At 42.9% G+C, this 144,179-nt stretch overlaps 2 protein-coding genes across 6 annotated transcripts; both read left to right on the top strand.

Moving 5' to 3' along the window:
* Nucleotides 1-5,682: 5,682 nt before the first annotated feature.
* LOC136668427 (uncharacterized) lies at nt 5,683-17,593 on the top strand. 3 transcript variants are annotated; one of them, XR_010795500.1, is made up of 6 exons: nt 5,683-6,234; nt 7,794-7,919; nt 8,007-8,168; nt 9,423-9,495; nt 13,529-13,662; nt 16,822-17,593. XR_010795500.1 is itself a non-coding variant. In XM_066645943.1 (6 exons), the coding sequence occupies exons 1-5, from the start codon at nt 5,734-5,736 to the stop codon at nt 13,587-13,589; spliced, it is 918 nt and encodes a 305-aa protein (XP_066502040.1). In that variant the 5' UTR covers nt 5,683-5,733; the 3' UTR covers nt 13,590-13,662; nt 16,822-17,593. The 3 variants fall into 3 exon arrangements, 1 of the variants encoding a protein (XP_066502040.1); XM_066645943.1 differs by having other exon boundaries at nt 13,534-13,662; XR_010795499.1 differs by lacking the exon at nt 13,529-13,662.
* A 17,820-nt stretch (nt 17,594-35,413) lies between these two features.
* col5a1 (procollagen, type V, alpha 1) lies at nt 35,414-139,709 on the top strand. 3 transcript variants are annotated; one of them, XM_066646583.1, is made up of 65 exons: nt 35,414-35,832; nt 65,860-66,027; nt 70,260-70,473; nt 70,642-70,804; nt 79,175-79,306; nt 85,162-85,302; nt 85,951-86,553; nt 86,853-87,302; nt 88,020-88,076; nt 93,301-93,342; nt 94,806-94,868; nt 94,965-95,039; nt 96,472-96,564; nt 96,666-96,722; nt 96,838-96,891; nt 97,047-97,100; nt 97,680-97,733; nt 98,244-98,297; nt 98,389-98,442; nt 98,537-98,581; nt 99,049-99,102; nt 99,286-99,330; nt 100,001-100,054; nt 100,441-100,485; nt 100,884-100,937; nt 101,600-101,644; nt 101,768-101,821; nt 103,622-103,666; nt 104,975-105,028; nt 107,331-107,438; nt 107,794-107,847; nt 108,151-108,204; nt 113,001-113,045; nt 113,159-113,212; nt 113,460-113,504; nt 113,600-113,653; nt 113,764-113,817; nt 114,164-114,217; nt 115,556-115,663; nt 115,752-115,841; nt 116,805-116,858; nt 117,329-117,436; nt 118,193-118,300; nt 120,625-120,678; nt 120,986-121,039; nt 122,467-122,574; nt 122,717-122,770; nt 122,853-122,960; nt 126,287-126,340; nt 126,922-127,029; nt 127,237-127,290; nt 127,436-127,489; nt 127,587-127,640; nt 127,799-127,852; nt 128,306-128,413; nt 129,084-129,137; nt 129,261-129,314; nt 129,449-129,556; nt 129,920-129,973; nt 130,064-130,153; nt 130,604-130,865; nt 131,187-131,299; nt 133,647-133,715; nt 136,412-136,645; nt 137,178-139,709. In XM_066646583.1, the coding sequence occupies exons 1-65, from the start codon at nt 35,733-35,735 to the stop codon at nt 137,322-137,324; spliced, it is 6,162 nt and encodes a 2,053-aa protein (XP_066502680.1). In that variant the 5' UTR covers nt 35,414-35,732; the 3' UTR covers nt 137,325-139,709. The 3 variants fall into 3 exon arrangements, with proteins under 3 accessions (XP_066502680.1, XP_066502681.1, XP_066502682.1); XM_066646584.1 differs by lacking the exon at nt 133,647-133,715 and adding an exon at nt 133,780-133,848 and having other exon boundaries at nt 137,178-139,708; XM_066646585.1 differs by lacking the exon at nt 35,414-35,832 and adding an exon at nt 61,641-61,759.
* Nucleotides 139,710-144,179: the final 4,470 nt, after the last annotated feature.

Here is a 144,179-nt window from a genome sequence, read left to right as displayed (position 1 = left end):
AGATGTCTTAATGCTGCGCCCACGTTTACGACCTACCCCTCCTTGCGTCAGATTTTACGATCAGTGACTCAGTATTTCTAGAAGCGGGTCTTAGCGTTGAAAATGAAACATTACAAAGCAGCTGAGAGCGATGTTGGTTTACATATTCAATGCAGCTCGGACTCGAACAAATAAGAACAGACACGATGGCTAATATTTTACATGCTCCAAGAAAGTTACCTGCATCATCTCTTAACCGAATGTTTTCACGGATCTATGAATCAGACAAGGTTAAAACGTGGCAATTAAGAAATGGACTGTACTTAGGATTTAAGTTTGATCAAGAGAGAGACAGCGTATCATTTTTCAACAGCAACAGAGAGTTGCAGAGATGCCACCGAAATTTTTACACTTCATCGGAAAGATTGGAACAGTTTCAGGAACCATTGCAACAAGCTCTACACTAAAATTATGTCCGGTAATTTGTATTCTTTGCAACAATTCAAGATCCTCAATAAACCTTGGAATACAGCAAGAGCTGTGACAACACATTTTTGCTCTCCAAACCATAAGGAATGTTAAAGGAACGTGTTTTGTGTGCTTGTCGATGTTATACAGTCACAAAAGAAACGCACCTGATATGGGATTTTCTTCACACCGTGATTCCTGCATGAAAATAGAATGGGATGACTGGAAAGAAATATATAAAGAATGTTTTGAAAACATTGAACATTTGTTTGAAGAATCAGAACTGAATCACGCCTGCAGAGATTAAAAATAAGATTAGATGACCATTTTGGATCCGAGGTGTCAAAGTACACACCCAAAACTCTTGAGCGATAAATACAAGCAAGACACTCTCTCTCTCTCTCTCTCAACAAGTCACTCGTGTCTCAGAAAGTGACAACACAACGTCTGCTGAAAATGGCTCAGGAATTTGTCAACCTGTTCTACGCTCAAAACTGTGACAACGCCACTTCAGAACTTCTTCAAACTACGGGTGAGGACGGAACTTCAGAATCTTTCCAAACCACGGGTCAGGATGTCGGGGTTGTAACCCTGTCTATGCTCTCCGTCATTCAGGCTTTCACAGCGGACCTCCTTGAGAAGGTGATTCAGACGGATATGACAGAAAACTGCAACGGCTGTGTCGTTGACCACCCATCACAACACCAGCATTCATGCCTCTACGATCCAGAAGAATTTTACATGTCAGCGCTAAAAGGCTTCTCAAGAAACTCTATCGCCCGTGTCTTAAATTTCTCTTAGCAAGAGTTTTGCATTTTGTGGATACATTCATCTCCCATCTTTAGAAAAATTGTTGGGGTCGTTTGAAACAATTGTGTACAATTTGCCAAATGTGATGTATATCACAGCTGCTCTGAAAGAGATCAAGGACAAAGCGGCAACAGTTTACACTGAGCAAGTCAACAAAGATATCGTTAACGACTGGGGTTATCAAATTCAACATCTCATGGACCGTTTCACCTCACCTACCCAAGAAACGTGTCGGTAACACCTCTGAACTTTTTAATTTTAATTGAATTTTTTTTTATTATACATTAAGCACCTAGTAGTGTCTTAATGTACATAACAAAAGATGGCCTAATGGGATGCAAATTACCCCAGCACTGCCATTTGGCAGTCTCTGGTAGAAAAAGGGGTCATATGAAAATCCTGGTAATTCTAGTGTTAAACAATGTATGATTTTTTGAAAAGTAATAATATAAAATTATTTCATACAGTGTGTTTTGAAAAAATAAAACATTTGACTCTGTGGTGTCTTGTTTAATTATTAGACCAAGTATATTATTTATCTATCACATTTATTTTAGGTCACAAGGTTTCTGAATATAAATCAATAAAATATTGGGTTTACACATATTTGACTCATTATTACAAATATGACGAACCAGTTAATGAGGCATATCTATACACGCCCTCAGACCCAGGGTCTTACGGAGGGGTTGAGAGTTTGCAAAGAGCTATTGTTGAGAAAATTGGTAAACGAGTAAACGATGGTGAAATTAAAACCTGGTTAGCAGCACAGAATGCATACACACTCCATAAACCTGTTTCTGTGAAATTTAAGAAAAACAGAGTTTTTGTGAAAAACATGGATGAACAATGGCAAGCCGATTTAGTGGAAATGACTAGTTTATCAGAGAATAATGAGAATATGAAATTTATGTTAACTTGTATAGATATTTTATATAAATATCCTTGGGTATGTGTATTATGGAACAAATCAGGAGCTGAGGTGACAAAAGCTTTTGAGTCTATTCTGATGGATGGGAGAGTTCCTAAAAAACTGCAAACTGACCAAGGAAAAAAAATTTAAATGAAAACTTTCAAGGATTAATGAACAGGTATAATATCATACATTTTGCAACAGGCACAGGGCAGAAACTTTGGTCTGTGAACATTTTAACAAAAAATAAAATGTGGAAATATTTCACTGCTGTTAATATGAGAAAATACACTGATGTGGTGCAGGATATGGTCCTTGCTTACAATGATAATTACCACAGCTCTATCAAAATGAAACCTGTTGATGTTAATAAAACAAATTAATTCAAAGTTTTTTAAAACTTTTACGGGTTGATTCCTTCAAGAACCAAGAAACTACGTTTTAAGTTTAAGATCGGTGACATTGTAAAAAATTCACGTGTGAAAAGGCAGTTTGAAAAAGGATATGAGCAAAATTATATGAATGAAAAGTTCACGGTTTCAGAACAGATACCGAGAGATCCTCCGGTCTACAAGCTGCAAGATATGGATGGTGAAAACATTAATGGGGCATTTTATGAACAGGAAATACAAAAAATTATAGTCGGAAAAAGTAAAATCTATAAAACTGAGAAAATTTTTAATTAAAAAATACAAAATAGGAGAAAGAATGTGGTTAACTTTTAATAAGTTTAACTCTTGGATTCCTGCAAAGGACGTGTTTGACATCAAAGTTTAAAATGATTTGATAGGAACAAAATGAAAATCATAATCATATGATGATCACAGTCATGTAAGAGACTGGGTTCTATGTGACTCTCCCAAGCAACTCATCCAAAGACATTTATCCTGAAAAAAAGATTTCATGTTACACCACCAAATTTGCCAAGCCTATTGAATTGACAGGTTACTGGGAGGTGGCTTTCACGGAAGTACAATATCCTCATTCATGGTACTCATTGACAGCATGGGAAAGCATATTTTTTGTCCGATTTGAGGATGGAATAACAAAAGAATTTTATATGTGTAAAATGAGTCCAGGGTATTACAGCAACATAGATGCTGTGGTTCAGGAAATGAATAGAGCAGTAAAAAAGTTAGCTCTTGAAATAAAAATCGAATATAATGTTAATACCAGCAAAATACATATGGTAACTGATAAAAGTTATTTGCTGGGGGCTCACGGGATTCTATCAATTATATTAGGTCTGGAACCAAAAACAAATCTTACACGTGATGAACCTGAGTCTCCCTATCCAGTAGACGTCCGCGCAGGTTTTTATACCATGCATGTGTATACAGATATTATTCATTATCAAAGGGTAGGGGATAGTTTTGTACCTTTGTTGAGATGTGTACATATAACCGGTGAGAACAACGAAATTGTCACAATAACTTACGACAAACCACACTACGTACCTGTGAATAAAACTTTTATAACCAATATAGTTATTGAAATTAAATCAGACCAGAATCAACATATTGCTTTTCTCTACGGAAAATTCATTGATAAACTTAATTTTAGACCTGCAAAACATTAATTTCGTGTTTGAAAAATGACTGGTATAAGCTACACGGACCCCAGAAATCTTATAGAATATTATAGAAATCAAGAAAGAAGTGGTCTGCCGGGGTATCAAGGAACACAACTATGTATGGTTCCGGGTTAGGTGGAATCTTCAAAGCGCTTTTTAGGATGGCAGTGCCTGTTATTAAAAAGAGTATATCTATCGTAAATCCACATTTTAAAACAGCTGCACAAGGTATAGTAAGTGACGTCGTGAGCAACATTATTAGCAAGAATTAAAAACAGGATGGATCAGGAATTGCTGCGATTGCACGCAAGAATGTTAGGCCTTCTGGGAGGCGTATTGTAATTACAGATAAAAAGCGAAAGATCACAGAGAGTAAGGGCAGAGTGAAAAAGAACAAACGAAGAGAAGTTTGAACATTTTGTAACACAATGGCTTTCTTACAGAGTCTCATCTGGATGCACCAAAATAGACATTTTTACGTTACCTTATACTCAAACAAGTATTGAAAAATATACTTATGTTATATAATATAACTTATGTTAATATACTAATATTGCTAATGATGCCCAGGTCAGAGTTGTTAACTATTCAATAGCATCTCTATTTTCACAAGTAGATGTTATGCTCGGGATCGCCTCATCAGTCAATCAAGCAGTACTTACCCTTACAGTTCAATAATGGAGTGTATTTTGAATTATGGCGCAGACGCCTTGCAAATGCAATTTTCAACCGGATTGTTTTATAAAGATACAGCTGGTCAGATGGATTTCAGCTCAGAAAGTAAAACCTTTGATTTGATTGGGCACATCCGTTCTGATATATTTTTTCTTTATACTTTAAAATTTAAATTTTTCGAAGTAAAGAGGAATTTTGTAAAATGAAAGGACCGATGGATTACAAACTGAAATTACTCTCAGCATCACTGTTTGTGAAAAAAGTAACAGTTTCTCTGGCTGTGAAACTGGGTCATGACCAGGCGTTACTTAACGCAACCGCAAAATATCCTTTAGAGAGGGTCTCTGTGAAAACTTTCAGTCTACCCACAGGCAGTCATATTTGTACCCAAGAGAACCTGTTCCTCGGACCCCTTCCTAAAACATAAATTTTTGGAATGGTCGACAATGACACTTTCAGTGGGGCATACAATAAAATCAGTTTAATTTTAAACATTACAATACAGAGTTTATACCTCTCTATGTAGACGGAACACAACACCCTGCAAAGCCATTCCAACCAGTTTTTCAAAACGGTCTTGACTATTGCAACGCCCTCCTGACAGGTCATCTGGCCTGTGCTGTGAGACCGCTACAGATGATCCAGAATGCTGCAGCACGCCCAGCACGCACGTTTTCAACCAGCCCAAAAGAGCACATGTCACGACCCTATTAGTTGAGCTGCATTGGCTACCCTTAGCTGCTCGCATCAAATATAAATCACTAATGATGGTCTTCAGAGTATTCACTGGTTCTGCTCCCATCTACCTCAATAGACACTTAAAACCATATGTTAGCACCCGCCCTCTCCGTTCCTCAAAGGAGCGCCAACTAACTCGGCCAACCCCCCCGTACAGGTCAGTCGAGGCTATTCTCATCTCTGGTACCACGCTGGTGGAACGAGCTTCCAAGCACTATCAGAGCAACAGGAACCCTCTCCTCTGACACAACTGCATTTATCTTCTGTACATAGTGTTCCACATGTTTTCATAACATAAAGCTCATTGTTGTTACTTATCTGCATGTTGATTTCCCTGTACTTCTGTACTTTTAGCTAGAACATAGGGAATGCAGTATAATGATGTCATTGTGATAATCTGTGCAGTATAGTGCAGTTTTTACAGGAAGACTGGTGGTCACACAGCTTCCTTATTTATGTCATATCTCACTGAAGGTGCATGCTGACGGCTAGATGTGCAGAACTTTCAGAGTGAGTCTACAACCTGGAGAGTTAGGTTCAGATTCTTAGGTGTTATGCTGCCGACTGTGAGTTAGAAATGCCAGTAGAGCAAGTATTCAAGTTGTTTATTGGGGTTCTTAGGAAGAATGTGGCTTTAGCCTTGATCTTGACTGGTCTGATTTTTTCAGAAAAATTTGCTGAGAATGACTTTGTGTGCCCTTGTGAAAAAGATTGGACAGAAGTATTGTTCTGTATATACCTGGTCCTTCCTGCTTTTATTGCATTTACTGTCACATTTTACATCGCCTGTGGTGTAAAAAGTTCTGCATCAGATGGGACAAGGCGTGATGGAGCTCAGAGTTCTGATGGATGTGATCAGATAGTTAATATTTTAATTAAAACCGCTTACTCCTTCATTCCGGTTTTCTTTTGGGTACTCTTGTTCTTGTGCGATGGTCGATATGTTGCTTGCATTAGAACAAAATTAAACACAGAATATACTGATAGCAATAACAATCCTCCATGGGAATGGTGCAGCATAAATCGGACACTGACCAAAGACCAACTCGACGCACAGCTCTCATTTTACATTTCCAAGGTAGGTTAATTATTTTAAATCAGTTTGGATCTTGGTGTTAAACATCTGTACATAATCTAAAAACATTTCCTCCAGTGTCTACATGTATGTTACAGTTGGTTTACTGACACTGGCATCTGAATCTAGCATTTATTCTGAATGGCTTCAATCAGGATTGTGTTCTCCTCTTTTCACTGAAATAACAGTCTCTACAGGGATTTTTTTTTGTAACCTTTAATTTAGCTAGGCAAGTCATTAGATTACTTGATTAGATGCTCAGGAGTAAAAGATAATAAACAAATTTTACAAATTCAAATAGCAGAAAAGCAGGTAAGTGTCAGTAATAGCATATCTGATGTAATTTTTGAAAGCTGAGATAAAGGCCTATAATATTACCGTTTACTGAAGCTTTCCAGTCTTTTTGGAAAAATGAGAAGACAAAAATCGAATTTGTCTTAGGAACTTTCAGTTGGATGTAACTGGAGCAGCAGACACTAGTTGTATCAAATTTTGTAGATAGGTTGGTGACTGATTAATTAGGGTTTTGTAAATGAGTGTGGACCAGTGTATACTGCGAGAAGTGTGTAATGAGGACCAGTTAAACCTAGAGTAAAATGAGCAGTGATAAGTTCTAAAGGCGACATTTGTAATAAATCTGAGAGCAGAATGATACAGAGCATCAAGTTTCTGAAGAGTACTTTTACACACACGTCTATAAACAGCATCACTGTAATCAAACAGCTGGACAAACAAAGTAAAGTTTGGAGCATGTGTTAGGGACGGGGGGTGCGGACAGACTGAGGGCGGACGCAAACGCTAATAACACAGACTTTATTTACAAGAGATAAACGAGACAAACATTAACAAACTAGGAGGCATGAAGCGGGCATGAAACGAGCACGAGAAACGAGGCAAACAACACGAAGAAGAATACAAAGAACAAAGCGAACATTACGAAGAACAACTAACATAGCAAACGAAACAAGGAACAATGAACGACAACAGGAAGTGAGGGAAGGGGACTTAAATAACACAACAAACTAGAAACACCTGAAACGGATAACAAGGGTAAAGGCGAGGAGGCGGAACAAAGGAGGGGCATGAACATAAACAAAACAAAGCCATGTGCGGAGAAAACAGACCAGACGGGACGAGGGCGTGACAGCATGAGTGAGGGAGGAAAGATTTCGATACAGAAATCCAAATTTATCCCTGACCTTTGATTGTAACTTTGTAATATGATGAGAAAATTACAATGAACTGTTTAAACAAATATCTTTGTATAATTTATTGGTGAAAACCTGAAAGTCACTGGTTGCTAATTTGAAAGTATGTTAATTTATATTGCCCTTCTATCCAAACAACATAAGCTTAGAATGGAAAAGGCATTTTGGACCTGAACAATTTTCATTTGATGCATTGCTAATGATTTAATGGAATGGAAACTGGAAAAAAAATAAGCACATTAACAGGTGTTAGCCTCTGTGTGAATGCTGACTGTAATTAATCTCTGTTTCTGATTTATTGTTCAGTTTTCTACACCGTCAGAATCACTAAACAGAACTGAATTGTGTGTTCAGTTGGCAGGTTTTGGCTTGCTCCTAGTGATATCACTGTTTGCCCTGATATACAAATGCAGTGTAGAATACAGCAAAGCATGCTGCAAAGCATACTGTAAGAAAAACTGCTGCCAGTGCTGCAAACAGGTTTGTTCCCTCTTTCATTGTTTTACCTTTTTGGACCTGGCCTTTGTTTTTGAGTGATAGCATCCTCATGATAAACTCATTTTACAGTGTTGTGAAGAAAAGGAGGATCCTTCTTTCACCAGAGACGTAGTGGTTGAAAACCTGAATTTCCAGATGAAGCAGGCCAGAATCCATGATCAAGATTCATCACAGCTGGGTCAAACTCTTCTGAACACCAAACAACTGACATTTAAACTGAAGCTGAAAGAGGTGCCTCACTTAAAAAACTTTGTGTATTGAAATTTTTATAAGTGCAGAGCAGGTGTGATGTGGTGGTGGATCATTCTCAGCGCTGCAGTGACACTGACGTGGTGGTGGTGTGTTAGTGTGTGTTGTGCTGGTGTAGAGTGGATCAGACACAGCAGTGCTGCTGGAGTTTTTAAACCCTGTGTCCACTCTCTGTCCACTCTGTGAGACACTCCTCCCTCGTTGGTCCACCTTGTAGATGTAAAGTCAGAGACAGTAGCTCATCTGTCGCTGCACAGTGTGTGTCGCTCGTCCTCTAGTCCTTCATCAGTGACACAGGACGCTGTCGGGTGGATGTTTTATCATTGGTCCACTGACCATTCTCAGTCCAGTAGTGACACTGAGGGGTTTAAAATCTCCAGCAGCACTGCTGTGTCTGAAATTGGGATAAGAAATATGCAGAGCAACAGGTGAACTACAGACAGTCCCTGTAGCTCTCCTGTACTTGGATTGCTCCTGTGTGTATTCTAGCAGTTTGAGCCAAAGTTTAAAGATTCACCTAAAATATCTGCTTGTAAAAACAAGCTCTGATTTAAAAACCTGGTGAGGCCTCTGTAAAGTAAATATAGCTAAGATTCTGCTCTTTTTATCTCATAGTTTCTCTCTCTCTCTCTCTCTCTCACACACACACAGTTCTGAGATCTCTGTCCTGGTCTCCTCTCCAACTCTGGACTGATTCAAAGATCCTTCACTGATTTTTAAACCACTCAGAGACTGAAACCAGTGTTTAGTTCTGACACGGTTCTAGATACACATCAGACCCAGCTCTGAGACCCACAGCCTGGGGGAGTTATGTTAATTTTCTGAGCAGTTCAGGACCCTGATCTTCTCCTTACTCTGTGTGGTGGACTTTGGCCTTTGGTCTGTGAAATTGTGTCTGGTCAATATCAGAAAAACATACTGAGCTAATTGGAGCAGGTCTCTGTAATTTATCTGTTCAGGGTTTTTAATTTTAATGATTGTTTTCAATTCCATTAACTCATCATTTTTGGTCAACAAATGTGAAATGGGCAATGGTCCAACATCCTGAGGAACATCAGCTTTATTTCAAAAGCAGCATAGTAGTTTAAAAACTGAATTTCTAAATGGAAATGAGTTTCAGATGACGTGGGAGGGAGACGTGAGGACAGAGGCATTTACAGAGATGATGTAAGTTCAATAAGAACAAAAACAAACAAACACAGGACTTTGCTCATTATCAACTCGTTCTTTTCACAGAGTGCACAACCAAACCTGCCTGAAGAACAGGAACTTGAAGAGACTACCAGGTTGACTCAACAACAGGATGAAGGTGAAAAAATTAGGCCACAGAAATAATCATAATATCTTGCAAAAACAAAAAAAAACATTTTCTAGATTTTCAAGCTGAATTTTAAAGATTCATCTAAAATCTCTTACCTTTTTGGTGATTTAAAACCTGTTGAAGTTCCTGTAAATGATGAGGGACTGATGAATGTAACTAGAGCATGTCCACAATCCGAACTCTCAGTCACACAGTTCTGAGATCTGTGTCCTGGTCTCCTCCAACACTTATTTTATTTTATTTTTTTAAATCACTCAGTGAATGAAACCCAGCCTTTAGTTCTGACATGTTTCTAGATATACGCCAGACCCACCATGTAAATTCCCAAATTCTGTGACAGCCTCACTGAGGCTCCCAATCTGGTTGTGTCATATTACAGTTTTTTTTTTTTTTTTTTTACAATTGCTAACAAACGTTTACCAGTACATACACGCTCAGAAGAAGTACAGTAGAGGTACAATATTGGTCACATTTTACAATCACTAACATAAATTTTTCCAATATGTAGTCACATTTTCAAAACACAATTAGCACAATATGCGTCAGTTTTGGTTTATACCATTAACACAATTTGTGTTGTTTTCACAAAGTACACTTACAATTAAAATTTCAAAAAAAAATTTGTACATGCAAGCTTTTGTCACGACTGGACAGAAGGCAGATACTTGCGGTTAACAGTATAAAGAGTTTATTGACAACAATCCACGAAGGGTTAACAACAACAAGCAAGGGTCGAATGCCAGAAACAAACAGTACCTCAGAGATAATCCAAAAGAGTAGTTGAAAAGCCAGGCAGAGTTCATAAACCGGAGAGCAAACAAATCCAAAGGGGCAGGACAAGGACGAAAACCAAAAGACAAGCATAAGGTAAATAACTGGAATTCAAGACAGACAGGTATGTAGAGAACGCTTTGTATTTGGAACAAAATCACGCAATACTCGGCAATGACTGATGAGTGAGTGAGGCTAACGCTAACACAAGGCCGGGATCACAAACATCCTTAGCGGGTACCCATGAGTGTTCTTTGGGGCCATAACCCTCCCAGTCAATGAGATATTGTAGTACCCCTCCACGTCTACGCGAATCCAGTATCTCACGCACAGCATAAATAGATTAATCTTCTTGTTTCATGGCCGTAGGTGGTACATCGTCTGGTAGTTCCTCGTTCAAGGGTCCGGAAACTACAGGTTTGAGATAAGATACATGAAAAGAGTTATGGATATGATATTGAGCAGGAAGCTCCAACTTATACGTAACATTATTGACTTTGGTAGAAATACGGAAAGGTCCAATAAACTTGGGTTGGCGCTTCCTACTGCTCCCTTCAAACCTGATATCTCTTGTCGACAACCATACCCGATCTCCAATTTGGTAGTAGGGAGTAGAAGACCGGTGTTTATCAGCCTTCTCTTTATATCAAGACAGAATGTCCGAAATGTGTTGATGGGTTTCCTCCCAAATTTCCTCGCTGCGTCGCATCCATTCATCCACGGCTGGTATTCCAGAGATAGCAGCAGTCCAAGGAGCTAACGGAGGTTGATAGCCTAGGACACACTGAAACGGAGTGGGCACAGTGGTAGAATTAACAAGAGAATTTTGAGCAATTTCTGCCCATGCCAGATACTGGGAACAGTCCTGAGGATACTTGTGACAATATGAGCATAAGTATTTCCCCAGTTCTTGATTCATCCGCTCGCATTGTCCATTGCTCTGGGGATGATATCCGGAAGTAAGACTAATGTTAGCCCCTAAATGTTCAAAAAACGCTTTCCAGACACGTGACGTGAATTGCGGACCTCGGTCTGATAAAATATCTTCTGGAACACCAAAATTATGGAAAATATGAGTATAAATAGCCTTAGCCGTGTCGAAAGCAGTGGGTAGTGATGGGAACGGTATAAATTTCACCCCTCTAGAAAACCGATCAATTACTGTAAGCACAGTGGTATAACCCTCAGATATGGGCAGATCAGTGACAAAATACAGAGCTAAGTGAGACCAGGGATGTTCAGGAACTGGTAGGGGCATAAGTTTACCTGCAGGAAGTGTCTTGGGGGTTTTTGACTGGGCACAGACAGAACATGATGCTATAAACTTATGTACATCAGCCCTAATAGATTCCCACCAATACCGAGCAAGGATGAGTTGAGTAGTGCGTGTCTCACCCGGGTGACCAGATGACAGGGAAGAATGCGCCCAAGTGATTAACTTGTCTCGTAGTTGGGCCTGCACATACTTTTTACCTTCTGGACATTCTCTAGGCACCTCTTTATATTTGTTTTCATTTTCGATTTGTTCATCGAGTTCCCATCTAATGACTGACACTGAGACAGATGACGGTAAGATGAAGTCACTGTCCCCCCTCTCCTTAAGGTCTCCCTGATATAAGCGGGACAGAGCATCAGCCTTAACATTTTTACTGCCTGGACGGAAAGTGATTGAAAAATGAAAGCGTGAAAAAAACAATGACCACCTGGCCTGACGAGAATTCATTCATTTAGCAGTCCGAAGATATTCAAAATTTTTATGATCAGTTATCACAAGAAAGGGGTGTAAAGAACCCTCCAACCAATGTCTCCATTCTTCTAGGGCTAATTTTACTGCAAGCAGTTCTCTATCCCCAATACCATAGTTACGCTCCGCGGGAGATAGTTTATGAGAATAGAACGCGATCGGGTATAACTTTGAGGAATCCCCTTTTCGCTGAGATAAGACAGTTCCTACCCCCGTTTCAGAAGTGTCTACCTCGACCACAAAGGGATACTCCGGATCCAGATGTTTGAGAATGGGGGCAGTAGAAAAGGCTCTTTTAAGATGCTCAAAAGCCAGTTGTGCTTGAGGAGACCAATATAAACGTTGAGAATTTCCTTTAAGTAAGGCTGTAAGAGGTGCCGCGATGGAACTGAAGTTCCTAATGAATCTTCTATAAAAATTGGCAAAACCTAAAAAACGTTGAAGTTCCTTAATATTGTTCGGGACTGGCCAATTAACAACAGCTTCAACTTTATGATCGTCCATGATTATACCAGACACACTTATGACATACCCTAGAAATGAAACCGTCTGTTGGTGAAATTCACATTTCTCTCCCTTGACATAGAGATTGTTCTCCCTGAGACGTTGGAGTACCTTACTGACATGTGTTATGTGTGTGTTTAAATCGGGGCAATAAATCAAAATATCATCAATATAGGCGATCACAAACTGCCCTAACATATCTCGGAATATGTCATCCATAAAGGACTGGAAGACAGACGGGGCATTTGCTAGCCCATAACTCATCACCAGGTACTCATAGTGTCCTTTAGTAGTGCTAAATGCCGTTTTCCATTCATCCCCCTCCTTGATGCAGATAAGATTATAGGCACTACGAAGGTCTAATTTCGAAAAAATGGTAGCATCTCTTAGTTGCTCTAATGCTACAGGGATAAGTGGTAGCGGGTATGCGTATTTTTTTGTAATGTCATTAAGGGCACGGTAGTCTATACAGGGTCTCAGCCCACCATCCTTTTTCTTTGCAAAAAAGAACCCAGAAGCTACCGGAGACTTAGATGGGCGAATAAACCCTTGATCTAAAGCTTCTTTAACATATTCTTCCATAACTCGCTCTTCCTCTAAATTAAGTGGGTAGACACGCGATTTAGGCAAAGAAGCTCCCTCTATAAGTTCAGTGGCACAGTCATAAGTTCTATGTGGAGGTAATTTCGTGGCTTTGACCTTACTAAACACTTCTAAGTACTTAGCATACTCTGAGGGAATTTGTACATGTACAGGTGAATCAGGACTCTCCACAGATGTAGAGTGGACAGAAAGTTGATCTAGGGCTAAACAATTAGATTGACAATAAGTGGACCAGGACCTGATCTCGCGCAGAACTTCCGCAATATAAACACAATCCATTGTACAGACGTCGTCGACGTTCCTCTTGAGACAGTCTCAAAACATCACACTGCATAGGCTCAGTTGAAGAGTTAGGACCGGGAACGAAACTCGAGTGAATCATTTGTCTCTCTGAACCAGGAAAGGACCGACCCCTTGGGGTAAGGTGTGCCTGACCCGAGGTTTTGGGTCTTTTCTTTAAAAGTTGATCAAGACGTATGGACATGGAAATGAGTTGATCCAGAGATGTTCCTTCATCTCTACAGGCCAATTCTGTAAGTATATCCGAGTTAAGACCATTTCGAAAAACATTCATGAGCACTGGTTCGTTCCACCCACTTCCTGCAGCAATAGTTCGAAATTCTAGAGCATAAGCAGCTGCTGTGCGAGAGCCCTGTTTAAGGGTCAGAAGGATTTCCCCATTGGATTGACCCTCATTAGCGTGATCAAACACCTCTCGAAACATAGTCAAAAACTCGGGATACGTCTTATCCATAATATTATTCCATACCGCAGTGGCCCATTCGAGTGCTTTACCCGTGAGGCGTGACATCAGAAAAGTTATTTTGGATTTATCCGCACTTGGGGGTGTGTTCTCAAAAAATATCGCACACTAACAAAAATCCGCTACATTTGGCTGGATTACCCTCAAAAACTTCAGGCTTACTGACAGGATAATGCGAAGAGACTAACAGGGACTGAAATGGGCTCAGGGTTACGACTACTATCAGAAAAGCAAGTCGTAAGTGCTTTAACGCTCTCAAATACCTGCGAAAGTTGTTGTTGCTGGTTTTGTTGTTGTTGAGCGAGAGGTTCAATAGCGTGAGTCACACTAGCCAGTGTTTGTTGGTGTTGACCTAGCAGTTAGCCTTGACTGCTTAGCGCCGTAATCACGGCTTCAGAACCTGCTGTCTGCATGTTGTGGCCGAGTATTCTGTCACGACTGGACAGAAGGCAGACGCTTGCGGTTAACAGTATAAAGAGTTTATTGACAACAATCCACGAAGGGTTAACAACAACAAGCAAGGGTCGAATGCCAGAAACAAACAGTACCTCAGAGATAATCCAATAGAGTAGTCAAAAAGCCAGGCAGAAGGGTCGAATACCGGAAACAAACAGTACATCAGAGATAATCCAAAAGAGTAGTCGAAAAGCCAGGCAGAGTTCATAAACCGGAGAGCAAACAAATCCAAAGGGGCAGGACAAGGACGAAAACCAAAAGACAAGCATAAGGTAAATAACTGGAATTCAAGACAGACAGGTATGTAGAGAATGCTTTGTATTCGGAACTAAATCACGCAATACTCCGCAATGACCGGTGAGTGAGTGAGGCTTAAATAGAGAGAGAAACAGGTGTTCCTGATCAGAACTCTGGTGAGTGAGAACGGTGTGGTGTCATGTGATTGTCTGATGAATTCTGGGATCTGGAGTTCAGAGAGGTCTTCGTGACAGCTTTCCCAAAACCAAATTTATGGATCTTTCTTGTCTCATTTCCAAATGCTTGCATACAGCACGTCAGAAATGAAAACTTAATGTTCAAAACCTTAAATACAGTGTACAACAGCTACTTCTGGAATATCAGCTGCTGAAAATCTGTATTTAAACAACTGATAAGAGTGGGATAAGAATGAGAGAGAAAAGAAAATAATGTCTGGACAAGGGAGAGATTGAAATAAAAGTGTGTATTTTTGTGTTTTTTCACATGTTCGGTTTATTTTATTTTTACACATTTGGGACCAAAGGCCATGTGTGTTGGATTGTTTTGTTGATCATTTCAGCATCATGACCTTATAGTAATATACACTTTGTGGGTTGTATATAGTGGAGGAAATATCTTGACATCTGCGCAAACCTCATCATCAACTACAAAAAACATTTGACTGCTGTGCTTGCCAACAAGGGTTTTGCCACCAAATATTAAGTCTTGTTTGGTAGAGGGATCAAATACTTATTTCTCTCTGCAAAATGCAAATAAATGTATATACAGGGTGGGCCATTTATATGGATACACCTTAATAAATTGGGAATGGATGATGATATTAACTTCCTGTTTGTGGCACATTAGTATATGGGAGGGGAGAAACTTTTCAAGATGGGTGGTGTCCATGGTGTCCATTTTGAAGTCGGCCATTTTGGATCCAACTTTTGTTATTTCAATTGGAAGAGGGTCATGTAACACATCAAACTTATTGGGAATTTCACAAGAAAATCAATGGTTTTAACGCAACTTTATTCCTTCATGAGTTATTTACAAGTTTCTGACCACTTAAAAGTGTTCAACGTGTTGGATTGTCAATGCAACCCTCTTCTCCCACTCTTCACACACTGATAGCAACACCACAGGAGAAATGCTAGCACAGGCTTCCAGTATCCATAGTTTCAGGTGCTGCACATCTCGTATCTTCACAGCATAGACAATTGCCTTCAGTTGACCCCAAAGATAAAAGTCTAAGGGGGTCAGATCGGGAGACTTTGGGGGCCATTCAACTGGCCCATGACGACCTATCCACTTTCCAGGAAACTGGAATCTAGGAATGCTTGGACTTGACACCCATAATGTGGTGGTGCACCATCTTGCTGGAAAAACTCAGGGAATGTGCCAGCTTCAGTGCATAAAGAGGAAAACATCATCATGTAGCAATTTCGCATGTCCAGTGGCCTTGAGGTTTCCATTGATGAAGAATGTCGCTACTATCTTTGTACACCATATACCACACCACACCATCAAGATGTGCAGCACCTGAACGGATACTGGAGGCCTGTGCTAACATTTCTCCTGTGGTGTTGCTATCAGTGTGTGAAGAGTGGGAGAAGAGGGATGCATTGACAATCCAACACAATGGGCAGCACTTTGACCACATTTTATAAGTGGTCAGAAACTTGTAAATAACTAATGAAAGAATAAAGTAATGTTAAAACGAAGCAGACCATTGTTTTTCTTGTGAAATTCCCAATAAGTTCGATGTGTCACATGACCCTCTTCCCATTGAAAAACAAAAGTTGGATCCAAAATGACCAAATTCAAAATGGCCACCATGGTCACCACCCATCTTGTAAAGTTTCCCCCCTCCCATATACTAATGTGCCACAAACAGGAAGTTAATATCATCAGCCATTCCCATTTTATTACAGTGTATCCATATAAATGACCCACCCTGTATTTTATACAATGTAATTTTCTGGATTTTTTTTAGATATTCTATGTCTCACTGTTAAAATAAACCTATCCTTAAAATTATAAACTGTTCATATCTTTGTCAGTGGGCAAACTTACAAAATCAGCAAGGGATCAAATAAATATTTCCTCCACTGTATAGAACAGAGAGGAGAAGTTTGGGCATGGTCCTACTCCCAAAATTATGTTATTACATAACTTCAATGACTTCACCAGGTCTGTGATTTCTCTCACCCCCCCCCCCACCCCCCACCCCCAGGTTCCCCGGAAAAAGACAGTGAACTGTAAACTACAGTGGTTGCTATAAGGTCTCTGGTAGAATTGACACATGGAAAGTAATTCTGTGACTGTAATGCCATCAACCGTTAATATTTGGAAAGTCGTTGTGCTATGATTGTTTATTTGTTCCTCTTGGATATAAAATACATGCTAGTGTTTTAACAAAAACACTTGATATAGAGGCGGGTTTGCCGTGTTAGCCGTGTTGCCGTTTTGATAGAGTTACTGTATGTAGGGAAAGTATTGTTTGCATTTTGAAGTGTAGGGTTGGTATTTAATTAACAAAATGTGGTTTTGAGCAGAAATGTAACTATTTTGCTACTTGCAAGATGTAGTTGTGTTGCTGTGTTAAGAGTTAAAAAAAAGTGTCTTACGTATTGGTAAATGCTTCTTAGCAATTGTAAAATACTGTAATAGTAATAATATTAGTACTAGTACTAGTAATACAATGAGTTGTAGTGGAATCAGTATCAGCAGTAGTTGTAGTACTTTAAATGTATCAACATCTTTGATACTTGTTCATTGTATATTTGCTTATTGTTATTTTTATGTTTATCAGTGATGAGAAGAAGTAATAGCAAAATCAGTGGTAATATTAGTTACAATGTGTCTTCATCACTGTATTTACTCTTTATTGTGTTTATTTGAACTCCTACTGGGTGATTTTACTCTATTATTTCTGTAATAAACTGTTATTGGTTGTAACTGAACTGTTCATTTTCACTGTCTCAGTAAAGATATCTGGAAGGAAAGCACTGTAGAATTTGTTATAAATAAATAAATGAATAAAGTTTGAAGTGTGAATGTGTTGATGAAATGGAAAATGAGAACACAGCTCAGAGTTCAGAGTTGATCACTTGCCGTCACAACGCTGTTCTCCTAAAACAATGTTCAGCAGAGAGTTTCTACTTTCAGAACATTCCCATTAGATACATCTCAACTTTAAAAGCATGTATCTCTCACAACTCACAAGTTATGCACTGCTTTCACTTTCACATAGAATCATCCCTTGCACTGTTTTGCTTTTATTCTCTGACTCTGCGTTTCTCACGATCACATCAACTTTGAGGTGTGTAGTGGTTGTGGTGGCTGTAGCGGTGTGAACATGTCCAGTCCAACAGCATGTTTCACTGGTGCTGGTACTGTACAGGTACAAACAGTAGTGTTAAACTCCAGTTGTGTTCCCTAAAGTTTCATTAGATTCTTTTCTCCAGAAGGAGAGGGGGTTATCTGTAATCTTTAATTACAGAACCGTGTAAAGTATAAGAACTTAATATAAGCCCTGGAGATGAAATGGGGCGTATGAAATCAACACAACTTTAAAATGTACAGTTAATATAGAATATGGTATAGTTATGATCCCTAAGTGAAATGCTGAATATGTTCTATTGAGGGCACCACCACAGTCACAGTTTTTCTGAAAGTGAGAACAAACTGATGCAGTTTTTGTTCAGAGTCTAGCATTTAAGTTCCCCACTGACCTCATCCAGAAGTCCACCTTTAACGGGACGTGTTCATGGAACAAACTGAGCTCTGAAGACATTGTTAATTCAAATGTAGTCCTGCTCAAGTCCTAATTCAATCACTTTTTTTTCCTGTTTTTGGTGGTTTCAGGGTTGCTTTCTTTTTTTATATATCACAAAGCATCAGTTTCTGCAGCTTTCAGTAATTTCAGATGCTACTCACATCCTTTCACAGACGAGTGCGAGGCATGTTTCTCTTTCATCTTCCCACTGTAATAAACGTTATGTTTGTGTGAGTTAATTATTACCGTGTTTGATTAATTCATGTATGTTCTTTTTGTATCTTTTCTTCTTCTCCTCACACATGGCAGCTTTTGTTTTTCATTTTTATGATTGTTATACTTTGTAGGAATCTTTTAATGAGACTTGATTGGTGAATCTAAAAAGGACTAGAAGCTGATTGGCTGAGCTTTTTAAATGTGTCTCTAATGCACACAGCTTGCTTCTCTGTTCACTTTTTTCCTTTTCTCTTCGCTTCTCATTCCTCCTCTTCTGTCTTCTGCAGTGTAATGTAAGACATGTTAATGAAAGCTGTGTTGTGTCGTGTTTCTAGGTTTCACCATCATATGGCTAAAACTGTTCTAAAAGTAAGTGGTGGTGGTGTGTTAGTGTGTGTTGCGCTGGTAAGAGAGGATCAGACACAGCAGTGCTACCTGAGTTTTTAAACCCTGTGCCCACTTACTGTCCACTCTATTAGAGGCATATGTTGCTGCACAGTTTGTGTGTGTTGTCCTGTAGTCCTTAGTCATTGGACAAAGGACACTGTCCACCAACCAACACACTGTGAAACAAGACCACACAATCAGTTTTCTGTGTACTGTCTAAGTTAGAAAACATGGGATAAAACGAGCAGTTCTGATTCTGCTCCGCTTCTGACATCAAGTGTAGACACTTTAAAATTGCCCCACCCCCTTGTTTGAGTCTGTCCAATCACAGCCCTGGACCTGTGTTTATGTGAAAGCACAAAGACGAGGTTAAACACAGCAAACACACACAATGAACATGGAGAAATAAGAGCGCTGAGTAAAAATGGAGAAAATAAGAACAGTGAAAAAAGAAAACAGAGCGAAAACATTGCTCCTCACTGCTGTGCGCTCGGGGTCTGGGTGAGCAGCGAGCGGCTCATTATCATTTAAAGGAATCAGGCGCTGAAAGCTGCTGCTCTGAACAGGGATGTTTCAACAGAGGGAGAATGCTGCTTTGGGGCTTGTGGGGTTTTGACCAAAGTAGGTCCCAGAAGTTTTTTGAATGACACAGAAAAATTAAAAGGCTTTTTGTATTTCTTTGGACAGTAACGCTATGTTGCGTGTTTCCTGAGCTGTTTATCTAAAACACAAAGTTCAAACAGGACTCCAGAATTAGATCTGTAGTGCGTCGGCTGATGGGAATTTTGTTTGAATGTTTTTATTGCCTCTCATTAGGCTCGGCTGCTCAGAACCTCTGCAATTACCAGCCTCTCTGCCTCTCCCGTCTGCGCAGATCTACTCCATAAAACATACGCCTCGTCTCCCCTTCACCTAATTACTCTCACCAACGCCTCCAGAGGGGGACGCCTGCTCCAGGACCAGGACGCACCCTGGCATCCCCGGCCCGAAAGCCCAGAGAGACTGATCCCTGGTCAGAGCTGGAGCGGTGACGGAGTTTGAGATAATTGTCCTGACCACTACAAACGCTCAGCAGGGCGGACTCCAGGGCTGTGGTTGGAGAACGCACAGACAAACAGCGGCCGTTCCCCTGCTTTCATTTACGCCCCTATGACCATAAACGATGGGAGAGAGCCGTGTGAACAGTGTGTAACTTTCCATGCAGCATTTCTGTGAGCCTCTGATAGCATCCAGCCACATGAGCTTTAGTAAGGTCAACTGCAGATATTGGTTGATTAGTTGTGGAAACACCACTCCAACTCGTCCCAGAGGTTTTGGATAGAGCTCGATCGCTCCTGAGATCACAGTGTCACACCGACTAAACCTGGAGGCTCAGGGGATGAGCTGGAGATGTGTTTGTGATCTAGAAGCTTCGTAACTACATCCGAAGTGTTTCATTCTCTTCTCTTTTTTTCTCTTCCCTTCTCCCTTTCCTTATTCTCCCTTTTCCAATGCTGTTCAGTGCTGCGTTGGGTCCTATTTCCAGGTTTCACCGTCAAAACATCAGACGTGGTGGTGGTGCATTAGTGTGTGTTGTGCTGGTACGAGTGGATCAGACACAGCAGTGCTGTTCGAGTTTTTAAACTCACTGTCCACTCACTGTCCACTCCTACTTTACATCTGCAAGGTGGACCATCAAGGTAGGAGCATCTAACAGAGACAGTAGCTCATCTGCAGCTGCACAGTTCGTGTTGGCCACCCTCTAGTCTTTCATCAGTGGATACAGAACACTGTCCACCAACCCCCACACTGTGAAACAAGAAGACTACCCGGTCAAACACAAAGAAGCCCAAAGGCTTATTTGCACTGTGGTCCAATATTCATATTATTCCCATGCAATATTTGCATATAATATTTACTTTCTTAGTTTCTTGTTGAGACAAATAGGCTTTGAACTGTGTATGAGCCTTTTATCCTGAGCAGGCTGTGAGTCTTTACTGGCACAGTACCTGAAAAACCCTGGATTCGCTTCGGCTGCACGGGCCAAGCGAAGTACCCCTGCTGCTGTGCTGGATGAATGCATGAACTGAGATTCACCCCTGCTGCACTGGCTGAGTGGGCCAGGATTTGCTGCTGCTGAGAGAGAGAGAGAGAGAGAGAGAGAGAGAGACAGAGAGAGAGAGAGAGAGAGAGAGAGAGAGAGAGAGAGACCAAGAATGTGTGAAATGGCCGGGGGACTACAGCAGGTTGCTCTTTACATCATTTCATGGGGTGGATTCAAATTCAACGTCAGCTTTGGGGAACTTTCTGGAATTCATTTTCAATTTGTCTTTGACCCGTTAGAGGAATCTGCAGATATGAAATTACTCACCTGTGACTGAAATAACAGCTCCACGACTGCAAAGAACAGCTGCGATCCTTTCCTGTAGACTGGGCCATAAGACTGTATGCTTCTACACACACACTTCCTTCACTCATTCAACCAGACATTCACTGCACTCTACCACCTCTTCTCAATCTATAAACACATCATACGTGTTTATAGCCCAATCATACGCTACGCCATCTGCAGGAGCCTGAAGTTACAACCACCTTAAACATGCAAGGTGACAAATTCTTTGTTTTTGTCTGGGGACAGAAATGAATCTTAATTTGCTGTAATTAACCTTATCATCCCTTCTTAAAAATGAAGCTTTTGAAAGGGAGATTTAAATCAAAATAAAATAAAAAATAAATGTAAGCTGAACTAAATTGAATTATATTTATATTAGTAGTGTCAAATGATTTTAACATATAATTACAGCAATAAAGGGTGGCACGGTGGTTCAGCAGGTTAGTGTCGCAGTCACACAGCTCCAGGGGCCTGGAGGTTGTGGGTTCGATTCCCCGCTCTGGGTGACTGTCTGTGAGGAGTTGGTGTGTTCTCCCTGTGTCTGTGTGGGTTTCCTCCGGGTGACTGTCTGTGAGGAGTTGGTGTGTTCTCCCTGTGTCTGTGTGGGTTTCCTCTGGGTGCTCCGGTTTCCTCCCACAGTCCAAAAACACACGTTCATAGGTGGATTGGTGACTCAAAAGTGTCTGTAGGTGTGTGTGTCTGTGTTGCCCTGTGAAGGACTGGCGCCCCCTCCAGGGTGTGTTCCCGCCTCGCGCCCAATGATTCCGGGTAGGCTCTGGACCCACCGCGACCCTGAACTGGATAAGGGTTACAGACAATGAATGAATGAATCACAGCAATAAAGTAAAAATATTTTGATGATATATATATATATATATATATATATATATATATATATATATATATATATATATATATATATATATATATATATTTACATGAAGCACAGGACTAGGGGTCAATGTATACATCATTCTGCTGCTGGACTGTTTGGACATTACTGAAGATATCACTCTGAACCTTTGAGTAATTATTCCAAACATCGCTGTAACAGCTCGGCATCACTAAGGCTTTTGTGAATCAACAACATTTTGAGTCTGTAATCTTGTTGGAGGAGAGCTGAAAAGTTTCCTGTTGGTAAATAAACAGTTTCAAACATTGACTAGCGAAACTGCCTTTGATTTGAGATGAATACAAGCTTCACGGTTCTGCAGAGACAACACCGTGGCTTTAGTTAAACAGGTTCCTTTGTCAGAGTCCTGCTGTGTTTGTCTGAGAGGGGACACGTCCTATAATCTGTGCAGCTGTTTATGGGACGGGGGGTAAACAGAACCTGACCTTCAAATGAAAAACGGTGGTGAAATCGAAGCCTCTCATGATCAGCTGCATGAACCTTTGAGCCGTTTCTGAGGGGGGAAAGACAAACCTGGCTTTAAAACTAACATGCCCTCAAGGATTAATAATTCAGTAAACTTTCCTTAGAGATTTGGCTCAAACCCTACAAATGTCTCTAAACAGAGAGAGTGGGGGAACACGGCCAAGGCTTTGCATCATCAGCGGCTCACACGAGCATCTGGGAACTTTCTGGAGGATCCCTCGAAAGAAGAAAAACTGATGATGGATAAAGGTCTGGGAGAAATTACAGGAGTGTATTCCGCAGGAGAGAGAGACAGCAGGACGTACGCAGGGACGAGAGACATCAATCAGCACAGAGAGACAGGCAGTGAGAGAGAGAGAGAGAGAGAGAGAGAGAGAGAGAGAGAGATGATGGGAAAGTCTCTGCCCTCACAGACTGCTGAGATCACGTTTCAGTTCTGCACTCTAACACTTACACACCTTTAAAGGAGCAGTCAGCCATTTTTGTTAAAAGCCTAACCAGCCTCTCAAACATTCATTGATTCATCTTCTGTAAATACTTAATTCTCGCTCACACCTGTGGACAGTTTCACACATTCACCCAGTCACACACACTTTTGCCTGGGTACAGAACGCCATAGACTCACCCAGTCACTCATACCCTCACATCTCTGGAGAGTTTCATTCATTCACCCAGTCATTCACAACTGTGGACAGTTTCACACACTCACCCAGTCACTCACACACTCACACCTGTGGACAATATCACTCATTCACCCAGTCACACACACACCTGTGGACAGTTTCACATACTCACCCAGTCACACACACTTATGCCTGGGCACAGAATGCTATAGACTTACCCAGTCACTCATACACTCACATCTCTAGAGAGTTTCATACATTCACCCAGTCATTCACAACTGTGGACCATTTCACACACTCACCCAGTCACTCACACATTCATGCCTGGGCACAGAATGCCATAGACTCACCCAGACATTCACACCTGTGAACAATTTCACTCATTCATTCAGACAGTTTCACGCACTCACCCCTGGGCACAGAACACCATACACTCACCCAGTCACTCACACACACATGTGTATAGAGTTTCACTCATTCACCCAGTCACACACACTCACACCTGGGCACAGAACACCACAGAGTCACCCAGTCACTCACACACTCATACCCGTGGACAGTGACACTCATTCACCCAGTCACACACACCTGTGGACAGTTTCACACACTCACAGCATCACACATACACTCACACCTGGGCAGGGAACATCATACACTCACCCAGCCACTCACACAATCACATGTGGGCAGTTTCATTCATTCACACAATCATCCACACCTATAGAGAAGGTCACACATTCACTCAGTCACACACACACACCTGGGCAGAGAACGTCATAGACTTACTGAGGCACTGACACACTCACAACTGTGGACAGTTTCACACGTGTTTGGACAGTGGGAGGAAAGCCAGGTCCTCAGAGGAAACCCACACAGACACAGAGAGAACACAACACCATGCTCACAGACAAGGAGACCCAAGGAGAAGATCCCACCCAGGACCTTGAGGCCCTGCAGCTGTGGGGACAGAGAAACCTCCTGCAGCACCACCATGTGGTCCAAACAGTGCCCTCACTCAGAGGAGGATCAGAGCTCTTTGTAGCACCTGGAGGAACCTAACCTCTTCTGAAGTCATTTCTGAAAGACCACAGGGTCCTTGTGGAGATTTACCAGTTCAGTACCGGCTCAGTGTGTGTTAACCAATCAGGTTCATCCGGCCTGGTAATCAATCACATTCGTTCATTCATTCATTCATTGTTTGTAACCAGGGATTGCTGGGTGCAAGGCAGGAACACACCCTGTAGGGGGCACCAGTCCTTCGCAGGATGACTCACACTCTCACGTTCACTCACATATATGGACATTTTGAGTCGCCAATCCACCTACCAACTTATGTTTTTGGACCGTGGGAGGAAACCGGAGCCCCTGGAGAAAACCAACCTGGACACAGGGAGATCACAGTAAACTCCTGACAGTTACCTTAATACTATTCTGAAAGCAGCAGTTTTGAGTAGTGATGTTGCACACTGTAACTAGTTTTCTTACGGTTCAGTACTGTACTGGATGATTTCAGTAGCTGAAGCTCTTCTGGGTTTCTCCTCACGCTCCTTCATTTTGGCTCATAGTGCGTTCTGAATCAAGCTCCCCTCATTTAAACTGAAGACCAGATTGATTGACGGCGCCTCGGGGACGATGGATTCTGGGCGATGAAATGGTTCACTTTGCCAAACTGTTTATCTTTCCCCTTCCTCTCTGTTCTTCCTCACGGCACTGCACACTGCACTGAGCCCATCTTGAGCCAACTTGCAGATACAAGTGTGTCACTACAGGCGTTGAGGTGCATGTGTGTGTGTGTGTGTGTGTGAAGGGAATTTCATTGTGTTGCAACTGGGCATGATTTCAGTCTGGTGTGTGTTGCTTTGGCAGGTCTTCTGAACTCTGCTGGATTGTGTCCTACACCTCCACCTCAAAGAAGTTTCCACTGCAGGGTCCCAACTCGACTCGACTCGACTCGTCTTTTATTTCTCCATCAGGTAAATTTGGTCCTGGTCCTGGAACCGGCTTCTTTTTTAGTCCCTGTTCTCTCGTGGCTCTGTGTGAGCTCATCAGGGACTAAAGCGTGGAGTGTAAACCTTGCAGAGCGCTGATTGTCCAGAGAGAGTCGTCACCCTACGCCACGCACTGCAGACGTCCAGCACTAACTATGCATCTGTAAAGTCTCCAGCTGCAGAAGAGGTCACATTTTTTTAAATCCGACTCACGATGGCAGTTTGTTAGATTACGCCAAGGTCTTTTGAAGAGGTTCAAACACTTAGTGGCCGACGAAAAAATCCAGTGAGAAGAAACAAACTCTGCTGATCTGTCTGAACTGATGACGGAGCTGTGTTCAGTATCAAACAACAACAAAAACAATACACGACGAGTAAACAATGGTTAGTGGTTTCCAAAACCTGCTGTTCCCATTAGAGCTGGTTTTGAGATGACACTGGGTACATTTTGTGGAGGAACTGTGGGAGTGGAAAACCAGCCAAAGACCAAACAGAGAGTAGGGTTCAGTAGAGAACAGTAGAATTCAGTAAAGTACAGTAGAGATAAGTAGAGAACAGTAAAGCACAGTAAAGTACAGCAGAGAACAGTAGAGCCCTGCAGTGAACGGTAGAGCCCAGTAAAGTACAGTAGAGTTAAGTAGAGAACAGTAGAGCCCTGCAGTGAACTTTAGAGTTCAGTAGAGAACATTAGAAACCAACAGAGTACAGTGGAGCCCAGTAAAAGATCAATAGAGCATAGTAAAGAACAATAGAGCCCAGTAGAGCCTACTAAATAAGTGGAGCCCAGCAGAGCCCAGTAAAGCCTAGTAAAGAACAGTAGAGCCCAGTAAAGAACAGTAGAGCCTAGTAAAGAACAGCAGAGCCCAGTAGAGTCTAGTAGAACCCAGTAGAGAACATTACAGTCCAGTAGAGAACAGTAGAGTCCAGGGGAGACCAGTAGAGCCCAGCAGAGTCCAATAGAGTCCAGTAGAGGATAGTGGAGACCAACAGAGTTTAGTAGAGTCCAGTGGAGACCAGCAAGGCCCTGTAGAGTCCAGTGGAGACCAGCAGACATTAGTGGAGACCAGTAGAGTCTAGTAGAGTCCAGTGGAGACCGGTAGAGTCCAGGGGAGACCAACAGTGCCCTGTAGAGTCCAGTGGAGACCTGTAGACTTCACTGGAGATCAGTAGAGTCCAGTGGAGACCTGTAGAGTCCAGTGGAGACCTGTAGACTTCAGTGGAGACCATTAGAGTGTAGTAGAGTCCAGTGGAGACCAGTAGAGTCCAGTGGAGACCTGTAGACTTCACTGGAGATCAGTAGAGTCCAGTGGAGACCTGTAGAGTTCCGTGGAGACCAGTAGAGTCTAGTAGAACCCAGTAGAGAACATTACAGTCCAGAAGAGAACAGTAGAGTCCAGGGGAGACCAGTAGAGCCCAGCAGAGTCCAATAGAGTCCACTAGAGGATAGTGGAGATCAACAGAGTTTAGTAGAGTCCAGTGGAGACCAGCAAGGCCCTGTAGAGTCCAGTGGAGACCAGCAGACATTAGTGGAGACCAGTAGAGTCTAGTAGAGTCCAGTGGAGACCTGTAGAGTCCAGGGGAGACCAACTGTGCCCTGTAGAGTCCAGTGGAGACCTGTAGACTTCACTGGAGATCAGTAGAGTCCAGTGGAGACCTGTAGAGTCCAGTGGAGACCTGTAGACTTCAGTGGAGACCATTAGAGTGTAGTAGAGTCCAGTGGAGACCTGTAGACTTCACTGGAGATCAGTAGAGTCCAGTGGAGACCTGTAGAGTTCCGTGGAGACCAGTAGAGTCTAGTAGAACCCAGTAGAGAACATTACAGTCCAGAAGAGAACAGTAGAGTCCAGGGGAGACCAGTAGAGCCCAGCAGAGTCCAATAGAGTCCACTAGAGGATAGTGGAGACCAGCAGACATTAGTGGAGACCAGTAGAGTCTAGTAGAGTCCAGTGGAGACCTGTAGAGTCCAGGGGAAACCAACAGTGCCCTGTAGAGTCCAGTGGAGACCTGTAGAGTCCAGTGGAGACCTGTAGACTTCAGTGGAGACCAGTAGAGTGTAGTAGAGTCCAGTGGAGACCTGTAGACTTCACTGGAGATCAGTAGAGTCCAGTGGAGACCTGTAGAGTCCAGTGGAGACCTGTAGAGTTCCGTGGAGACCAGTAGAGTCTAGTAGAGTCCAGTGGAGACCTGTAGAGTTCAGTGGAGACCAGTAGAGTCTAGTAGAGTCCAGTGGAGACCTGTAGACTTCAGTGGAGACCAGTAGAGTGTAGTAGAGTCCAGTGTAGACCTGTAGACTTCACTGGAGATCAGTAGAGTCCAGTGGAGACCTGTAGAATTCAGTGGAGACCAGTAGAGTCTAGTAGAGTCCAGTGGAGACCTGTAGAGTCCAGGGGAGACCTGTGGAGTTTCGTGGAGGCCAGTAGAGTCCAGTGGAGACCTGTAGAGTCCAGGGGAGACCAGTAGAGTGTAGTAGAGTCCAGTGGAGACCAGTAGAGTCCAGTGGAGACCTGTAGAGTCCAGGGGAGACCTGTAGAATTCAGTGGAGAACAGTAGAGTCCAGTGGAGACCTGTAGAGACCAGGGGAGACCTGTAGAATTCAGTGGAGACCAGTAGAGTCCAGTGGAGACCTGTAGAGGACAGTAGAGTCCAGTAGAGCCAGTGAAGACCAGCTGAACAGTAGTGTGTTTTAGGGCTAGACAGAATCACTGTGTTAGGGATTAACTGGATGCTGAGAACATGCAATAAACCCCTAAGACTAAAATGAAAAACATTGGTTAAAAACCTCTGCTTCTGATAGAGATGGTTCTGTGACTCTGGGAAATAAATGGCTTGTACTTACAACTGTGTGTAGAAAAGTGTGTGTGTGTGTGTGTGTGTGTGTGCGTGTGCCCAAACATAGTCAGACAAATCCTCAGTGACTCTTCTCTTTCCATGGTCATTAATCTACAGGCAGAAGGACAGAACAAAATGATCAGGCCAAGTTCTGCTGAGCTCACACAAAACAAGCTCCACCACAATCACACACAACACAGAGAGGATCTCTCTCTCTCTCTCTCTCTCTCTCTCTCTCTCTCTCTCTCTCTCTTCTTCCTCTGTCTGTTGTCTTCATGATTATTCTCTCACAGATTGTTATTTTTGTCTGTTCAATCTCTCATCTTCCTGTGTCTCATCCTCCACTCTTCCTCTCTTCTTTCTGTCTGTTGTCTCTCCATCATTAGTGTTTCTCTCACATTATATTTTTCTCTGTTCTTGTCTTTCGGTGCTCTTTTATGTCTTTGACTCATCTTCCTCTTTCTCTGTCACACAGGCACACTGTTTTCTCTCTCTCTCTCTCTCTCTCTCTCTCTCTCTCTCTCTCTCTCTCTCTCTCTCTCTCTCGTCTTTGTGGAGCTGTCTCTGACTCTGACCACAGCTGTACTGGTGTGGGTTCTGCTCCGTTTTTGGACAGGTTCCAGTGAAGTTCTGGTGCTAATGACTAAGTGAGGAACATTCAGAGAGAACATGGGGAGGGGTGGTGGTGGTGGTGGGGGGGGAGTGCTGCTGTGCTACGTGTCATTGTTTGGAAAGTTTCTGTGAATTCTGAGGAATTACATGAGCTTCCAGTTAACCCCTTTATTTCCAGACCACTGCATTCAGTACCATACTGACTCAGGACTCACATGTACTGACTCAGGACTCATTTATACTGACTCAGGACTCACCTGTACTGACTCAGGACTCACCTGTACTGATTCTGGACTCATTTATACTGATTCCGGACTCACCTTTACTGACTCAGGACTCACCTGTACTGACTCGGGACTCACCTGTGCTGACTAGGGACTCACCTGTACTGACTCGGGACTCACCTGTATTGACTCAGGACTCACCTGCACTGACCCAGGACTCATCTATACTGATTCCAGACTCACCTGTATTGACTCAGGACTCACCTGTTCTGAACCAGGACTCACCTGTGCTGACTCTGGACTCTTCTATACTGATTCCGGACTCACCTGTATTGACTAAGGACTCTGAACCAGGACTCACCTGTGCTGACTCTGGACTCATCTATACTGACTCAGCACTCACCTTTACTGACTCTGGGCTAATCTGTACTGATTCTGGACTCACCTTTACTGACTCAGGACTCATCTATACTGACTCGTGACTCACTTGTACCGACTCAAGGCTCATCTATACTGACTCAGGACTCACCTTTACTGACTCAGCGCTGATATTAACTGACTCAGGGCTCATCTGTACTGACTCGGGACATGGTTTCCAACCTGACTCCCCTGGGCTAACTCTACTTAAAAGTCAAATCCTGGTTCTTATGTCTCACTTGCAGCTCATGACCATGTCGTTTGGAGTGTATCATGGAGTGTGTGTGTGTGTGATTGGTGTATGCCACTGATTTAAGAGTGTGGTTTTGTCTTATGCTCAAACAGGACTTGGCTCTATTCATTAAACCCTAACACTAACCCCAACAACCTTCCACTGCCTCACAGTCTCCGACAACACCTGGCCTTCTGCCTGATTGTCAGACACACAGCTGTGTGTGTGTGTGTGTGTGTGTGTGTGTGTGTTTGTGTGTGCATGTATGTGTGTTGTTGTGTGCTTAGACATGAGTGTGTGCATACATTTGTGAATGCTGAGGCAGCAGTATGTGTGTGTGTGTGTGTCAGTGTGCGCTTGGCAAGACATTTTGTGTGTGTGTGTGTGTGTGTGTGTGTCAGTGCATGCTCAGGCAGCAGTGTAAAAACTCTTCATCACTCTTTCATTTATGATGCTGCAGGATCAGAGGAATGACAGATGTGTGTGTGTGTGTGTGTGTGTGTGTGTGTGTGTGTGTGTGTGTTCACTTTATGAGGATCCATCCTCTTTAAAGTCAAATGGAACGAGGGATGTAGAGTGAAGAGTAGGAACAAGAAAGAGCGAGGAATGGAGAGAGTGATGAAAGAGGCTTTGATAGATGTTTGAGAGGCAGCGCTAATCCATATGCACAGGTGTGTGTGTGTGTGTGTGTGTGTGTGTTTATGATAGGAAAAAATGAGTGCATATGTGTGTGCGTGTTACAAAAAAAGTAAAGCTAGCACAGGTACATTCAGGTCACTCTTTTTTCTTTTCCATTCCAGAGTTGTGTGATATTCTCTCTGTCCTGAATGAACTCGGTCTCAAATGGAAAATATGAGTAAAATAACCCCCTGTCCAGCACATGTTCACATTAAAGTGTTAATCTGGAGCCCACCAAACCACACACTGTGAAACAAGACCACCCAGTCTGTGTTCTACATCAGAAAACACAAGACAAAACGAGCCACTCTGATTCTGCTCAGCTTCTCACTTCAAGAGCAGAGACTTTACATTTGCCGCTCACCTCCCTTTCTGTTTATTCAAAAGCTCCTCGTCTTTTAAGGTGGAACGGTGTGTTTGAGTAAGAAGCAACTGTAGCTTGTTGGTGGCTGAAGAGTAACTGTTTTTATTCACTGTTTGAATTACCACGGAAACGCATGTGTAGCTCCAGCTGTTTAGTTTTGTAGCATTTTTGCACTGTGTTTACTTTCGTGCAGTTAGCGCTCTCCTGAATTTAGAGTCAGTTCCACCTTAATGTAACTGTAACAGCAAGAATAATCATTGTTACCCACCTGTGGAGCTGGAATAGCACAATGCTCTCATTTCGGTTCATGCTTTTCAATGTCCAGTGTCTTTCCACCATCCAAATGTCGAGAGTGAGTGAGAGAGAGAGAGAGAGAGAGAGAGAGAGAGAGAGAGAGAAGAGAGAGAGAGAAAGAGAGAGAGAGAGAGAGAGACCCAATCCAGTTCGGATGTTTCCCTATTTACTTAGCCTTGGCTGTGTACAAACACCAGAACTTTTTCCAGTGCAAGCAGAGCTGGGAGAAAATCTCTGAATTTTATAAAAATAGTGTTGGTGCAAATTATTAACACCACTTTAACACTGAATAATAATTAATTATTTATATAATAATGAATACATTGATTAATAAATGATGGTTGGAGCTGTTCAACACCCACGGTTCTTATCCATGCACCTCCTGTGTGAGGGGGTTGAAGGACAGACTGTGTTTACTCGTGTTATGATGTAAAACCTTTTATGGGATGGACCCCCCACCCACTCACCACCACTACTTCAGTGTTCAGGAGATCCCACCACAGGACACACACATTCCTCACATTCCCAAGGAAGGTGGGCTAGAGAGACACATCACTCCTCGTCCTGACCACTCAAGGCTCAGAATCAGAGTCGCTGGACTGCCGAGTCCTGAGCCAAGTCCAGATCAGGGACATTAAAGTCAACGTCCTGTTTGTGTGTGCAAAAGTTTGGGTGCCCCTACTCAGATGGTGTTTGGTTGAAGACACTTCACTGCAGCTGTAGAGCTGATCTCCTGAACTGACCACAACACACACCAAACAACAACCACAACCATGCTCTGGGTAAAGACACGGGGGATCAGCTGAGGACTAAACTAGGAACTAAACAGGGGTCTAAACGAGGACTAAACAGAAGACTAAACAGAGAACTAAACAGGGGTCTAAACGAGGACTAAACAGAGAACTAAATGGGTCAAAACGAGGACTAAACAGAGAACAAAACAGGGGTCTAAACGAGGACTAAACAGAAGAATAAACAGAGAACTTAACAGGGGTCTAAACGAGGACTAAACAGAAGAATAAACAGAGAACTTAACAGGGGTCTAAACGAGGACTAAACAGAAGAATAAACAGAGAACTTAACAGGGGTCTAAACGAGGACTAAACAGAAGCATAAACAGAGAACTTAACAGGGGTCTAAACGAGGACTAAACAGAAGAATAAACAGAGAACTTAACAGGGGTCTAAACGAGGACTAAACAGAAGAATAAACAGAGAACTTAACAGGGGTCTAAACGAGGACTAAACAGAAGCATAAACAGAGAACTTAACAGGGGTCTAAACGAGGACTAAACAGAAGAATAAACAGAGAACTTAACAGGGGTCTAAACGAGGACTAAACAGAAGAATAAACAGAGAACTTAACAGGGGTCTAAACGAGGACTAAACAGAAGAATAAACAGAGAACTTAACAGGGGTCTAAACGAGGACTAAACAGAAGAATAAACAGAACAAAACAGGGGTCTAAACGAGGACTAAACAGAAGAATAAACAGAGAACTTAACAGGGGTCTAAACGAGGACTAAACAGAAGACTAAACAGAGAACTAAACAGGGGTCTAAACGAGGACTAAACAGAGAACTAAATGGGTCAAAACGAGGACTAAACAGTAGACTGAACAGAGAACTAAACAGGTCTAAACGAGGACTCAACAGAGAACTAAACGGGTCTAAACGAGGACTAAACAGAAGACTAAACAGAGAACAAAACAGGGGTCTAAACGAGGACTAAACAGAAGACTATACAGAACAAAACAGGGGTCTAAACGAGGACTAAACAGAGAACTAAATGGGTCAAAACGAGGACTAAACAGTAGACTGAACAGAGAACTAAACAGGTCTAAACGAGGACTCAACAGAGAACTAAACGGGTCTAAACGAGGACTAAACAGAAGAATAAACAGAGAACTAAACAGGGGTCTAAACAAGGACTTAACAGGGGTCTAAACAGGGGTCTAAACGAGGACTAAACAGAAGACTATACAGAGAACTAAACAGGGGTCTAAACAAGTACTTAACAGGGGTCTAAACAGGGGTCTAAACGAGGACTAAACAGAACACTGAACAGAGAACTAAACAGGGTCTAAACAGAGAACTAAACAGAGTTCTAAAAGGGTCTAAACGGGGACTAAACTGACTTAACAGGGGGCACAACAGGTCCAATTAGGGGCTTTAACAGAGGACTAAACAAGTTTAAACAGAGGACTTAACAGGGGTCTAAACAGAAGACTAAACAGGATTGTAAAAGGGTCTAAACTAGGAATAAACAGAGTACTAAACAAAGGTCTAAAGAGAGGACTAAATAAAAGACTAAACATGTCTAATCAGGGGCCTTAATAGAGGACTAAACAGGTCTTAACAGAAGACTAAAGAGAGGACTAAACAGGGGTCTAAACAAAGGACTAAACAGTGGTCTAAATCCAGATCATATGGAAAAAGACTGGCATTAAAAGTGCATTCCCCGTGACCTCGCACGCTCCAGCTGTCCCCCCTCAAGGCGTCCTGCTGAGGGGGACTTTAAATAGAATGCCACATATTTCTTTGAGCACCAGCTTTTGCTGAGCTCCCTGAAATGACCCGAACATGCTCCGTTTAAACAGGAACAGAGTTCGCTCATGGAGTACACACGCTACTAATAAAGTGGCTACTACGTTAGGAGTTTATTAGAGTGAATGTTATATAGTGTACTGATGATACATGTTAATAATCTAAATTATATCAGGCTACACATCACCACGGGTTATGACCTTCTTTAAAGCCCAGTTAGACGAATATGTAAACAGTAGACAGCACTGTCACAGTCTCCAGAGTGTGTTTATTCATTTACTGATGTTTGAAAATAAAATCGTGACAACAGCAGATGCTCAATGGTGTGGTTTCTTTCCTTTTTCAGTTTGGGTTTCACACTCTGTTGCAGTCATCTTTGGAGATGGTGGACTCTCTGGTCTCAACCGTCTGCCCAACAGCTCCTTCTGCATGCTTCAACTGTTGTTGTGGCCGTGTGGTCAGCGTCGGCCGGCACTGGCTGCACGGTCGACTGCGCTACAGTGGATGGAGGTGCAGGTGAAATCGGTTGAGGGCACACATCCAGGTCCCGGTCAGTCTTCAGATAACGGTGGCGCATTCGAAGGAAGCCGGGTCGGAGCACACGGAAAAGTAGAGCAAACTTAAGACATACACACATCAGGTTTTTTTTATTATACTCAGTGCTATCTCTCTTTTTCTCATTTTTGTTCTGTGTCTGAATTCTTTTCTGACTCACCCTTCCACAGGTCTAAAGCTCGCCAGTCCACCTCAAATGGCTCTGGTCATTTTTACAACACCCACAGGAACTTTGCTGAAGAGCCTGTCTCACTTAATCATTTTCCTGTTCGTTCTGTAATCATTTTTCTCTTCACTATTCGAACTGGTTAGGACTGAAGCTTCCTCCCTCAGGGAACCCCAAATTAACTCATTCTGCCGTCTGACCTACGCCGTATGGTCCATATTCACTCACTAGCGGACCTTATATCTATCTCCAGCGGACATGTCCTGCCCTGGGAGCTCATCAGCTCTGGAGACATAAGCACGTGTATCATCAGAACCTTACCACCTGCTGAGTCGGTGTTCCCATCTGGTGTCCCATTCCAGTCCAATATCAGCGGCGTCTGCAGTCCCGCAGCGGACCCACCTCCCCCACGCTGGAGGCTGCTGGTGGTTGGCTGGATTAAGGTTTTTCAATCGCCCTTGCTTCTCCGCTCGGAGACCCCCAAAAACACGAGATATCCCGGACAAGCCCCCAAACTGTAAGGGCAACTGTCTAAGTGCCACCAGGAAGTGCAGGGAGTCAGGTCAAGTCGCCCTGTCCCAAACAGGATGCACATTTACATTTCAGTTAGACTTCCCTGACTCTAACTAAAGAAATTTACGGCAAAACACTTTTCCAGTCTCAAAAAGACATACAAGTGTTATGCTTCACAATCACCACATATTCATACAGCGAATCATCATCATTTCAGATTAACCACAGTATTAGTTTACATTTATTATTACATTGTTAGTTTGCATTTTTCCCTCACAGTTTATATTTTGTCATTTAAGTGGATGTTTCTAGGATGGACACAGATTTTTAAATTGGGAGCAATTAGGTTTACACTTGTTTGTAAGAACATGCTTTACTAAACAGGATCCAGTTCCAGTTCGAATCAGTCCGGATTGAACTACGAATCGAATCACTTTCGAATGAATCAGGAATCGACTCCGTGGAATGACTCGCCCTGCGCATCTGTCCGAGCAGAGGACCGTTAAGAGCTGAGCCCCGCCCTCTTTCTCTTCCCGACCAATGACGCACTGCAGATTTCCATATGGGCGCGGCCTCCCTCCTCCCCGCCCTCTGACTGACAATGTGGGAATGTGGCGTGTTTTTTTTTGCCTCCTCAACTTTGGCTGCGAGCAGTTTGAGTGACGACGGAGAGAAGGGGGCATCACTTCAGCTCCGAGGAGGAAGGCTGGAAAGAGCGAGAGAGAAAGAAGGAGTGAGAGAAAGAAGAAAGACGGAGAGAACGAGAAGGAACGAGAGAGAGAGTGAGAGAGAAAGAGGGTGCCCCCAATCCGCCGAGGACCAGGAGGATCCCAGCAACTTTATGGCCGCCTGAGAGACTTCATCATCCCGCCTCCTCCTCTCCCTTTCTCCGCCACTCTTCTTCTTCTTTGTTGTCGCCGGGGGCTGCGGGTGGTCTCGTTTGCGCTCGGAACCGTGTTTAACCGCTGGCCATCATGGACACTCCTATAAAGTGGAAAGTAAAACGGAGGCTAAAGGACGCTGGGCTCAGTTTGGCGGTGCTTCTGCTGCTCGCGACCTCACAAGCCAGCTCAGGTAAGGGAGCGGGTCGATCCAGAGCTCGTGGTTCTCCGCTGACGGTCGGTTCCAGCTCGCGTGTCCGCTCCTCGGTCCCGGGTCCCGTCCAGCGGGGGGATTGAGGGGGGTCACTTCATGGCTGCGGTCCAATATACGGAACCTGTGCCCTGCACAGACTTAACGCCTGTTTACGGGTTCTAACTAGAAAAAAATCATAGATGGGTTCTGCAGGAGTTACACAGTGAAATCAGAGAAAACATTCCAGTTAAACCCGTTCCAATCAGAACTTTCCATTAGTCTAGAACGTTCATAGCGTTCCAAAGAACACACGCGTACAAACAGAACTTTCCATTAGAATGTTAGAGAATTATACACAGAACATTCCAATGGAACACAACGGTTCCATCAAACATACTGAACGTTCTGGTCCAGTAGAAATCATTCCCTTTTTAGAATTCCATAACCTTCCCTTATAACAATCCAAATGTTCTCCTGACTTTTCAGTAGAACATAATAGTTTTAGTAAGAACGTTCCATTAGTACGCAACGTTCTGTACTCTCCACTGGAATATTGGAGCATCTTTGTTGGAAAGACCAGTTAAAATGCAGGCATTTTATTTAGAAACCTAAATCTAACTGATCAATCTATCCCCTTCCAACAGCATCTCAGCGTTCCTCTTAGAACCTAATTGAGCACACGTTCCAGTTAGGAAAACTAGAAACTCAGTGTTCTAGTTACAAAAATGAGGCGTTCTAAAAAGAACAGGATGACTTTCAATGTTAGAAATGCATGTGTTCTAGATAGTTCCATATAGAATACAAGAACTTACTTGGAATATTAGGTTAATTCACTGGAATAATTACAAGATTGTAATGCAAGAGTTCTAGATAGAACATCAGAAAATGGTCTTGGGTTGAACAGTAGTTAAGGACTGTAGTCTAGGATGACACTACACTAGGTCATCCTATAGTTAGAACCTGTTACACGGTTCTAATCAGAACTTAAGTGTTCCAGATAAGTTTTAACAGGAGACAGGGTTCCTCTGATACACACCCAGGCTGTACACTGCTCCTCTGGACCACTTTAAAACCAGAGTAAATTCCACCCCAGATTTTCAGGGTGTGTTGTCTGGAATAAAATCAGTTCTAAAAGGTTCTTATTGCAGCTATAAGTGAGATAATAAGCAATAATAACAATGTCACAATCCAGGTCCCTAATCTTAGAGCTGGAAGATGCTGAGGTGTTTTAGTGCGAAAACAGATCGATTCGTATTTTTGGAATTTTCTTCAGTTTTTTTTTTCTAGTTTTTTTTCCTCAGAGAGAGTGTCCTCCCTCAGTTTAACTGGGTAAAACTGCACAGAATCGAGACAGAGAGGACTATTAAAGTCTTTTTATTCTCAGGAGCCAATACAGATATATATATAAAAGTCTAAATACTTATTCAAACATCTTTTATGTATCATTTGTTTATGTTTTTTCTCGTGTTTGCCGAGTGAAATCTCCGCAGTGAGAAACCGTTAGGACTCGCGCTGCAGCCTCGAGCGCTCCGGGACAGCTGCAGCGCGAGGGGGGCGGGGCCCGGGGGCTGGATAATGGGCGGGGTTACGACTTAGGGCTGGGTCGCCGCGTGTCATCTCTCGGTTTGTGTTCTTCGCGTTGTCATGGAGACGCCAATCACTGCGTTTGAAGACTGAATCAATTAAACGCGCCAAATTAATGAACATCTTCGTTCAGTTTAATGGAAAGACGACAGTTTCTTAATAAAATGAAAGAAAATGAAGTCTCTGTACAAAATGTGTTTAGTTTATTGTTTGTTTTTAGAGTTTTAGCTTTGGTATGTTTTGGGGTGTTTTACACAGAATAGATTCCACTAGAGCTGAATGATTTGGGGGTAAATTTCTAATTGCCATTTGATGACCATTATTTATAAAGTAATTTATTGTTGTCTATAAACGACAGTCTGTACCTGTGTTGAATGTACGCTGAACACAGATGGTCACTCAGTTAGCCTGAGCCTTCCATCTTAAGTGGTGATTCTGTTTATTTCTGGTACAGCTTTTAAGGTGGAATGGCAAAATCAAATAAGGATCTGTTGAATGAGGAGCCAAACTTAACTTTGTCCAACTCTGGTCTGAGCTCATCTTTTCTGGTTCCCCATGAGTGTGACATGAAACGCGAGTGCGACGTGAGGGTACGGAGTTAGCTGGCAGTGCTCTGTCGGTGGAGGCGCTCTTGCTTTCATGCTTCATGCTCCATTCAATAGATGAAGTTTTTTAGCAAAATAAAAAAAATCTCATTAAATATCAGTCTGCACCTCACTCTGCAGTTTCTGGACAATCAGAGGAACGTGATTTTATCTAGAACACCGTTCTGTTTGCTCTGTTGTAAATACATTCTTGCTTGATTTCCCAATCAGGAGTAAAAATGTAATGTAAACAACTGATTGCCATCTGTTTTTAGATGCTTATGTGCAACAGAAAGTGTCATTCTTTTCATTTTGAGAGTGAGACAAGGGACACGGCAGCCTACAGGGGGCACACTGCCCCTAAGACCCCCACCTTAGCAAAGCTCTTGTAAGAAGGGAAAGGGTTGAGGTGATTTTTAGACCTGTTTCACTCGGTCTGTTTCCGCTTCTGTGCGTTACTTACAACTGTAGAACTTTGGTTTAAGAAATGTGTATTAAACAGTGTATTATTGTTATTATAATTAATATTATTGCACCATCCTTTAGCAACACTTTTATCCATCACTGTTTTTCCAAGCTGTGGGAGTGTGACAGTGTCCCAAAGGCTCAGGGTGTGGCTGGGAACAGTCTGAGTTTGCGGAGCCTGGAAAAACGTATCCCAGCAGTCAGCCGTGTTCTTGCTCCAGTCTGTTGTTTATTTGTAGGCGAAGGGGAAGATGTGAACACGTCTGTTTTGCTGTTTAAGGCTTGGAAACAGCAGTTACAGGGACTTGTGTTAAGTCTTAATTTGCTTTAAATGCGTAAAGCAGTCTGTTTTACTGCCGAGAGCTTTATACGGGGTTTATATGGTCGTTAACACATATATATATTTATAGTAAAATACAAAAGGGATGCTGAGGTGGTTAAGGACTCGCTCTGTTTCTCTCACTCTCAAATCAGACCAGAAGGAGGGTCTGAGAAAGAGAGAGACATTGAGTGATTATTTTTGTACTTTCCCAGCTTAACTGGAGTAACCATCTTGCGCTAGGTAGCAATGTCGCCTCAAACTGGAATTCCACCCATTTCTCTAAATTTCTACTTATTGAAACTTGCCTCAGGGCACCTTTGAATGATCCTCTCCTTCCACCAAGTCTGGAGTTGCAGGCCAAATCCTTATCTCAGATGTTACACAGAGGAGCTTTTATGGACATGAACTCTTCGAACGCCTGGCTCCTCACAGACCTCTGAACGTTTCTCTAAACCGCAGCACTTCAGACCAGACCACTCTCAGAGACTGTTTATACATAGCTCCACAGTTTAGTTCTGCAGTCTACGGACACCCACATGAACATACCTGGTTCTGACCTCATGTGGGCTTCGTCCCAAATCATCGTATGTGCCCTACTTACTGTACAAAGTTCCCTGAGCAGGCAATAGTGTGATGCAGTTGAACCTCTGCCAATGCCGCCATGTTCTCTGAGCTTCAAGTGGGTTTACTGGTCACTAGGGGGCGTGGCGTATGATGCAACGCAGCGGGTGGGTTCAGCACAGCAAAGTTGGCGAGAGGTTTTACGGTACAATTGTTCTGAGGGGTTGTGGGATACTGGAGGCTTTGATTGGCGCTGTGGGATTACGTCAGAGCTCCAAAGTCCATTGCGAGTTGTTAAACAAAGTAAAAAAATATGGTCAGTGGGCAGCAGCTTCGTTTCCTCTGCCACGTGGCTGTGTTTTACAACACATGCTTGGCTTTACAGGCTTTTACTGAAATGGAGTTGCTTAACTAAGCTGAGTGCGCTCAACAGATTGAACCTAAACGATTATCTCTAGAAAACTCCAGGCGTTGTTTCAGGTGTCATTTATTTTAGACAAATTATGAGCCTTGAGCGTTGACTTGACTTAGCTTTGGTAAATCAACAGATCTGAAATTCTTTGAAAATTCCACCAGCTAAAGGAAAGTTTCCAGCCTCAGGTGACTTTCTCTGTAATAAAACGTTACAGCCTTAACCTCCACCTCCCAGAACGAGGACTGCCTCCTACCCAGACCAGGTGAGGGTAGCCTGGGGTGGAGAGGCAGGTATAGCCCTTCTTATAACTCCAGAGGTAATGATGTTTTCAGTGTGTTTAGAAATGAATGGTGACATTGGTGATGTTGTCTACTCTTAAGGAAGGCTTAACACCAGTCCAGCTCATCCCAGAAGTAATAAATGAAGCTCATGGATCAGTCACTTCAGAGAAGATGTTACTACACCCCTCTCGATGATGCTTGGCATTGAGCTAGTGAGATAATAAAGAGCAAAACGGTTGTGTTTGCCCGCATCTAAATCTCATGAGCACTGTGTAACACAGATTGCTAATTAAACTCAGTTTTACAGACGTTAAAAAGCTTCAACGCTCGCTGCCGTCCTGTTTTTGTGAGATTTGGCTTTTGATACAAGGTCTTTGTTGGGAGAAGCATGAAAGCCAAAGTGGCGCTGTTTTTGTTTTTGTTTAGTTGGTGTGGTCCAGAGTTTACGACCTTCGTCTCGGCGCGATATTGTTTTTCTCCCGTTTAAGACCGAGCTCTGTTCCTCCGCCTCCAGCTCAGGCACGTTATGAGCCGCTCAGGATTCTCGGAGAAACCACAACACTTCAAATGTCTCGCTGTAAAAGCGGGAGATAGCATCATGGGCCCGAGAGCCGATCTGCTAAAGCACTTACTCCTTCCCTGGGTCTAATTTATTCTGTCATATAAACCTCCAGCTCCAGCCGCCATCGGCCTGCGCTTATTAAGTGTCTGGAAGAAACAGCGCTGAGCCAAGGTCATAAACGTAGCCTTTAGTAGAGTGGCGTAGCAGCATCGTTCCAAATGTTGTTTGTAGACACCATTTATAGTGAGAGAACTTATTTAACCCATGCACACATGAGGGGGAGTGGGACTCTGGAGCAGCTGCACATGAGACTAAGGTCACCGTTCTGAGTGCCAAGTGTGGGGTAGAGGGGTATAAATAAACCCAGCACTGGGCTCTGGAGAAGTGGAAATGTGTTCATTGGACAGATGGAGATATGAGGACTCACAGGGACTGTCCTCCTCTGGTCAAACAATAAAGTTTTCACTTAAAACTGCAGGTAGGAGCAGCGGTGGAGTCTGTGTACATCGTGGAGGTCTTTACTAAAGGTCAGTGCTGAATCAGTCCCATCACTTATCCAAGAGCTGCTACGTTTACTGCTTTACCAGCTTTCCTCCCATGGTCCAAAAACACATGTTGGTAGGTGGATTGGTGACTCAAGTGTCCATAAGTGTGAGTGTCTTCCAGGTAGAACAGACAAAGAATAACTAATAGCAATCTCAGGTGTCTAAGACATCTATTCAGTGCTGTAAATATCCTCTAATTCAGCCTCCTGACTGTGTGTATGTAAAATATTAGCCTTTACTCCATTTCAGATCCGTGGTGCTACTGTAAAAAGCCTCTCTCTTGATGAATGGCAAACATGTGCATGTCTGAGTTCAACAAACTTAAACACGGCGTAAAGCCTGTGCTGTGAAAACACTCATCACGGCCAGTTCCATTAAAACAAATGGGATTTCTCTGAATAAATGTCATCAACAGAAGTGACTGAAGGTGACTGTTGCTTCAATATAAAACCCCAAACATGTTATAGAAATTAAATACAAAATGCTCATGTTGATATGAGCTACTCGTTAAAAGCAAGGTGACATCTTACGCTTTTCTTATCGTCTGTTTCTAGAGGTTAAAGACCCCCCCTGCTTCAGGTCAGTGCTAAAAAGAGCCAGAAGATTCCAGACCTCTGTACGGTGATGTTTGTGTCAGAGAAAGAGAGAAAGGCAGGGAGAGAGAGAGGGATGGAGCAGAAACTTAAACACAGATGGAAGAAGAGAAAAAGAAGGAAGGTTTGAAAGGACAAGAGTCACTCGACAGTCAGCTCCTGTCCTCTGGGATAAATAAAGGTTTGAAGAGAGGAATGTGAGAACTCAGAACTTCAGGAGGCGGGGGTCTCAGGGCCAGGGGTCAAAGGTCAGCCGTTCAGGGTCGTGACCCTCTCTGATGACGGCCACACCAGAGACAGAGATTTACAGTGTCCCACCCCGAGGCACAGACGGCTTGAATGAGGGCCACCTTTTGTGCCCAGGGTCTGTTAGGCCTCGTAACTCACTCACTCACTCACTCAGCCATTGAGGAAAGGACGACCCTTCAGTGCTTTGCATCAAAGACACTATAGGTGTGTCCCAATACAAATTTAACACTAATTGTGTAGTCTGTAGTGTAGACACAAGTGTGAAAGTTGAGTGTACTAAAAATCCACAGTGCACACTTAGACACAGTGGATGTTTAAGGCGCTGGCAATGGACACTGTCCCACAGTCCATTGGGAAACAGAAAAGGAAGAGCTTCTCACATCTGGAAAACAATGTTGAATCTGTCCAAGGTAGTCCCCTACTCCCTACATAGTGCACTTCGCAGATTATAAACTACCACTTCTACACTCAGACAGTGCACTAAATGCGAGATGGTGGATTTATATAGAATATCAATAGTTTTACTCTGGCATACAGTGCACTATTTTAATGCAGAAATGTACTTATGACCTACACTGTGCACTACACAGTGTGGAGGGAGATATCTAAGTTTCAGCCTTTAAACAAAATGGAGCTGCAGCTTGGTGAGGCGTACGTTGTCATGGCAACAGTTAATCATGTCCTGTTAATGGTGTGGTATGTTAACGTTTAGGTGGATCAGTGTGCTTCTAATGTACTGCACGACATTTCACAGCCACAGCAGAAATGTGAGCGCAGTATAAACATTTGCGCTGCCCTTGTGTGTGTATATAGTTTTGTGTTCGAGTGTTTGAATGTGTGTGTGTGTGTGTCCTTTCTCACTTTGAACATTTTCACTTCGATTAGAGAGGCATGTGAGTTCATGCCTGGAACTGTGTGTATGAGATTAAAGTATCTGTTTCACTGTGTTATAACACAAAAATCTGCTCTGTGTGTGTGTGTGTGTGTGTGTGTGTGTGTGTGAGAGAGAGAGAGACCTCAGAGTGTGTACGTTTTTTTTTAGGATTACATTAAGAGCTCAATACTCATGGCCGCCCACACACCCCACATACAGCCGGACTGTTCTCAACCATGCATGCGTATCTGTGTGTGTGTGTGTGTGTGTGTGTGTGTATGTGGGGTTGGGGGGGGTTGTGGTAATTCTATATTGTGTTCCCCTAGTGTCTGTGTATGTGTGTGTACATGTGAATTTATCCCCACGGTGGAACAGTGTTGGTATTTTTGGGATGAGTTGGAGTGGTTATCCGTTCCGTTTTTTACTTTCATGCAGTTAGCGCTCTCCCGAATGTAGAGTCAGTTCTACCTTAAATAACGTTACCTTAACAGCAAAAATAAGTCAGTGTTACCCACCTATGGAGCAGGAATCGAGCAACATCCTCATCTCTTTTCATTTTTCTGAAAGAGAGCGAGAGATGCCTGAGCCAATTCAGACAAAGTAACTTTGAAAGTTTGTTTCCCATTTTACGGAACCAGGGCTGTGTACAAACACCGGAGCTTGTTCCAGCGCAAACACGGTGGAGAGCAACAAATGGTGAGGAAACATTCTCTGGATTTTATACTAAGTGTATTGGATTTCAATCATGAACAGCACCTTTAATCCTTCCTGTAAGAGCAGAGAAAGCTTTGAAGCGTTGCCGGTTGCGCCTGTGTCTGTTAACTTTTGAGCGTGTGGTGTAGGTGATGTCTGTGTGCTCGAGCTTCTTGGTGTTGTCTTTCAGGACGCTGCGGCATGAATGGAGTCTTTGACTCGACAAAACTATACGGACCCCATTCGGCTTTGTTATGATTAGCAGGATGACCGGGGGTCCTGGACACACAAGTTCTGCACCGATTCCAGGGTCTCTTGGGTCCACAGACACACACACACACACACACACACACACACATGGAGCAATAACATTCCATGCATACCTGGGTTTGCATTAGCCATCGCCGCTAACAAACCAAAAACCAGGTGAAATGATGGGATTTCCAGACTGAGCCCTGTCTGTATCTGCTTCTGCTTTTCTCCTTAATGCTATAAACTTTAGGGGAGAGAGAGAGAGAAAGAGAGAGCTTGTGTTTTCAGAGAGGTTTTTTCTTCTTTCCACATCTGGAAAGAGTCACAGAGCTGTCTGCTGATCCTGTAGAATAAGGAAAGAGAGAGGGATGGAGAGAGAGAGGCAGGGAAAAAGGAAAGAATGTGTTCCAGATGTTTTTTTCTCTCTCTGGTGGTGGAACAAGGCAGAAAAGGAATGAAATACCGTTTAATTTACAGAACAGAAAAACACACAGCTCTTTCTCAGCGGAAAAAAGGAGGAGAGGGAGGATTCGCTACTTCGGGGGCTTTAGAAATGTACAGTGGGGGCAGGGGGGGATTCACAAAGATCTCAAAGTGTGTGTGTGTGTGTGTGTGTGGCGGGGCACTTCCTGGTCAGATTTCAAAGATCATTTTTAGTTGTGGTTATGGAGACAGAAAAACAAACAGATAGATAGATAGATAGATAGATAGATAGATAGTTTTCTTCCACTGAAATGAAGGGTAAGTATTAATTGGGAGTTCATATTCCACAGTTGCAGCAACTCCTTTGGGAAGACAGTGAGGATTTGATGGCATTCAGCCACAATGAGGTCAATGCTGATGTTGCAGGCTTAGTTCTCAGGGCCTCCATCACTCTACCACTCCATTTCAGTCACTCCACCACTCCATACCATCTCCATACCTCCATCTCAATCACTCCGTCTCCATCACTCTACCGCTTCATCTCCATCACTCCATCTCTCTCTCTCCATAACGCCATTTCCATCACTCCATCTCAATCATTTCATTGCTCAATCTCAACCACTCCATCTCTCCAGAGAACACAGTTCCGCTGCTTAATGCTTGTTTTATTCTTGTTTTATTTGAGGTTTGGCGTCGAGCTTGTTGTCCTCGGGCTCATTCTTCGTCGCTTTCCAAAGAAAAACTTTCTGCCTCTCTAAGCTTTCTATCTATTTCTGTGGATTTTTAGCTTAAAAAGAAGGTTCTCCCAGGGTTCCTTTTTAAAGGCAGTGGTTTTATTTAGAACCATGATTTCGGCTTCAAACCAGCTGCAGGGTGAAACTCTTCCTCGGATTTATGGAGAATGTGGTGGAAATCGTTCTAAAAAAAGGGTTCTTCTCATGTAACAAACCAGTCTTTGGAACCATTTCCACATATAGATGTTCTGCATAGAACATGTGGTTCTAACTAGAACCGTCATCTAAATTAAAGAACCTCTTTTTTATACAAACGACGTGTACATCAATTGAACGCAGCAGCTGTGTGAATGGACCAATAGAAACACTCCAAAATTACTCAGAATTCAATCTGTTTACATTGACTTCCTTTGAAAGCTAAGAAGGTCTGGACAGCGATGATTTCTCAGGGGAAAAAAAAGAATGAGACAAAAACAAGACATGAGACACAATGAGAGCTACAGGAGATAAAGGAGAGAGTAGAGTTTGGTTCTTCAGGCAGATCCGAGCAAAGTTTGTGACTTCACTGAGATCTCCACTAAAACTCCAGAGGAGACACCTATGAGATCACTGAGGTCTTAGTCTCAGGAGACACATGTGAGCAACGGGAGTCGTCTTTGTTTTACCACCTGATCTCATAGGAGAAAACACAGAGACATTAAGGAGAGCTCCTTTTGGATTTTTCCCTCACTCCATCTTAGGGTTCTTTAATTTTAATACGTCACTCAAAGAACCTGTTGTGGCACAGGTAGGTGCTTCTGTCAACCTCTGGGTGACGTCACTAATGTCACACCAGCCGAAGAGTGGGAGACTGAGAGGGAGAGATGAGGAGGAAGGGTCTGAGACTCGGGGGGGGGGTCTTTGTTGAGGATCAGACGCTGCCCCTGTGGACGAGTTAATAACCCTGCTAGCACTGGAGCTAACTGCGCAGGAGCTGAAAGCGACTACTACAGAGTCCTTCCTCTCTGTTGATAGTGTGTGTGTGGTTTTTGTTGGTGCTGGTAACCCTCCGAATACTGGATTATCTTCAATCTCCAAACTCAGGAGCTGTTAAAACTGGACAGCGGTGTTTCAGTGTTTAGCGCTCTCGAAAACGCTTTAGCAAATTTATGTTTTACAAGCAGCTGATACTCGGGAAGCTCCTCGGCTTAAGGCTGTGATTGAGCTTGGCTTAAGCGGTGAAAACACACACATACACACACCAAACACACACACACTGTTGGCAGAAATAGAGAAGCAGAGACAGGGAAGAAGCTCAGGTAGCGCTTCACAATGCAGTTCACTTATTTATCATTAGTGCATTAGTTCACTCAGTGAAAGAGTGTCTTGTTTAGCAAAGAGAGAGAGAGAGAGAGAGAACAGAAAGAGGGGGAGTGATGAGACTTGGAGAGAGAAAGAAAAGATGCATTTTGCATTTTATTTACAGGTGCTTTTTGAGAGAAAGGGAGGGGGAAAAAAGGACAGAGATAAATTCTAAAAATACAGAGAGAAAGAGTCTTAGGGGGAGTTTTGCAGCAGTGGCATTTAATGGAGAAAACAGGCATGGAATGTGTCTTAACAGTGGATTTTAAGTGTGTGTGTGTGTGTGCGCAAGCTCTCGGAGGAAAAGCCCAGTCCGAACCGTCTGCATCTGATTACACACTATGTGTGAAAAGCCTGTTTTGTGTTATGGGATATTGCCGTGGCGATGAGGGCTGGAATCTGAGTGTGTGTGTGTGTGTGTGTGTGTGTGTGGACTGGTGATGTTGACCCCATTTTGTGAACCCTGCGCTTGCATACCAGACTTTCATCTCTGAAAGAGGGCTTTATGGATGCAAAGGCCTTTTTATGACCATCACACACACACACACACACACACACACACACACACACACACACACACACGTGCTGGAATAGTTCCAAGGCCTTTGACTCTTTCTGGATAGATGTGTACATTACCTCTATCATCTGCAGGAACAGAGGGGGAGCTTTTCCTCCTCTAATGTAGAATACAGGTGCATGGTGCGCTAGTACGAGTGGATCAGACACAGCAGTGGATGCTGGGGTTTTTTAACCCTGCGTCCACTCACTGTCCACTCTGTGAGACCCTCCTCCCTCATTGGTCCACCTTGTAGATGTAAAGTCAGAGACAGTAGCTCATCTGTCGCTGCACAGTGTGTGTCGCTCGTCCTCTAGTCCTTCATCAGTGACACAGGGCGCTGTCGGCTGGATGTTTTTGATTGGTGGACTAATCTCAGTCCAGCAGTGACTGTGGACACTTTAATGTTTTCCAAATGGTGCTGTACCTACTTTCACCTCTGTGTGTGTTTGTATATGTGTGTGTGTGTGTGTGTGTCAGTGGAGTCACTGAACGTCTGGAACAAAGTGTGGAAACCTGTGTCCATGGAACATCTCCTTATTAAGCAGTAGCTCTCAGACACCACAGCCACGTCCAGCTCCGTCCAGACGGACTCACTGAGACTTTTCGCCCAGCAGCGGCGCATGGGGACAGAGGATGTTTTTTCCACCTCCTGGATTCAGTCCGGGTTCGAGTGGCTCACTCAGGCCCTGGCACTTCATCAGTCTCCATTCTGCTGAGGTCATTGTTTGGGCGTTAGGTAGCAGCTTCAAAAGCTCTGCACAGACCAGTGTCCTCCCTGTTACAGGACACCGGCTGGTCTCTCTCAAATTATCCACACTTTATTTAAAGCCCTAGTTCTGGGAAGAATCCTAAATGTAGTGGACTAACGATGCTTGTTGTGGTGCCTCTGTAGTAGAGAGCAGGGTTCGAAGCCCTGCCTGAGTAACTGTAACCATACCACACCAGTACGAGTCTGTGGGAAATATATTAAGAGCTACATGCTACAGTGACCTTTTCAACTCTGTGCATTCCACATCTATTACAACACAGCACAAATAACCAGAAACTAAACTGTCCACAGGTGTGTGTGTGACTGGCTTAGTGTGTTTTATGACCCTTGTGGCTGTGTGTGCTGCATCTGGAGCTGACAAGTTTGAATGTGTCCCACTGCCCCCCAGAACAAGAAGAAATACATTATATAAATGATTAAAAACAGAGGTCAGGTTCCTGTTGGGAATCACTGGGCAATTCACGATACGATATAATCACGATACATTGCCCACGATACGATATTATCACGATACATTGCCCACGATACGATATTATCACGATACATTGCCCATGATACGATATTATCATGATAAATTGCCCACGATACGATATTATGTCAAGACATTGCCCACGATACAATATTATCACGATACATTGCCCATTATACGATATTATTACGATAAATTGCCCACGATACGATATTATCACGATACATTGCCCATTATACGATATTATCACGATACATTGCCCACGATACGATATTATCTCGAGACATTGCCCATGATACGATATTATCACGATACATTGCCCACCATACGATATTATCACGATACATTGCCCACGATACGATATTATCACGATACATTGCCCACCATACGATATTATCACGATACATTGCCCACGATATTATATTATCACGATACATTGCCCACCATACGATATTATCACGATACATTGCCCATGATACAATATTATCTTGAGACATTGCCAACGATATGATATTATCACGATACATTGCCCACGATATGATATTATCATGATAGTGCTATTCACATAAACAATATTTTACTAGACTATACTTTATGATGCCTCAGGATATCTGTGACCTGAAGACGATAAAATAATCAAATTCACAAATAACAGGAATTATGTTTTTATTAGTGTCCGTTTCACAGAATCTGAAAACAATCATTCTGTCCAAAACTTAATGAGCTGTCTACATAGAGATCATTTTACCTCATAGTGTGCCCTCCCAACACATGGGCTGTCCCAATTTTTAGACACCTTAAATACGCTGCCTACTGAGATACCTTAATCAAGCTTAATTTTAAGGCAGCCACAATCCCATGATGCAACGCAAGTACAACAGCCGTGTTTTTCACTATTCTCCCAGAGCAAAAATCATTACAATCATGATAAAATGGAAAGAATAGACTCCACAGTGCTGAAACGCTAGCTACTGAGGGAAGTAAACACCGGTCAAGTGCAGTTGGCCGGAACTACAGCGTTTCAATAATCTGCTTCATGAGAACAGATGTGTGTTAGAACGCTGCCGACTTAAACACCTAATCATAGTCAATGCCTACTAAGGGAGCTCACTCGGTTTTGGGGACAGACCTAACATGAGACAATGTACAACATAGTGCACAGCTAAGCCTCAGGCCTCTAACACACACACACACACACACACACACAAACTGACTGCAGTGTCCGTGTCTGAGTAAGTTTCTTTCCTTCACGGCATAGTGACTCTGGTCTCAAATTGAGGGGGATGGGGATGAGGGCGGGGGGGGGGGGGGTTATTTACAGAACCTGCATGTTTCAATAAAAGTATTGATATTTGGCGCCAAGCAATACGATATATGACTGTATCAATACTTTCTCCCACCCCTAACTGAGACCAGGGTGGGTAGGCCCCCTGAGGGATTAGGTCACACAGCTGTGAACAGCAGCAGCCCCCATGCTGAAGTCTGGATTGTGCTGAAGTCTTTGGTCATTTGGGGGAAAAAGAAGGATTTGACAAACTACTGCTTTGGTCTGAGAGACGTAAGTGTCCCATTAGAGTTGGAAGTAACCTCTGTGTGTGTGTGTGTGTGTGTGTGTGTGTGTGTGGATGACTCAAAGCTGGGTGGGCTTCTTCTGTACAAAACCCTTCAGTGTATTGTGGCTTTCCAGATGTTGGGAGCTCTGATGTGTCATGTGGAGGAGGCATCTTGGGAAATGTAGTTTATTTTGTGACAGGCTGTATCTCAGCACTATTGGCCAGACTGAAGCACAGTGGGGCGGACATTAGTGACTGTTGCCTTTTTTATGTGGCGGTGCTGAGTCTTGTGTGTGGGTGTGTGTGTGTGTGTGTGAGAGAGAGAGAGAGAGAGAGAGAGAGAGAGAGAGAGACATAATGAAAGGCAGACAGGAAAATTGGAGGAGAAATATAGAAGCCTATGCTTGCTCAGCGTGTTTAAGAAGGAGCGAAGTGCAGAAGGAGACTGAGCAGGAAACCATAACACACACACACACACACAGACGCACAGGGAGAGAGAGTCAGTAAAAAGAAACCACTACAAACGCTCTCTATTCACAAAGTACTACTCAATATAACCACCTCACACCACATACAGAGAGAGAGCAAGAAAGAGAGAGACTTAGAGGGAGAGAGAGAGAGAGAGAGAGAGAGAGAGAGGGCAAGAGTGAGAGAAAGGATGAATGAAGTAATTGTTAAAATGATTTTAGGTGATGGAGAAGAAAGCTAAAAAGAAAGACAGAAAAAAGAGCGAGGGAGTGAAAATAGAGACTTGAGAGAATGAGAATAATGGAAAAACAGAGGAAAAGAGAGAGAAACCGAGACAGAGAAAAGAAGAGAGAGAGAGAAAAAGAGAGAAGGAAAGGAGAAAGACACTTGAGAGTGAGAGAGAAAGGAAAATAGAGAGAGAGTCTGAGAAGGGGTTAAAGTCTGTGACCTCATGCGCTGATGTCATTTTCCACATCTTCATGTTACCCATAATCCTTTTCATCTGTGGTCTTGGACATTAAAATTTGAGCTGTCGATCACTCGGACGGACCTATCATTGAGCTGTCAGCGCAGGCTATAATCCCGCCCACGGCCACAAGCCGTCCCCTTACAGGCCTGTAATTAGAGAGCCGAGGGATGATTGACAGGCGGCTAAACTCTCTCCATAATTACCCTTCACTCGTGCTTTCTCTCCAGCTCTCTGTGGCTCGTCTCTCTTGTCCTCGTCCTGATGTGTCCCCCTCTGTCCTCAGGCCGGGGACACAGCTGAACAGTTTGGGCTCAGGAGCTGGCTGCGAGTTCCAGACACGTTCAGTGATGTTGAGGCCTGGGCTCTGAGGCGGTCAGTCCATAGTTCAGAGAAATACCAGTAGCTTCTGTAATCAATCTGCTGATGTTCTTCTTTTGTGTCTGTTTCCTTTTTTGAGACCGGGGTTTTCCTCCCCAGCTCCACATCCTTTCAGATCCACGGTGTTGAGGAGTTGATCTTCTCCCAGTGGAAGGAAGAAAGGATAGTTTTGATGGTGTTTAGAACTGAAGCGGGCATTCAGCTTCATACTCTTCATGCTCTTTAATGATGTGTGTGTTCTGTCCTGCTTCACTGCTGCCCCATAAGGAGTTTACTGTAAAAGTTTTGCCAGTATGCAAAACCATACTGTTCAAAATTAGCCTAATTTGGGTTACTGTTGCATTATGGGGGATGGAGTCCACTGAGTAGTAGTAGAGTTGTTTACACTGCCCCATTGCATTATGGGACAATATGCAGAGTAGTAATGTGTGTGTGAATAAGCACCATTGCATTGTGGAACACTGAGTAACTGAACTGCGCAGCAATGCTGGACTCAATTTCCCACAATGCATTAGCGCTGATTCACTGAACTACACATTGCTATTGTTCAGTGAATCAACACTGTTGCATTGTGGGAGATGTGTGGCGTGCTATGGTAAAGGTTATTGTGGTGAGTCAGTGCTACTGCATTAAGAGAGATTAAGTAGAGTAATGAGATGTGGTTTGGCGAGTCAGCGCTACTGCATTATGGCAAATAGAGTTTAATGATAAGCTGTCATTTAGTGAGTCAGCAATATTGGTTTGTGGGAAATGGAGTTTAAAGGTAAGCTGTAATTTAGTGTGTCTGAACTACTGCATTGTGGTAAATGGAGTTTAAAGATGAGCTGTAATTGAGTGAGTCAGCACCATTGCATACTGGGAAATGGAATATAAGGACAAGCTAATTTAGCGAGTCAGCATCATTGCATTGTGGGACACAGGACTGTAATACTTGCTTGTAGTGCAGTAAGGCTACACTGTTGCATTGTGGGAGATTGTGTCCAGTGACAAGGAGTAATTTAATAAGTCAGCAACATTGTCAGTTTATAAGGTGGTATTAAGTGAGCCAACACAATTGCCTTGTGGGATATTAATTCTGTTGCTAATGCTGAACTCCATTTCCATCATTATTAGAATGTTGGACCTGGGAATGATGTCACACCCAAGCTGAGTATGTTTTGAGTTCCTGTTAAACATTCAGAAAATCCTACACCCCAAGTTAGCATTGTTAGCTTGTTCCTCATTAGCACTGTTAGCGATACCAGTTAATAATAGCACACTGTGTGATAATTTACACTTCTAAACACTGTAACACTGCTGCTTTACACACAGCCATCTCAGATAAATGCCCCCCCAACCCACCCACCCACCCGGACTTTCCGAGTTAGATCCTACTTGTGGGGGCGTTCCAGCTAAAATTTCCTACTTGGCACTCGGAAATCCTGACATGTGACATCAAATGGAAAACAGCATCAGTCTGTACTGTTACTCTCAGCATTATTGTATTTTGGGAGACGGAGTCCAGTGACAAAGTGTAATTTGATGAGTCGGCACAGTTGCATTGTGGGAAATGGAGTCTTGAAGCACTGTGCTGTAGTTCAGTTGGCATCACTGGAAACATGCTACTGAGGGAGTGTAGCTACTCAGACCTACAGTCTGAAGTGATGTGTGTTTTTGAGAAGCCTTCAGCTTCTTGGCATGTCTTAGGGGTGAGTGTGTGTGTGTGTGTGTGGCTTATCTTGGCTGATGGATATGAGGAGGGACTTCTCTGGAATATGAGAGCATTTCTGTTTTGTTCAGTGTGTAATCAGGAGGATGAACTCGGCCAAGGGGAGGGAGGGAAGGAGAGAGAGAGAGAGAGCAGTGTTGAAGGCATTTAATCACCACTGGGATAACAGGACATCCCATAGTGGTACTAGTGGATATCAGCACTGTGCTGAGAATAACTGGTTTAACTGATTTATTAGTACTTAAAACAGTATTAATTTCAATACGTTATTTTTGTTTTATGACTCTAAACAGTCTTAAATATGTCATTTTTACAAACAAATACCTATTTTTCTTAGCGATGGTCAGTCTTTTACGCTGTGATTCCATCTGTTCTCTTTGTGCATCATAGTTTGGTGCTGGAGGCGGGACCAAATAAGATTGTTTGTGTTTTATTTGAAAAAAATTAACTTCTTTGTTTCAACCCACAGTTCACAGCAGCATAAGGGGATGAGGGGCATTCTTGATTCAAGTTCTGAAGGGCAGTTAAAAAGCCTAGATGCTTTAGCCTCCACAAATGCCTTTTCATGAACAAGTAATTTTGAAGAACGCAGTGATGCTGAGGGGGTGTACAGTGTGTGATTTGGAGGCGGTTGTTGAATGCAGTCAATTTTTAAGCGAATGTTTTAAAATGATTTTTAAATGAATGCTTCAAGGAATTGATAGAAAGCTGACATGTGAAAACAGGTGAAGAATGTGTGTGTGTGTGTGTGTGTGAGAGAGAGACAGAGAGATGGGAGCAGATGAGAGTGGAATAAATGTTGGAACAGAAATAATTACAGTCTGAAAAGTTTGACAGTGGAACACGACTGTGTGTGTGTGTGTGTGTGTGTGTGTGTGTGTGTTTGTGTGTGTTGTATTAATCATGTCATGATGTCAGATTTTCCATTTTAGTCCACAATACACACAGTCAGCAACACACTTCTTCATTTATGTGTGTGTGTGTTTGAGAGAGAGAGAGAGAGAGAGAGAGAGAGAGAGAATTCTTTTGGCAAGGCTAAAGAAAATACACAAACACACACACACACACACACACACAGCTGTAGGCTGATGTGAGTTGGCAGTGCTGTGACTGTGCTGGATTAACAGTTCAGAACAGTGTCCTGTCTCAGAAAGAGAGAAAGAGAGAGAGAGAATGAAGTGTGAACTCTGTGCTACTTCCACCACCCATCATCTCTATCCTAATTACATTCCATAAATATATTCTTATTCTTGACCATAACTGTGTGTGTGTGTTGTCCTCTTTCTGCTTCCTGTTGATTTGTGAAGGTTGAGTAACTCAGTGTCAGAACTGTGCCCTGTTCACTATGTAGTGCACTAGTTTGGTGTTCCACCATTCTGTAGTTGGCTGGACAGTTTTCTCAAGTGCACTCAAACAACCCCACAATGCCCTGTAATATGTAGCGTACACTTCACAACAGATGTACACTAGTGGATAGCGGATACCCATAATGCACTGTGCTGTTTGAGGCATGAGCATGAGGTCGTGTCCAAAATTGTTCAGTACCTTTCTGATTTCAGTTCACTGTAGTAATGCACTATATAATGAGTGATGTAGGGAATAGTGAGTAGGGAGCCATTTTGGAGAGAGAGCAATAGTTTATTAGAGAGAGAGAAGATCCAGATGCATAGGAAGAGAGAGAGGGAGGCTCTCTCTCTTTATTCCTTCAAACCATGTGTGTGTGTGTGTGTGTTTCTCAGAAGAGCCCAGGGGGCGACTTCACTGTCAAATCAAATCTCTCACACCAGAGAAGCCACAGGTTTATGAGCATCAGTTTTTCTAAAGTGGAAAAACATACAGTCCCAGACAGGACGGCACTCACTGTAACTGCAGACATTCCCCTGGTCCAGACCGTCGCTTCAAAGACTTATAATACCGAGGATAAGAACACAAAGCCCCTTCAAAGGACAGTTTTTTCAGATATTAAACATATTCAGTATTCACACCCGTGTTTTTGAAGCTTGGGATGATGTTGAAGTAGTTGTTTCTGGGCCTAATTATTTTGTTAATAAACCTTTAAACAGTACAGCAGTGCAGTATTTTCCACCTTATTCTAATTACAGATTTCAACGTAAGTTTGTAAATATCTTCAAACTTTTGCCTGCTAATGGCACTAATTTACTACAGAGAATTACAAGCTACCTTATATAGCATCTGTGAAACTGTCTGTAGATTTAACATAGCATTTAGCAAGTGGCTCAAGAACAGGAGCTGGCTAGCTACAGTCATTTTCACCAGACACTGATTAGAATTTTCAATTCCACCTTAAATAGTAATAGTGGGTCCAGTCATGTCTCTGATTTGACCCTGGTCCCTGGTTGGACAACCACCCGAAATGTATCCACTGTCCAGGACCGAATTTACCCGATGGAGAAGTAGAAAAGCCTAGTTGAGTGGTGTAGGGACCCTGCAGTGGAAAAGCGCCAGGTGTGAACTCGTTGATGTGTTTTGGGCAGTTGTGGTTTGTTATTGAAGGACGACTGCTGTTCCATTGCATGAAGAGAGATTAAGGACAGAAATCAGCTACCACCACATCATTGGTGTTAGAAATGGTGTTCAGAACTACAAACTTACAGTTGTGGGTCAATCTGACAAATTGCAGTACCCAGCAAGACCTACAGGGGGTGGTGTTGCTTCTGTTGTTTCTTTACCAAACAAAAGAAACAATAAATCTGTAGCACAGGATGTGCTTTTAGGGAGCTTTTCCCTTCAAGCTCGAGAGCTGTGTGTGTGTGTACTGTCTTGTAATTATAAACAGTAAATGTGTGTAAGTGAGTTTTACACAGAAACGCTCAGCGGAGAAAATGTGACTCGTAAAACTATCCTATTTGATCAAAGGTGTGTGTGGGGGGGTGGGTGGGGTTGGTTATACTATTATGGGATGCTTGTCCTTCACCGCGTAAAGAGGGTTGCTAGGCAACGAGATCACACTTGCGCTTAATTGCTCTGTGTCCTGAGCCTGAGGTCAAACACGTGCCCCGACAAGAGAGAAAGAGTTTGAGAATGTGTACGAATTTGTGTGTGTGTGTGTGTAAGAGAGAGGAATGTTAATCCTGACCAGTAAAGCAGTAAAGTGGCTACTCCCCAACCCCAACTCCCCCCACCCCAGTCCATTTACACAAGACAGAATCGATGACGGTCAGGGCAAATGTAGCCATTTGGGTTTTAAAGAGGTCATGTTTGTGTGTGTGTGTCTGTGTGTGAGAGAGCTCCCTCTATTTGACATGTTTTGATTTAGTGACATTGCCCAAAGCTTAAACATTTATAATAGGCTCAAACATTCTCCCAGCGCTGGACAGAGTGGACGACGCACTCGGATGAACTTGAGTGGGGAGAAGCGAAGGAATGTGAGGAGACGGATGATGTGGGGAAACCTCTAGAAGTGAGGACTGTAGATGGGAAAGTGTGGGCTATAAAGTGAAACAACTCACTCGCTCAGGTTTAGCAGGCAGTGGATTCTCCACAAGAGGGAGCTCTCAGACCTTAATGATACGAAACAGGAATATGGTTTGGTGAAAGTGCTGGATAAATAATACAGGACGTATAGTACATAACCTGTACCTTTAAAGGCATTGTCTGCGATTGTGGGAAGTGCTATTCTCTCCGGTTTGTTCACATTCAGTTCTCAATGTTATTTAAGGCGGAATGACAGTTGTTTGTACGCGGCTGAAGTTGAACTTGTCTGTACGTTTTTATTCACTGTTTGAATTACCACAGAAACTCATTTGTAACTGAAGCTGTTTAGTTTTGTAGCACTTTCACTCTGTGTTTACTTTCATGCAGTTAGTGCTCTCCCAAATTTAGAGCCACCTTAAGTAATGTAACTATAACAGCAAAAATAACTCAATATTACCCACTAATGGAGCAGGGATAGAGCAATCATTTAGGTTTGTGCTTTTCAGCATTTGGAGTCTCTCCCTTGTCTAAAAAGTGCCCAATGCCATTTCTCTGCCATGAGCAGAGAGAGAGGAAGCCTAGCATACCAGACTGAGACACTTTGTTTTTATTAGACCAGTTTCCTCACAAACCAACTGGAGAGCAGTAAACGGAGAGTAAATATTCTCTGAATTTTATACGTGAACGTCACCTTTTACTGACCATGCTCAGTTAATTAAAAAATGTCTTGGGAACATTTTAAAAGGTGCTTGTAGTTTCTATTGTAAATTCCTTGTTATTTAAAAAACCTCGAATAAAGGATGTGGATTAAATGTGGATGTGGTTGAGCACTACCACAATCCAAGTATCATTTCATCTAAGCCTCTGTGTGGTAATAACACCAGGGGGTGGATGTTTATTGGTACATTGCAGAGCGGGGTATTATTGTATGATGTGTGCTAAAAAACTTAACTACCCTTTTGATTCCTCTTTTTTAAAAGCGCAATGCATCATCAAATAACAAAATAAAGAACAGGGGGGGGTGTTATTGTGTAATGTAGAGCCAGTAAGAAAAAGGGGGGTGTTGCCATCTTATTGTGAACCAATAAAACGAGGGGGTGTCTCTGTCTTAGACCTATCTGTGGTGAGGAACAGTGTCAGTGTCACAGTCGTACCACCCCAGTTCTTGTATGTTATGCATGTTTGGCAACACAGTGGTGCTGGAGAGTTTTGCTGATGTTTGACCATAAATCCATTATTGGTTTGCATTGTTAATGATGTATAGAGTTTGGATTCCAAACATATGAGTGTGTGTGTGTTTTGTGCTCATATGTGTGTTTGTGTTGTCTTCTGCCAGCTGAGTCTATGCTCATGATTTGCGGTTGTTTTGAAGGATGGTGAATTGTGTGTGTGTGTGTGTGTGTGTTTCATGCCCTTGTGACAGTCAGTCTATCATTATACACTGGCACAGAAAACCAAAGCCTTGCCGTTTCATGTGGGAAAAGAGAGAGAATAGAGAGAGAGAGAGAGAGAGACACAAAGAGAACGAAAGAGAGAGTGAGTGAAGGCTTCTTCTCTCCAGCTCCACATCCTTTCAAGCCCACGGTGTTGAGTTGTTCTCACAGTGGAAGAGAGGATGGACACAGACTGAGCTGGATGCTTTCTGGTAAAAAACTGTGGAGAAACAGTTCTGAATATTTTACGGATTCATCCTCACAGTTGGAAAGGTTCCCTGTGGTTCAGGCAGGGGGCGGAGCCTGTGCAGCATGTAGTTCAGGCAGGGGGCGGAGCCTGTGCATTGTGCAGGAGATACAGCAGGATTCTCCGGGACATTCCCGGCTCTGTTCCCTCAGGGGTCACTCGGACATTACCCGGACTGTGCACCTGGGTAATCTAATCTCCGGGTCTAAGGTGGAAGGAACCTTGGTTCCGTTGCCGACCCGCCATTTTGCAGACGTTATGACCATCACAATGTGGGCCTCATAAAGTTGGTTCTGATTTATTCACTCTGCCTCCTGCTCCAAATCTCAAATTCCAGAACTGACCATTCATTAACTCCTGATGTAAAACCCTTGAACAGGTCACACACACACACACACGGACCCACCCAAGCTCCGGGCAATGTGGGTGTTTGAAGAGGGGAAATGTGAGGCTGTGTAAATGTTGCCTGTGTAAATCAGAGCGGGTGATTTTACACTCCCTCGGGGTGTCCCTCTAAGAGGGTAAACACACACACACACACACACTCCACTGTACAAACACATCAGCGTAACAAGGTGAGACCGAGGCCCTTACCTGAGCAGCTCTTTGCGGTTTTGCACTCTCTAAAGACCCTTGTGTGTGTTTGTGTTTGTGTATATGTGTGTACACCAGGTTTTTATCACATTGTGGGGACCAAAACCTGTATTCACATCCGTACTGTGGGGACTTCTCTTCCCTGTGTGGACCGTGAGCTTGTTTTAAGGTGAAGACATGTCAAGTCACCAGTCAAGTCTGTCGTTATGCTACAGTGTAATTAGTAGAAAAGCATGTATGAAGATATTCATTAGTGCAGTGACCCAAGGAGATCTCACTGGAAGGAGAGAAACCAGAAGGTACAAAGACGTTAGAGCATCCCCATGTCCATGAGTTCTCCATGAGTTCCTGGAATAACAATCTTTGTCTAGAGGAAGAGGTTAGTTGCCAAAAGCTGAACTGAACAAGTGGGTTTTGGGCCTAGATTTAAAAATAGTGACTGTGTCTGCGTCCCAAACTGTAGCTGGAAGATAGTAGATTTTTCCTGTGTTTGATTTAAAGCTGCATTTGTGATCTTTCACAACTTTCTGTGGTTAATTAAGACGCTTCAGCATGTTCCAATAATGTCTAAAACACACACACACAAAATGCTGTCTTGATTAAACCACACCTAGCTCAGCTCAAAGGTCTTTGATTAATAAAAAAGCAGAGTGTACAGTATGTACAGGTCTAATAGAATTACACCGATATATCGTCAGATCGGTATCGTCAGTAAATATTGAAAAATCACAGTATTCCCGATAATTCACTGATATGTTAAAATATATTTTGCTGTTCCAGAGTACAGTAAATACACTACATATTCAAAAGTTTGGACACAACATTCGCACCATGTTTCTTTCAATCAGTATGTCTCTGTGAAGGCGTTACACTGGATATTAAAACATTACTGTGAGGACTTGATTGCTTCCTGCTGCAGTGAGATCAGTAGCTGGTGTTAGATAATTCCTTCTGGACCACAGTCCCCAACTCGTATGTTAATAACCTGGGGATGATTCTGATGTGTTTCTGATGTTGAGGCATTAATGTGGCAGTAATTAGGGGAGGGACGGCACACAGCATGTCTGTCTCTGTCTGAAACTCACACAGCTCCTCGCTCCCTTATAGTGAGCTACATCAGTCATAAACTCCATTGATCACACGCACACAGCACTAGATTTCAGATTCCCACATATGAATAAATATAAATGTTGTATTAGAAATATATAATGCACTGTTAAGATCTAGATTCAGTAAGTTCATGACTTGCAAAGTGCACTACATAGGGAGTATGGCGTTATTTGGGATTAAACCTTTGTTTCTTTCCTGTGTCGTGGTGTTTTGATGCCACTCTTTAAGAGGTACTATGGCCCCCTACTGGACTGGTGTGATAATGCAGCCATAGGCATGTTTCTTTCTCTGGATGTGGATATTTTCAAAAATAGAGTCGGGGGGGGGGGTGGTCTCAGTTTATAAAAATATCCGGATCCGTGTGGATGAGGCTGAAGGCTAGTGCTGTAATGGATCACGGATAATTCATGATTTATATACAGTTCGACCTCTACGTTTTGAGACACACGTCTATCACCAAAGTTTAACTGTGTGGATTAGAGTTATAGTGGTGCAGTTATTTTTACAGTAATAAACCCCTAAATCTCAACTGAGCAGCAGTGAACCACATACAGACCGAGCAGCTGTGTTTCACGTAAACAGAGCCTGTGGATAAAACCGTTACTGTTTGTAAACAGCTGCAGCGCCATCATCTGGTGTCAGTGGACAGTTGACTTCTCGCTGTGTGAGGAGAGGTGTCTCATATCGACACAGGCTGAGGAGAAACAGGAGAAATAGAGTCCAATATTTTAATATGGAACATGTCAAAATAAAAGTCTGAAGACACAAAACACTGCAGCATCAGCTTAGGATTTTGATGGGACTTGGAGAAGACACTTAATTTGCATGGCTCCTCCCCTTTCGCTGCTAGGTTGTGTTTGGGAATGTTTATGGGGTGTTTACGGTGCATGTTCACTGTAATGTTGGGGAATATGGGTGAACTTAGCAATGCACCTGTTAGCTTAGCCTGTTACTGTGTGTGTGTATGTGTGTGTGTGTGTGTGTGTGTGTGTTTCATTTCTCAGTGTGGATATAAAACCATTCTGAACCCTTTTTTGACTCTCGCTACAGTACTTTTGAACTGAAATTACTGTTTTAAATATGTCTTGATTTGCTTTTTTTGGAGATCTGAAAAACGATCCGATCTGTGACCCATGATCTGATCCAAACCGCGAGGTTTGGGATCTGTTACACCACTATCTGAGGCACTGCTTGTTTTTGGCACACACATACGCCAGTCCTGTTCTCCGAATTTGGTGCAAAGCTAGAGCCCTGAAGTAGAGGTCAAGCTTTGAGTAAGAACATGTTGGTAAAATGTGTTTGCCGTGCAGTCCGGGGAGCTGTTCGGTTGTTTTATTTGTGTTACGGCCCACTGGACTCTTGGATCTCGGACCCGCTGAGCCGTCACTCTTCAGAGCCTGATTTAGCGTCGCTTTGAGCTCAAACGGCTCATTATACGTCTGCGGTCGAGCTGGTTCCATGTTGGTTTGGCCGTTTTGGTCTGCCGAGTTTATGAAGTACAGTAATCTGCCGTCCTTTGCGGCATCTTCTCAACCGCCACGAAGAACCCAAAAGCCTCCGTGTGGTCTTAAACTCCACCAGATTAATCACTGACCTGAAAACTGTCACAATTTTTCTCCACTGCAGGTTCCCTACTCTGCTCTATTATACTCGTCTATTCTGCTTCTCCATCAGGTAAATTTGGTTCTGGTCCTGGAACAAGGTTCTTTGTTTAGTCCCTGTTCTCTAGTGGTTCTGAGCGAGCCGAGTAGGGGCTAAAGTGTGACGTGTAAACCTTACAGAGCTCTAATTGTTCAGAGAGAGTCATCACTCTATGCCACGCAGTGCAGACGTCCAGCACTAACTCTCCATCTGTAAAATCTCCAGCTGCAGCAGAGACCATATTTGTTTGCACACAGCTGAACATCTTAAAATGGCTGACTACACTCGTTGAACAGGGTGCCTACAAACATTTGGACATGCAGTGGAGGCCTCAGGTCACCCTTTACATTTGCTAACAACATACACTTTAAAACGAGAACACACAGTAAAGTTACAAACAATGTCTACATGAACCAGCTTGAACCCCTCTTTCTTTTATTACATATTTAATGGTTATTAACAGTCTCCTGTAGAGATGTGTTGTGACTGCATCAGTAAGGTGGTAGTAGGGTGCCTACACACTAGAGGCTGATGGGGCTTCAGGAATTTCCTCACATAGAAACGAGGATGGACCGGCACAGACCGACGACCAATGGGAATCCAGAATGGAGGAAAGGTGAATAGAACCATATTGGAAGAACATAAAGATTTTCTTTGTCATGCTGCAGTCTGACACAGTGTGTGTGTGTGTGTGTGTGTGTATTCTGGTTCGTCAGGTGTTGTTTTGATTACGGTGGTCCTTATTTCTCTCCGGTTGTAAAATGAGAGAGAGTATTTGCACATACATGTGTGTGTATATATATATGTATATGTATGTGTAGGTGTGTGGTCATAGTGAGGCCGTCCACATAATTAGCATGTGGTTTGTGGCTGTGGTGTGTGTGTGTGTGTCCTAAACCACACCAGGCTATGATTGGCAGCTGTTCAATCTCTGAGAGGTAAAGAGAGTGAGTGAGAGATGGCGAGACAGAAAAAAAGGAGAAAGGGAGAAGACAGAGATGTCAAAATGTCAGATCAGTTATGTTACTCTTACTTTTGCTGATGGGCGGGGCTAAGCCTGATCCTGCTTTACCATCCAATCACGTTGCTCCGTTCCAGAGCGGGGTGTGGATGATGGCTCTGAGGCTGCTCTCGAGCCGTGGCCGATGTTCGCTGGAGTCTCTGAGTCTGGCCAGCGGCTCTGCGGGATTACAGCCTGTAATTCGGGATTTCTCCAGTTTGGGCCGTGGTTTTCCAGCTGTGCATTGCTTTAAAGTGGAGCTTTGAACATCTGGCTCCTGAACGCTGCGTGGCTCAGCGTTTCATTTATTAAAGATGCCGTCTGACGCTCAGCGCTGACTGATTTCGGTGCAGTGTTCTGATCTGAGAATTCGGAGACTTTAAAGTTCACCCACAGCTGGAAACACTGAAATCACAGTGGGATGCAGCACATGGGGCCGTGCTCTCCATGCCCAATGTCAAGTGTTGGCCAGATGTGTATAAAGTCCCCTAGTGTTGGGCTGTGTGGTGCATACTCTGGAGTGGCAGAGCTCCGTTCAGTCCTGCCATGAAGCAAGCAATCAAATCCTCACAGCAAAGACACAGGGACTGGAATGATGAGCTGAGTCGTTACTTAGCAACCGGTGTTCAACATAATCAGCCAATCAGAATGCTTGGCTGGGGCTGACTGCTGTAGATGTTACTCAGATTATTGCGAAAGTTTGAGCTGTTTGTGTTCAGTTTTACTGTGATTTTAGCAGCATGAGCTCTCTCTCTCTCTCTCTCTCTCTCTCTCTCTCTCTCTCTCTCTCTCTCTCTCTCTCTCTTTCTCTCTCTGTCGCTCTCTCTCTCTCTCTCTCTCTCTCTCTCTCTCTGCTAAATATTGCTAAATGTACTCTCTCACATAAATGGAAATAGTGGCATTCCTAAAGTAGTGTGTGTATGTGTTTAACAAGCTACAGCTGGAAGTGATTTCCACTTGGTGAAAGTGTGTGCATGTGTGTGTGTGTGTGTGTGTGTAGATAGGCTGCTTTAAAAGGTTGTCACAAAGAGCTCATTTACTGTGTGTGGTCCAGATACCTGAAACCTTCTGATGAGAGAGAGAGAGAGAGAGAGAGAGAGAGAGAGAGAGAGAGAGAGAGGGCTCAGACACACTGTATCTCTGTAGGAGTTAATTAAGGCCTGTAGGAGGTCATTAGGGACATTAAGGGGTTAATTTTACCCTATTTAAAGGGGGGGGGGTAATTTCACACAGCTTTCCTGTTACAGTGGGGGTCTTTAAATTGGGCTCAGATTCTCTGAATGTTCCCACTGAGACTCTGATTCTGCATTCATTCCTTCATGTCTGTCTGCACCAAAGGGCAGTTGAGCCAATAGGAGGCACTGTGGGGCGGGGCTTTATTGACCTGCGCAGATGTTGATAATGGTGGTCAGCTCACATCCAGAAATGTAGGGGCAGCCCACTGTGGAAAAGAGAAATGAACTGTTCGCAGTGAGGTCAAATCTGACACAAGAGTCTGGAGACAGACACGCCTCCTTTTTAGGATAGACACACCCCTTCTCACAGAGCTATTTCTTAGACACGCCTCCTTATTTGGGTCGGCAAGCCTACTTCTCACAGTCTTTTTCCTTTTCTCAAACTACATCTGCCCTATGAGTGAGAATTTCCAATTCCACCTTAAAATGTTCAGCACTAAACAGAAATGGTTTACTTTATAGGGGACGCCGAGTAATCGCTGCTCCATTTAAGGTGGAATGGAAAGTTCTGCATTGGTCACTTAGTAATTTTTGCTCCATTTAAATACTTTTGAGAGACGCTGTGTACTGGTTGTTATTGTCATCTAAATGTTAATGAAGTGACTTGAGGCTGAAAGGTCACTGGCTGAAGCCATGGCTCCTCAATGCTTTCTTTTCCCTCAACATCCACAGCTGAAAGTGCCCCTGAGCAAAGCACCTAACTCCCAACTGTTCCCCAGGTGCTGGGATTGGTTGTCTGAATCTCTCTCTGTCTCTCTCTCTGTGTGTGTGTGTGTGTGTGTGTGTGCCCCTAGTGCATAGTGCATGTGCTCTTTTGGTTCTGTGTTTTTGTATTTGTTGTAAAAGTATCTGTAAAATCAGAAATAAATCACTGTATAGAGGGTTCTGTGTTATTTATGGTTCCTTTTGTCTGAGTGGTGTATTGGAACGTGTCCCCTGTGGATACAGGCACCCTAAAGTAGTTGCAGAGTATAAATATGAGAAGTCTTATGATTTTACTTCAGAAAAGATGAGCTATAACACTATCTCAGGTGTGCTGGGTCTGTTTTCCCGTTCACAGAAACATACTTTTTTTTTGTCTGATACAACTACACAATAATCTGAGACAAACATTAACCTAAACAGTGCTGCAGCAGTTACAGTGTGCGCACTGCGAATGTGACATGGCCTTATTTCTGTTAGAAACACACTGGTGAATCAATAATGCGACAGGATCAGAAATGAATTCTCTGACAGGAGCTTACTTTAATTTTACTGCAACACGTGAGAACTGGGATTCACCCAAACACCCTCTGGAGCTCTAATTGGTCAGGACTCTCTGTAAAGAATGCTGCTCTGATTGGTCAGGACTCATTGTAATGAATGCTCTGATTGGTCAGGACTCTCTGTAAAGAATGCTGCTCTGATTGGTCAGGACTCGCTGTAATGAATGCTCTGATTGGTCAAGGCTCTCCATAAAGAATGCTCTGATTGGTCAGGACTCATTGTAATGAATGCTCTGATTGGTCAGGACTCTCTGTAAAGAATGCTGCTCTGATTGGTCAGGACTCGCTGTAATGAATGCTCTGATTGGTCAAGGCTCTCCATAAAGAATGCTCTGATTGGTCAGGACTCATTGTAATGAATGCTCTGATTGGTCAGGACTCGCTGTAAAGAATGCTCTGATTGGTCAAGGCTCTCCATAAAGAATGCTCTGATTGGTCAGGACTCTCTGTAAAGAATGCTCTGATTGGTCAGGACTATCTGTAAAGAATGCTCTGATTGGTCAGGACTCATTGTAATGAATGCTCTGATTGGTCAGGACTCGCTGTAAAGAATGCTCTGATTGGTCAAGGCTCTCCATAAAGAATGCTCTGATTGATCAGGACTCTCTGTAAAGAATGCTCTGATTGATCAGGACTCTCTGTAAAGAATGCTCTGATTGGTCAGGACTCTCTGTAAAGAATGCTCTGATTGATCAGGACTCTCTGTAAAGAATGCTCTGATTGGTCAGGACTCTCTGTAAAGAATGCTCTGATTGGTCAGGACTCTCTGTAAAGAATGCTGCTCTGATTGGTCAGGACTCATTGTAATGAATGCTCTGATTGGTCAGGACTCACTGTAAAGAATGATCTGATTGGTCAGGATTCGCTGTAAAGAATGCCCTGATTGGCCAGGACCTGCTGTAAACGCTCTGATTGGCCAGGATTCACTGTAAGTGCTCTGATTGGCCAGGACTCACTGTAAAGAATGCTCTGATTAATCAGGGTTCTTTTTAAATGATCTGATTGGTCAGGACTCATGGTAAAGAATGCTCTGATTGGTCAGGACTCGCTGTAAAGAACTCTCATTGGTCAGGATTAATTTTCGTTTTTATATGTTGGCAGTGTTTTTATATAAAAGCAAGACACTTTCTGTGTTGCTTTCAAAAAATGTCCTGTTTCTGTGTTGATGAAGTGTGTACTGATGGATCCCTGATGTGTGTGTGTTCTCTCTCCACAGTGGATCCAGCAGATCTCCTGAAGATTTTAGATTTTCCCAGTTTGCCGGAGGGTGTAACGAAAACCACAGGCTTCTGCTCACACAGGAAGTCGTCGAAAGGCCCCGATGTGGCCTACAGAGTAAACAAAGATGCTCAGCTGAGCGCCCCCACCAAACAGCTCTACCCCTGTGAGTACACACACACACACACACACACCATATCACCTGCCACATAAACACTTTTTTCACAGTTTTCTGTATAATAACAATTACAGTTTAACGGTGAGGTTAGTGTTTGGGCTTTTATTTTGAAACTCTTGTGTCTATTTACATTTAGTTTTGAATATACACCTCTCTACCCATCACTATCCATCCATCCCTCCATCCATCCATTCATTCATCCAGTGATCTGTTTTTGTTCCTCACCCTATTCCTGTTTCACTCACCCTTTCTCCATCTCCTGCCCCCACCCTCTATCTGTTGATGGAATTGTACTGACCTCTGTGTGTGTGTGTGTGTGTGTGTGAACAAAGCACATCTGTGTGAGATAAAGAGTAGAACAAGAGCAACCAAGGAATACTGATACACTCAGGAGACCCTCCGTCCTTCACAACCCTCATTGGAGCGTGCTGTCAGGACACAGCGAGGCTGCCCTCTCTCTTCTTTTATCAATGAGGAGCTGCGGACACTTCCCTGAGTTTTGCCCTCTGGCGTTTTCAGGGTTTTCCGAGCTGGATTACTCAGAGATGCTAGTTCAGGTTTTAAAGCTGTGGTGTGGCTGGAGAGAGGAGGCCCTGCTGATTGCTGTGATGTTTGGATCAGTCAAGATTCAAGAGTTGTATTGTCCTGTGCACAGTAAACAGGCAGTTACCCTGAACAATGAAACTCTAACTTTAGCAAAGGCCAAGACTCGAGGACAGTAAACTGCAACAATGGAAAAGACTATACACATAATTAGACTAGAAAATAATTTAGATTATAACTAGGCAAGGAAGTATACAAGTGTATATTTATCTGTTTTATTTACTTTATTTAGTTATTTATAGTGCATTCAGCATCGATCTGAAAAGCCCTGATTTCGTGATCAAATTTTTGGTTCTGCTGTTCACACTGTATAAAATGTGAATTATATCTAACATCAGTACAGAATAATATAAAACTGAATTAGAACTACTTTTAATATGAGAACTAATATAAACTGAATTAGAACTACTTTTAAAATGAGAACTAATATAAACTGAATTAGAACTACTTTTAATATGAGAACTAATATAAACTGAATTAGATCTACTTTTAATATGAGAACTAATATAAACTGAATTAGAACTACTTTTAATATGAGAACTAATATAAAACTGAATTAGAACTACTTTTAAAATGAGAACTAATATAAACTGAATTAGAACTACTTTTAAAATGAGAACTAATATAAACTGAATTAGAACTACTTTTAATATGAGAACTAATATAAACTGAATTAGAACTACTTTTAATATGAGAATTAACATAAACTGAATTAGAACTACTTTTCATATGAGAACTAATATAAACTGAATTAGAACTACTTTTAATATGAGAACTAATATAAACTGAATTAGAACTACTTTTAATATGAGAACTAATATAAACTGAATTAGAACTACTTTTAATATGAGAACTAATATAAAACTGAATTAGAACTACTTTTAATATGAGAACTAATATAAACTGAATTAGAACTACTTTTAATATGAGAACTAATATAAACTGAATTAGAACTACTTTTAATATGAGAACTAATATAAAACTGAATTAGAACTACTTTTAATATGAGAACTAACATAAAGTGGATTAGAACTACTTTTCATATGAGAACTAATATAAACTGAATTAGAACTACTTTTAATATGAGAACTAATATAAACTGAATTAGAACTACTTTTAATATGAGAACTAATATAAACTGAATTAGAACTACTTTTAATATGAGAACTAATATAAACTGAATTAGAACTACTTTTAATATGAGAACTAATATAAACTGAATTAGAACTACTTTTAATATGAGAACTAATATAAACTGAATTAGAACTACTTTTAATATGAGAACTAATATAAACTGAATTAGAAAATGCTCTGAGTGGTCAGGACGCTCTGTAAAGAATGCTCTGATTGGTCAGGACACGCTGTAACTGCTCTGATTGGTCAGGACTCTATAAACACTGCTCTGATTAGTCAGGACTCTCTGTAAACACTGCTCTGATCTATTCTATTCATTTTATTTATGTATCTATAGCACATTCACCATCAATCTGAAGGTACAGTAGGTAAAAGTGGCCCAAATTAATGTGCTTTGGATTAAATGAAAATGCTTTGGACCGTTCTCAACGGCTGGAGTGATGTAAAAATTGCCACAGATTGGATATGGATCAAATCTCAGTACCACATTTGAAAGTGGACCAAATCTGATTTTTAAAAAGTTTGATTCAATGCGATTTGTGCTGTTCACACCACACAAATGAGGTGAATGTGTCACATATACCTCCTCATGGACCTGGGCTGGTTGAAGTTCTATAGAGAGGGGAAGGCTGCTCTCTCTCTCTCTCTCTCTCTGTTTGTGTGTGTGTGTGTGTGTGAACTTCCAATTTTACAGGAATGCATGAGACTATGAGGAATGAGAAAGAGAGACACTAAGAGAATGAGAGCTATAAAAAGGAAGCAAAGAAACAGCAATAAAGAATGATGAGGGAGGGAGGGAGAAAGAGAGAGCGAAGGAAAGAGAGAAAGAGGGAGACAGTAAGAAACATGGAAATAGGTGAAAGTGCATGGCAGAAGGACTGAACTTTAATGTGTGTTTGTGTGTATGTGTGTGTGTGTGTGTGTGTGTGTGTGTGGATAGCTGCAGTAGACACCATATATTTGTACTAATGTTATCATAAAGAGGCTGAAGTCATTTTAACACTTTCATCAATTAGCCCCCCCCCCCCCCCCCCCCCCCACTTCTCTCTCTCTATATATATATTTCTCTTTCATGCAGTGTGCTGGAAACACTGAGGTGTGTAATCAGAGTTGAAATGTGTGGAACGAGTGACTCACCTGCTTTCATCCCCCCATACAACACATAGAAAAACAGAGATAAAACAGAAAAACAGAGAGAGAGAGAGAGAGAGAGAGAGAGAGAGAGAGAGAGAGAGAGAGGCTGAGTCTCACTGCAGTGAAGGATAATGAGCACACTAGGCTCTCCACATGGACCTGGACCTCCTTCCTGCTCTCTCTCTCTCTCTCTCTCCACTCTTTTTTCTGTCTCTCTATAAATGTATTGTTTCATTATCTCTTCCTATTAAAGAGTGTGTGATTCAGATTGGAATTGTGTATCTGTATTTAACAGGTATAGGTCACGTTGTGGGGACCAAAGGCTGTTTACAAACTAATAATGTAGGGACTTCTTTCCCTTGTGAGGACCACAAACTCATTGTACCACAATGTACTGTTTCATTTGAATGAAAAAACATGGTTTAGGGTCAGATTTAGGTTTAGGATTAGGGTAAGGTTTAGGATTAGGGTAAGGTTTAGGATTAAGTTTAGGATTAGGTCTAGGTTTAGGCCTTGGTTTAGGATTAGAGCTAGGTTTAGGTTCTGGATCAGGTCTAGGTTTAGGTTTTGGATTAGGGTTAGGCCTAAGTTTGGGATTAGACTCAGGTCTAGGTTTTGGATTAGCGTTAGGTCTAGGTTTAGGTCTAGATTTGGGATTAGACTCAGGTCTAGGTTTTGGATTAGCGTTAGGTCTAGGTTTAGGTCTAGGTTTGGGATTAGACTCAGGTCTAGGTTCAGGATTAGAGTGTTAGTACTTATTGGTACGAATGGAAGTCAATTTACTGTTCCCACAATGCACGAAAACAAACGTGTGTATGAGTGTGTGTATGCAGGCTGACTGGAACACTATTTTCCTCCGCCACTGTCCCAGAGGCCTTAGTGGCAGCTGTTTGGCAGATGTGTGTGTGTGTGTGTGTGTGTGTGTATGTGTGTGTGTGTGTATGTGTGTGTGAGCATGTCTGGTTTTCTGTTCAGAGCCAGAGCTGTTCCTTCCTCTCATTTATTTCTCTTTCTCTGTTTTGGTTTAAACACTACTAGTAGTAATATTAATAATAATTGTAAAAATAATAATAATAACAGTAATAATAATGAGCTGGGGTCTACAAACTTTTGGCCATATAGTTTCTCTCTCTCTTTCTCTCCCTCTCTCTCTCTCTCCCTCACACACATACACACACACACAAACGCACACACACAGAAAGAGTGAGAAAGAGACTGACATTTTTAAAATGATGAACTTTCGTGTTGTTGTAATCGATTTGTACATCTCTCTGTCTCTCTCATGGAATAAAATAAAATTAATAAACAGTAACATTATTGATTAACACACTGTCTCTCTCCCTTTGCAGCGTCAGTGTTCCCGGAGGATTTCTCCATCCTGGCCACGGTGCGGCCCAAAAAGGGCAGTCAGTCGTTCCTGTTGTCTGTTTACAATGAGCAGGGCATCCAGCAGCTGGGGCTGGAGGTGGGCCGTTCTCCTGTCTTCCTCTATGAAGACCACCTGGGCAAACCCGGCCCTGAGGATTACCCGCTGTTCAGAGGGATCAACCTGGCGGACGGAAAGTACGACTCCCATGCACTGGTTACAAAATTCTGTTTTCCTGTCATAACGGGGACGTTGAGTCCCCACGAGTTACAGAACTAGCTTTCTGTGGCCACTGATGCACGTTGACCGTCTTTCCTCTGTGTGTGTGTGTGTGTGTGTGTGTGTGTGTGTGTGTGTGTGTGTAGATGGCATCGTGTGGCGATCAGTGTCCATAAACAGAGCGTAACGATGATTGTGGACTGTAAGAAGAAGACGACGCGAACGCTAGCACGGAGTCCGAACCCCGTCATCGATACCAAAGGCATCGTGGTGTTCGGCACACGTATCCTGGATGAAGAGGTGTTCGAGGTGAGTGAGGACAGAGCAGGGGTTTATATGCTCTTACTGAAGGGTAGCACAGGGTCACAATAACTACACTATCCACTTCATTCATTCATTCATTCATTGTCTGAACCGCTCATCCAATTAGGGGTCAGAGTGGGTCCGGAGCCTGCCCGGAATCACTGGGCGCAAGGCAGGAACACACCCTGGAGGGGGCGCCAGTCCTTCACAGGGCGACACACATTCACTCACACATTCACACCTATGGACACATTTAAGTCGTCAGTCCACCTACCAACATGTGTTTTTGGACTGTGGGAGGAAACCGGAGCACCCGGAGGAAACCCACGCAGACACAGGGAGAACACACCACACTCCTCACAGACAGTCACCCGGAGGAAACCCACGCAGACACAGAGAGAACACACCACACTCCTCACAGACAGTCACCCGGAGGAAACCCACGCAGACACAGAGAGAACACACCACACTCCTCACAGACAGTCACCCGGAGGAAACCCACGCAGACACAGAGAGAACACACCACACTCCTCACAGACAGTCACCCGGAGGAAACCCACGCAGACACAGAGAGAACACACCACACTCCTCACAGACAGTCACCCGGAGGAAACTCACGCAGACACAGGGAAAACACACCACACTCCTCACAGACAGTCACCCGGAGGAAACCCACGCAGACACAGAGAGAACACACCACACTCCTCACAGACAGTCACCCGGAGGAAACCCACACAAACACAGAGAGAACACACCACACTCCTCACAGACAGTCACCCGGAGGAAACCCACGCAGACACAGAGAGAACACACCACACTCCTCACAGAGTCACCCGGAGGAAACCCACGCAGACACAGGGAGAACACACCACACTCCTCACAGACAGTCACCCGGAGGAAACCCACGCAGACACAGAGAGAACACACCACACTCCTCACAGACAGTCACCCGCAGGAAACCCACGCAGACACAGAGAGAACACACCACACTCCTCACAGACATTCACCTGGAGGAAACCCACGCAGACACAGGGAGAACACACCACACTCCTCACAGACAGTCACCCGGAGGAAACCCACGCAGACACAGGGAGAACACACCACACTCCTCACAGACAGTCACCCGGAGGAAACCCACACAGACACAGGGAGAACACACCACACTCCTCACAGACAGTCACCCAGAGAGGGACTCGAACCCACAACCTCCAGGTCCCTGGAGCTGTGTGACTGAGACACTACCTGCTGCACCACTGTGCCTCCCACTATCCACTTATTGTCCAGTATTGTCCTGTTGTGTTCTCTGCTTTTCTCTGCTCTCGCTGTTAATGTGGATTTGTTTTAAAAACAGTGGTTTTATATATTTTTGATATTATTATATTATTCTTACATTATTATGTTGTTTATATCATCATTATCTCAGTGGCGTAAAATGGTCTTCAAAAGACAATAATATCGTTTATTGCAATACTTTCTGGGACAATATATCGACCGCAAGAAATGGGTACTTTGACAGACCCAGCACAGGGTCCTGGTGTGTGTGTGTGTGTGTGTGTGTGTGTGTGTGTGTGTGTGTGTGTGTGTGTGCCAGCCTTCAGCAGTGTGGTGTAAAAGTGTCTCTGCAGTGTTTCAGTGCGTAATTCTCTTAACAGTAGTCTGCACTTGTAGAGCACAGGTGTGAAGTGTGTGTGTGTGTGTGTGGTGGAAATGTAACTCATGCTTTTGGCTTCAAGCTACACCTTTACCTGACATTTCAGAAGAGTGATTGCAGTTTGTAGTGTGTGTGTGTGTGTGTGTGTGTGAGGCAGAGAGAGAGATCCTGCGTGGTTTTGACGGGAAATTAAATTAAAGGAGTGTGGTCTCTGAATTTGCACAGTACTGTATACAGTACACAGAGAAAATACAGTTTTTATTGTTTGTTTTTGTCTGTTTATGTGTGAGGGAGTGTGTGTGTGTGAGAAATGATCATGAGAGAGAGAGAGGGGGGGGGGGGTGTATGGAGGTGGGAGGGTGGTAGTTGGAAAGTTCTGGTCAGTGAAACATGTTCCAGCTTTGAACTTCGCCTTATTTCATGATGTCATCTGGGGGCTCCACTGCATTCCCATGCATTACTCTGTGTGTGTGTGTGTGTGTGTGTGTGTGTGCAGAGAAGGAAGTCTGCGTTCCTTTTTCAGGAAAAACCATAAAGACACGTCAGCAGAAGCTTTTATTTATTTATTTATTTTTACAGTTCAGAGATATTCCACACTCGTCCTCTTTTATCCCCCACTCCTCTTCTCTTCTGTCTTTTTCTCTTTTCTCCTCCTCTCCTCTCTTCTGTTTTTTCCTCCTCTCTTCTCTTCTCTCTCCTTCCTGTATCTTCTCTTTCCCCCCCTCTCCCATGTGTAAAGCACTGTATTTGGATGCTGATGATCCACAGATGTTCTGCAGATGATTGTTCTATGGAAACAAAGCGGCCAATCACAGCAGATTTTTTTGCTTTCTACTTTTGTCAGCAGCCAATGAGAAGGAGGAAGGGGTGGGTTTTACACCACTCCTGCTTAACACAATTTGTGTGTGTGTGTGTGTGTGTGTGTGTGTGTGTGTGTGTGTCTGGAGGGATAAACTTTGGGCTTTGGACTGAGTTCTGCTGCAGCTGTGGCCTCCAGGCTCTTCCTGTCTGTTCTTCTCAGCTTCATTTGAATGTTTTTAGCATGTGTTCTTAGTTTTCCTCTGCCTTGTCCACCTCTGAAAACAATGCAATAAACAGGTAAACTGTGAAGATAAACAGGTAAACACTGCTGCTATACCTGTAAACAATACAGGTAAATACAGCAGGTAAAAAGTAATCACTGTAGGTAAAAATGGCATGTATACAAGTAAACACAGTTAAACACTGCAGGTAAACACTAGGCAAACATGTAAAAACTGCAGGTAAACAGTTAAACACTGCAGGTAAACACTGTAGGCAAACATGTAAAAACTGCAGGTAAACAGTTAAACAATGCAGGTAAACACTGTAGGTAAACATGTAAACACTGCAGGTAAACACTAGGCAAACATGTAAACACTGCAGGTAAACACTAGGCAAACATGTAAACACTGCAGGTAAACAGTTAAACACTGCAGGTAAACACTGTAGGTAAACATGTAAACACTGCAGGTAAACACTAGGCAAATATGTAAACACTGCAGGTAAACACTAAGCAAACATGTAAACACTGCAGGTAAACACTAGGCAAACATGTAAACACTGCAGGTAAACAGTTAAACACTGCAGGTAAACACTGTAGGCAAACATGTAAACACTGAAGGTAAACAATTAAACACTGCAGGTAAACACTGTAGGCAAAAATGTAAACACTGAACGTAATCAGTTAAACACTGCAGGTAAACATTGTAGGCAAACAGGTAAACAGTTAAAAACTGCAGGTAAACACTGCAGGCAAACATGTAAACACTGAGGGTAAACAATTAAACACTGCAGGTAAACATTGTAGGCAAACAGGTAAACACTTCAGGTAAACACTTCAGGTAAACAGTTAAATACTGCATGTAAACAATGTAGGCAAACAGGTACACACTGCAGGTAAACACTGTAGGCAAACAGGTAAACACTGCCTGTAAACAATGTAGGCAAACAGGTACACACTGCAGGTAAACACTGTAGGCAAACAGGTAAACACTGCAGGGAAACACTGTAGGCAAACAGGTACACACTGTAGGCAAACAGGTAAACACTGCAGGGAAACACTGTAGGCAAACAGGTACACACTGCAGGTAAACACTGTAGGCAAACAGGTACACACTGCAGGTAAACACTGTAGGCAAACAGGTACACACTGCAGGTAAACACTGTAGGCAAACAGGTAAACACTGCAGGGAAACACTGTAGGCAAACAGGTACACACTGTAGGCAAACAGGTACACACTGCAGGGAAACACTGTAGGCAAACAGGTAAACACTGCAGGTAAACACTGTAGGCAAACAGGTACACACTGCAGGGAAACACTGTAGGCAAACAGGTAAACACTGTAGGTAAACACTGTAGGCAAACAGGTAAACACTGCAGGTAAACACTGTAGGCAAACAGGTACACACTGCAGGGAAACACTGTAGGCAAACAGGTAAACACTGCAGGTAAACACTGTAGGCAAACAGGTAAACACTGCAGGTAAACACTGTAGGCAAACAGGTAAACACTGCAGGTAAACACTGTAGGCAAACAGGTACACACTGCAGGGAAACACTGTAGGCAAACAGGTAAACACTGCAGGTAAACACTGTAGGCAAACAGATAAACACTGCAGGTAAACTTGTAAACACGAATTAGAAACTTTTAAAGTAAAAGTTTCAGGGAGAGGGTTACCATCAAACACAAACACGAAGCTCTGACACAAGCATCAATTGAGAAAATTGCAGCGTGCAGCTCTCAGCTCAGACAATACAATGTGTGGATTAAGCACGAAAATGAAAAAAAAAGAAAATGTGCTACACTCGTATGAACTGATGTTGAATGGCGCTGAAGACGGCATCAGCTGAGTCATGGGGCCTCTGTGCTTTTTAAGTATTCTCTCTTACGTTAAGCGTGGAAGAATTAGTGCGATGGGGAGGTTTTCCCTTTTTTCTCCATGGAGGCTCATGTGCAGCTGCTTCGGAGCCTCTTATTTTATTGGCTAGTGGTTTTCCACAGAGTGTCCACAATGGGATCACACCTTATAACTAAAGGGTGTCTACAGACTTTTGGACACACTGCAGTGGCTGGAGGGTCGAGCTGCGGTTGTGTTTGTGCTGAGTCATGGTCCAGTCTCTCTCTCTCTCTCTCTCCGGACAATTACTCAGCACAAAAACATACCGCGGTCAGACCACGGAGCTTCACGGGTGAGAGGGAGAAAAGAAGGGAGAGATGGAAAGATGGATGGACCGATCATTTTTTTCCACAGAAGAGGGAGTGAGTTACAGTAATGCGCTACAGATGTGTGGGGCCACAATTACCCAGAATCCTCTGAAACTTTTTACCGGCTCTCGAGAGGAGAGAGGTATGGGTTTCCCACAATGCACCACTGTCTGGCTACAGCCGTCGAAGACCCTGAAGACCCACACTCCCACCTTATGCAGAGAGGGAGGGAGGGAGAAACATGAAAAGAAGAGCAGAAGAATGAGACTGAGAGACAGAGAAAGAAGGAAAGAAAGAAGAAAAAGAAAGGCAAGAAAAATATAGGGTGAGGACGTCAAGAAAAGGAAAGAGAGAGAGAGAGTACTTGATGCTTCTGGTGTGCAGATCTCCAGACGGTGTGTGTGTGTGTGTGTGGTTTTGGGTTTTGAGTGCTGAGAATGCCCAGACCTCGGCTCTGGTGTGTGTGAGGCTGTATGCACGTGCACCGCTCTGTGTGTGTGTGTGTGGGTGTGTGTGTGGAACATGTCTTCCTGCCTGAGTGAAGTTTAGTGTTAGTTTCATTGCTCTCAGCTCCGCCCCTCTGTGGCTCAAACTGGAACTGCACTGTGGTGTTGTACCTAAAGGAGACCTCCACCCCAATTTTCAGAATTCCATTTTCAAGTGGTGGAGGGTGTGTTGGCGTTCAGTGGTTCACTGAAGAGAAATTTTGAGGAGAAATGTCTTTCCAATGGTGGTGAATGGAACTAGGTCTCTCTCTCTCTAGCTCTCTCTCTCCACTTCTCTCTCTCTCTCTCTCTCTCTACATCTCTTTCTCTCTCTCTGTCTCTCTCCACTTTTCTCTCTCTCTCTACATCTCTCTTTCTCTCTCTCTCCACTTCTTTCTCTCTCTCTCCACTTCTTTCTCTCTCTCTCTCTCTCTCTCTCTACATCTCTCTCTCTCTCTCTCTCTCTCCACTTCTCTCTCTCTCTCTCTCTCTCTCTACATCTCTCTCTCTCTCTCTCTCTCTCTCTCTCTCTCCCTCTCTCCACTTCTCTCTCTCTCTCTCTCTCTCTCTCTCATTAGATTTATTAAGCAATCAGTAAAGATGTCGATGACATACCAATGTCATGAAAGAACAACCACAGGATACAATAAGACACACACACACACACACACACACACACACATCAGCTTTCCTTCCTCATGTAATCCTAATAAAACTCATAACATGTGTGTGTGTGTGTGCATATGCGCTCCCTCAGTTCCAGCAAAGATCAAATAGGACACTACAGACAAACAAGAGCAATCAATCACTCTAATAAACGTATGTGTGTGTTGGGTGTGTGTGTGTGTGTGTGGGGGGGGGGGTGTTTATTGCATCTTGTTATCCTTGAATCCAGAGAGAAAGAGAGAGAGAGATGATAATAACTGTGATTGTTCTTAACATTATGAAACTGCCAAACACACACACACACACACACACACAGTGCTAATATAGTTGTGTTGAATGTGATCTAATGAGAGACTCAGACTTGAACTGCGTGACCTCTGTGCTGAGCTGCAGAAGCTCACAGGGCATTCTGTTCTGTTCTGAACCAGTGTTTCAAATCCTGAATATAGTTATAGAGTCTAATGTCTGTTCTAGATTCTGTTCTCGATTCACAGTTTTATCATTTTCATTTTTATTTTTGCATGTTTATTATTATTATTATTATTATTATTATTATTATTATTATTTAGTCTGTTTTAGAACCTTTTGATGTTCTATTTCTGTTCTGGAACCCTAGTGTTCTGTGGTATATTATGTTCTACAACCAGCCAGTGCTTTTTATTATGTTCTAGGTACACTTAAAGTTCTACTTGTATAGAACTGTAGAACCTCTGAGTGTTCTGTGTTCTGTTGTTATAGAGCCAGGGTTCTAGCTTCATTTCTGGGACCCTTCAAAGTTCTAAATTTTGTTCTGGAACTTCTGAATGTTCCGTGTCCTACTCTAGAAGCTCTGTGTGTTCATAGATCGTCTGAGAGTAGGACTGTGTTCTAGATGCTCTTTTTGGTTCAGTTAATTCTCTCTAAACCTCAATCTCCGTTCAGCCTAGACAGCCTTTTGTTCCTCTCTCTCTCTCTCCCTTGTAAATCTTCATTAGATGATGTATGTGTGTATATACTTCCCTCTCTCTCTCTCTCTCTCTCTCTCTCTCTCTCTCTCTCTCTCTCTCTCTCTCTCAGTGTGTGTGCCAGTTTCTTCATGCCTGAAGCTGAAACACGTGTCATTTCCTTCCATTCAACGTAAATCTCTCTCTCTCTCTCTCTCTCTCTCTCTCTCTCTCTCTCTAAGAGTGGACGTCTTTGGGTAGGAACTTCTGCAAATGTCAGCATACAAGAATGTGTGTGTGTGTGTGTATGAGAAAGAGAGTGAGAGAGAAAGCGAGAGAGAGAGAGCTATAAACAGGGAGAGTACAATGTTAAAGAAATAAACACTGTCACAGTACTGCATTCGATCACTGTTGTTACTCACTCAACTCACTGAAGTACCACTTTCTGAAGTGTGTGTGTGTGTGTGTGTGTGGACCATTGTATGGACCAAAACCTGTGTACACACCCACATTATGGGGACTTGTCTTCCACGTGTGGATCATCAGAGGGTCCCCATGATGTAATAATTACATTTTAGGATGAAGAAAGGTTTTACACTTGTGTTAGGGTTAGGGTTAAGCTAGAAGGACCAAAAATGTATTCAATGTCCCCACAATTCATAGATAAAACGTTTTGTGTGTGTGTGTGTGAGTGTGTGTGTGTTTTATCTCACCTCATTGCTCACTAGCAGCTCAACATGTCCCACATATAGAGTCCACACTGTTCTGGATGGTTCACCTGACAACAGCGTTATGGAATTGTGTTTATATTGGAGTTGATTGGCTAATGGAATGGCCACAAGGGGGCTCTGCTGACACCTGCTTTTCTTCTACTGCTAGGAGAGAGAGAGAGAGAGAGAGATAGATAGAGAGAGAGAGAGAGAGAGAGAGAGATTATATATATATATATATATATATATATATATATATAGAGAGAGAGAGAGAGAGAGAGAGAGGTGGCTTGATTCGCTCTAATCTGATTGGACAGTTCTGGCGTTCAGATGGAGTTCCTGGTCTCTGAGTCATTTCTGCTCTCAGACCCTGACCCACTTTTTACTGTGTGTGTGTGTGTGTGTGTGTGTGTGTGCGCTCTCTCTGCAGATGTTTCACTGTCTTGTTTATTAGTTAAGTCATATTCTCCTGTTCTTGATTAGCTGCTGGGGAGAACCGTTTCTCCTGTCTCCTGTTTGTTTATTTGTTTGTTTATGATTTGAAAAAGCGCATCACTTCCTGTGAGGGATGCACAGTTAAAGCAGCTATCAGCGTTTTGTACTGTGTGAAGTGGCACTAAGTAAAGGTGATGAGTCCAAATGCAGGGCACATGGGTGGACAGGTGGAGTTGGGTTAACCGTTTCCTGACTGTTGCGTTTCTCTCTGTGTTTTCAGGGTGATATTCAGCAGCTGATGATTGTAGCAGACCACCGTGCTGCCTTTGACTACTGTGAACATTACAGTCCTGACTGTGAGGTCGCCGCCCCGGAGCAGCCCCAGAACCAGGACCCCAACACAGACAATTATGTGAGTCTCATCTCTGCTGTGATAAAATAACAGTTTAAAAACGGAAACATGTTAATTGTGGTCAGTTCCACCTCCACAGCGCCTCTCTCAGGCTCAGCTCTGCTGTAGGCGCAGAACACGTGACAATGTACTAAATAATGGTGACACATCACTGTTATATCGATTAGTTTTATTCTGTCCCCACTGTGTGTTCATGTACTGTCTCTTTAAAACCACGCTACCAAGCTGTAGTCACGTGATTCTGCCACATGGAAGCAACCTAAACGCAGAGGCCGACCGAGCAGCTCGTACCAAAGAAAAACACGGCGTCTGTTGTTTGGACATGCTGTGTTTTGACTAAAATTAAGACAATACTGAACAAAAAGAAGGCAAATGTAAACGCTGAGAAAAAACAGTTTCAGCGACCACAGCTCAATCACACACCGAATATAAACAGTGCTCAAAAAAACGAGAGGAACAAGCTCCCAGCGGCATTAGAAAAAATATCCCAGCTTTTGTACTGGAGCATATTTACAGCACAAGCCTCGTCACTGAACAATGAGGGGTCAAAAATACAAAAAATAATAATCGTTTGTTAATCGTAACCGAGGTAAAATGTACAGTTAATCGTGATATGGATTTACGCTGATATCGTCCAGCACTATACCAGCCATCTTGTGTTTCATGGCCCCTGATGTCGGTCTCTGTGCTGCACTTTTCCTTGCTGTACTCCACAGTGCCACACTAGTCTTCATTACTCTTTTGTTAGAAACCAAAAAAACAATGCTCCTTAGCCCCTCACCACTGCGCCTCCCACATCACAGCATTTTTCTCTTAAGAGTTATAATAAGAATAATCAGTGATGCACGATATATCGGCGGCCGACGTATTATTTGCCGATACTTATTTGGATTTATTTCGTTATTGTTATCGGTCCGATATTGGAATTTTAGCTGATATTACAACCGATAATTGGCGACTTTTTTGCACTGACGCCTGTAAATACACAACTATGTCTGCCCCATGGGTGTGATTCACAGTTTCTGGGTTTAAATTTCTCTGTGTTTAAAGCTAATTTAAAATACCAGCGATGCTCAGAACACGCAGCGGTGTAAACACACACATAGAAGGTTAAATGACAGAAAGATACTCTCAACCACCACAGTGCTGGAGCCCTTTTGATAATCTGATGATCTTCTACTAAAAAAATAGGAATAGAATCATTCAGCGTCTGAATTTGTTACTAAAACCACGATGGTAAACGATTACAAACACACACTCTCTCTCCCTCGCTCTTCAAAACAAAGCTGGTGCAGCACTAATTAGCGCCCCTCTAGAAACCATTCCTGTGGAACCAGCGGGAACACTTTGATTAAAATATAAATGAACTACAACTAATATATTTAAAAGATAAGAGAGTACACAAATGAACAAACACTGAAGAAAAGGCTTGTTCTATGACAATCTTTGATCAAAATAATTTGTTTATTTGGTTATTAATATTGGGCTACTCCAAGGTGCTAATTATCGGCTATCGTATCAGCCCCAAAAATAATATGTTTCATTTATATAGTGCCTATATAGAGACTGAAGTAGCGATTTCCATAGTTTTGGATGCCAATACTGAAGGGTCTGCCCCCTGCAGAGATCAGTCTGAATTTGGGGATTTAAGGAAGTGCAGCATCAGAGAACCTAAGTGCACTGGGAGGGCAGTGAGGGGGCAGGAGTTCTGGTAATAATAAGGAGGTGCCAGACCATGCAGTGATTTGTACGTGTGCAGGAGGACTTTAAATTGAGCAGGAGGTTCAGACTAATGCCTGACTCACACTGCGGGAGTTCGACCAATGTTGAAAATGGGAGGCACTCCACACGTGATGATATCTTTCATAGATTTCTTCGTTTTCATGGTTGGTCATTGTTAGTCCTCAGTGTCCGCACAGTACCCAAGCTCTGATTGGTTTACAGTCTTTCAGGCCTGACGTTACCGTGACGTTTCACACCTGAGAGTCATGTTCACCCACACTACAGGACTCGAAGTCGTGAATAATGGACATGTTTCATGTTCGTGATTCACACTCGAAGCCCTGACTGCTCTGGGAGGAGTTTGGAGGAGTAACGACTAGATAAAGGACTCCACAAACTTCTGGATCATGTGGAAGATCATCCTTTACCATCACCACAACATCAGGAGACATTTTGCGATCGTCTGGGAGAGGCAAATCAAAATCAGCCCCAGTTTTCCTGCGGGGTGAAGCCAGGGGGCGCAGTTGTCAATTCCTTAATTCTGGAATCGGTCGTATCATCTCACTACAGCTCAGTTACGTGGATGTGGTCTTGTAGGGTCACAGGGAATCACACACCCCTGAACACACACTCACACACACTGATCCCTGCAGTGCCCTTCAAGACCTGAACCTCCATTAGCAGGCGTCTGAACAGTATGAGAACATAAAGATGTAGAGCAAGCAGAAATATGCATTAAACTCATCCTGTGGAATGAGTATGTATTAAACATGCGAGACAGAGATCTGTCCGAACGTGTGTGTGTGTGCGTGTGTGTGTGTGTGTGTGTGTGTGTGTGTGTGTGTGTGTGTGAGAGAGAGAGAGACCTCATTAATCCTCCATTTTTCACTTGGAGGAAAAGCTCCAGCTGGAGGCAGTCTGTTTAGAATTTATTTTTCCAAACAGAAGAATGACCTCATGCTGCTTTTCTGCATGAGAGAGAGAGAGAGAGAGAGAGAGAGAGATGTTTTCAATGCAGGTTATGGCCTGCAGAAATGTATGTGATGTGGAACATTACCATGTAGATGTACAGCTGCTTTCACTCAAACACACACACACACACACAAACACACTGAATTTATACAGCGGTAAAATGTTTAGAAATGTGTTTAATGCAGAGAGGTTTGGCCTTTGCACTGGACAGTAACACAGATCACATCTGTACATCATTACACACAACTGTACAACCCTACAGCAGCATTAGAGAGAGAGAGAGAGAGAGAGAGAGAGAGAGAGAGAGAGAGAGAGAATGAGAATGTGGAAGAAAAGAAGCAAGAGCAAAGGAGAGAGTGAATGAATGAAAAAATGAAAAATGAAGAAAGAGAGAGGGATAAGTGAGTGCTAACGGAAGAAGGAGAAAGAAAGGGCGAGAGATATACAGCATAGGAAGAGAAATGGAGGTGAGAGAGAGAGAGAGAGAGAGAGAGAGAGAGAGAGAGAGAGAGAGAGAGAGAGACAAAGAGACTAAACAGCCTGAGACGCAGTTTGTCCTCAGTCACGGAAAATAACATGTGGGAGCTTCTGATAAAACCCTTATAATAATTAATAATATAATAATAATCCTATTAAAATAATAATCTTTAGTTCCAGCAGAGTTCTAAACAGACTGTTTCCTGCTGTAATTTGTTCCTGCTGTGGTCTGTACTGTTGTGTATAGTGATGTATAGATGGGCCCAGCGTTAAAATCCAGACAAAACGTCTCCTCGTTCAGACGCATGTTTCTAAACAATTTGTATCGCTGTGTAAACACTGGCTTTAAGTGCCTTAGCTCTGTGTGCCATCTGTGTTCGTCCTCTGACTGACCTCTGAGCTGCTCCCTTACTTCAGTGCCACTAAATCTGCCCCAGTAAAGTGGCAACAAGGCTGAGGACAACCCTAGAAACACAACACGTCTTTTTTTTAGCAATCATTCAACCGAATATCATTTTAAGATGGAGTTGCATGCGTTATTACCCGGAGATAACGGACCTCTGGGATGCTGCTCTACCTCAGAGGCTCTAAATCTGTCAGATCAAGGCGCAACAAGGCAGAAAGCACCTCCTAAAAACATTCCCCCACTCGTTTAGTGCTCAGACAGTTTAACATCATGCTTCATTACAGACTGCAGTCCCATCCTATATCTGCAGGTTCGGGCCTGTCCCTGCACTTTGTGTATGTTTCTGTACAAGAAAATGTCAGATGGACTAAATCCTCATGTTCCACGTTGCTCCGCAGTGCTCCACATGACCCAGGAGTACCTTCTCCACCCTAAACGTGTAGCAACGAAGCCCAAATGAGCGCAAGGGGTCGGAAAATGGTCAGAATTCCTGCCGTTCTTAGCAAGGGGAGTGAGACAGCAGGGGATATAGAGCGGATTTCCGACCAAGGGATCCCCGATCACGGAGCAGTAAGCCGCTGCAGAGCAGATAAGGCTCTGGAGCCCAGTGGCGCCTTCCAGCGTCTCATTTCTCTGGAGTTGTTAGCTCTGTTTCACCTCAGAAATGGCAGCGCCTGCCTCTCAAGAATCACTCAGATGCCTTTGCTATCTCAATCACTCAAATGCCTTTCGGCAAGACGTCCAATTCACACAGTTTTCCACCTTGTCCCACATGTTGCCGATTAGGGAAGACTTGTTTGGTGTCTGGAAGCTTCCTGCGCTGGAGCTGCGAGGCTGATGGCTTGAGTAACGGAAGCTTAAGTACATTAGGCAACTGGGAACTGGGAATTGTTTTCAACTGGGAAAGTTCCTCCCAGGCAGAAGCGGAATAATGTAGACTTACGTTTAAAACAGTGTAGGGCATTTATTTGAAAAGAAATGAACCAAAAATGCGAAGTCTCCTTGCATTGAAGAGTCATCATTTTGATCACCCCAAGTGGCAGGAACAGCACTGTCTCCTCCCTCAACATCCGTGGTCGTTTTGCCCTTGAGCAATGCAGCGTAACCCGTCGAATGCCCATTGCTTTGGCTATGGCCTGTGTGTTAGTTTGTTTATAGTGTTATTACAGCATTGTCCAATTACAGTAAAGGCATGTCTAATATTCAAAACCTTACAAGAACTTACAGAAGGAAAAATAAGAGTTGGAATTGTTATAGTGGGTGCAGCCCACTGGGAGAGCTGAAGGTCTCCAGTAGTAGACCTAGACTGGTTAATGCAACGTTACTCCGCAACCTGACATCACCTCAGAGAAATCCAAGCTGTCGAATTGAGGGCCACACCACGGTTTTCTAAATGTGCCTAATGTATCACATAACACAGCAGAGGGTATTCTCAGTCGCCGGGGAATAGGACGATGGCAGTATGAGAGCTGCTTTAGTCAGATTTGAAAAAAAATGCCTTTGGTTTTGAGGGAAATGTGTGTAAATTACCCAACTACTCCCCACACACAGAGAAAATGAGGCCGTTAAGTGTAAGTACAAGTAACTGCAACACATTTAAACAATCATCTAATGATCTTCATTCTGTCACAATGCCTCAAAATGAGCCTGACTTCATCTCCCATCTATGTGCAGCAAAACTGCGCAAACAGCAGGGTTTTTTTAATCAGGGTCGTGTGGAAAAGTCTAAACGCTCTCTTCATTCACTGTCTGTATCCACTTATCCCGTTCAGTGTCGCTGTGTGCCCAGAGCCTGCCCAGATTCACCGGGCGCAAGACGGGAACCTTGCAGCCTTCGCCAGTTGACACACATTCACGCATTCACTCACAAACTCACACCTATGGACACCAGGTCACATACCAACGTGTGTTGTTGGACCGTGGGAGAAAAACTGAGCACCCGGAGGACACCCACATGAACACTGGGAGAACACATGAAACTCCTGACAGACAGTCACCCACAACTCGGGGCTCGAACCCACAACCTCCAGGTCCCTGCAGCTGTGTGACTGCGACACTACTGTACCACCTCGTCTCTTAACCAGGTCTCAATTTTGACCAAGCCCTCCAACCAATCACGGTGTTCTTTACTTAATGCTATGAGATACTGACCAATCACAGTTCCAGATCAGTTTAAATAGGAGGAAATCCCACTATTACCTTTATGAAATCAATCAGTGTGTTTTAACGCAGTTGTGAATAATGTTCTAATCACAGACGATACCTTTTGTTCTTACAGAACACAGAGACAGATGACACTTACTATTACGAGTACCCCTACTATGACGACATGAACGGTGAAACAGCCGAAGGAGCATCTCCCACAGCTGAGGTCACAGAAACTGAAACCAGCGAGACCGAAGACACAGCTGGCGGCAGGGTAACACAATTTTGTTTTTGTTTTTTTCGTTTCTTTGTTGTTTTATACTCAGCATGCCTAATTTTTTCTGAAAAGCCCTAGTAGCACATTTATTTCAAAGGAATGTATTATGAAAAAAAATCTTGTTTGGTACATTTGTATATTAAAGTGTGAATCTGAAGCCCACCCATCCAACACACTGTGAAACAAGCACCCAATCAATTTCCTGTGGGCTTTAAGTCAGAAAACATGGGATAAAACGAGCCGTTCTGATTCTGCTTCCCCTCGTCTGAGTCTGTCCAATCACAGTGCTGGACCCGTGTTTATGTTAGAACGTGAAGACTAGGATAAACAACACAAAACAGACAGGAGAAATAAGCACTGAGTAAAAACTGAGAAAATGAGAAGAAAGAGAACAGAGCGAAAACAGGTAAAAACCAGAGCTCCTCACTGCTGGGTGCTCGGGGTCAGGGTGAACAACGAGCGGCTCATTATCATTTAAAGGAACAATCAATCTGTTTAGACAGGGGCTTGTGGGGTGTGTTCCACGGTGGGGAAGTGTTCACTATGAAGTCCTTATTTACTTCGTAGGAACACCTGCATTTGCTTTTTGTTCTATGATCTTTCTTTGCCACTTACAGATGTACCCAACTCTCTTTGTATTAACAGGTAAGGGAAACTGTCACCACAGTGATTGGCGGCACTGGAGGTTCCAGCAGGTCCTCGTCCAGCAGCAGCTCCTCGTCCAGCAGCAGCTCCTCGTCCGGCAGCTCCTCATCCGGCAGCTCCTCCTCCTCCTCCACCACGGTCACGGGAGAAGACCCGTATGATGGATATGACGGTTATGAGACTGGTTATGAAACATACTACGACGAGTCCACCTCCTCGCCTGGTGGCTCTCATTCTGTCACCATCACAGGAACCGGAACGGAAGGAGAACTCGACCTTGGCCTGGGCACACATTTGGATCTAGGTCTGGACGGCAAGGTGGAGAGGCACATCGTGACCTCCATAGGAGAAGGAGGAGGAGGAGGAGGAGGAGGGGGAGGAGTCCACACTACCACTATTATTCGCAATGGCACTGCTGGTTCTGGATCTTCTGTCAGAATTTCCTCCGGCTCTAGCTCCAGCTCTGGTTCTGACTCCAGCTCTGGTTCTAGTGTGAGAATTACCTCTGGTTCCAGCTCAAGCTCGTCCTCAGGATCCAGTACAGGGTCTGGTTCTGTTTCCAGTTCCAGCACGGGATCGAGTACAGGTTCTAGCGCCAGCTCGGTGAGTTTTTTAACAGCAAAGGAGGCAGATTTTCAGGAAAATGGTGACCACTTTTTTTTTTTATTGCTTTTGTGGTACACACAAACAGTTAAAGTTAGAGCTAGATACTAACACCTATTGCTCCTGAACATAAATTAATAAAGATTAATGTAGTGAAATAAATAAAAGAAATGGGAGGGTTTATCAAGTGTAATCAAGTTTTGCAAAATAAAAAGAAATATAAATAATAAAATAAAATGAAAAATAATAGAAATTTTAGTAGATTAATTCAATCTTTTGACTTGTGTGTGTGTGTTTAGGTGGACAGTTACGATGACGTTGATTATGGCTACGGTGACAAATATGAGGAGGAAGAATACAGTGTTGGAGGAGGAAGCAGCAGCAGTAGCCGTACTGTAGGGGGCGGATCTGTATCTGTTGGGGGCGGATCTGTATCAGTTGGGGGCGGATCAGTATCCGTTGGAGGCGGATCTGTTTCTGCTGGAGGCGGATCTGTTTCTGGTGGGGGTGGATCTTCTGGAGGTCGGGGCGGATCTTCCAGTGCCGGCGCCAGTGTGGGGGCGGGGTCTGTTGCCACAGGAGCTGGACAGGGAGGAGTCGAAGGTGAGGCTGAGTACACAGACTTCAAGGAAGAGTCCATCACGGATTACAGCGACTCCGAACTGGAAAAGATTTACGAGGATTACGGAGATTACTACGGGGGTGAGGACAAAGTCCTGCCCGCGGAGACCGACAAGTACATCGGCCAGGTAAAGCTCAGAAATCTGCACAACACGCTGCTTGATTTACGTGGCATGAGCGTTTTACTATACACCTAAAGTTAGGCCTGTCACAATTATTACATCATCGATGTATCGTACAATATGTGGAAGAATATTGCAGTTTTTTTGCCGACCTCTATATTGCCAGTTTTGTTTACTTTTGTGTTTGTTTACATAAGAATAAAAGTCTTTAGAATATTAGCCGCTGTCACTGTTTTTGTATTTTTCTCTATAACTTAGTTTTATTAGGCTATTTTATTTTCATTATATCAGTGGCATACAATAGTCTTAAAATAGCAAAAATATAATTTATCTCAATCATTTCTTGGACGATATATCAACCACACAATATGGCTGTCGTGACAGGCCTACATACCAATTAGTGACATAATTAGTCCTTTGTAACTCACTCGCTCGTGTTTAGCAGGTTAAAGTTTGCCCACCACAGTGATATTAGCACTAACATGCTGTAGCATGTGTTCTTATTTTTTAAAAGAAAGTGGCACCCTGTTTTAACACAATCCCTGGCCTTGTTTTTGTCAATTGTACTGTGTGTATAGGCACACAGTTTAGAAGGTGCAATAATGTAAATGACAAGGGCTTCAGGTATAGCTCAGAGCATTGTGTAAACTTTATACTCACTGTAGGGGGGGGTGGTAATAAATTAAACATGGTCTACAGTCCAGATTGTGTATGTGTTTGTAGGTGGACGGGTCCCGAGGAGAGAAAGGACAGAAAGGAGAGCCCGCTGTCATTGAGCCGGTGAGTGTGCTTTCAATCCATACGACACGCTGTCCGAAAATGCGTCCATAGAGGGTAAACACTTTCACAACTGTATAATATCATCCATAAACAAATACTTTGGAAATAACAGCGAGAGTGAGAGAGAGAGGATAACATCTGCGACAAGACCTTGTCAAGTACAACACAAAACGGACTGAAAAGCCAGTCTTCATTTCTTCATTCAGTCGTTCATTTCTCCTTTGTTCACACACTGAATAAAACTTCAGTTGATCTAACACCTACCACTGATTTCTCTGCTTTGAAAGATATTCTCACAGACATTCTTCACATCCTATTTCTGAAACCGCGGATGAACAAGGGTTAACTGTATTGTGGCAGTATTCTTAGCTGTGTAGATTACCATGGCTTTATTGTTGTTTGTGGATATTCTCAGAGCTGACATTTAGCATTATGGAGGACCAGAGGTGGCAGAATTAAAAATCAATAAAATAAAAATTAATTAATGACATAATAATAAAATTTATAAAATGTATATATGAATAAATGCACAAATAAATAATGTAATATATAATACATTGATTTTTATCATGAGAAAGGGTGTAATTAATTGTAGCAAATTAAGCAAATTAATTGAGATTTCTGCATTTACACATTTCAACATTTTATTTCTGTATGTCCAAATATTTATGTTTATATTTATTTCCATATTTGTGCATTTATTTATATTATTACTTCAATGTGTCTATATTTTCTTATTTATATATTATTTATTTGTGCATTTATTTTATATATACTTATGTAATTTGTTTATTCATTTACTGAATCATTAATTAATTAATTGATTTTTTTTCACTGTGGTAGGTTTGCTTGAGATAACTACTCTGTGCTAGAGGTTAGCATCACTTCTGTAAAACATACAGACATTTTCAGCACTATAAGTTATCATTAGTTAGCTTTACTTTACCGATCTGTAGTCTCATCATTGTAGATTAGCACAAGTAAACTCTGCTCTCTGTGGATGTTCTTAGTGCTTTAGATTAGCATGGACTAACTGTGCATAAGTTACTGCTAACAATTTATATAATGATAGCATGAGTTGGCTAAACTGCAACTTTGGTTACTGTTTATTTTATTTTCCTGATATTCTCAGTGCTATAGTTTAGCTTATTAGTTAGTTCCTTGTTGCATATTTACAGACAAGATTTTAGCATGGTTAGCGAAACTGACGCTAATCTCATAGTTGTAGGTTAGCGAGGGTTAACTGTTCTACACAGATGTCCTCAGCTCTGTGTTTTAGCTTGGATTAAGTGAACTGTGGACTGTGGATATTCTCAGTAACCTCAGGACCGCAGTCAGAGGCTGAAATTAACTGTCGTTATATATAATACTCTTTCTATATTCTGTCCCCAAGACCAGAACACAACCCCATTCTCGTCATTCGGAGATTCAGGGATGAAATAATACAAAATAAAAAAAGCTGAAATGATTCTTTCAGAGTTTGTTAGTGTCTGATTCACATTCAGGACTCAGGGATATGGCTAATTCGACTCTGCTGGTTTTGCTGGGTGGGGATTTTGGTCTCTTTGCATTGTTCTGCCCTTAAGGGGCTGTAGGGACTGTGTTTCGTTTAAACTTGACCCAGTTTCTGTCGCTCGAACATCTAGGCAGACTCTCAGTCTCACTAATCAATCACAGAAAGCCCAGAGTAGATCAGCTCTAATCAGTCATCCTCAGCGGAAAGTTCTCATCTCCTCCCTTAGGCTTTTTAACATCCTCCCTTTCCTCATTGTGACTCCCATAGCTCTCTCTCTCTCTTTCTTTCTGCCTCTGTTAGTCATATATTATGTCTCATCCCTCTCTCCACATGCCTGTTGATTCTAGACAGCTGTCTTCTTCCAAACGAATGGCACTTTGGCTCACAATGTGTGTGTTCTTGTTTGTGTGTGTTTACCGTGCTTTCTCACATGTTTGTTGCTGTCTGAGTATGGAAGCTCCGGATTTAAAGGAATCCATTTTTATCCAGACTCATGGTTTCCTCCTTGCCACCGTTCAGACCCCAGCTCAAACAGAATATGCAGCTTTTCCTCGAATTAATGGGCATTCCGTTTGTCACCCTCACAGCACGGTGACCACTGCCTCAGGATGCCAGGGTTTCGGTTTCTCAAAGTCCCAGACAGAGCCACATATTTGCTCCATCTAAATTCCTATCTCATGAGGATCAGAGGAAAAACGCTGACCCGTCAGGAGCTCTCATTGAAGATTTACAGCGATTTACAGCTCCAGAGCCGTGGCTCTCAAACTGGCTGAGCTGCTGAGTCACTGTTTTGAGAGCAAACCTCTGCATTCAATTAAAATCAATGTACACTGACAGAGTCAAGAACTCAAAAGATTGGGACAAAACCAGTGGCTGCAAACGTATTTTCTGGTTCCTGACACAAACAGTCTTTCATAAAAGCTCTGACACATCGACTGGCATGTAATAAAAGCCTTAATATTATGTTGGCCCGCCGAATCAGCACAAACAAACAAGCACAGTGTAATGTCAGAGAGCTCCTGTCTAAAGGCTTACACAGAAATATTAAAGAATTCAAGCACAGGACAGAAGCTGCTGTATTCAGCTTAAAACCATGGACACATTTGACATTTACAGCTTGAGTTGCACTGCGAAATATGAAACGATTCACCAAAAATAAACAGTATTTAATACACCACAAAATTATATGTAGCATCTAATCGAGCATCCCGGGTCACTGCGCTACAGCCCACCTCAAGATGATATACCATTTTATAAACGGATCTGCCCTTGTTTTATAAAGTTGCTTTCTTACACATAGCTACCATTAGTGTTTCCACCATTTTGGATCCATTCTACTGCTGTACAAAGCCCCGCCCCTTCAGGGTCACACCGTTCAGAGCTGTAGCACTTTTAGTTGAGGGAATTCGTCTGTCAAATTTGGGCAAATTCAGAACTCCACTGTGCAAAATCACATGGCTGATACGTTTCTGTGCCACGGCTATACGCTTTACACTGTGAAACTTTGATGAAACTTTATTTACGTGCATCTTACAAGCAGCAAAATCACAGTCACGCTGCAGAATGAAAACGTCCTGCTGTTCATTTAAAACTGAACGCCATCCAACAGCAGCTGCAGCTTCATTATATGGCAATAACATTATTTCATTTCATGACCACACCATATCGAATGATATTTTAAACAGTTGACATCATGGGATTAATGAATGTGAATCATTAGTTTGCATGAAACTCAAAGCATACAACTATTTGCATGAAAGCTTTTCAAAGTAAAGCCAGGCTGAGGGTGAGACAGATCTGGAAGCGTTGGGTTGTTGATCTTGTCAGCGTGGCTCTGTAAGATTCTGCGGTTTTGGATCGCTCAGAAATGGCCTGAAATATGCTAAAATCACACACTTCTTTCTGCCACTGTCCACATTCCAGTTCTTGCCGTCCGCACATACCCGTCCCTCTGTCTCTCTCTCTCTGTCTTTAAAACCAAAACAAAACGTGTCCCTGCTGCTGCGGTTCAGAGTGGCTTGAGGGTGAATACCAGTCCCCTCAGATCACTTAAATCAGAGCAAGATGTCCGCCTCACTCAATTTTCTCACACCATCTGACCTTCCTCCACAATCTGTCCCACACCTGTGGCCCCAGATCACCTCTGGACAAACCAAGTGACCTGGTGTCCACCTGGTGACTGGCTGTTGTGGTGTTATCCGGGTCATTTGTATAGTGAAAAAATCTATGTGCACTACACGGCTGCATTTCTTTTGATAGAAAGTTAGTGGCATTTGAAATGTGTGTTTTACTAATCATATTTTATGTAAATATAATTGCTGTTCAAAGAACATGTATCTCCAAAATAGTAACTTGTAAGGAAGGAAAAACCTTCTTAACTTTCAGTTGAAGTCAATGTAAAAAAGATTTTATTCAGAGTTATTTTAGAGCATTTCTAGTGGTCCGTTCATCACAGTGTGAAGGACTGCTGCTGTGTTCAAATAATGTACTAAACTAACTACTAATCATGGAGATACGTGTTTATTTTGGAGAGTGATGATATATTGTTTTGATCAAAAAAATACATTTGGGATCTGTCCACGTATTCACGCATCCACTGCTGATCAGGGAGAGAGAAGAAGTCTAGCTGTTCACTCACCACAGCATAAATCCAGCAGGATTTATTTGTTGATTTGCCCTGGTTAGCTCTAGTGTTAGCGCAGCTAAAGTGTCAGCCTTTCATCCTCAAGGCTTGTCCACATTTAAAAATGTTGGTTCATTTTTGTGTGTCCTTTGGAGCCCACGGTAACCAAAGGATTCTCTTGTGATTGTTTCAGATCATAAAACATGTAATAAAACAGGCCCAAGTGTACACGTTTTCTAACTAGCTAACTAGAGCTAACTAGCATAGGCACATTCACTTGAAATAGTAATACTACAAATATACGCCATATTTTATTTACCGTTCTTCACAGTTCACTATCTGTTCATTAGCAGGTACAAATAAGTAATTTCCTGTTGGCTTGTGCTGTTGTGAGTGAACAGCTAGACTTCTTCTCTCTCCCTAAGAACTAGCAACATTTCAAAGGTACTTTGAAGGGTAATAGCCTTAGTGCTAAAGCTGGTGAGGCCTCTGGGGCTGTTTTGTTGAGCACAGGCTCGGAATAAACCATGAATCATACAAAGCCCAGATATTAACCACAGTGTTTATGGTCTTTGGTGCAGCTCAAGGACTTTTAACACCTCTGAGGTTTGGAATGACAGGTTATTTACCACTTCTTCCATGTAGTCTTACATTTTTCAGTAGGGCTGAACAATAATTTAATACCAATATATATCGCAATATAAAATGATTTCGTAACAATAATTTAAATAATAATTTAATGAACTGAATTTTTAATTTAGTTTAAAAATATTAATATTGACAAAGCTAAAAGGTTATGTGTCTTGTTTTTTCCTGGCTGTTTTTCTATGGGTTTTACAATGTTATATTGTATCGTTCAAAATTAAGGCATATATTGTGAAATTCCTTGGTTCCTTGGTTCTACTGATTATCCAGAACCCTGTAGAAATCCTTCATGAACCGCTGTATAGATGAGTATAGAAAAGTCTTCATCAGTCTCTCACTTAGACACCAGTTTGTTGGAGAGATGTGTTGATGAGGTTATCATGTTCATTCATTCATTCATTCATTCATTCATTCATTCATTTCTCTCTTCTCTCTCTTAGGGAATGCTTGTGGAGGGGCCCCCTGGTCCTGAAGGTCCAACCGTAAGTGTTTCTAAATATTTTTTACCCCAATACACAATCTCACACACACCATTCAGACGATCAGAATTTAAATTTTTTCATCCTCCTAATCAATTATACAGTCTCCTAAGAAACAGCGAGTGTGTAGCAGGGTCCCTACACTACTTGACTCGTTAATTCTGCTTCTCAATCCAGTAAATTTGGTCCTGGTCCTGGTCCTGGAACCGAGTACTTTTTTAGTCCCTCCTGAGCGAGCCGAGTGTACGTGTCATTGCAGAGCACTGATTGTTCAGAGAGAGTCGTCACTCTACGCCACACAATGCAGACGACCAGCACCAACTCTCCATCTCTAAAATCTCTAGCTATAGCTAAGATGACGTTTGTTTTTATCCTACACAACGTCAGCTCGTAATATTACGCCGTGGTCTTTTGAAGAGGTTCAAACACCCCTTGGATCGGTGGCCGATGAAAGAATCCAGCGAGAGCTGGACGCTGCAACAAGGAAGGAACAAACTCTACTGATCTGTCTGAACTGATGACGGAGCTGTGTTCAGTCCCAAACAACAACAATAACACAGCAATACATTATGATTAAACAACGTTTAATGTTACCACCACCGCTATTGTGCTGACCAAAGCCCGCTGTTACTGTTAGAGAGCATCGGATACCTTATGGATGGAAGCTGTGCGAGTGGAAAACCAACCAATGACTAGGGACCAAACTTGAGAGTTGAGTCCATACAATGCAAACGCTCCATAAACGACCAGAAATTAAATGAATGTAAATTAAAGAGCACCTCCTGACCTCTGTTGAGCGTTGTATGCTGGACACACTGTGTAAATTTACAGAGAAGCAGCACAATGCACTAATCAGGAAGGAAAGTTAGTGATTAAGCTCAAACCTGGCATGTTGGAGCTCGCTAAGCGAGTGTGAAAGAGAAATATCTGTACGCTAGGTGCTGAGCTGGCTTGGCACTGTCAGCCATAGCCTGCAGGAGACGAGGAAGTGATGCACAGCTGGCGAATCAAATACTGAAACACAGGCTCACATGTGATATTGTTTATAGCCTGATTTCGTGAGTTGACTCCCGGATCAGTCCCAGTGCTCTGTTGTGTGTGTGTGTGTGTGTGTGTGTGTGTGTGTGTGTGTGTGTATACACTCCTGAGAAAACTGATTGACCTCACTGGACCCCACTTAGGCCTGCCTCTCTCTCACTCTCTCTCTCTCTCTCTCTCTCTCTCTTTTAGTGTGTGTGTGTGTGTGTGAGAGAGAGAGAGAGACAGAGAGAAAGAGAGAATGTGTGTATGATTTAGATATTCACCACATTGTGGTTTACCCACTCAAATTATGGGGACTCCACAAAATGAATGAAAGCCTAGGTAATGTCCCCTTAAAGCATGGAGACAAGTGTGTGTGTGCCTTTCAAGTTCCCTTTATCACATTTATGTTTATATATATAATTGAATCTCATGTATTTCCATAGGGTCTGCCTGGTCCCCCAGGCTCAAGTGGACCCCCAGGCACCTCTGGAGAGGCTGGTGAGAGGGTGAGTAACCATAGTAATAGTGCTGACATTAATATTTGCTGTAAAACCCAGACAAACCAATTGAACTACATTACCCAGACACCTTTGCTTCTCTAGGGTCCTCCCGGTCGCCCTGGTCTTCCTGGAGCTGATGGACTGCCGGGACCCCCAGGGACCGTCCTGATGTTGCCGGTAGGTAAACAGCCACACCTCTGTAGACAGTGGGTGTGTTTAGATGTGTGTGTGTGTGCCAACTTCAACTTGTTAACCTCACCTCTGAAGAATGCGAGGCGGATTACAGACTGAGGCATCGCTCTGATATAATTTATGCGCATAAATAACATTGTAACACCTGGAAATAGAGTGTGGTTATCTATATTTAAATAATGTATATGTATTTTTTCTGAACAATATGTGTCGTATTTTAATTTTAGAGTGGAGTATTTTCACATTACAGCGTGCTCCACAGAATCTTAGTGGTGGAGTTCAGTCTAGTCGCCTGAGCTGGGAACTGAACCTGTGAGAAAGGCAGTGCTGTTATCCGCTACGCTGTCCCTACAATGTACACACACACTGTAGATACACACTGGATTAGAATCACTCCACAAACATGACTCTCAGGCTTTAAAACATCATCCACCAGATTCATACTGGACTGATATCCTGCCATTAATGTCATTAGAGTTAGAATGTAAACAACGGACACAGCCGGTTCGTACTGGATTAAAAATAAACCTGCACACACAGCAGAGTCACACTGTGGGTCGTTTGGGTAAATGTCTTATACTGTAGCGCCCCCAATGGGTGAATGTACGGTGACTCTGAGCAGCTCCAGAGTGCAGTGTATGAGAGGGGTGTGGATTAAAACACACCTCTTCTCTTCTCTTCTCTTCTTTATTCTCTTCTTTTCTTCTCTTATCTTCTCTTTTCTCATCTTTTCTCTTCTCTTATCTCCTATTCTCTTCTCTTTTCACCCCTTGTCTCCTCTTCTCTTTTCTCTTCTTCTTTTTTCTTATCTCTTTTTCTCTTCTCTTTTCACATCTTCTTTTCTCTTCTCCCCTTCTCTACCTTTCTCTTTTAATCTTTTTTCCTCTCTTCTCTTCTTTTTTCTACTCTTCTCTATTCTATTCTCTCCTTTTCTTCTCGTATCTTCTCTTTTCTCTTCTCTTATCTCCTATTCTCTTCTCTTTTCACCTCTTGTCTCCTCTTCTCTTTTCACCTCTTCTCTCCTCTTCTCTTTTCTCTTCTTTTCTCTTCTCTTATCTCCTATTCTCTTCTCTTTTCACCTCTTCTCTTCTCCTTTTTATTCTCTTATTTTCTCTTCCCATCTTTTTCACCTCTTCTCTTTTTTTCTCACAGTTCTTACAGCAGAATTTTGCCTGTGAAACTCCTTAACTTCAGTCTTGCCCATAAGAGTAGTGAACATTTTCAGCCACCAGATGGCAGCACACACTGATGCATACACACACACACACACACACACACACACACACACACACACACACACACACACACACACACCACTAAGTTGAAGTTGTTTTTCTGTAACACATTCAAGATGCATTTACTTTAGTCTCTCTCTCTCTCTCTCTCTCTCTCTCTCTCTCTCTCTCTCTCTCTCTAGTTCCGGATGAGTACGGGTGGAGATGGGGGCCAAAAAGGACCTGCAGTTTCTGCCCAAGAGGCTCAAATGCAGGCCATAATGCAACAAGCCCGGGTACAACACACATTTACAAATAAAACACACACACGCACACATTTTAGCTGCTTGAGTGTAAATATCATGGTTTAATGTCATTTTTCCTTATTCTCCTGCAGCTGGCACTGAGAGGTCCAACTGGTCCAATGGGTTTGACTGGACGTCCCGGACCTCTGGTACGATCTCTCTCTCCCTCTCTCTCTCTCTCTCTCTTGCTCTCTCTCTCTCTCTGGTGTAAGTCTTGGTCAATGATCATGTGTTGACGTTGTGTATATTATCTGTATCTCTTAGGGTCCTCCTGGTGTGTCTGGACTAAAGGGAGAATCCGGAGAGCAAGGGCCTCAGGTAGAAATAACTACATTACCCACAATTCCCCACTCTCCCAGTCACTACATTACCCACAGTGCTTGAAAAATGCAATATTACATTTATTGTTTTTATTATTTTGTGAGTTACTCACACTCTCTTTGTTCGTGTGTGTGTGTGTGTGTTCTGTACAGGGTCCACGTGGTCCTCTGGGTTCTCTGGGTCCTCCTGGAAAGCCTGGCCGAAGAGTAAGTTTTGAAATATACTGCAGTGAATTCAGTAAAGGCAGATTTTGCAGAGAACATTGTTCATGAATTAAAGCTGCAGTAGGTCATTAATTTCAGACATTTTTTAAAAAGAAATATTCTTTATATATCATATATATCCCGGAGAGTATGCCTAGCAACCCACCCGAGAAATCTCAGCCACTTGTATCCGCAATCCCCTTCTTTTGGTAAGTCCCAAGAGCTCATGGCTGTAGGTGATGGTGGGGATGTAGATGGAGCAGTTAAACTGAGAGCTTACCATCAGTCAGTTCACAGTCACAAGACCCTGAGATAACCGTGGTCTCAGACTTGCTATTCGCATACGGGTGGCTTCACACTCCTCCAAGAACCGCTCTAGTGCCGGCTGGAGACCTCCGTATGAAGAAGCCAGATCCGCAGTGGCAGAGATGCTACCCACCAAGCCCCCTGACAGAAGCCTCTCCTGTCCTCGCCCCCCTGTTCACGAATATCACAAACAGAAGTGGAGACGAGGCGCAGTCTTGCCGGGTAATGTTTATTTAAAGAGGAAATGTAATATCCCCTGTGTCTTTGTGTTTTTAGGGTCGTCCTGGGTCAGATGGGGCCAGAGGCATGCCAGGACAAACTGGACCAAAGGTAAACACACACACACACACACACACACCCACACACACACAGACACTGACCATTACATTCACTCATGTGCTTGGATTATAAAACAGTTGTCCCTTGATTGTCTGACACTGACCTGCGAACCATGTGAAAAGCCAATGCAGAGGTGAGGTAATGGGTCAGAACCAGAACTAGACAACAGTTAATACAAGGGTAAACAGAATGCTCTCTTTTAAGTGAGCACAAATGCTCAATGTACTTACCAGGTACGCCTGGTTACAGGTGCTGAGCTGAAACCAATAAGGTGGTGAGTCCTGCGCCTGTAGCAGGACACCACAGTGCCCCCCTGCAACCCTTTTTTCCACCCGCAGGGGGTGTTATTCCTCAAGATCAGCGGCCACAATTTCCCACAAAGTCCTGTTTTTCTCTGTATTACTGTTCAGAACTCAGCACATCAGCCTAATTTCACCATACCCAAGTCAGCTAGAGGGGTGTATTTGTTCTGTTTTGATTCACTGCACGTGTTTTTCACAGGGAGACCGAGGTTTCGACGGCCTGGCCGGACTACCTGGTGAAAAGGGACACAGAGTGAGTATCATCCATCATATCAAATACCACCACACTCTGCTCGTATTACTGATGGGTTACTGACTATATGTTTGTGTGTCTGCGTGTTTAGGGAGAGTCAGGGCCTCAGGGGCCCCCCGGACCACCAGGAGAAGACGGAGAAAGAGTGAGCTCCACATTTCTACTGCTTTCTTCCAGTCATTTGTCTCTTATTGTTGCACGCCTGTCTCATAATGATGATGTCATGTCCTGTGTCGCAGGGAGACGACGGTGAGGTCGGACCCAGGGGTCTGCCTGGTGAACCGGTGAGTATCACAGAATGTTTTTTTTTTGTTTGTTTTTTGTTTTTTTCTTCCAAAAAATTTGCTTGATATTTACTTGAGAGGGGGGGGGGGGGGTGGGGTTAAGGAAGAGATAGAGAAGCTGGGAGACCTTTTAACCCTTTCCTGAAATTTTCTGTCAGATTTAACGAACTTGCCTTTGGAAGAAATATATTTAAATCTGTGATTTTTACTGTTAAATATACTTAAATAATATTATGAAATTGTAGTTCTGAACCTCGACCACCAGGGGGCTCCCCAGTCACACAAGTGTGATTCAGGATTTATATATATATATATATATATATATATATATATATATATATATATATAATCATATAATATTATTATTATTATTATTATTATTATTATTATATGAATAATAACTGAGGGATAAATCGGACACAACTGGAATGAAGACACATGCTTCATCATATTTCTTTCATTTTCAGGGTCCTCGTGGTTTGCTGGGACCAAAAGGACCGCAGGGACCCCCAGGAACCCCAGTAAGTCACGAAAACAGAATTAATGCTAAATATAGTCCATTGCACATATTGATTAACCAGATTTGCCAATGTGCTGTTTGTATTTTGGGGCATGTTCACAATAAGAAAAGACATAGGACTGGAAATATATATAAAATCCATGTATGAAGATAAATTAGTAAAAAATGTTTTCTTTTTTTGCAGGGTGTGACGGGAATGGACGGACACCCAGGTCCTAAAGGAAATATTGTGAGTATTACACACACGCACACACACTTTTTACACAATATTAGAAGGTAAAGCCATATGAAAGTTATTCCTTCATGTTTAAAATAACTTCTTTGGGGGAAAAGAGGTTGTTTTCTGATGCTGTTGATATTATAAAGTGTTTATCTTAATATAAATTGTAAAAGTTATAGACCTGACTTCAGCATAACCCCATTTCACTTGTTAATAATAAAATACCACAGTTTTCGGCTCATTTTAGTCCAGAAAATCTACGAAAACCTGTATACACAAACACACCCACTCCTCACACACCTGGTGGGAGACCAGTGGTGGGGGGGGGGGTGTTGCATTTTAACAGTGGGGGATGCATTTTAACTGCGGCGTGACAGCAGTGCTGCTCCATCAGGAATAAGCCTGTGCTCCTGCTGCTCTGTGGGAAAACAGAGCGGCTGATTTAGAGCCGCCCACGTGGGAACTGATGCAAACCCGGGACACTTTCTCGTCCCACAATTCCATGTCAAAGCCACAGCCCGCGTCTTACACTCAGCCACGGCTAATGAGACTCAGAGTCAGTGAGACAGAGAGAGAGAGAGAGACAGGCGCATGGAGCCGGTATCCGAATGATCAGAATGATCTGACTGAAAATGTGGCTTCAGGTTTCTTACGCTTCTGTTTCTCATTTTACTCTCAGGGGCCTCAAGGCGAGCCAGGACCTCCCGGACAGCAAGGAAACCCCGGAGCTCAGGTAAGTGGTAGGCCACACCCCTTCGGAGAACTAAACCCCGCCCATTGTGTATGATTCCCTTGATTGACTGAGATTTCCCCTCCCTCTCGTGTCATCGCTCTATGTGATGCCAGGCACTGCTGCTGTCTGTTAGATGCTGTAAGTGAATGAGGTAGTGTTCTCCTGCGAGTGTGTTGAGCCCTAACGATGTCATATGTTGAAGGAAGCAGGTGTTAGCCCTGCCATGTGTATATGGAAGATGCAGATCTCTCAGAACCCTGATCCAAGTCCAGTTGGAGTCACTTTGAAACTGCACAGATCCAGATGTGCTTACACAGCTGGAGTAGTGACTAGCTTTTAAATGATTTTTTTTATGTGAAAAAGATAACTCTGCTGTTTTCTCTTAGGGATTGCCAGGGCCTCAAGGAGCCATCGGACCCCCAGGAGAGAAGGTAATGTGTGTGTGTGTGTGTGTGTTTGTGCGTGTGTGTGTGTTAAATGTGGAGACATCGTTTAATTGAAAATAAAAATAACGTTTACATATTTTCTTTCAGAATGATGTCATATTTTGACTTATTTTTTCAGAAAATACATCAAATCTATTCATCGCTATTCACTTCATCAGAAGCAATTTTATGGGGAATTTTATGAGAATGTTATTATTTTAAAATTCCTTTTTTTTCTGTTTTGGTTCACACTCCTGAAAGCAATGGGCTTTTTTTTGGTATGGGGTTCTGTCAGAGTGGAATCTGTGTCTTTGTGTGTGTGTGTGTGTGTGTGTGTGTGTGTGTGTGTGTGTGTGTGTGTGTTTGAGTGAGAGAGAGAGATATTAATGTTCTGTTTTTTTCAGGGTCCAACTGGAAAGCCAGGGTTGCCAGGCATGCCAGGAGCTGATGGACCACCGGTGAGTTTCAGAAGCGCAGACACACACTCACAGACACACACACACACACACACACACACACACACTCACACTGTAAATAGCAAGAATTTCTCAGTCCAGTAGGTGTAGAGATGAGGATGACAAATAAGAAAAAAAGAACAGAGGGAGTCAGATGGAAAAAAGAGAAAAATAGAGAGAGAGAGAGAGAGAGAGAGAGAGAGAGAGAGAGAGAGAGAGGAGGAGGAGAAACCTGTCATCAGGTCCAGTCCTAATAAAACATGTCCTGCACTGTCAGAAATAAAGCTCCTGTACAGGTTCATTATTGGTCACTAAAGTTACAAACAGTGTAACATACCTTTAAAGACACAGCAGTGGTGTTAAAGTCCAGTTGTGTTCATTACATTCTCTTATAGAACTGAGTAAAATAAAAGATCATAATATAAGTCCTGGGTGTGTGAAATCAGCACAACTTTACCATCTACAAATATTATAGAATACACTACAGTTACATTCCCTAATTAAAGGTACTGTACATGTTCCACTGAGGGCGCCACTACTGAGAGAATAGCTGTGAACCTGTAGCTGAAGTGTTGCTATGAAATCAACATCGGAGATGCGTGTTTTTATTACAGCTATCTTTATTCCTGTCTAATGAGACACGTCTCCTTCTCTTTCACCCTCAGGGTCACCCAGGAAAGGAGGGTCCGTCGGGTGAGAAAGGAAACATGGTGAGAAGAACCTTCACATTTTCTCTTTAATCCTTAGCACCTTCACTCTGTACCTGCACTGATCTGATCATCCACATTGTCAACGTGGTTAACCCCCCGCCCCCTCAACTCTGTCGCCCTCAGGGACCTCCTGGAGCTCAGGGACCAATCGGATATCCCGGACCTAGAGGCGTGAAGGTAAGCTCTGTTCTGATTGGCTGTGCTTGTTGAGATTAGGTTAGATCCTGGGCAGATGTTTCTGCTTCATCTATCAACTGAGCAACCAATCGCTCACTTGTCAACAAACCAACCAATCACTTACCAACAAACCCATCAATCACTTACCAACAAACCCATCAATCACTTACCAACAAAGCTATCAATCACTTACCAACAAACCAATCAATCACTTACCAACAAACCAATCAATCACTTACCACCCAACCAATAAATGACTTATCAGCCAACTAATCAATCACTTACCAACAAACCAATGAGGTACCAACCACCCAATCAATCACTTACCAACCAACCAATCAATCACTTACCAACAAATCCATCAATCATTTACCAGCCAATTATTCACTTACCACCCAACCAATAAATGACTTATCAGCCAACTAATCAATCACTTACCAACCAACCAATGAGGTACCAACCACCCAATCAATCACTTACCAACAAATCAATCAATCACTTACCAACAACCAATCACTTACCAACCAACCAATAAATGACTTATCAGCCAACCAATCACTTACCATCCAAACCAATCAATCACTTACCAACAAATCTATCACTCACTTAGCAGCCAACCAATCAAACACTTACCATCCAAACCAACCAAGCACTTACCAACAAACCAATCACTTACCAACAAACCAATCAATTACCAACCAACCAATCACTTACCAACAAACCAATCACTTACCAACCAACCAATCACTTACCAACCAACCAATCACTTACCAACCAACCAATCACTTACCATCCAAACCAATCAATCACTTACCAACAAATCTACCACTCACTTAGCAGCCAACCAATCAAGCACTTACCATCCAAACCAACCAAGCACTTACCAACAAACCAATCAATTACCAACCAACCAATCACTTACCAACAAACCAAACACTTACCAATCACCCAATCAATCACTTACCAACAAATCAATCAATCACTTACCAACAAACCAATCACTTACCAACCAACCAATCACTTACCAACGAACCAATCACTTACCAACCAAACCAATCACTTACCAACCAACCAATCACTTACCAACAAACCAATCACTTACCAACCAACCAATCACTTACCAACAAACCAATCACTTACCAACCAACCAATCACTTACCAGCAAACCAATCACTTACCAACCAACCAATCACTTACCAACAAACCAATCACTTACCAACCAACCAATCACTTACCAACAAACCAATCACTTACCAACAAACCAATCACTTACCAACAAACAAATCACTTACCAACCAACCAATCACTTACCATCCAAACCAATCAATCACTTACCAACGAATCTATGAGTCACTTAGCAGCCAACTGTTTATCAACTAACCACCCAATCAATCACTTACTAACCAACCAATTTATCACATACTAACCAGCGAACCAAGCAATTAAAAGCCAACCAACCAATCAGTGAATATCTGAGTGCTGTAGTGTTCCCAGTAGAGGCTCTGAGCTGAAAGTCCTGAGGAGGAGAGTTAAACTGGATTCAGCTCTAAGTCAAACTGTAGTTTGCAGAGAGAGCGGGGTTTCTGCAGTGAGGTCTCTATGCTAAGGTCAAAGGCCACTGCTGTCAATCAAACCCCAGACCTTTCCCATGCTTTGAGACTTTTCTGTGGAGGATTAGATCAGAGATTTGAGTCTGAGATTGAAACCCAGGGAGCTTGCTGTGGTGTGTAATTCTGTTGTCCCTCTCTCTCTCTCTCTCTCTCTCTCTCTCTCTCTCTCTCTCTCTCTCTCTCTCTCTAGGGTGCCGATGGGGTCCGTGGGCTGAAAGGAAACAAGGGTGAAAAGGTACAGTTGTCCTTTCATCTGCCTGTCCATTCATTTAAGGCATTTCCTCTGTTTGATTAAAGTTTTATTCAATTATCTTTAACTTTTCAAACATAAAAATCAAGGTTTTGCTGAAGATAATAGCTTTTGCAGAAAATAAGAGCAGAGTAGTGTGTTATTATTTCATTATAAAGTTATAGTGGGAGTGTTACAGAGACTCCACAAATAGCTGTTTCTATGGAGACAGGGATGGTCCGAATGTGTATGTGTGTGTGTGAGAGAGAGAGGGAGACTCTCACGGCTGTGAGTGTGTAGTGAGACTGAGCCAGGTCACTCTACACCAATCTGTTCATTTATTTACTTTACTTTTATATCACAACACCGTCATTTGTCTGGAAACAACTCTTAAAACACCCCCAAACACAGAAAAATGTCCAATCAGGATTGGTTTTCACTGATGTATCTAGGCAGATTATAGCTCAATGAGTGTCTTCATTGGTTAGCTGACCTTAAGGCCTTACACCACTAACGTACTGTTAGAAACTCTGTAGGTGTGTTAGCAGATATTAGCTAAAGCTGCATCCCAATTGTGCACTTAATATTAATTCTAACTGGTGTTTGAGTGTGTAGTGTAGTGTGTTGTATGTTGTGTGAAAGTTGAGTGTATTAAAAATCCACAGTTCATATTTTGAAAAATTTGGTGCCCTACTCCCTACATAGTGCACTTCACAGATTATAAACCAACGCTACTAGGTGTTGCACTAAATGTGAGACAGAGGGATGTGAAGCTTATATTTTATTATCTGACGTACAGTGCACTATTTTAGTGCAGAAACTGTTGTTTGTGACCTTCACTGTGCACTACGCAGTGTGGAGGGAGATTTGAGTTTCAGCCTTTGAAACAGATGTCAGAAAGTGTTTCAGCTGAAGCTTGATATGATGTGTGTTGTCATAGCAACAGTTGATCACATCCTGTTAGTAAGAATCAGTTTACTATGTTAATGTTGTGTGTACAAACCACATAATTCATGCTTTTAAGGTTTGTTTGTAGTATACACTATATATTATTAGTGTGTAGTTCACAATTGGGACACAGCCTTAGCTCTTTACACATTAGCTCTGCTGTTAGCTATATAAACAAACCTGTGTTTGTTGACTGAATACATTTGGAATGAAAAAGAAAATGGTGGCAGCCTTTTAGCAAGCTGCTGCGCTAAGTTTTGTGTAAACAACATTGTAAACTTTCCAGGAAGCTCAGGAAATGTGTGACAGTGAAGCACTGTTTGGATTTCTTGTATCTCACTCTCTCTTTCTCTCTCTCTCCCTCAGGGAGAAGACGGCTTCCCTGGCTTTAAAGGAGACATGGGTATCAAGGGTGACAGGGTGAGACATTGTTTACTCTACTTTGCGCATAACGTTGTCATCGTTTGCATGTTTTACGCCACTACGGCTCCAACTTCAGACCCTGTTTTTCTCAGTTCAGCAGCATTAGATATGGACGCTAAAAGTAGTTCTACCTTTAAAAAAGTAGGTCTACCTTAAAATATCAACTTTTCGGTATGTGGTGTGCACTTAAAAAAATCAATATCGTATCTCTTTAATTCACTAAGAGGATCCCAATCGTCCCCAAAATAAACCATTAGCCTGTTTATAGTTTGTTGTTACAGTGATGTTAAATATAGGACTGAAACTGGAAGGTTCCTACCCTCCTCCAAAATGACATAGTGCAGTTTCTTCAGTGCTGAGCCCTGAGTAGCAATGAAAGATGCTCTGTTCTTCTTATTACAGCTGTGTGGAGCATCACAGTGATTTTAAAGCTGTAAATGTAATGTAAAAATATGACCTTGTGTTGCTTTAACTGGATAACGTTGGATTCCCTTTGTTTATACTGATATAGAGCACTGTGAACACTGTTAGTTTGAAATGCACCAACCACTCACCATTTCTTACAGTTGGTGTTTGGAAATAAACTTATAGAAATTTTCAGAAATTTAAACCCGTGTTTATGAGGTCACAACTGTGAACACAGTATTCAAACTTTCGTCAAAATAGTGTTTGACTCATCGTCTAATCCACTGTACACAAGAAAATACACTGTCACTGTATTCCAAGTGGTTGCTATTATTTATTTTCAGATCAGCCAAAACATTAAAAATGACCTTGTATCTACATTCCCTGTCTACTCTCTGAGCTCCACTGACCATAGCACTGTAGTTCTATAGCTACAGACTGTAGTCTATCTGTGGCTCTATCTGTGGCTCTGCATACTTTGTTACCCACTTTCACCCTGTTCTTCAGTGAGGACCCCCACAGAGCAGATATGATTATCAGCGGTGCAGTGACACAGACGTCGTGGTGTGTCCTGTGGGCGGCGTCCCATGTGCTGTCTCCTGTGGGTGGTGTCCTGTGGGCGGCGTCCTGTAGGCGGCGTCCTGTGGGCGGCGTCCTGTAGGCGGCGTCCTGTGGGCGGCGTCCTGTGGGCAGTGTCCTGTGGGCAGTGTCCTGTGGGTGGCGTCCTGTGGGTGGCGTCCTGTGGGCGGCGTCCTGTGGGCGGCGTCCTGTGGGCAGTGTCCTGTGGGTGGCGTCCTGTGGGCGGCGTCCTGTGGGCAGTGTCCTGTGGGCAGTGTCCTGTGGGTGGCGTCCTGTGGGCGGCGTCCTGTGGGCAGTGTCCTGTGGGCAGTGTCCTGTGGGTGGCGTCCTGTGGGTGGCGTCCTGTGGGCGGCGTCCTGTGGGCGGCGTCCTGTGGGCGGCGTCCTGTGGGCAGTGTCCTGTGGGCAGTGTCCTGTGGGTGGCTTCCTGTGGGCAGTGTCCTGTGTCCGCTGATAAAGGACTAGAGGACGAACAACACAAACCGTGCAGCAACAGATGAGCTACTATCTCTGAAAAATTATAATGCAGTGTTCGTTTTGGAGTCACTGCAGGTACTAGCTGTCAGATTTCACCACACGCGCGCATACACACACACACACACACACACACACTGGTTCAGCATCTCTGAGGGGATGTAACCTTTACACAGCCTGATCGATCTGATGGATTGCTGTTGTGTTGACATTTTTCTGAAGTGTGTGATTATGGGTAATGAGCAAACACTTCTTGCTCCTGCACAGAGTGGGCGGCACTCCAAATATCACGCACACACACACACACACACACACACACACACACACACTTTGCTGATGAACTCAGTCTGTCTGTGCCCATCATATCTTGGAAAACGACAGATTTTGGGTGCCAGATTTCTGCCTTTCCTCTTCACACACACACACACACTTCCTCTGAGAGTTTTAACAGCTTTAATTACTGCCAGCTATTCTCTGCCACCACACACACACAAACACCACTGCAAATATAATACCTGGCATCTTAAAGATAGTCAGTATACACTGGGTATCCTTCCTGCAGTTTCTAATTAAACCTTTACAGTGAATGATGTCTGGACACTGTGTATAATCTCAATAGAATTCTCTAGAACAGCTGCACATGAGCCCCACCCCCCCCCCCCCCCCCCCATTCCACACACACACACACACACACACAGGAAAGGGCTGTACTGAACTTGCATGTTTGTATTTTCCACCTGGTGTTAATGAACCGATGGTCCAAGTCCAATACCCGACCACACTGAAGTATCTAAGGCTGAATGCCATCAAATCCTCACAACAAATTGTATGTTTGTGTTTAGGGGGAGTTAGGAGCTGCAGGTCCCCGTGGAGAGGACGGTCCCGAAGGTCCTAAAGGAAGATCCGGTCTCCCTGGAGACTCAGGGCCCCTCGGACCATCAGGAGAGAAGGTGTGTGGGTGTGGCAGAGGATGATGTGATGTCACTAGGCGGCTCCTAGAGCCTCACTGCTGATCAGTGTCTCAGCCTCTCTTCTTTTTTTTTAATCTCGTCTCTCTTTTTAGTTCTTTTTTAGAAATAGCATTTAAAACAATTAAAAACAAGTGTCTCCTAAAACTTAAATTTACAGAAGAAAAAAATCTGCTGTGATAAAATGATACATTAACTAAACATCCACAAACATGGAGATACAGGCTTCTCATTGGACAGGGATAGTATTTACATATCAGTATGGAATGATTCATAACTGATCTGATTCTCTCTCTCTCTCTCTCTCATCTGTTGTGTTGTTGTTGTTGTTGTTTAGGGTAAACTTGGTGTTCCTGGATTACCGGGTTATCCTGGAAGGCAGGGTCCGAAGGTAACTCCCCACAGTTATTTACTTTTCATAAATACAGTGTGTGTGTGTGTGTGTGTGTGTGTGTGTGTGTGTGTCTCAGAAGTCTGAACTTTCTGATCAAAGCTAATCGGATTTACCCATAATGCCATGTGCTGTCAGCACTCCACTCAGCCATGACCCAGAATGCCCTACTGCAGCAGCACTTTCTTCTCCTCCCTCACCTCTCATCCCCCTCTCCCTCACTCTCTCCCTCTTTTTCTTTGATGGACATGTGAATAAATGAATAACTCTCTCTCTCTCTCTCTCTCTCTCTGTGTGTTATAGGGTTCTCAAGGATTCCAAGGCTTCCCAGGAGCCAATGGAGAGAAAGGCACAAGGGTATGGAGCAGAGATTAAAGCTCAGTCAGTAGTTTGAGAGCAGAGTGATGGTTAAAGTTATTGGAGCTGGGTTTGGGTCAGAACTCAGTGCTTCGCAGAATAAACACACACTGACCACAGCTGCTTTGATCTTCAGATAAACATCAGAGCTGTAGCTTTGTTTCTGATAAAGTGGCCAGTGAGTGTCAGTAGAAGTGGGGTGTTTCTGATAAAGTGGCCAGTGAGTGACAGTAGAAGGGGGGTGTTTCTGATAAAGTGGCCAGTGAGTGTCAGTAGAGGGGGGGTGTTTCTGATAAAGTGTCCAGTGAGTATCAGTAGAGGGGGGGTGTTTCTGATAAAGTGGCCAGTGATTGACAGTAGAAGGGGGGTGTTTCTGATAAAGTGGCCAGTGAGTGTCAGTAGAGGGGGGGTGTTTCTGATAAAGTGGCCAGTGAGTATCAGTAGAGGGGGGGTGTTTCTGATAAAGTGGCCAGTGAGTGACAGTAGAAGGGGGGTGTTTCTGATAAAGTGGCCAGTGAGTGTCAGTAGAGGGGGGTGTTTCTGATAAAGTGGCCAGTGAGTGACAGTAGAAGGGGGGTGTTTCTGATAAAGTGGCCAGTGAGTGTCAGTAGAAGGGGGGTGTTTCTGATAAAGTGGCCAGTGAGTATCAGTAGAGGGGGGGTGTTTCTGATAAAGTGGCCAGTGAGTGACAGTAGAAGGGGGGTGTTTCTGATAAAGTGGCCAGTGAGTATCAGTAGAGGGGGGGTGTTTCTGATAAAGTGGCCAGTGAGTGACAGTAGAAGGGGGGTGTTTCTGATAAAGTGGCCAGTGAGTGTCAGTAGAGGGGGGTGTTTCTGATAAAGTGGCCAGTGATTGACAGTAGAAGGGAGGTGTTTCTGATAAAGTGGCCAGTGAGTGTCAGTAGAGGGGGGGTGTTTCTGATAAAGTGTCCAGTGAGTATCAGTAGAGGGGGGGTGTTTCTGATAAAGTGGCCAGTGAGTGTCAGTAGAGGGGGGTGTTTCTGATAAAGTGGCCAGTGAGTGACAGTAGAAGGGGGGTGTTTCTGATAAAGTGGCCAGTGAGTGTCAGTAGAATGGGGGGGGGCTGTTTCTGATAAAGTGGCCAGTGAGTGACAGTAGAAGGGGGGTGTTTCTGATAAAGTGGCCAGTGAGTGTCAGTAGAATGGGGGGGGCTGTTTCTGATAAAGTGGCCAGTGAGTGACAGTAGAAGGGGGGTGTTTCTGATAAAGTGGCCAGTGAGTGACAGTAGAAGGGGCGTGTTTCTGATAAAGTGGCCAGTGATTGACAGTAGAAGGGGGGTGTTTCTGATAAAGTGGCCAGTGAGTGTCAGTAGAATGGGGGGGGCTGTTTCTGATAAAGTGGCCAGTGAGTGTCAGTAGAAGGGGGGTGTTTCTGATAAAGTGGCCAGTGAGTGACAGTAGAAGGGGGGTGTTTCTGATAAAGTGGCCAGTGAGTGACAGTAGAAGGGGGGTGTTTCTGATAAAGTGGCCAGTGAGTGTCAGTAGAATGGGGGGGGCTGTTTCTGATAAAGTGGCCAGTGAGTGACAGTAGAAGGGGGGTGTTTCTGATAAAGTGGCCAGTGAGTGACAGTAGAAGGGGGCTGTTTCTGATAAAGTGGCCAGTGAGTGACAGTAGAAGGGGGCTGTTTCTGATAAAGTGGCCAGTGAGTGACAGTAGAAGGGGGTTGTTTCTAATAAAGCGGCCAGTGAGTGACAGTAGAAGGGGGGTGTTTCTAATAAAGCGGCCAGTGAGTGACAGTAGAATGGGGGTGTTTCTGATAAAGTGGCCAGTGAGTGTCAGTAGAAGGGGGGTGTTTCTAATAAAGCGGCCAGTGAGTGACAGTAGAAGGGGGGTGTTTCTGATAAAGTGGCCAGTGAGTGTCAGTAGAAGGGGGGTGTTTCTAATAAAGCGGCCAGTGAGTGTCAGTAGAAGGGGGGTGTTTCTGATAAAGTGGCCAGTGAGTGTCAGTAGAAGGGGGGTGTTTCTAATAAAGCGGCCAGTGAGTGACAGTAGAAGGGGGGTGTTTCTGATAAAGTGGCCAGTGAGTGACAGTAGAAGGGGGCTGTTTCTGATAAAGTGGCCAGTGAGTGTCAGTAGAGGGGGGGTGTTTCTGATAAAGCGGCCAGTGAGTGTCAGTAGAAGAGGGGTGTTTCTAATAAAGCGGCCAGTGAGTGTCAGTAGAGGGGGGTGTTTCTAATAAAGCGGCCAGTGAGTGACAGTAGAAGGGGGGTGTTTCTAATAAAGCGGCCAGTGAGTGTCAGTAGAGGGGGGTGTTTCTAATAAAGCGGCCAGTGAGTGACAGTAGAAGGGGGGTGTTTCTGATAAAGTGGCCAGTGAGTGACAGTAGAAGGGGGGTGTTTCTAATAAAGCGGCCAGTGAGTGACAGTAGAAGGGGGGTGTTTCTAATAAAGCGGCCAGTGAGTGTCAGTAGAAGGGGGGTGTTTCTAATAAAGCGGCCAGTGAGTGTCAGTAGAAGAGGGGTGTTTCTAATAAAGCGGCCAGTGAGTGACAGTAGAAGGGGGGTGTTTCTAATAAAGCGGCCAGTGAGTGACAGTAGAAGGGGGGTGTTTCTGATAAAGTGGCCAGTGAGTGACAGTAGAAGGGGGGTGTTTCTAATAAAGCGGCCAGTGAGTGACAGTAGAAGGGGGGTGTTTCTGATAAAGTGGCCAGTGAGTGTCAGTAGAAGGGGGGTGTTTCTAATAAAGCGGCCAGTGAGTGTCAGTAGAAGAGGGGTGTTTCTAATAAAGCGGCCAGTGAGTGACAGTAGAAGGGGGGTGTTTCTAATAAAGCGGCCAGTGAGTGTCAGTAGAGGGGGGTGTTTCTAATAAAGCGGCCAGTGAGTGACAGTAGAAGGGGGGTGTTTCTGATAAAGTGGCCAGTGAGTGCCAGTAGAAGGGGGGTGTTTCTGATAAAGTGGCCAGTGAGTGACAGTAGAAGGGGGGTGTTTCTAATAAAGCGGCCAGTGAGTGACAGTAGAAGGGGGGTGTTTCTGATAAAGTGGCCAGTGAGTGTCAGTAGAGGGGGGTGTTTCTAATAAAGTGGCCAGTGAGTGTCAGTAGAAGGGGGGTGTTTCTAATAAAGCGGCCAGTGAGTGTCAGTAGAAGGGGGGTGTTTCTAATAAAGCGGCCAGTGAGTGACAGTAGAAGGGGGGTGTTTCTGATAAAGTGGCCAGTGAGTGTCAGTAGAAGGGGGGTGTTTCTAATAAAGCGGCCAGTGAGTGTCAGTAGAAGGGGGGTGTTTCTAATAAAGCGGCCAGTGAGTGACAGTAGAAGGGGGGTGTTTCTAATAAAGCGGCCAGTGAGTGTCAGTAGAGGGGGGTGTTTCTAATAAAGCGGCCAGTGAGTGACAGTAGAATGGGGGTGTTTCTAATAAAGCGGCCAGTGAGTGTCAGTAGAAGGGGGGTGTTTCTAATAAAGCGGCCAGTGAGTGTCAGTAGAGGGGGGTGTTTCTAATAAAGCGGCCAGTGAGTGACAGTAGAATGGGGGTGTTTCTAATAAAGCGGCCAGTGAGTGACAGTAGAATGGGGGTGTTTCTAATAAAGCGGCCAGTGAGCAGCAGTAGAATGCAGCACCTGTTCCAGGCTCATTTCTAATCTTGCGTCAGATGATAAACAGGTCAACATGTGAACCAACAAGAAAACAAACAAAAAATAAACCCCAGTGAGTTAGATCTGAATGTGCTGTGAGCGGGAAGTGTGTGATGTGTGTTCTTGTCGTTTCTGGCGGCCGTTATCCTTTCATCAGCCGCGTGATGAAGCAGCGCAGGGCCACGCAGCGCTCTAATGTTTAATTCCAGTTCATTATATTTGAACGGAGAGAGATGGTCTGTCACCATCAGAGAGACAATCTGCACATAAACATTATTAGATAGAGCTTCTTATCGTCTCGATTCATTAAACACACACACACACACTCACGTAGCATAGTCTTAGTGTAAACCCATGTCCCTCCTTGTTAATATTCATGAGACATTTTGTTTTCCTTCTGACTTCTTCCCCAAACATTCGTCTTTGTTTCTGAACTAACTGTGATATTTTCTCTCACACTGAACCAACACTATTTGCAGATTTCTGGTAAGAATCAGAGAAACGGGATCTAATTATGTCTGGCATGTGTTCATCTTCAACAATGACTCCAAGATAAAGAAAGCAAGAAATGCAGAATGCTAATTTCAAGCTCACTAACTTTCATTCATGGAAGTGAGGGAAAAGCTTGAGTCTTTAGCATCTGTCCAGTTTCATCTCTGCACTGCTCTGTGCTGAAAGAGTTAAAGGAGATCCCCTTTTCTGTGAATGTGAAGCTGGAGCCCACCACTGTGAAACAAGACCATCCAGTCACTTTTCTGTGGGATAGAACGAGACATTCTGATTTTGCTCAGAGACTTTAGAATTGCCCCACCCCCTCCTCTGAGTCTGTCCAATCATATCGCTGGACCCGTGTTCATGTGAGAGCGCAAAGACAAGTTAAAACACAACAAAACAGACAGAACGAGTGCGGAGAAATAAGAGCACTAAGTAAAAACTGAGAAAGCAAGAATGGAGAAAAAAGAGAACAGAGTGAAAACGGCTTAACACCAGAGCTTTAGCTGCTCACTCCTCACTGCTGTGCACTCGGGGTCGGGGTGAACAGGTAGCGGCTCATTATCATTTAAAGGAACAGGTGCTGAAAGTGGAACAGGGATGTTTAGACAAAGGGAGAATGCTGAAAAATATATATGAAAACAGATATATTAATATAATATAGTTTAATTAGATATTATTTTATAATTATTATAATTTTACCTCCCTCTGTTTTATAGGGAACAGCGGGAAAGCCTGGCCCCCGAGGACAGCGTGGACCCACTGTAAGTGTATTGCTCTCAAAAACACAAAAACTCACAAATATTGAAATATAAAAGGCAGTAAAAAAATATATATTGTTTACATTACAAAGCTCACTCTCTTTCTCCTTATTTAGGGCCCTCGTGGAGAGAGGGGACCAAGGGGCCCCACAGGAAAAGCTGGACCAAAGGTGACTCCATGACATGCTGTTATCTTTGAAGATTGATACTGTTTTAGGTCACAATATGGACATTATGACTTGCAAATCACCTCAAGGAATTGGCTTATACCTCTCTCACTCACTCACTCACTCACTCACTCACTCATGTTTAGCAGGAATCAAATTCTCCACCAGGGGGCACCACTAACTCTCAAGTAGTCCTTCACAAGACTGGTGCTTTGTATCAGCTCTTTAACCATTCTCTTCTCTTCCACAGGGCAACTCAGGAAGCGATGGACCCCCAGGACCTCCTGGTGAACGGGTACATGCTATTAATATTATATCTTAATTTTGTCTTAATTTACTAATCAGTGATTGATAAGGTGTGATGACTGTGTTTATAATTGTATACTGTAGGGTCTGACTGGACCTCAAGGGCCAACTGGATTCCCAGGACCGAAAGGACCTCCTGTGAGTAAAATGAGTGACAATGTTTATAGAGAAATTCTCTATTTCATTCTTTGTCTCTCGCTTTATTCTCCTATTTTATCCCTTTAATAAATTCACTCTCATGTTTTCAGGGACCATCAGGAAAAGATGGACTGCCTGGGCACCCCGGTCAGAGAGGAGAGACGGTAAGAGCTATGGGTCAAAAATGCATGTATCTATTACATCTGCATGACAGGAAAGCACTCTCCAGACCAGGAGGTGGCAGTACACTGAACTGTCAATCAAAGAAATAACTAAAGCACTTAGCTGACCAGCAGCACTTACTTGGATAACAGCCTAGAATTAAAGACTTGAGAAAGTGAAAATCAAAGAGTTAGCTTTGTGCTAACATAACATAGAAAACCTCATAAGTGCGCTAGTGAAAACTGACATTATTGGGACAATGAATAAAATGCACACTTAGAAGTAAACATTTACAATTCCCTTGACTCATGCAACTTACTGAGCACCTTGTTCTTTTCTTCTCCTAAGGGTTTCCAAGGAAAGACCGGACCACCCGGACCTCCAGGTGTTCTGGGCCCTCAGGTGAGCAGCCAAAAACTATTGGTGTTTTCCACTGCAGGATCTGCACTCTGCTGTGCTCAGCTCTTTCACTGTCGGGAAAACTAGGTCCTGGTCCTGAAACCGGGTTCTTAGTCGCTGTTTTTCGTGGTTCCAAACGAGCCGCCACTCTACGCCACGCAATGCAGACGTCCAGCACAAACTCTTCAGCTACAGCAGAGATCACATCTGATTCACAACGAGAGCTTGTAAAATTACCCCAAGGTTCAAACGCTCCTTGGATCGGTGAAAGGAACAAACTCTGATCTGCCTAAACTGTTGACGGAGCTGTTACGTTGCCACCGCCATTGTTGTGGTCTCCAAAGCCCGCTGTTCCCGTTAGAGACAGGGTTTCCAGACGACACTGGACACATTTTGTGGGGGGGAAATGTGGGAGTGGGAGACCAACCCAGTAGAATTCCAACAGAGCCCAGTACAGTCCAGTAGAGACCAGTAAAGTTCAGTAGAGCCCAGCAGAGTAGGTCCAATGCAGTGGAAAATCACCATAACACACCGTCATGTGAGCAGACAAATTGTATTCACCCTTAACATCATCCTGCCTCACCTTCTACACCCTCACACTCACAGTCTCTCTGTCTCTCTCAGTCTCAGTGTTGTTGGTGGGATATTCATAATAAGTGCTACATATGTATGAGTTCATTAGGGGTCAGTAGAGCTTATTATGGGCCATTAAAGGTCACCCAAGTTGCAAATTCGTCCTTAAGAACTCCTGTTTGCTTGTTTGTCAAGTCCTTTCTCCTGACGCGCCATTGTTTACGCTGTTAGATGTTACTGCTTAGCAGCTAATGAATTATTCATGAGCAAACAGACCCTGCTCTTTATGCTAATGTGGAGGTGGGTAGCTTCTCAAAGAATCACCCACACACAGGTGTGAGAAAGAGCTTACACACACACATTTCCCCCACGGTCTTTGACATTTAACGCATTTTTAAATGCTCATTTCATTGCACCCTCGCTGTTTGGGTCTGTGTGAAGCAGAAAGAGCACTAATCAACGTCCATACCAATGACACACTGAGAAGTAGCAGCTTAGCCTGCAGCAGAGTTGGGAAACAGAGGTTTGTGGGAAGTCTCCAGGAACCATGCAAAATATTCAAGAAAGTGGTGTGTGGTAAATCTACAGTGATTCATTACATTTCCAAAATAAACTTCAGTAATCGTACCGTTGAGAATCTGGCCGAACTGACCCCTGATCCCTCTAAAACTACAATAACCACAATGCAACTGATACTGAGATTTAGGCCACTCCGGCCAATCATCGCTCTTTTACTACATTACTCATAATATCTCTTTTGCTGCACAGGGACCAACAGGTGAGACTGGACCAATGGGAGAGCGCGGTCATCCTGGACCTCCAGGACCACCAGGTGAGCAGGGTCTTCCCGGACCTGCTGGCAAAGAGGGAGCCAAGGTGAGAACATATACAAGCACACACAGTTCATGTATTTGTTATCATTACACATCCTCAATCAATTGATTGTGTGTGTGTGTGTGTATAGGGAGATCCAGGTCCTGCTGGTCCCGCTGGAAAGGACGGCCCACAGGGTCTGAGAGGATTCCCAGGAGAGAGAGGACTGCCCGGCCCTGTTGTGAGTAACATATCCACCGTCTCGTAGTTTTATTTCTCCACCCTCAAGAATTAAAATGTCCCGCTGATATAAAGTCTGAATACTGCCAGAAAACATAAAATAAAAACTTAGCACATGAAAGAAAGCCTCCTGCCTGCTGCCGTGGGGTTGTTACCACTGCCATGGCAACAACATGAGCTCTGCCTCTCCTACTCCGTCCAGATCAGGCAGAGGAGCTGCTGTTCACATATGAATCCACATGAATTGGCTTGTAACCAGTGGCAGAAATCCTCCCCAGTTATGTGTCCTCCAAAGTAATCATTGTAAACATAATTATATCAATTTAAACAATAAGTGGTTTGCCCCACAACCCCCACTGCCATGACAAGGGTTGCAAAGTCCTCATATTTTAAGTGATTTGGGGCGTTTTTTGGGCTGTTCACTACTGAAATGATCTCATAATGGTTTTCCATTAATAATATATTAGATGAGATCACGCCACTATGCCCATGTTTAGGGCACCATCTACAGGCCATTCTTGATATCACTGATTGAACATACTACCTGGAACACAACAGCACTTTGGCGCCCCCTCTCAGGAATAGCTCTTGAGAACTCAGTCAGTCACTCACACGTTTATTAAAATTCAGCGCCGAGCACCGAAGATGAAGTGGAATGGTGTTTGGAATTTCCTGGGTACTTTATGTTGACGTCAGCAATGTATCAACTCATCTGCCCCGATTATACTCACAGTGCACGTTTATCTCGGACATTAGCTGACACATCCGTAATCACACGGAGTCAGCGTTCTCTTTTATCATTAGCAGCAAGTTTTTCATCCTTATTTTCATCTTTATCTCCTCGCTGCGGTGCTGAGTCGATACGGAGTGCAATATTTATGACGAACCTGCACTGACGTTTTGCTTTGAACTTGTATGAATGAATATGATCAGCAGTTTCACTCGAGTGGCTGTTCTTCCACAGGGTTCTGCAGGATTGAAAGGAAACGAAGGACCACCAGGCCCACCCGGACCTGCTGTGAGTACTAAACGCACACTTTATTCCCTTTCCTTCTGTATTCTCTCTTTCTTTATCCATCCGTCACTATCTCTAAGCTGTAAAGGCTTTGTTTGGTTCACTGTGCTCTTACTCCTTTCTGTTTTTCTTTATCCTCTGCTCTACCCTGGCTCTACAGTAAGTATACATCCACAGGTTTGTCTTTCTCTCTCTCCCTCACTGTCTCTGTATCTCTCTCGCCCCTTTCCCCATATCTCCATACGCAGAATTGCGCTCAATAGGGTGGCAATCGATATTTCGGTCTCAGCACATGCGCCCCAGTCAATAAGCTCTCAGCTCTCAGCATGTGGAGTAGCTGTCAGAATTACGGATGATTACTTTAATCCTGATCAGTCAAACCCTGCGAGTTTTTAACTACGTGAACGTGTTACACAAACACCACACAGTCCAGACGCGTCTCGTTTGCATCTCATTTGCACCTTCTCTCTCAGGGTTCTCCCGGAGAGCGAGGCCCAGCTGGACCAGCAGGACCCACCGGACTTCCAGGTCGACCAGGACCTCAAGGACCCCCGGGACCAGCCGGAGAGAAAGGTGGACCGGTAAGCGCTTGCGTTTCTGACCCTTTTGGGGCTCTTTTTGTTTTGTTTTTTTTTGGCCCTGCAGTTCCCTACACTTCTGAGTTTGCCACTTTCCCTGCTCCACGTGGGTCTGATTGAATCCATTAGCTAATCACCCAGTCGGTGAGAGGCAGAGGCGTCTGAGGATGTTCCAGACAGATTTCAGACAGCCCTGATTAGGTGCAAATGCCCCCTTTAATTTGTTGTCCTTGTACTGGGTTTTTTTGGCCTGTAGATTCTAACTGGCTTTGTTATTAATTCCCTCTGAGCTCTCTCTCTCTCTCTCTCGAAAAGCTTTGGACGTAATACAGAACATCTCAAATAATAATTGGTCATATTGATCAAATAGCTCCCACTGGACAAATCAATGTCCATTAGATTAAATTAAATAGCAGCTAGTATTTCCAGCTTTTATTGATTATGAATGAGACTATTTTAGCCTTCCAGCTGTGAACAGCCCTGTTACAGCTGTGCAATAAAGCCGTAATCCGACCTGAACCCAGCCTTTTGAAATTCTCAGAAGGCAAAAGACGCAGGTGGGTTGATTGACAGTTGTGTATTAGTTAATGGCTGCCAAGAAAAATCGACTTTGATTACTTTCTGAATTGCTTTGTTTACATCCAACAGTGACACTATGAGAAAAGGACTGTCTTGACATTTTGAAGAAGTGCACCAAACCTGATATGAACACCCCCCACCCCCCCCTCTCTCTCTCTCTCTCTCTCTCTCTTCCTTCAGGGAGAGAAAGGACCCCAAGGCCCTGCTGGCAGAGATGGTATTCAGGGTCCCGTGGGTCTGCCCGGACCTGCCGGCCCGCTTGGACCTCCAGGAGAAGACGGAGATAAGGTAAAAGGCTAAAAGCTGTTTGGACATTTTGGTGGCTGATATAAGTAGAGTGATAGATGAGTATTGGAGGAAAAGAGGGAATAGATGAAGAACAACGTGTCTGAGAAGGACGAGGACAGAGAGAGAAGAGTGAGAGTACAGTGTAGATACTGTATATAAACACACATTAATACATACGCTGTATACAGCTGTGTGCACAAGACAAAGGTACTGTCTGTAAATGTATTTTCGGAGAATAATGAAACTGTGTATCAGTGGATGAAAATGCAAATGTGATGAAAACAGAAATAGAAAATGCTCTAAAATGTGTCCCGTGTAGGACACATGAACTCAAAGGCTGTGTAAACTCCTCGCTCTGGCTCCACAGGACGAGAGATGTGTGTGTGAGTGTGTGTGTGGAGGGGGGTGCAGAGATGAAGTATACCTGACATTAGTAGGAATGAAAGTGAACATCCATCTTCTCTCTGACTCTGAATCCCAATGGGCTCGAGTATATTGGAGAATGCATCAAAGAGATGAGATTAGAGAGAGAGGGTGTGTGTGTGTGTGTGTGTGTGTGAAGTAGCAAGAATGCATATGTGTGTGCGTGATGGTGTTAAGGAGGTGTGAGGGTGATCTCAGTGTGAGCTGTGAGTCAGGTGCGACAGGTGCAGTGCCTGTTGGGAAACACAGTTCCAGACAGACAGGAAATGGAAAGAACAGCGGTGATCAACAATTAATAGAGTTGAACCGTCTGGAAGTAAAAATCCCAATCGTAATTGCCATAGGTAGATTTATTTTTACCCATGTTATATTTTCGCCTGCTCGAGTTAAAGCCATGAGTCTCTGATTTCACTTTGTTTTGAAAATTCCCCAATTCCTCATAAAGAAATACATTACCCATAGTGCTTAAAGCACAAAGGTCCACCAATCAGAGAGGGCAGTGTTACCATGGAGATTTAAACTGTGCTACAAAAGGTTCTACAAAACAAATAAATGTGCTACAAAAGTTTCTTTGAGCGACTCCATAGAAGTTCCATAGAGAACCATTGTTTGTGGAAAATTTTAAAGGAGCAATATGTAATATTTTTCCCTTAAAATTCCAGCATGAAAATTATCGCGGTACTGACCCGGAATACAGAGAATAGAACCTACTCTCCTTAATACACCTGGCTTGGGACTGAAAAATAAAATTGCACTATGTAACTTTTGGAAGAGCGTAGGAAACCTTCTCCCTCTCCCCACTGATTTCAGTACAGTGCTGCAAAAACGATACAGAAGGGGGCGCCCCAGGAGCAAAAGAGGAACGCTATGTAAGATATTATTATTTTTTGGTTATGGGCTCCCCCTCCAGTTGCAACGTATAATTATTTTAACTTTTACAGCACTGTCCTGAGAGCTTTCATCTTAAGAGAAAGTGGAAGGTTTCCTACCTTCCGCCAAAAGTTACATTGTGCAGTTTCTACTGTGCTGAACCCAGAGTAGCAATTAGAGAGGCTGTATTCTCCGTATTACAGGTCTGTGGGCCATCATAATGATTTTGAATCAGTAATTTAAAGGACAAATTCTACATATTGTTCCTTTAAATGTGTAAAGAACCTTAAGATCAAGTGATGGATTCTTCAAAGTCACACATCTCTTAAACAAAAGTGGTTCCTCTATGGCTTTGTAGCACCTTTAAAAAAAGAACACATACACACACAAACGAACACTAGAGATACGTGTACGATTGTAAAACTTGTCGGGAAAATAACTGGTTGGGAAATAGGGTAAATGGCTGAAAACATTCGCAGTGAATTGTGGGATATGTAGTTCTTTCCCATATTAAAGTTCACAGTTTTGTAATTTTATTATTTATTTATTTTTATTATTTAAAACATTTTTGCCTCTTATTTCACTTGTATAATGGATTTTTCCAAATGTCTTTGGAAAAATTGAATAGGATTTTCATGTCTGGAAGCAGAGCCTCTAAAAAAATTTTAATTAATGACCATAGAACAACAGAGCAGCTGCACATGAGCCTGAGATCACCATGCTCAGTGCCAGAGGGGATAAAAATCCCCCAGCGTTGGGCTGTGGAGCCATGGAAGGTTTCTCTCTAGAGATGAGAGACCTCTGGGATGATTTGGGATCCAGAACCAAGCATCCAGCTTCAGCACCAGTTCTAGTGTAAAGCCTAGATTAGAAACGTTAATGCCCTTCACTCCAGGAGAGTCGTTTGTCAAGAAAGCGCTGCATTAAAGCCAGCAGCTCATGGTTTATATGAATTTTCAGTAGGTAGCAGTGATCGTAACTTTAACATTCTCCAGATGCTATTTTAACATTCTCTGGACGTTGTTTCTCAGGGAGAGATTGGCGAGCCTGGTCAGAAGGGAAGCAAAGGAGACAAAGGAGAGCAGGTAAGTCACTCACACTCTTACTTATTTCACTCACATTTCTGCTTCTGTTTGCGTGTGTTGTTTTGTTTTTATATTTGTTTTATTCTCGCTCTTTTTTAACTCCCTCCTTGATGCGTATTCTCTCTTTCACTGAAGGCTGCGGTTATGAATATGAATATAAATATGAATATGAATGTACGTGTTGCTCTGCTGGAAGCCCTGGAGTCTTTGTTATAAAAGGCACTGACTAAACAACTTTGTTTTCTTCTCATGTTCCCCTCTCTCTCTCTCTTTCTCTCTCTGTCCCTTCCTCTCTCTCTGTTTTTAGGGTCCTCCCGGTCCCACTGGTCCCCAAGGTCCGGTCGGTCAGCCTGGTCCTGCTGTGAGTATTTTCATATCAGATGTTTCCCTTCTTGTTTCTGTGTTTTTTAAAATGGATTATGGCCGTAAGTGTCGGCACACCATAATTCCACTGTATTCCAGAGGGCATTTCGGAGCGGTGCGTTTTGAAAAGCAAAAGGATTCAGAGTGCACAATTTCGGTTTGACCTACACGGGAAAATTCTGTGTTTTGAAATGAGGTACTCATTACAGTCTTGGGAATACTGGATTTCATACTGGAGCCCTCTGGAATTAGGATCTTAGGAATACCTGATTTCAGAATGAGGCACTTAGGAATACTGGATTTTAGAATGAGGCACTCTGGAATTAGGATCTTGGGAATACTGGGTTTTATAATGAATGGGGCACTCTGGAATTTGGATCTTGGGAATACTGGATCTTAGAATGAGGCCCTCCAGAATTAGGATCTTGGGAATACTGGATTTTAGAATGAGGCCCTCCGGAATTAGGATCTTGGGAATACTGGGTTTTAGACTGAGGCCCTCCAGAATTAGGATCTTGGGAATACTGGATTTTAGAATGAGGCCCTCCAGAATTAGGATCTTGGGAATACTGGATTTTAGAATGAGGCCCTCCAGAATTAGGATCTTGGGAAAACTGGATTTTAGAATGAGGCCCTCCAGAATTTGGATCTTGGGAATACTGGATCTTAGAATGAGGCCCTCCAGAATTAGGATCTTGGGAATACTGGATTTTAGAATGAGGCCCTCCGGAATTAGGATCTTGGGAATACTGGGTTTTAGACTGAGGCCCTCCAGAATTAGGATCTTGGGAATACTGGATTTTAGAATGAGGCCCTCCAGAATTAGGATCTTGGGAATACTGGATTTTAGAATGAGGCCCTCCAGAATTAGGATCTTGGGAAAACTGGATTTTAGAATGAGGCCCTCCAGAATTAGGATCTTGGGAACACTGGATTTCATATTGAAGCCCTCTGGAATTAGGGTCTTATGAAAACCTGATTTCAGAATGCTGTACTTCGGAATTAGGATCTTCGGAATAGTGGGTTTTCTAATGAATGGGGCACTCCAGAATTAGGATATTGGGAATACAGGTTTTAGAATGAGACACTCTTGTCTTGGGTGTTCTGTGTTATAGAATGAGGTATTTTGGGATTGTGCATTTTCAATAATGCACTTCCTAGTCTGGATTTTAGAATCTGGCACTCCGGATATCAGAAAATGGTATCTCAAAGTGATGTGTTGCAGAAGTAGGACTGATGCATTCTAAAATAAGGCACTCTGGAATTATGCATTTTTAAAAATCAGGCACTTACAAGTGCAGTGCATTCACAGTTGAATATCAGCAAGTCCCAAAACAGCAGCAACGGACCGGTTCTTATCACATACTCTCTCTCTCTCTCATTCTCTCTCTCTCTCTCTCTCTCTCTCTCTTTCTCTCTCTGTAGGGAGCTGATGGAGAGCCAGGTCCAAGAGGACAACAGGGTTTGTTTGGGCAGAAAGGAGACGAGGGAGCACGTGGATTCCCTGGACCACCAGGACCTGTCGGCATTCAGGTAAAAGTCATGACACCAAAGTTATGGCTCTGAGCCATATTTATTACTCACATTTAGCAGGCTGAAGCTTCAGCACAAGAGGGTGCTATTAGCGCCGATACTGTGTGTGGTTGGTAGTAACTGGGTTTCTGATGTCATGCAGGGATTGCCTGGACCTCCGGGTGAGAAAGGAGAGACTGGAGATGTCGGTCACATGGTGAGAAAATAAAAATACTTGCTGCATGTTCTGACCCTATTACAATGCATTCTCGCTCACTCTTTCTCTCTTTCGTTCTCAGGGTCCCCCTGGTCCTCCAGGTCCCAGAGGCCCCTCCGGACCCCCAGGTGCTGACGGACCCCAGGGCCCCCCAGGAGGAATCGGAAACCCAGGATCAGTGGGAGAGAAGGTGAGAGTTTGTGTTCCTGTAAGCTTCCTGTCACCAGAGGTAGTGATTTTGCACTTTTCATCAATGAATAAAAACTAAACTAAACAATGTGAAAGATTGAAAAATGACCTGTTATTTCACGAGGTAATAAAAACAGGAAAATGCTTGGCCTGTTTGCGGTTGTCATGACGACAAGAAAAGGTTTTTCCGTTTACTCTTTCCTTTTCAGAGCTGCTCAGACGACTCTAAACCACACTCTGAAATCATCTTACACATGGCACAGAGAATACTCCGCAGTATCTGCCTCTGTGTTTCAGGATTCCGAGGAAGACTGAGGGTTTTACTTTAAGAGTTTGAGGAGATTTCCGTTTAAAATGACAGAAGTTTCTATCTTTAAAACCCTTTTTCTTCTTCACAGTCATGGGACAGGGGGTGATTCTTACTCTAAAATATACTCAATACTCTGTTCGACTCCCAATGAATAGATTCTTCCAGTTCACTCGAATCAACTGTCAGCCAATGATTCATAGAGTCGAATCACATGGAGTCAACTCAGTCTCGAATTGCACACATTCTACAGTGACTTTGACATTAATTTGACATGATTTTTGACTTTGATGTCAGTGTGTTTTTAAATGTAAATATAATAAATAAAAATGACAAAAAGCTTTAAAAATCCATAACTAAAATGCGGCTTTTTATTTCACGGACTAAAACAAGATTAAAATCTGGACATTATCTGGTCCTGGGGTGAGTCATAAATCATGAATCAGTGGGTGGGGTAAAGGAGTATAACTTTGCCCGGCCTTTATTTATTTTTATTTTTTTTAACTTATCAAAGTCATATCAAAAGAAATGATACGACTCAAAAGCACGAACAAAGCTTTTTTGTCTTTGTTTGTTGTTTTGCTGACTTCCCTCTCAGAAGTAAGTTTTTGTTCCGTCAAACTCTCCGATCCGAGACTCCCGATCCACCGCTAATGTTCCTGTGTGACCTTCACTGTAACAAACCCACCCGCCGCAGCTCGACTCCCCCTTTGTTTATTTTCTTGGAAAACTGCGTTCAGAGTTTTGAAGTTTGTCATCGACTGTGTGAATAAGGCCTGTGCTTATCAACAGTGCTCTCACACCCACTCACACACACTCCCTCACTCACTCATTCACATACTCTCTTGTTCACTCTCTGACCCACATACACACTCACACTCACAGTATGGTCACGCCAATAAAGCTTATTGAATTTATATTCATTCACTCACTCATATCCACACACTCGCTCATTAACTTACTCACAGTCACTCACTCATACAAGCTCACACACACATACTCCATCGCCCTCCCCTACAAACATACTCATTCCCTCACTCACTCACATACTCACTCACACACTCACATGTAGGGAATGCTCCACAAGGGGGTGCCCTTGTGCCTTGTATCTGTGATACTGTGTGTGATATCGCAGCATCCTCAGAACGTCCCGATACACAAAATGCTCAGGTACGGTGAGCACACAGCTCGAGGACAGTTAGCATTCCCCTCCAAGCGCATAGAGGCTGTCTCCTGAGCTGAAGTTAGATGTCAAATGTGCTGCATGAAAGTGGCAGTTTTGGAGCTTGTATCTTACTTTCCCATTCTTTAACTTTACATTTGTTGTTTGGAGCGGTTGCAGGGGAGTCACACTGATGTATGACTTTGTTTTGGTCTCGTTTCTAAACCCGTGTTGTTTTAAAGCTCTGATTCTTCGGCTGGTGTTTTTTTTTTTCTAAATGGTGCAGTCGGCTCAGCTCGCGTTATGGGGTCGTTTTTTATTGTAGGTATTTTTTATTATTTTTTTTGGTGTTTTCTACAGAGCTGTGTGGGAAAAGGTCTCAGATGTGCAGGGTGCTGATATTGAGCTTTCGTTCTTCTCTCTCTCTCTCTCTCTGTCTCTCGCTGATGTTAATATTTGATGTGGAGATTTAGCAGTCATAGTCTCTCAGTCAGATTCAGAGAAAGAGCTACAGAATACTCATGAAAGATACATCACCTTTCTTAAGCCTCTCTCTCTCTCTCTCTCTCTCTCTCTGTGTCTCTCTGCCTGTCTCTCTCTCTCTCTCTCTCTCTCTCTCTCTCTCTCTCTCTCTCTCTCTTACACACACACACATAGGGAGCAAGGGAGCAAGAAGCTGGCAGCAAGCTTGTGTATATCACCGCTGTCAGACAAAACTTCCGCTTCATGAAAAATCCTTTTTAATACTATGTTAAGTTAAAGTGAAGAGAGGGTATATTGGCTGTTATTTCTCTCTCTCTCTCTCTCTCTTTCTCTCTCTCTCTCTCTCTCTCTCTCTCTCTCTCTTTCTCTCTCTCTCTCTCTCTCTCTCTCTCTCTCTCTCTCTCTCTAGGTAAACAGCAGAACCACAGAGCAGCTGTGTGTGGGTTTGTGTTCTGGCTGTCTGTTTGGTCTGATAGGAACACGGCTGGTTTCTTTAGTCTCTAAACTCTCAGCAGGACGAGAAGAGGGAAAGGTAGAAGGAGAGAGAGAGAGAGAGAAAGGTGGCTGTTTGAAATGTAGGATGATTTGATTGACAGCTGTGACAGTGGGTGAGATTATGTAACTAAAGGAAGAACCTGAAATTGACATAATGTTCACCTTCACCCTGTAATTGTTCAATCAGCAGAGACATGTTTGTGGTGAGAAGTTTGTTTCTCAGTGTGTAACGAGTGGAGCGAGTAGTTCATAAACAGCCCTTTGCGTTCCTACCCAGATCTCTGTTTACATGTATAACAGTGCGCCACATTGTCGCAGTATTTTGAATTTAGTTTAACACAGTATCTCTAATGCAGTCTGTCTCTGCATCTGTGGTTGCTGAGGCTTTGGACTCCAATACCCAGAGTTCCTCTGGGAGTCACATGCCACCTGACCTTTGTGCTCCAGCCAATCAGAGACTCCCACCAGTGATTCTCTGTTTCAACAGTCCTTCATTTAGCAGCAGGGTAATTAAATAATAAATGGCGGGAAATCCAATGTACCACAGGAGTGGTGTGTGTGTGTGTGTGTGTAATTGAATACTTCACCTGTGTTTTAAGCTCTTTATACTGTGTGTTTGTTTCTGCTTATTGCAAAGTATTTGCCGTCATTTCTGAGGCTTCATTTGTGTTGTGAGTTCTTTTTTTTTGGGTCACGACTTGGATTTTGTGTTTCTCGACCAGGCCTCAGGTCTCAGTAAAATGGAGGTCTAATAACATGAGAAAGGGTCGGTTTCAGGGTCCGCTTCAGGACGACAAGCCTGGACATGACAGTCCTCTGACCAAAAGAAATGTCAAAGCCTGGCATTTCCTGACCTGTGTCTTTCTTTCTTCCTCTGTAGGGAGACTCTGGAGAGGCTGGAGAACCAGGACTGCAGGGAGACGTCGGTCCTCCGGTAAGACACACACACACACACCTCATATTAGAATAAACCCAACCCCATTATTTCAGTGAGTGTGACAGTGTGTGTTGGTTTAACCCTTTCCACGCCTCTCCTCGTGACAGTTCTGTATTATTTGAAGTCATCGTCCAATCCCTACTTTAAGGGGTTATTAAATACTCCATCATGTTAAACCAAGTGTGCTGTTGATTTAATCCATCCATACAATCAAGGAGAACATGAATGAACAACAAAAATGTCCGGGCGGAATTTCACAAACGTCCGGGATTTTGTTTTTCTAGAACTTACATAGAACTTCGAGAAGCGTTTCATTCACAAACTAGTCCCGCCCTCCCCTACTCCGATTGGTTCGTTAGAGTGAGAAGGGGGCGTGGTGAAGTAGCCTAAAATCTTCTGATTGGACGGTCTGACTGTAGAGCTACCGTTATTGGTCAATAACCTTCTCTGTAAACATTTAATTGGTTAATTATTCAAAATGAGTCTCCAAGTCTCTACGATCTCTTTCAGTGTTAAACATTTTGTTTATATAAATAAACATTACATCATCAACTCCTGACTGTTTATGTCCATGTTAGGGCCCAAGAGGAGAGCGAGGAGAGAAGGGAGAACCAGGTCCCGCTGGTTCTGCAGGTCCTCCCGGTCCCAAAGGCCCTCCTGGTGATGACGGTCCTAAAGGAAGCCCTGTGAGTTTCGCTTGTTTCCACTTTGTCCAGTCCACAGCACAGAAACGTTTATTTTGTTTTATATATATATATATATATATATATATTTATCCATAACATTACTTTGTATATTTTAGTCCCTGTTCATACATAATCTGTATAAGATGTTACTAATCACAGATACATAGTTTCACAAAACAATTAAATAAACTTTTATTTATTTTCCAGGGTCCAAGTGGTTTCCCTGGTGATCCAGGTCCTCCTGGAGAGCCTGGTCAGCCTGTAAGTCCTATTATATTGTTATTGTTTTGTTATTGTCTTGGGCATTGTTTGCTGCTGTCTATAATAATAATAATAATAATAATATTAATCATCATCACCATCATAATTGTTATAATAATAGTACTCTCTTTTTTTTTTCTTGCAGGGCTTGGATGGTCCTTCTGGTGACAAGGGTGATGATGGAGAGGCTGGTCAACCTGTGAGTCCACCTGCCAATCATCTTATAAAATCAGCAACATTTTAACATAAATGTTCATGAATTGTTTTGTTTATTTGTTATTGCTTGTTTGTGGCAGGGTTCTCCAGGACCCACTGGTGAATCTGGTCCAACTGGGCCTCCAGGAAAGAGAGTGAGTCCCACCGTTATTTTGTGTTGAGTAGTCATCCGAAACGGATGGATACAGAGCCTGTCTCATTCTCTCTCTCTCTCTCTCTCTCTCTCTCTCTCTCTCTCTCTCTCTCTCTCTCTCTCTCTTTCTCTCTCTCTCATTTGTTTTTCTCTGTTTAGGGTCCTCCCGGGGTTGCAGGGCCTGAGGGACGTCAAGGCGAGAAAGGAGCCAAAGTAAATGCGCACACACACACACACACACACACACACACAATCCTGTCTCTGAGGTTTCAGGGCACATTACTTAGACTTCCATTCATTTTTGGAGACTTACCCTGACTTTACCAGTAACTACTACTACCCGAACCCTAATCGTAACACGTTTACTTTAAAATGTAATGAATTACCCAATGGGGACACGATTTCTGTCCCCATAAGGACAACAAGACCAAATAATGTGCGTGTGTGAACAGACCTAGACTTAATTTTACCTCACACTTACCTTAATCTAAACATGAAGACAAGTCCCTACAATATGAGTATTTAAACAGATACTACGTCCCCAGCGCGCACGCACACACACACACACTAAAACCCCAGGCAGGGTGTATGTGTTCATGAGATTAAGTAAACATAGTGTGTGTTTGTATATTACTTTATTTCTCAATTTCTGTTTCTGCATTTTAGGGTGAAGCCGGTCTGGAGGGTCCCGCAGGTAAAACAGGTCCAGTTGGACCCCAGGGTGCTCCTGGCAAGCCTGGTTCTGAAGGACTGAGAGGAATCCCTGGCCCAGTCGTGAGTTCTGACACATCACATACTAATTGAGACCGAGTTACAGCCCTTGGGATGTTTTCTGCTAGGTTTTTTAATACAATTCCTTGCAATATGCTAACAGACCCATTTCCATGTATTTTCTTGGATAATGAGCAACCACAGCTCTGGGCCCTTTGCTCGGAGAAGACCCGAACCCCTAAATAGATATTACATTTAATTCAGATTTATTTTTTAAGTTTTTGTCTTTCTTGGGGATGGTGTTGGCAATATTATGAATATGACTAGCCATAGGACTCTGAATTTTATTCCCCAACATTTCTTTTAGTTTCAGGGTCCTTCCTACCAAAAATTATGCCTCTAGGATTATTTATGCTATGACAGAAACTCAATATTTGAATTGGCATGTTTCAAAGCAGGGTTTCAGGCCCCTTGAGAGCGAAAGGCCCAAGTTGGAGCTGCTCATTATCAACTTATGAGGGCCCAAAGTATAAACTAACAAGAAAACCCTCCTGAGCATACTACAAAGAATGGAAAATGTACAAAAACAAACCCTCTCTCACACACAAGAAAAAAAGTTAAAGGCCGAAGGCTGGCCTTCAGCTGCAGTTCTCAGTAGAGACTGATTGTAAAACTCAATTCACACTCCCCTCCCTGGGAGCTGATTTGAGGTTGTGCTTTGTTTTTATTTCAGGGAGAACAAGGTCTGCCCGGCTCCCCAGGACCTGACGGACCCCCAGGACCAATGGTACCCTGAAGAACTCCAGTATTTTTCACAAATCAATATATATCTGTAGCAAAAGATGGACAGTAACTTATCTTACATCTGTCTCTCTCTCCCTCTCTGTCTCTGTCTCTCTCTCTCTCTCAGGGTCCTCCAGGCCTTCCTGGATTGAAGGGAGACAGCGGTGTTAAAGGAGAAAAGGTAAACACTGTCTTTGGACAGAAACAGTTCCCCGCTGATCGCCGGAGCTGAGCTGGATGTAAATAGAAGCATTCACTGGGTGTGTGTTTAATCATTTATTATGTGGTTGACTGTGTTGTTTATGTGTGTCTCAGGGTCACCCAGGTCTGATTGGTTTGATTGGACCGCCTGGAGAGCAGGGAGAGAAAGGTGATAGAGGACTGCCCGGACCCCAGGGGCCTTCAGGACTTAAAGGAGACACGGTACAAGACATACACACACAGACACATACACGCAGCTTGATTTTGGGACATCTAAGGAATGATAAATATATCTGATATTTGATTGTTGTTTAGTAGGGTTTAAAACCCAATGCTAGGGGGCTTTATACAATTTAATGAGCAGCAAACTAACAAAAGCAAGAGGAAACTATAAAGCTCCAGTTCCCCACAGAAACAGCATGTCATTTTGTAGCATGTGAACGAGACGACAATTTCTTCATCACACAAAAAACAACAGTTTAATGGTCTTTTACCACTGCTTCAACTAAAGAATCCTTTATATTTATAAAGAATTGTATTTCTAATAGTATACCTGTTGTTTATCTATTTTCCCTGTGTTTACAGGGTATCGCTGGACCTTCTGGACCCCTGGGACCCATCGGACCTCCTGGATTACCTGTAAGCTTTTATCAGTCACTTAAATTGCTGATACTTTTTGTGATATTGATGTACGGACACTAAGCAGTGTGTGTGTTTCCTTCTGTGCAGGGTCCTGCTGGTCCTAAAGGAGCTAAAGGATCCTCAGGTCAAACAGGACCAAAGGGAGAGTCTGGAGTACCAGGACCCCCAGGCCCACCGGTCAGTCAAACAATCCCTTTATGCTTTCAGGACCCTGTATCATTTCAATTCAGAACCCAGGCAGTAAAAACAGTTACCAATCTCAAAAAGAAAAAGTGTTAATGTCTGTTTCACCGAATATGAACATAGCACGGACATTAGAAACAAATATCCCACCTTTTATATTGAAGCATATTTACCGTACAAGCCTCGTCAGTGAACTACGTGGAAACAAACAACAGCAACATAATCCTTCGTTAACCGTAATCGAGGTAAAATGTTAAATGAATCGTGATATTGATTTGCGCTCATATCGCCTAGCACTACCCACAGGATGCTTCTTTTCCACAGTGATAGTAAACCAGGCAGCCCACCGAAAGCTCACCTGCTTCTCCCTGAAACTGATACAGGGCTATTGCTGTTGGAAACGGTGTGTATATATAATTCCCTCCTACATGCCCACCCCCGCAGGGACCCCCAGGTGATGTCATCCACCCACTGCCCATCCAGTCTTCACCAAAGAGGGCGAGGAGAAACATAGACGCCAGTCAGCTGATGGACGACGCCGCAGATGGAAACTATAAAGACTACGAAGACGGCATGGAGGAGATCTTCGGCTCGCTGAACTCGCTCAAACTGGAGATTGAGCAGATGAAGCATCCTCTGGGCACTCAGAGTAACCCGGCACGGACTTGCAAAGACCTGCAGCTCTGCCATCCAGACTTCCCTGACGGTGGGCTCTCTCACAAACAAACACACATTTCCCACAGGTGTGAGTGACTGGGTGAGTGCCTGAATGACATGAGTGCCTGAATGATGGGTGAGTGTGTGGTGCTCTGTCCCAGGTGTGTTCCTACCTAGTGCCCAATGATTCTGTGTAGTCTCCAGACTACGTCCCTGAAGCCCTTATTCCCAAAGCAGCACTTCATGAATCCAGGAGTAGAAATAGAAATAATGTAAATACAAATACTGGGTTTTTAATGGGGAATAGTTTTAAAGAAATATTCTGTATTTGTGTGTGTTTACATGTTGTGGTTTTTTTATTTTATTTTAGGTGAATACTGGATCGATCCAAACCAGGGCTGCTCTCGAGACTCCTTCAAAGTCTACTGCAATTTCACGGCTGGAGGAGAGAGCTGCATCTTCCCCGACAAAAAGAGTGAAGGGGTGAGCCTCCACAACTCAAAATTACAAAAATGAAAAGGGTTTAATGATTAATATGAGCCTCTCAGTGGTCACTTGATCTTAAAGGGGACACATTATGCAAAACTCACATTTTGCGTGATTTTGTATTTCCATTTGTGTCTCTACTGCTCCTATAAACAACATCCATCCGTTTTCACCAAGATTTTGGTGTCGGGAATCATATGCTTCTACGAGCCTTTTCGATGGCTCCCTTATTGTGATGTCACAATAAGGAAATTTGCATAGAACCACCCTGGCACCACCCCTCACCTGCGTAAACATTGAATGGGTGGGGCATGGCCAGCAACAGCTTATTTGTATAAAAGTGACAGAGCCCTTAAACAGCTCATTTCGAAAGAACTGCTAAGAACTTCATGAACTTGTTTTGTATAGCCCATAGACCTATTCTAACTTGTTTAAAAAGTGGTATAATATGTCCCCTTTAAATCATAAAAAGAATGAAGCAGTAGGGGTGGGGCTAGTTTTAAATATTTGGTTTCTGTTATGTATTAGTTATATTAACATAAAAAAAATTAAACCCAGCAAAAAATCTATATTTTTACCAAGTAAATATATATATACCCTAGGGGTGGCTTAGGGCTATTGTATGGGGGCAAAGCTCAGCAAATGAATGAATACATTTTGCATGTTAACTAAGAAGTTATCCCCCAGTGGGGTCTGGGGCTAGAAAATATTCTCTTATTCAAAAAGAGGTCACGACAGAAAAGGTTTGGGAAACAATTAATTAAACAATGCGTCATTAGTATCAGTCAATATTATCAGAAAACCAATATATCACTCATACTTTTCAGGTATGTCATATTGAGTACTGAGCTTCTGTATGCATCTTGTAGCTAAAATTCAGTCAAACGCCCCCTGTAGATGAGGCCCTGCTGGTAAAAAGACATGTAAAAGGTGAGATCAGAGCACAGGAAAGGTGAGCAGCTCAGCAGCTTTAGGCAGCCTGTAATTAAATATTTAATGAATCTCACAGCCATGAACTGGTTCAGCAGATTCACTGTGTAATCAGTTATTCTGTTTAATATCAGAGCTGTGTGTCATTACTGTAACACACCAGCACTCAGACCCCTCCGCCCCAGGCCCTGTCCCACATTATAATCATCTTAATTTTACACCTTTTATTATTTATTTTCTCCTCCACTCTTTGCTCTCTTCCTCCTTCATATTCTTCTTTGTCTACATGCAGTCTGTGCCCACCCCTTTTACACGTTTGACATCATTGAGATTTTCAGCCATCAATAACAAGACAAGAGCATAACATTTAAAGGTGCAATCAGTCATTTTTACCATAATTTTATTTATTTATTTGACATATTTTTATTAATCTTTCTCCTTATGTATTGTTGTGTCTTGTATGTTACGCTTAGTTTCTAGAATTGTAACATTGAGGCCACTAGGTGTCAGTATAATGGCTGTTGTTTTTTATGTGAAAAACAATGGTTGGGAAAATGGCTGATTGCATCTTTAATGAAGCATTATCATAAAAAAATAAACATTAATCATGGAAAAACTACTGATCTGCCACCAGTTTAACGCAGAGACTGATTAGCTGCTAGCGTAATGCTAATTGCCGCTAGGGTTGATATTGGTGTTTATAGTGTTATTGCCAAGCTAATATTATCACATATTGGTCAATTTTTAATTGAATAAATAAACTGAAGTTGCAGAAATGTTTAGTGAGACTATGATTGTATTAACAGCTGGATTATGTCTGGTATTACAGCGTGATCACACAAAATGGATGCCGTTTGACAGCAGAGTTCATCTCCAAACTTCAGATTCCTTTCTCTCTTTGGCTCCGTCCCAAAACCTAGTGAGCTGTCTAACTATAGTGCATTTTACGTCACAGTGAGCACTCCCGACACGTAGGCTGTCCCAATTCTTAGATACCTCATTATGCTGTCTAGATATCTTAATTTTTAAGGCAGCATGGGACCCTTCCTTAGCTGTGAAGGCAATCCCAAGATACAACGCAAGAACAACCCCCGTCCATTTCACTCTTCTCACAGAGCAAAATGATTAAAGTCGCGATAAAAACGGGAAAATTAGAATCCTCTGTGCTGTAACGCAGAGGCTACGCTAGCCGCTGAGGTAAGTAAACACTGGTTGTGGGCGGGAACAAGCTGTGACGCAATTGCTCTCTAACTAAAGTGTCTTAATAACCTACCTCATGAGGACAGACGACCATTAAACGGCTGTCTATGCAGTCAGTGCCTACATAGGCAGCTCACTAGGTTTTGGGGCGGACCTTTGATCTTTATGTATTGATTAATTTGTTAACCCCTTCTCTCCTGCTCTGGTGTCCCAGACTAGGCTAACGTCCTGGGTGAAGGAGACTCCAGGCTCTTGGTACAGTGAATTCAAACGTGGTAAACTGGTAAGAGCCCCTACTCTTCCCTCTTTTAACATCCGCCCTCCTGAAGCACTCTCCTATTTTACAGAGCAAAATGGCTCGCTGGCCCAAAGACAGCCCGGGCACTTGGTATAGCCGCTACAAGCGTGGGTCACTGGTAAGTAGCGAGGCGCCAGACAGGCTCCAAGAGGAAAGGCCTCAGTTCTGAGGTGCTTGAGCCTTCAGAAGTTCTGAGCTTTCTCACGTTGAAAGTTCAGAGGTTCCAGAGACTTTACAATGTTGCGCAAATCCCAGAAAAGCACAAGAGATCGGCTTAAATTATTGACTTTTTTAAATCATTTTATCTGGTTAAAAAGTAAGGTTTAAAACTTTATAGCGTTCTTCTTATTATTATTATTATTATTATTATTGGTTTTGCGCAGTTTTGTACATTCTGAGACACACAAGTCCAGAATTTCTGGAGTCTTAAAGGCCCAAGTTCCAGGGCACTATGGTGATGTGGCTTTGCCTCTTGAAGGCCTGTGGTTCTGCATGGTTCTAGCTCTGAAATGGAGCACTTGGGTTCTGATCATGGCTGAGCATTGTTCTTCTGCATGAGTTTCTTTAAGGCACAGAGAGCGACAAAGGCACAGAGAGTGACCTCAACAGCTTACGGTCCGTCTGAGAGCACAGCGGTCAGTCAAACATAACAAACAGAAACATCAACATCGATCTCGGTGTTTAAAGGTGCGGTCAATAATTTCCTGATCTATAACTAAACCCTATTTTAAAAAGAACGAACCCTATTCATAATCTCTAATTTACAAGAGTGTGGACCTGTATTTCAGACCCACACACCATCCTTAGTGATTAAGGAAGACATCTGGAGATTTCCCTTTATTTCTCAGTGAGAAAATCCAGAGTAATCCCAGTGTTTGTCACCCACGCATCCAGAAGTGCTGAGGCTTGTGTAAGAATAACCTCGCTGTGACAGCACCTGGGGAAATTAGCGAACTGTCCTGGTCAGTGGTTTTTCGGCTGTAGTTGTATGTGACTGACGGCTCCTCCTTCTCAGCACCCGTAAGCTGAAGAACATCACTACAGAGTGACTGAGGTACTTGTCTGGAACCCGGGAAAAGCTATAGAATGCAAAATAATTGTTTGGACGCTTCCAGTCACTTCTTTCTCTCGATTTTTCGGGTTCATGTGGCTGCGAACGAGGTAACGTCTCCGAGGCAGTGGGCTGGATGTTCACGCACGGTGAAGAAGTGGGCGACATTCAGATTTGTGGTGTGGTTATATTTATGGACACACAAGTACACAAAACAACTGGACAGTTTTTTCTAACTTTGGATTAGTTTACTTCCTTTCCAAGATTCAGTGTGGACTTTATCAGAGCTGCTAAAGCTAACCAAGGATCAACAAAATGTAACTGTAAATCTAGATGATAATTAATGGAATGGCAAAGCTAACTGTCAACGTTAATGTGGCATATTGTTAGCGTCACAGTTCTGTTAGCATTATCCAGCTGGTTGAATGCTGTAATTGACACAGAACAAGAAAGTCATATTTGTCTCATTAACGTTACCTTCAGTGTTTTATTGCTTTTACTATAAATGAGAAATACAGCTCAAAAAATAATGCGATATAAGGTCCAGTCTCTTTGTGTCTGTGTGTGTGTCATACAGACTTGTATGTGCAAGGTCAGTAAAAATTAGTGTGATGACCAGGCCACGTAAGTATATTGCATGAGTGTGAGTGTGTGTGTGTGTGTGTATTGCTCGCCTGCTGCATGCGCTTGGCTTCCCCAGTCAGTCCCGTTTGTTTGACGCAAGAGCAGAGGAGCAGGAGATGGAGTTTTCTGACTCACGTGGGTTGGTATGGAGAAAACCAACATTTGCATTTTCCCCACAAAGCAAATGTTGCATCACACCAGACGAGCGTATCCCCCTTCATTTGGCTTTGTTGGTGTTTGTTTATGTGGATTGAGCCTCTCCTCCGTAACGATTAGAAACACTGGAGCTGCAAACGGAGATTAGGGCAGAGGGGCTTTTCATTAGAAATAGTGCAGGGTACCATTCATTTAAATACAGAGTTGTCTGGAGTTTTGGTTGTTTTAAAGCACTAGGTTTATTCTCAGTATCTTGCTGCTTATTATATAGGAATCAGTATGACTAGCATATACACACCGCCATGTTAACGTGTTCATTTTGGCAGAACTAAAAGGAATATGAAATGTGAATATATAGGTAAATCAAAACAGCTGCATAGCCACAAGACTGCGTCCAAAAACACCACTCTAATTTATGCTTGGCCTTGACTAGGCTGGTGTAGCTGCTCCAGTGTATCCCATTATACTCGGAATATACTGCACATGGTGCAGATAAGTAGAGCCCGATACACACCTCATAAAGAGGGGTGTCTGGATTAATTTTGGACATTGAATGTAGCTCTACAGTTGTCAGAAACAGCCCGTATCTCGCCTAAATCTCCAGATGGAAATAAATTAGCCGTGCTGAGATTGTACATGTCTAGTACATTTCCAGTGTGTGAAATTATTAAGTGTTTTATAATTTTTATTGATCACAACAATATATTTCAGTTTATTTGAGTTATTTTAGTTTCATGTTTTAAGGTGTAGGACATATACAGGCACACTGTAGAGGGCACACTTTTTTGAAATGGCTTTTTAGAAGCAACACCACAGTTTCTCTCTTTCTTCTTTCAAACCACACCCTTAGCTCTCCTACGTGGACGCTGAAGGAAACCCGATTGGCGTGGTCCAGATGACGTTCCTGCGCTTGCTAAGTGCTAGCGCCAAGCAGAACCTCACGTATAACTGCTACCAGTCCGTTGCTTGGCACGACCAGGAGCTGGATGCATACGACAAGGCCATCCGCTTCCTGGGCTCCAACGACGAGGAGATGTCCTATGATAACAACCCCTACATCAGAGCCGCTGTGGATGGATGCGCGGTGAGCAAAAGGGCTGATGGGAAATGTAGTTTATCAGGGAATTTGATTGAGAACACATATTTTTCTAAAGCAGTGCCAGATTCAGCATGAATGAGTAATGAGTGTCAAACTGATTACTTTCTACACTCTTAAAATTAAAGGTGCTACAAAAATGGTTCCATAAAGAAACATTTTTGCAAATACATTAAAAAGCGAAAAGAACCTTAAGATCAAGTGATGGATTTTTAAACCTTTAAAAGGGTCTTCACCTTCATCTCTTAAAAAAACATGGTTCTTTATTATTATTATTATTACTATAATATTATTATATGATTCCACCATTTTGTCCTCGGCCTGAGGTCTTGCCCAAAGGAAGCTGCTTAAGCTCAGGTTGTGGAGGGGCTGGGGTACAAAGCACTGACTGTTGGACTGCAGCCTCCCCGTGTGAGGACAACCATCGGCTCAGGAGCTGCAGAAGAGTCCGCTTTTATAGAAAACTTGCTTTTCGTACTGTGTAAAGAATTCTTTCTTGACTTCCTTCTCTTTCTCACAGATGAAAAAGGGCTATGAAAAGACTATTCTGGAGATCAACACACCGAAAGTGGAGCAGGTACCGTTTGTGGACATCATGTTCAACGACTTCGGCGGCGCCACACAGAAGTTCGGCTTCGAGGTTGGGCCGGCCTGCTTCATCGGCTAAAGACTGTTTTTAAAAAACAAAACAAAACAAAAAAAAACATCCCACAAACGTATTCATTCTCTCTGAAAAAAAGAAAACAAAACACAAGAAAGGAATAGGGCAACGTATTTGTAAAAGTTTCCAAACATTTTTGTGTTTCCAAAAAAGGAAAGCAACAGATCACAGAAAGGATAAAAAAAGAAATTGAAGAACGGAGTCCTAAACACAACAAAGATCAACCTTTACAACCTCAGCGTACCCTCTCCGTCACATGCAGGTTTTGAAACTGGAGTCGAATGCTAGCTAGCTAAGCCTCGCCCAAACCCTGTGCTACCGTTAGCCATTAGCTTAGCCCCCCCTGAGCCCATGCTGTATAGATTTAGGAACGAGCAGCTGTAACCCTCCTTTCACGATGCACTCCCTCCAGGGGGCGACTTCTGCTTGTGTTTACTGCTCTTCGTTTTGTGCATATTTGTCTCTCCGTTCTTCCGGGAATGGCGCTTATATATAAATATATATAAATATTTTTTGTATGTTTGTAAGTACTTTCTGTATATTTTTATGTTTGTTTTAATATTCTGGCTTCAAAACGTGCATGTGAACCATGGAGCGAGAAGGACTGGCCAAAAACTAAACGTTCGTTAAGAAATAAAAAAAAAGTGAAGAAAATTCCTGAAGAAAATTGAACACAGAACGAATCAATAAAAGAAACATAGAGAACTAAATGAAAGCTTTAGGTCTCACTGCAGGTGTGATGTGCAAACGTCATGTTGTTGTTGTTGTTTGTATTTGTTGTTTTTGTTTATGTAACAAACAACAGAACGACCAATAAAAGCCAGAACTCGCACCTGCCTTCATCATGTGAGCGTCAGTTTCTGCTGGACGTCGGGCCGGTGAGCTCTCGAGGTTTGGCGCCCCCTGGGGGAAGGTTGTCCCGAATCCGAGTGTTCGCATCTTTTATCCTTTTTCTTTCACTTCCGTGCTCGCGTCTTTCGGAAAAGCACAGTCGGGACACGGTGTCACTGAGGAAACACGGTATCGGTAAAAACTAGGTGCTATTTCCTTCTGCCTGTGGTGCTATTTACATATATAAATATATAGAATTTCTCTATTTGTTTTTCTGTTTATTTCATGAACAAATTCATCGATGTCGATTTTCCGTGTCCTGTTTTTTCCTCCATATTTTATTTTATTTTTAGTTTTCTGGGATACAAGAACCATCTTTTTGGGGAAATATTTTTATGCATGCCATTCAATTCATATAGACTTCAGATAACTCCTCTCTTCACCCCCAATGTTGTTGACCATGCAGTCTGTAATTACTGGGAGATAATATAATTTATGTTCCTTATTGTAGTCCTCCGTCGCACATTTCTTCACGGGAATGTTCAACGATTTTGTAAAAAATGTAGTAATTATTTTTACATTATTTTTATTTTTTTTTTCCTGAACCTAGATCAGCATTTCACTGTGAGCTTCAGAAGATTTCAGATATTAACATTTCAAACCAATTTTAATGGCAGTTTTTATATTTTAAACAGAGGGCTTTTATCCGTTCCTTCCACTGTTACCCCTTTGTTTAAATTGTTTCACCAGGAGCCGAGAGGATGACAGTTTTTCGTTCTTGTGCCAAAGTTACCACTCAAACTAAACACTTTTAAAAACCAAAATAAATAAAAAAACTAACACGAGACACGAGATTGCAGCCACTTTAAAACGGATTTCCCCATTCACACCGAGGCTTGGGTTAGAACCAGTAACGTCTTTTGTTTTTGTTTTTCCTTAATTTTTTGTTTTTTGATCGTTTTTGCCACTAGCGACGTCCCTTCTTTCTGCACTCAGCTTACACCACTACGCCACCTACTGCCTTCACCTTTTTAATGTCTGTTCATTTTTAAATATGACTTGAACTTGAGCTTCTTAAAGACAACTAAACGCGAACGTTAAATTCTTGTCATAACATAATGAACAATTATATGTCTATTAAAGAAATAAGACGACCATTTCTGTAAATTTTCCAAATCCAGCAGAGATGCTGCCAATGATTTGTTTGTTTTGTAATGTTTGTCTACTTGTTTGTCTGTTTTAAACCTGTGTAAGAGAGGAATAGAAGATATATTGGATTTTGTGTCAATAAATTCAAGTTTACTGTGGCCACCCACCCTTGTATGTCTTTTGAAGCATTAAAATTCTGTATGCATGAAAATGATGAAATGCTTTTCTCTCTTAATGTTATCCCCCCGCAGCTGATTCCAACCCCCTTTTTTATTAGCGGTGCGCTAATCGTTTCCAGCGCTCCGTCTGAACACAGGCCTGTCCTTAATTGTGAAGTGGAGGGAGATGCCGGGATGTTGTAACTCTGCCAGAGATGATGTTCCTATGTAGTATATTTATTGTATTATTTAAAGAAATAATAATAAATGTTAACTGATACCAGTAGTGTCACCATGACCCACACATTTATTACAGCGGCAAACCACAGACCACGCTCACTCTTCTCTTCTGAGGTTTCTGGGTTTTTGTTTGGGTTACAGTTAAACCTGAGATTAGATAAGTCTGAATTAACGAGTGGGTGAAACTGTCCACAGATGTGAGTGAGTGACTGGGTGATTGTGTGAGTGACTGGATGAATGTGTGAAGTGTGCAAATGACTGGGTGAGTGTGTGGTGCTCAGTCCAGTGTTGGCCTGGACCCACCATAGCCCTGAGCAATATGAAGCACTTACAGATGAATGGATTAATAAGTGAAAGGGTAAATTAATAGTTTGCAGGTTCTCCTATATTTCCAGGTTGTCGTATATTGTTTTTTTTTATTAGTGAATTGTCCATTTCTAGGTGCAGGGAAAGGACTGACCACTCCTGTCAGGAATGGGACAGCGTTATACCAAAGAAAACATCAAAATTACCACATGGCTTTTATGGAAAAATACAGGAAGGTTGACAATAAAAGGTGTATGTACTTCTGGTTTTAAATAGCAGCAGTTAAACATGTTTGAGTAGAGTTGTGCATTTAGCCATCACTTCCCTACACAGACTACCATCACAGCTAGACTGGTGGTTACGGTTATAATCAGCTGATGATACGGTAGCTCTTTTAAACCTGACGTGCAAGTAGCACAATGTAACTCCTAAACTAATATAAGCTTAAATCTTCACACAGAAATAATTGAGCGATGTTGATAAGATAATGGATTTGTTAGTTATTTAAAACCAAGGGAACTCTAAAAACAAGCATTTTTTTGAGCTGTTGTTTTATGCGCTGTTTTTTCAGACACTGAAAATGTGTTTAGGGACAAAACACATCAACCTTTAAATTTGGTTATAGGCCTCTGTCAAAATCCCAGTTTGATGCTGGAAGCTAAAAACCTTTACCAATCTACAGATATTGCTGTCAGCTTTCCAGAAGTGTGTCCAAGTAACGTTTCCAGAACTCCAACTAATTTTGGAGCATTTCTGTTGGTTCATTCATCATGAAAGTTTCACACAGTGTGGACAGCTGCTGTGTTGAAATGGTTTAGTACACTAAACATCCACAAACTTGGAGATACATGTTTTTCACTGGAGAAGGACGGTTTCTAGATGAGTAAATGTTTTCATGTCAAGTGGATTTTATTGTGATTTTGTCAGTTTAGCTTCCAGCGTTGAAATCTGACCGTTTTTACAAACGGATTTATCAGTTCAAAGCTCACATCACTGAAGGGAAAAGCTGGTGTAAAACACTAGTAATGACGTGTAATTGCAGAGAACCTTTCGTCCCTAGAACTCTGTTCCTTAAGGACCCGACACGGCCTAGATCCATATAAAGCAGCCCGAGCTGAGAGAAGCTAGCAGAGCATGTAGCATTAGCATATTCATAGCAGAGCGCACTCATACTGCTGCGTGGGGCAGCTTTAATAAGGCCAGGACTTTGGTGGCCTGTTCTTGATCATAATTACTCTGACAAATACCCACTGGAAACCAGGTACAGGTGTGAACCCATGATGGAGAAATTCTACTGACACCAAATTATTTAATTCTTAACAACGTAGGCTACTATGCTAAATTCTGCAGCAGATACTTAATTAAAAATAGTTTATTAGCTTTAATGATAGGATAAAAAGACTTTCACAGCACAAGGTTATTAGCTCAGACTTTCCTGTTGTAGCACTCTACAGCAGCATACACTCACCAGCTATTTTATTCAAAGTGTAGTTTACGATTGTAATTAAAAAACACATTTTGTAAAATTCAGATGTTTCCTCACCAGTTGCTGCTCTCCAGTTGCTTTCTACTGGAAACCAGTCTGATGTGTTTACGAAGCTCCAGTGTCTGTAAATGGATTAAAAAAAAAAAAAAAAAAGTGTCTCAGTCCGGTATGCTAGGCTTTCTCTCTCTGTGCTCATGGCGGGGAAATAGCACCTGGAGGTTTTTAGACAACGAAGAGAACTCCATATGTTGAAAAGCACGAACTGAGATGAGGATGTTGCTCTATTCCTGCTCTATAGGTTGGTAATATTGACTTATTTTTGCTGTTTCACACACTTAAGGTGGAAGTGTCTGCAAATCCGGGAGCCGAAAGTACTACAAAGCTCAACAGTTCAAGTTACAAATGAGTTTCTGTGGTAATTCAAACAGTAAATAACAACGTACAGACAACTTAAATTCGATCGACGTACAAAGAACAATCAGTTTTTTTCCCGCCAAACACACCTCTCCATCTTAAAAGATGTTTCGCTTTGGAATGTAAACAACTGCCACAATTGTACACCAGGACTTTTATTTTGAAAATTTGGTCTCTACCATTTAGTTAAAATAGATTGTATTTGTTTATTAATATTATCCTGCAAAATAATACTATTTTATAAATATTATTCAACACTCAAACTTCAACCTTAAATATTTACGGTTCCGTACTGTAATATGGCAATAAGCTTATTGATTAAATATGGTATAGAGGCAAATTTTAATTAATCAATTATTTTACACTTCACAAGTTAAACAATCTCTGCTCCTGAATCTTATAAAGCTTAGTTTTCCGGGCCTTGTTTTTTTTCTCTTTCACTCCGTATATGTGCAGAGAATTGTGGGTAACTGAGAGCCATGAAGGATACGTCAGTTGCGCCCTTGAAACGGCTCTGAACGTAGGCCGGACACAAATGGTCCTTCGCATGACGTAGCGGCCGAGAAACGCAGCCGAGCTCAGCCACAGCCTAGGAATTTAAATGCAGGAGTGAGAGTGTTTTCTGGAATATTGTTCTGACATTTCACATAAACCCACACAAACACACACACACACACACACAAACAGGTGCAGGGGGAAGGTGCCCAGTGTTATGTGTGTTTCCTCATCAAAGGCTTCCGCTGACAGAGTGCCAGAGCTGGCGAGTGTACACTAATTAGATCGAGTTTGTCAACATCAGCGTAAAAGTGGCCGGCCAAACTGTGTGTGTGTGAGAGTTTTTAACACTAATGAAAAGAATAGGTTTGATGGAGAAGTGCTGAAGTGTATCAGTACATCAGTAAATTGATTTTTGATCAGCCTGGCGAGTGAGTGAGCAGCATATGGCCGAGCATCTGTCTCCATTCTTCACCTTCTTCACTTCTACATTTCGCTTGCAGTGGAGCGTATTTCTGGCATCGAGCAGCGATGCCAGGTTCACGCACTCATTTAGACACACCATTGTGTGCAGAAGTGTGTGTCCCCCAGTCAAATGAGGTGTATCTGCACAGTAAACACAGACTAGGCATTCGTACTTCCTCTGAGCTTCCCCTCAGTAGATGTTTCCATCTTTTGAGTTTCCAGGTTTCAGGCTTTGCTTGGAGTTCCAAGGGACGGGGCTGTGGTAGAATGAGTAAAGTTGTTCTCCCAGCAACGGTCCAGATCTCAGGATCTCCAGGGACCAGGGACTGGAAAGCGTGTAGAGCCGTGCTGACCGGAGATGAACAGGTACCATGCAGTGGTTTTAAACTCCCAGTGTTGGCTGGGATTTCCCTTTAAGGTGTTCGCTTACTGTTTATTTGAATTAAAGCCAGTTTTAAAAGCTAGCAACCGTCTGCATACTTTTGATAGACAGTGACTCTGGCGGCTGTTTGCTCAGTGACACTCACCTCCGCTGTAGAGAGTCCTCTTCCAGGTCCAGATGGCTCTTCATTTTGCTGTAAATGGACAGACACGGTGTTCAGCTAAAATAACGTTATACATCCCACATCACAGCTGCTCTCGTTGCTGTCATGCGCATAAATACGGCCAGATTATTTCCCCTCTTCAACCACCAGTGAGCCCCAGACATCTACAGAGCTGGAGATTCACAACCATCTGTTACAAGTACTTCCTACGAGGAGATTTTAGAGGAGGACGTCTGGTTCCATTCACCACCACTGTCCATTGTTTGTAGAGCTGGACGATACGGCCAACATTTATATCACAATATATTTCTTAATTTCGGTCAATATGATATAATTCTGATATCAATTTGAACAATAAAAAAGCCACAGAAAAACTGCCAATATGACATCACCATCAAACATCAACCCCTTGGTCAATATTAATATTTTTAAAGCTTTAAAGCTGAATGCAATGAACTGATGGCAGTGCCCTGTAATTACCATCAGTTAGTGACCGATTCTGTAAAAAATATATATTGAAATATTGAAAATTGGTTTAAAAGCAGGATAGTGTCGCAGTCACACAGCTCCAGGGACCTGGAGGTTGTGGGTTTGATTCCTGCTCCGGGTGACTGTCTGTGAGGAGTGTGGTGTGTTCTCCCTGTGTCTGCATGGGTTTCCTCCGGGTGACTGTCTGTGAGGAGTGTGGTGTGTTCTCCCTGTGTCTGCGTGGGTTTCCTCCGGGTGACTGTCTGTGAGGAGTGTGGTGTGTTCTCCCTGTCTGCATGGGTTT

This window comes from Hoplias malabaricus, chromosome 15 (genome assembly GCF_029633855.1).
Source record: "Hoplias malabaricus isolate fHopMal1 chromosome 15, fHopMal1.hap1, whole genome shotgun sequence".
Taxonomy (NCBI): domain Eukaryota; kingdom Metazoa; phylum Chordata; class Actinopteri; order Characiformes; family Erythrinidae; genus Hoplias; species Hoplias malabaricus.
This window is presented reverse-complemented; position numbering and strand designations above follow the sequence as displayed.

Excerpts from the sequence above, each read along its gene's own strand:
- col5a1 (XM_066646583.1), top strand. The coding sequence starts at position 35,733 with ATGGACACTCCTATAAAGTGGAAAGTAAAACGGAGGCTAAAGGACGCT. Across the intron at positions 121,040-122,466 it reads TCGGTCAGCCTGGTCCTGCT|GGAGCTGATGGAGAGCCAGG; the intron begins GTGAGTATTTTC and ends CTCTCTCTGTAG. Across the intron at positions 130,154-130,603 it reads CAGGACCCCCAGGCCCACCG|GGACCCCCAGGTGATGTCAT; the intron begins GTCAGTCAAACA and ends CCACCCCCGCAG.
- LOC136668427 (XM_066645943.1), top strand. The coding sequence starts at position 5,734 with ATGCCAGTAGAGCAAGTATTCAAGTTGTTTATTGGGGTTCTTAGGAAG. Across the intron at positions 7,920-8,006 it reads GCTGCCAGTGCTGCAAACAG|TGTTGTGAAGAAAAGGAGGA; the intron begins GTTTGTTCCCTC and ends CTCATTTTACAG. Across the intron at positions 9,496-13,533 it reads GACTCAACAACAGGATGAAG|GACCGACCCCTTGGGGTAAG; the intron begins GTGAAAAAATTA and ends GAACCAGGAAAG.